The sequence below is a fragment of the Lampetra fluviatilis genome, chromosome 27 (assembly GCF_964198595.1).
Source record: "Lampetra fluviatilis chromosome 27, kcLamFluv1.1, whole genome shotgun sequence".
Lineage (NCBI taxonomy): Eukaryota > Metazoa > Chordata > Hyperoartia > Petromyzontiformes > Petromyzontidae > Lampetra > Lampetra fluviatilis.
The window spans coordinates 10,868,395-11,012,118 of record NC_136301.1 but is presented as its reverse complement, the minus strand read 5'-3'; the positions used below and the strand labels follow the sequence as shown (position 1 = coordinate 11,012,118).

Genomic DNA, 143,724 nt, shown 5'->3' with positions numbered 1-143,724 from the left:
CCCCCAACCCAAATAACAACTCCAGCCCTGACACTAATGAAAAAAGTAACCCCATTACGAACTTCAACCAAAACCCCGACTATTACCCCGCAAATAACCATGACTCTAAGCCCAACACAGATTCCAACCCTAACCCGGCCTCTAACCGCAACCCCACCAACCCAAGTAACAACCCAATCCCAGACACGGACAACAACAGTTACCCAAATTATGAATTAATCCAAAACCTGGATTCTAACCCCACTTCTATCCCTAACTTTAACTCCAACTTTTCCCCTGACTCTGACCCCAATGCTCAACGCAACACTGATTCCAACCCTAATCTTGATTCTTACCCCAACCCCATTGGCAAACCTGAGCCTGAATTTATACCCAAGACAAATTCCAACACTAACTCCATCCAAAGCCCTGGATCAAACCTCAACTCTGACCCTAACTCTGACTCTTTCCTTAACATTGACTCTAATTCCCACACTGATAAGAACCACAATTTCAACCAAAGCCCTGACACCGACTCTAACGGCAATCCCACCAACCCACATGACAACCCAAACCCAGACACTGATGACAAAAGTAACCCCAACACTAACTTCAACCAAAACACCGACTTTTACCCCAACATTACATTTGACTCTGCCTTAAAAAATAACACTGATTCTCACCCCAATCCTGACTCCAACCCTAACCCTGACTCTAACTATATCCCCGAAAAGAACCTGAGTGGCAACGTGAGCCCTGAAACTAACGACAAAAGTAACTCCAATTATGAATTAATCAAAAACCTGGATTCTAACCCCACCTCTATCCCTAACTTTAACTCCAACTTTTCCCCACATTCTGACTCTAATTCCTACACTGACCAGAACCCCAATACCAACTCTAGACCTGATACCAAATCTAACCTCAAACCAATCAACCCAAATAACAACTCCAGCCCTGACACTAATGAAAAAAGTTACCCCAATACAAACTTCAACCAAAACCCCGACTCTTACCCCGTAAATAACCATGACTCTAAGCCCAACACAGACTCCAACCCTAACCCTGAATCTAACCGTAACCCCACCAACCCAAGTGACGACCCAATCCCAGACACGGACAACAAAAGTAACCCAAATTATGAATTAATCCAAAACCTGGATTCTAACCCCACCTCTATCCCTAACTCTAACTCCAACTTTTCCCCTGACTCTGACACCAATGCTCAACGCAACAATGATTCCAACCCTAACCTTGATTCTTACCCCAACCTGACTGGCAAACCTGAGCCTGACTTTATACCCAAGACAATCCCCAACACTAACTCCAACCATAACTCTGACTCTTACCCCTACATTAACCCTGATTCTAAGCCCAACACAGACTCCAACCCTAAACCTGACTCTATCCGTAACCCCACCAACCTAAATAACAAACCAAGCCCAGACAATGCCGACAAAAGTAACCCCAACTATAACTTCAATGAAATTCCTGATTATAACCCCAACTTTAGCACTAACTCCAACCCCAACCAAGACAACCGTAATGACAAAGCTAACCTCAACTCTAACCCTAACTCTGACTCTACCCCAAATTCTGACTCTAATTCCTACACTGACAGGAACCCCAATACCAACTCTAGCCCTGATTTCAACTCTAACCTCAAACCCACCAACCCAAATAACAACTCCAGCCCTGACACTAATGAAAAAAGTAATCCCAATACGAACTTCAACCAAAACCCCGACTTTTACCCCAACATTAAAAATGACTCTAACTACAAAAATAACCCTGACACTAACCCCAACCCTGTCTCCAACCCTATCCTTGACTCGAGCCATGACCCCAAAAATAACCCAAATGCCAACCCTAGCTCTGACACTAACTACAAAAGTAACCCCAACAATAACTCCCACGAAAACCTTGACTTTTACCCAAACATTAAACCTGACTCGAGTCCCAACACCGACTCCAATTTTTATCGTGACTCTGACCGCAACACCACCAACCCAAATGAAAACTCAAGCCCAATCACTGATAACAAAAGTAACCCCAACACCAACTTCATCCAAAACTCCGATTCTAACCCCAACTCTATCCCTAACTTTAACTTGAAACCCATTCCTGTATTTTTCCTAAATGATCAACGCCATACTGACTCCAACCCTAATCTTGATTCTTACCCCAACCGCAATGAAAAACCTGAGCCTAACTTTAAACCTAACACGAATCCCAACACTAACTCAAACCAAATCACTGAGACTTACCCCAACATTAACCCTGACTTTAACGCCAACAATAACCCTGAGGCAAATTCCAGTGCTAACCAAAGTACTGACTCCAACCATAACCCTGATTCTTACCCCAACCCCGAAAAGAAGCATAATGGCAAACTTATCCCTCCCTGTGAACCCAACACGAACCCCAACACTTACTCCAACCAAAACCCTGATTCAAATAACAATGCTATCCCAAACACTGACTCTAACCCTAAACCGGACTCTTATCGGAACCCTGACAATAACCTCAACACGAACCCTATCCCTGACACCGACTCTGATTTTATCCCCAGCACTCAATCCAACCCTCAGCAGGACTCTTACCCCAATCCTCAATCCAATCCTAATGAGAAAGTTAACCCTGACTCTAATTCCCACACTGACAAGAACCCATATTCCACCCAAAGCCCTGACACCATCTCTTACCATAACCACACCAACCCAAATGACAACCCAAGCCCAGGCACTGACGACAAAAGTAAACCCAACACTAACTTCAACCAAATCCCTGATTACAACCCCAACTCTATCACTAACTCCACCCCTAACCAAGACAACCCCAATGCCAAAGCTAACCCTGACTCTGAACCCAACACAAGCCGCAACACCAACACCAACCAAAGCCATGGTTCAAACCTCAAGTCTAACCCTAACTCTGACTCTAACCCAAACCCCGACTCTAATTCCAACACTGACAAGAACCCCAATACCAACCTTAGCCCTGATACCAACTCTAACCTCAAACCCAGCAACCCAAATGACAACTCAAGCCCTGTCACTAATGAAAAAAGTAACCCCAACACTAACTTCAACCAAAACCGCGACAATAACCCTGACTCTAAGCCCAACACGGACTCCTACCCTAACCCTGAATCTAACCACAACCCCACCAACCCAATTGACAACCCACGCCCAGACACGGACACCAACAGTAACCCAAACTATGAATTCATCCAAGACCCGGTTTTTAACCCCAAATCTATCCCTAACTTTAACTCCAAACCCATCCCTGACTCTGACCACAATGCTCAACGCAACACTGACTCCAACCCTAACCTTCAATTTTACCCCAACCCCTATGGCCAACATGATCCTGACTTTAAACCCAAAACAAACCCCAACAGTAACTCCATCCAAAGCCCTGGTTCAAACCTCAACTCTGACCCTAACTCTGACTCTTACCTTAACACTGACTTTAATTCCCACACTGATAAGAACCACAATTCCAACCAAAGCCCTGACACCGACTCTGACCGCAATTCCACCAACCCACATGACAACCCAAATCCAGACACTGGTGACAAAAGTAACCCCAACAATAACTTCAACCAACACCCTTATTCAAACCCCAACTCTATCGCTAACTTCACCCCTAACCAATACAACCATGATGACAAACCTAACCCTGACTCTAAACCCAGCACAAACCCCAACACTACCTTTAACCAAAACACCGACTCATACCCCAACATTCCCGATGACTCTACCTTAAAAAATGACCCTGACTTTAACCCCAACCTTGACTCCAACACAGACTCCAACCCTAAACCTGACTCTATCCGTAACACCACCAACCAAAATAACAAACCAAGCCCAGACAATGCCGACAAAAGTAACCCCAACTATAACTTCAGTGAAATCCCTGATTATAACCCCAACTTTAGCACTAGCTCCACCCCCAACCAAGACAACCGTAATGACAAACCTAACCTCAACTCTAACCCTAACACTGACTCTAACCCAAACCCCGACTCTAATTCCTACACTGACCAGAACCCCAATACCAACTCTAGACCTGATACCAAATCTAACCTCAAACCCATCAACCCAAATAACAACTCCAGCCCTGACACTAATGAAAAAAGTAACCCCAATACAAACTTCAACCAAAATCCCGACTCTTACCCTGCAAATAACTTTTACTCTAAGCCCAACACAGACTCCAACCCTAACCCTGAATCTAACCACAACCCCACCAACCCAAGTGACGACCCAATCCCAGACACGAACAACAACAGTAACCCAAATTATGAATTAATCCAAAACCTGGATTCTAACCCCACCTCTATCCCTAACTTTAACTCCAACTTTTCCCCTGACTCTGACACCAATGCTCAACGCAACAATGATTCCAACCCTAACCTTGATTCTTACCCCAACCCGACTGGCAAACCTGAGCCTGATTTTATACCCAAGACAATCCCCAACACTAACTCCAACCATAACTCTGACTCTTACCCCTACATTAACCCTGATTCTAAGCCCAACACAGACTCCAACCGTAAACCTGACTCTATCCATAACCCCACCAACCTAAATAACAAACCAAGCCCAGACAATGCCGACAAAAGTAACCCCAACTATAACTTCAATGAAATTCCTGATTATAACCCCAACTTTAGTACTAACTCCACCCCCAACCAAGACAAACATAATGACAAACCTAACCTCAACTCTAACACTAACTCTGACTCTACCCCAAATTCTGACTCTAATTCCTACACTGACAGGAACCCCAAAACCAACTCTAGCCCTGATATCAACTCTAACCTCAAACCCCCCAACCCAAATAACAACTCCAGCCCTGACACTAATGAAAAAAGTAACCCCATTACGAACTTCAACCAAAACCCCGACTATTACCCCGCAAATAACCATGACTCTAAGCCCAACACAGATTCCAACCCTAACCCGGCCTCTAACCGCAACCCCACCAACCCAAGTAACAACCCAATCCCAGACACGGACAACAACAGTTACCCAAATTATGAATTAATCCAAAACCTGGATTCTAACCCCACTTCTATCCCTAACTTTAACTCCAACTTTTCCCCTGACTCTGACCCCAATGCTCAACGCAACACTGATTCCAACCCTAATCTTGATTCTTACCCCAACCCCATTGGCAAACCTGAGCCTGAATTTATACCCAAGACAAATTCCAACACTAACTCCATCCAAAGCCCTGGTTCAAACCTCAACTCTGACCCTAACTCTGACTCTTTCCTTAACATTGACTCTAATTCCCACACTGATAAGAACCACAATTTCAACCAAAGCCCTGACACCGACTCTAACGGCAATCCCACCAACCCACATGACAACCCAAACCCAGACACTGATGACAAAAGTAACCCCAACACTAACTTCAACCAAAACACCGACTTTTACCCCAACATTACATTTGACTCTGCCTTAAAAAATATCACTGATTCTCACCCCAATCCTGACTCCAACCCTAACCCTGACTCTAACTATATCCCCGAAAAGAACCTGAGTGGCAACGTGAGCCCTGAAACTAACGACAAAAGTAACTCCAATTATGAATTAATCAAAAACCTGGATTCTAACCCCACCTCTATCCCTAACTTTAACTCCAACTTTTCCCCACATTCTGACTCTAATTCCTACACTGACCAGAACCCCAATACCAACTCTAGACCTGATTCCAAATCTAACCTCAAACCCATCAACCCAAATAACAACTCCAGCCCTGACACTAATGAAAAAAGTTACCCCAATACAAACTTCAACCAAAACCCCGACTCTTACCCCGTAAATAACCATGACTCTAAGCCCAACACAGACTCCAACCCTAACCCTGAATCTAACCGTAACCCCACCAACCCAAGTGACGACCCAATCCCAGACACGGACAACAAAAGTAACCCAAATTATGAATTAATCCAAAACCTGGATTCTAACCCCACCTCTATTCCTAACTTTAACTCCAACTTTTCCCCTGACTCTGACACCAATGCTCAACGCAACAATGATTCCAACCCTAACCTTGATTCTTACCCCAACCTGACTGGCAAACCTGAGCCTGACTTTATACCCAAGACAATCCCCAACACTAACTCCAACCATAACTCTGACTCTTACCCCTACATTAACCCTGATTCTAAGCCCAACACAGACTCCAACCGTAAACCTGACTCTATCCATAACCCCACCAACCTAAATAACAAACCAAGCCCAGACAATGCCGACAAAAGTAACCCCAACTATAACTTCAATGAAATTCCTGATTATAACCCCAACTTTAGTACTAACTCCACCCCCAACCAAGACAAACATAATGACAAACCTAACCTCAACTCTAACACTAACTCTGACTCTACCCCAAATTCTGACTCTAATTCCTACACTGACAGGAACCCCAAAACCAACTCTAGCCCTGATATCAACTCTAACCTCAAACCCCCCAACCCAAATAACAACTCCAGCCCTGACACTAATGAAAAAAGTAACCCCATTACGAACTTCAACCAAAACCCCGACTATTACCCCGCAAATAACCATGACTCTAAGCCCAACACAGATTCCAACCCTAACCCGGCCTCTAACCGCAACCCCACCAACCCAAGTAACAACCCAATCCCAGACACGGACAACAACAGTTACCCAAATTATGAATTAATCCAAAACCTGGATTCTAACCCCACTTCTATCCCTAACTTTAACTCCAACTTTTCCCCTGACTCTGACCCCAATGCTCAACGCAACACTGATTCCAACCCTAATCTTGATTCTTACCCCAACCCCATTGGCAAACCTGAGCCTGAATTTATACCCAAGACAAATTCCAACACTAACTCCATCCAAAGCCCTGGTTCAAACCTCAACTCTGACCCTAACTCTGACTCTTTCCTTAACATTGACTCTAATTCCCACACTGATAAGAACCACAATTTCAACCAAAGCCCTGACACCGACTCTAACGGCAATCCCACCAACCCACATGACAACCCAAACCCAGACACTGATGACAAAAGTAACCCCAACACTAACTTCAACCAAAACACCGACTTTTACCCCAACATTACATTTGACTCTGCCTTAAAAAATAACACTGATTCTCACCCCAATCCTGACTCCAACCCTAACCCTGACTCTAACTATATCCCCGAAAAGAACCTGAGTGGCAACGTGAGCCCTGAAACTAACGACAAAAGTAACTCCAATTATGAATTAATCAAAAACCTGGATTCTAACCCCACCTCTATCCCTAACTTTAACTCCAACTTTTCCCCACATTCTGACTCTAATTCCTACACTGACCAGAACCCCAATACCAACTCTAGACCTGATACCAAATCTAACCTCAAACCCATCAACCCAAATAACAACTCCAGCCCTGACACTAATGAAAAAAGTTACCCCAATACAAACTTCAACCAAAACCCCGACTCTTACCCCGTAAATAACCATGACTCTAAGCCCAACACAGACTCCAACCCTAACCCTGAATCTAACCGTAACCCCACCAACCCAAGTGACGACCCAATCCCAGACACGGACAACAAAAGTAACCCAAATTATGAATTAATCCAAAACCTGGATTCTAACCCCACCTCTATTCCTAACTTTAACTCCAACTTTTCCCCTGACTCTGACACCAATGCTCAACGCAACAATGATTCCAACCCTAACCTTGATTCTTACCCCAACCTGACTGGCAAACCTGAGCCTGACTTTATACCCAAGACAATCCCCAACACTAACTCCAACCATAACTCTGACTCTTACCCCTACATTAACCCTGATTCTAAGCCCAACACAGACTCCAACCCTAAACCTGACTCTATCCGTAACCCCACCAACCTAAATAACAAACCAAGCCCAGACAATGCCGACAAAAGTAACCCCAACTATAACTTCAATGAAATTCCTGATTATAACCCCAACTTTAGCACTAACTCCAACCCCAACCAAGACAACCGTAATGACAAAGCTAACCTCAACTCTAACCCTAACTCTGACTCTACCCCAAATTCTGACTCTAATTCCTACACTGACAGGAACCCCAATACCAACTCTAGCCCTGATTTCAACTCTAACCTCAAACCCACCAACCCAAATAACAACTCCAGCCCTGACACTAATGAAAAAAGTAACCCCAATACGAACTTCAACCAAAACCCCGACTCTTACCCCAACATTAAAAATGACTCTAACTACAAAAATAACCCTGACACTAACCCCAACCCTGTCTCCAACCCTATCCTTGACTCGAGCCATGACCCCAAAAATAACCCAAATGCCAACCCTAGCTCTGACACTAACTACAAAAGTAACCCCAACAATAACTCCCACGAAAACCTTGACTTTTACCCAAACATTAAACCTGACTCGAGCCCCAACACCGACTCCAATTTTTATCGTGACTCTGACCGCAACACCACCAACCCAAATGAAAACTCAAGCCCAATCACTGATAACAAAAGTAACCCCAACACCAACTTCATCCAAAACTCCGATTCTAACCCCAACTCTATCCCTAACTTTAACTTGAAACCCATTCCTGTATTTTTCCCAAATGATCAACGCCATACTGACTCCGACCCTAATCTTGATTCTTACCCCAACCGCAATGAAAAACCTGAGCCTAACTTTAAACCTAACACGAATCCCAACACTAACTCAAACCAAATCACTGAGACTTACCCCAACATTAACCCTGACTTTAACGCCAACAATAACCCTGAGGCAAATTCCAGTGCTAACCAAAGTACTGACTCCAACCATAACCCTGATTCTTACCCCAACCCCGAAAAGAAGCATAATGGCAAACTTATCCCTCCCTGTGAACCCAACACGAACCCCAATACTTACTCCAACCAAAACCCTGATTCAAATAACAATGCTATCCCAAACACTGACTCTAACCCTAAACCGGACTCTTATCGGAACCCTGACAATAACCTCAACACGAACCCTATCCCTGACACCGACTCTGATTTTATCCCCAGCACTCAATCCAACCCTCAGCAGGACTCTTACCCCAATCCTCAATCCAATCCTAATGAGAAAGTTAACCCTGACTCTAATTCCCACACTGACAAGAACCCATATTCCACCCAAAGCCCTGACACCATCTCTTACCATAACCACACCAACCCAAATGACAACCCAAGCACAGGCACTGACGACAAAAGTAAACCCAACACTAACTTCAACCAAATCCCTGATTACAACCCCAACTCTATCACTAACTCCACCCCTAACCAAGACAACCCCAATGCCAAAGCTAACCCTGACTCTGAACCCAACACAAGCCGCAACACCAACACCAACCAAAGCCCTGGTTCAAACCTCAACTCTGACCCTAACTCTGACTCTTACCTTAACACTGACTTTAATTCCCACACTGATAAGAACCACAATTCCAACCAAAGCCCTGACACCGACTCTGACCGCAATTCCACCAACCCACATGACAACCCAAATCCAGACACTGGTGACAAAAGTAACCCCAACAATAACTTCAACCAACACCCTGATTCAAACCCCAACTCTATCGCTAACTTCACCCCTAACCAATACAACCATGATGACAAACCTAACCTTGACTCTAAACCCAGCACAAACCCCAACACTACCTTTAACCAAAACACCGACTCATACCCCAACATTCCCGATGACTCTACCTTAAAAAATGACCCTGACTTTAACCCCAACCTTGACTCCAACCCTAACTCCAACCCTAACCCTGACTCTAATCATAACCCCGACAAGTACCTAACTGACAACCTCAGCCCTGATACTAATGACAAAAGTAAACCTAATTATAAATTTAACCAAAACCCTGATTCTAATGCCAAAAATAACCCTGACTCTAAGCCCAACACGGACTCCAACCCTGACCCTGCCTCTAACCGCAACCCCACCAACCCAAATGAAAACCCAAAGCCAGACACTGACGAAAAAAGTAACCCTAACAATGAAATCATCCAAAACCCGGATTTTAACCCCAACTCTATCCCTAACTTTAACTCCAACTCTTTCCCTGACTATATCCCCAACGCTCCGTACAACACCGACTCCATCCCTAACCCTTACTCTAACCATAACCCCGACAAGAACCTAAGTGACAACCGGAGCCCTGATACTAACGACAAAAGTAACCCCAAAAATAACTCCAACAAAAACCCCGACTCTTACCCAGAAAATAACCCTAACTTTAAGCCCAACACGGACTCCAACCATAACCCTCACTTTAATCACAACCCCACCAACCCAAATGAAAACCCAAGCCCAGACACTGACGATAAAAGTAACCCCAAATCTAACTCCAACGAAAGCGCTGGCTCAAACCTCAACTCTAACCCTAACTCTGACTCTAACCCAAACCCCGACTCTAATCCCAACACTGACAAGAACCCCAATACCAACCGTAGCCCTGATACCAAATCTAACCTCAAACCCACCAACCCAAATGACAATTCAAGCCCAGACACTAACGACAAAAGTAACCCCAACAATAACTCTAACCAAAACCCCGACTATTACCCCAAAAATAACTCTGACTCTAAGCCCAACAAGGACTCCAAACCTTACCCTGACTCTAACCACAACCCTACCAACCCAAATGACAACCAAAGCCCAGAAACTGAAGCCAAAAGTAACCCCAACTATGAATTCATCCAAATACCTGATTCTAACGAGATTTCTATTCCTAACTTTAACTCCAACCCTAACTATGAATCTTACCCCAACCTCAATGGCAAACCTGAGCCTGACTTTAAAACAAACACGAACCCCAACACTTCATACAACCATAACCCTGACTCTTACCCCTATATTAGACCTGATTCTAAGCCCAACACCGACTCCAACCCTAAACCTGACTCTAAAGGCAACCCTACCAATGCAAATGACAAGCCAACCCTAGACACTGAAGAAAAAAGTAACCCCAACACTGACTTCAGGCAAAACCCTAATTCTTACCCCAAATCTATCACTAAATCCACCCCTTCCCAAGACAACCCTAATGAAAATCCTATCCCTGACTCTAAACCCCACACAAACCCCAACAATAACTTTAACCAAAACACCGACTTTTACCCCAACTTTATCGATGACTCTACGTTAAAAAATAAGCATGAATCTATCTCCAAACCTGACTCCAACGCTAACACTGATTCTAACCATAATACTAACAATAACCTAAGTCACAACCTCAGATCTGATTCTAACGACAAAAGTAAACCCAACAAAAACTCAAAACAAAACCCCGACTCTTACCCCGATAATAATCCTGACTCTAAGCCCAACACGGACTCCTACCCTAACCCTGAATCTGACCGCAACCCCGCCAACCCAATTGACAACCCACACCCAGACACAGACACCAACAGTAACCCAAACTATGAATTCATCCAAAATCCGGTTTCTAACCCCAAATCTATCCCTAACTTTAACTCCAAACCCATCCCTGACTCTGACCCCAATGCTCAACGCACCACTGATTTCAACCCTAACCTTGATTCTTACCCCAATCTCACTGGAAAACCTGAGCCTGACTTTATACCCAAGACAATCCCCAACACTAACTCCAACCATAACTCTGACTCTTACCCCTACATTAACCCTAATTCTAAGCCCAACACAGACTCCATCCCTAAACCTGACTCTATCCATAACCCCACCAACCCCAATAACAATCCAAGCCCAGACACTGGCGACAAAAGTAACCCCAACACTAACTTCAACCAAATTCTTGATTATAACCCCAACTCTATCACTAACTCCACCACTAACCAAGACAACCCTAATGACAAAGCTAACCCTGACTCTGAACCCAACACAAACCACAACACTAACTCCAACCAAAACTCTGATTCTTTCCCCCACAATAACCCTGATGCAAACTCCGGTTCTAACCCAAGTTCTGACTCCAACCTTAACCCTGATTTTTACCCCAACCCCAAAGAAGACCCTATTGGTAAACTATTCCCTAACTGTGAACCAAACACGAACCCCATAACTTACTCTAACGAAAACACTGATTCAAGCCCAAACTTTAACCCTAACTCCAACCATAACCCTTACTCAAACGACAATGCTATACAAAACACTGACTCCAACCCTAAACCCGACTCTCACCAGGATCCTAACCATAACCCCAAAATCAACATTTTCCCTGACACCAACTCTGATTCTAACCCCAGTACTCACTACATCCCTAAGCAGGACACTTACCCCAATCCTCAAAACAATCTTAATGACAAAGCTAACCCTGACTCTGAACCCAACACAAGACCCAACACTAACTCCAACCAAAGCCTTGGTTCAAACCTCAACTCTAACCCTAAATCTGACTATAACCCTGACTCCAACACTGAAAAGAACCCCAATCCCAAGCCTAGCCCTGAAACTGACACCAACCGCAACTCCACCAACCCAAATGACAACCCAAGCCCAGACACCGACACCAACAGTAACCCAATCTATGAATACATACAAAACCCGGATTCTAACCCCAAATCTAACCCTAAATTTAACTCCAAACCCATCCCTGACTCTGACCCCAATGCTCAACGCAGCAATGATTCCAACCCTAACCTTGATTCTTACCCCAACCTCACTGGCAAACCTGAGCCTGACTTTATACCCAATACAATCCCCAAAACTAACTCCAACCATAACTCTGATTATTACCCCTACATTAACCCTACTTCTAAGCCCATATCAGACTCCATCCCTAAACCTGACTCTATCCATAACCCTACCAACCCAAATTACAATCCTAGTCCAGACACTGGCGACAAAAGTGACACCAACACTCACTTCAACCAAATACCTGATTACAACCCCAACTCTATCACTAACTCCACCCCTAACCAAGACAACCCTAATGCCAAAGCTAACCCTGACTCTGAACCCAACACAAGACCCAACACTAACTCCAACCAAAGCCTTGGTTCAAACCTCAACTCTAACCCTAAATCTGACTATAACCCTGACTCCAACACTGAAAAGAACCCCAATCCCAAGCCTAGCACTGAAACTGACACCAACCGCAACTCCACCAACCCAAATGACAACCCAAGCCCAGACACGGACACCAACAGTAACCCCATCTATAAATACATACAAAACCCGGATTCTAACCCCAAATCTAACCCTAAATTTAACTCCAAACCCATCCGTGACTCTGACCCCAATGCTCAACGCAGCAATGATTCCAACCCTAACCTTGATTCTTACCCCAACCTCACTGGCAAACCTGAGCCTGACTTTATACCCAATACAATCCCCAAAACTAACTCCAACCATAACTCTGATTATTACCCCTACATTAACCCTACTTCTAAGCCCATATCAGACTCCATCCCTAAACCTGACTCTATCCATAACCCTACCAACCCAAATTACAATCCTAGTCCAGACACTGGCGACAAAAGTGACACCAACACTAACTTCAACCAAATACCTGATTACAACCCCAACTCTATCACTAACTCCACCCCTAACCAAGACAACCCTAATGCCAAAGCTAACCCTGACTCTGAACCCAACACAAGCCGCAACACCAACACCAACCAAAGCCCTGGTTCAAACCTCAAGTCTAACCCTAACTCTGACTCTAACCCAAACCCCGACTCTAATTCCAACACTGACAAGAACCCCAATACCAACCTTAGCCCTGATACCAACTCTAACCTCAAACCCAGCAACCCAAATGACAACTCAAGCCCTGACACTAATGAAAAAAGTAACCCCAACACGAACTTCAACCAAAACCCCGACAATAACCCTGACTCTAAGCCCAACACGGACTCCTACCCTAACCCTGAATCTAACCACAACCCCACCAACCCAATTGACAACCCACGCCCAGACACGGACACCAACAGTAACCCAAACTATGAATTCATCCAAGACCCGGTTTTTAACCCCAAATCTATCCCTAACTTTAACTCCAAACCCATCCCTTACTCTGACCACAATGCTCAACGCAACACTGACTCCAACCCTAACCTTGAATTTTACCCCAACCCCAATGGCCAACCTGATCCTGACTTTAAACCCAAAACAAACCCCAACAGTAACTCCATCCAAAGCCCTGGTTCAAACCTCAACTCTGACCCTAACTCTGACTCTTACCTTAACACTGACTTTAATTCCCACACTGATAAGAACCACAATTCCAACCAAAGCCCTGACACCGACTCTGACCGCAATTCCACCAACCCACATGACAACCCAAATCCAGACACTGGTGACAAAAGTAACCCCAACAATAACTTCAACCAACACCCTGATTCAAACCCCAACTCTATCGCTAACTTCACCCCTAACCAATACAACCATGATGACAAACCTAACCCTGACTCTAAACCCAGCACACACCCCAACACTACCTTTAACCAAAACACCGACTCATACCCCAACATTCCCGATGACTCTACCTTAAAAAATGACCCTGACTTTAACCCCAACCTTGACTCCAACCCTAACTCCAACCCTAACCCTGACTCTAATCATAACCCCGACAAGTACCTAACTGACAACCTCAGCCCTGATACTAATGACAAAAGTAAACCTAATTATAAATTTAACCAAAACCCTGATTCTAATGCTAAAAATAACCCTGACTCTAAGCCCAACACGGACTCCAACCCTAACCCTGCCTCTAACCGCAACCCCACCAACCCAAATGAAAACCTAAAGCCAGACACTGACGAAAAAAGTAACCCTAACAATGAAATCATCCAAAACCCGGATTTTAACCCCAACTCTTTCCCTAACTTTAACTCCAACTCTTTCCCTGACTATATCCCCAACGCTCAGTACAACACCGACTCCATCCCTAACCCTTACTCTAACCATAACCCCGACAAGAACCTAAGTGACAACCGGAGCCCTGATACTAACGACAAAAGTAACCCCAAAAATAACTCCAACAAAAACCCCGACTCTTACCCAGAAAATAACCCTAACTCTAAGCCCAACACGGACTCCAACCATAACCCTCACTTTAACCACAACCCCACCAACCCAAATGAAAACCCAAGCCCAGACACTGACGACAAAAGTAACCCCAAATCTAACTCCAACCAAAGCCCTGGTTCAAACCTCAACTCTAACCCTAACTCTGACTCTAACCCAAACCCCGACTCTAATCCCAACACTGACAAGAACCCCAATACCAACCGTAGCCCTGATACCAAATCTAACCTCAAACCCACCAACCCAAATGACAATTCAAGCCCAGACACTAACGACAAAAGTAACCCCAACAATAACTCTAACCAAAACCCCGACTATTACCCCAAAAATAACTCTGACTCTAAGCCCAACAAGGACTCCAAACCTTACCCTGACTCTAACCACAACCCTACCAACCCAAATGACAACCAAAGCCCAGAAACTGAAGCCAAAAGTAACCCCAACTATGAATTCATCCAAATACCTGATTCTAACGAGATTTCTATTCCTAACTTTAACTCCAACCCTAACTATGAATCTTACCCCAACCTCAATGGCAAACCTGAGCCTGACTTTAAAACAAACACGAACCCCAACACTTCATACAACCATAACCCTGACTCTTACCCCTATATTAGACCTGATTCTAAGCCCAACACCGACTCCAACCCTAAACCTGACTCTAAAGACAACCCTACCAATGCAAATGACAAGCCAACCCTAGACACTGAAGAAAAAAGTAACCCCAACACTGACTTCAGGCAAAACCCTAATTCTTACCCCAAATCTATCACTAAATCCACCCCTTCCCAAGACAACCCTAATGAAAATCCTATCCCTGACTCTAAACCCCACACAAACCCCAACAATAACTTTAACCAAAACACCGACTTTTACCCCAACTTTATCGATGACTCTACGTTAAAAAATAACCATGAATCTATCTCCAAACCTGACTCCAACGCTAACACTGATTCTAACCATAATACTAACAAAAACCTAAGTCTGAACCTCAGATCTGATTCTAACGACAAAAGTAAACCCTACAAAAACTCAAAACAAAACCCCGACTCTTACCCCGATAATAATCCTGACTCTAAGCCCAACACGGACTCCAACCATAACCCTCACTTTAACCACAACCCCACCAACCCAAATGAAAACCCAAGCACAGACACTGACGACAAAAGTAACCCCAAATCTAACTCCAACCAAAGCCCTGGTTCAAACTTCAACTCTAACCCTAACTCTGACTCTAACCCAAACCCCGACTCTAATCCCAACACTGACAAGAACCCCAATACCAACCGTAGCCCTGATACCAAATCTAACCTCAAACCCACCAACGCAAATGACAATTCAAGCCCAGACACTAACGACAAAAGTAACCCCAACAATTACTCCAACCAAAACCCCGACTATTACCCCAAAAATAACTCTGACTCTATGCCCAACAAGGACTCCAAACCTTACCCTGACTCTAACCACAACCCTACCAACCCAAATGACAACCAAAGCCCAGAAACTGAAGCCAAAAGTAACCCCAACTATGAATTCATCCAAATACCTGATTCTAACGAGATTTCTATTCCTAACTTTAACTCCAACCCTAACCATGAATCTTACCCCAACCTCAATGGCAAACCTGAGCCTGACTTTAAAACAAACACGAACCCCAACACTTCATACAACCATAACCCTGACTCTTACCCCTATATTAGACCTGATTCTAAGCCCAACACCGACTCCAACCCTAAACCTGACTCTAAAGGCAACCCTACCAATGCAAATGACAAGCCAACCCTAGACACTGAAGAAAAAAGTAACCCCAATACTGACTTCAGGCAAAACCCTAATTCTTACCCCAAATCTATCACTAAATCCACCCCTTCCCAAGACAACCCTAATGAAAATCCTATCCCTGACTCTAAACCCCACACAAACCCCAACAATAACTTTAACCAAAACACCGACTTTTACCCCAACTTTATCGATGACTCTACGTTAAAAAATAACCATGAATCTATCTCCAAACCTGACTCCAACGCTAACACTGATTCTAACCATAATACTAACAAAAACCTAAGTCTGAACCTCAGATCTGATTCTAACGACAAAAGTAAACCCAACAAAAACTCAAAACAAAACCCCGACTCTTACCCCGATAATAATCCTGACTCTAAGCCCAACACGGACTCCAACCATAACCCTCACTTTAACCACAACCCCACCAACCCAAATGAAAACCCAAGCACAGACACTGACGACAAAAGTAACCCCAAATCTAACTCCAACCAAAGCCCTGGTTCAAACTTCAACTCTAACCCTAACTCTGACTCTAACCCAAACCCAGACTCTAATCCCAACACTGACAAGAACCCCAATACCAACCGTAGCCCTGATACCAAATCTAACCTCAAACCCACCAACGCAAATGACAATTCAAGCCCAGACACTAACGACAAAAGTAACCCCAACAATAACTCCAACCAAAACCCCGACTATTACCCCAAAAATAACTCTGACTCTAAGCCCAACAAGGACTCCAAACCTTACCCTGACTCTAACCACAACCCTACCAACCCAAATGACAACCAAAGCCCAGAAACTGAAGCCAAAAGTAACCCCAACTATGAATTCATCCAAATACCTGATTCTAACGAGATTTCTATTCCTAACTTTAACTCCAACCCTAACCATGAATCTTACCCCAACCTCAATGGCAAACCTGAGCCTGACTTTAAAACAAACACGAACCCCAACACTTCATACAACCATAACCCTGACTCTTACCCCTATATTAGACCTGATTCTAAGCCCAACACCGACTCCAACCCTAAACCTGACTCTAAAGGCAACCCTACCAATGCAAATGACAAGCCAACCCTAGACACTGAAGAAAAAAGTAACCCCAACACTGACTTCAGGCAAAACCCTAATTCTTACCCCAAATCTATCACTAAATCCACCCCTTCCCAAGACAACCCTAATGAAAATCCTATCCCTGACTCTAAACCCCACACAAACCCCAACAATAACTTTAACCAAAACACCGACTTTTACCCCAACTTTATCGATGACTCTACGTTAAAAAATAACCATGAATCTATCTCCAAACCTGACTCCAACGCTAACACTGATTCTAACCATAATACTAACAAAAACATAAGTCACAACCTCAGATCTGATTCTAACGACAAAAGTAAACCCAACAAAAACTCAAAACAAAACCCCGACTCTTACCCCGATAATAATCCTGACTCTAAGCCCAACACGGACTCCTACCCTAACCCTGAATCTGACCGCAACCCCACCAACCCAATTGACAACCCACACCCAGACACAGACACCAACAGTAACCCAAACTATGAATTCATCCAAAATCCGGTTTCTAACCCCAAATCTATCCCTAACTTTAACTCCAAACCCATCCCTGACTCTGACCCCAATGCTCAACGCACCACTGATTTCAACCCTAACCTTGATTCTTACCACAATCTCACTGGAAAACCTGAGCCTGACTTTATACCCAAGACAATCCCCAACACTAACTCCAACCATAACTCTGACTCTTACCCCTACATTAACCCTGATTCTAAGCCCAACACAGACTCCATCCCTAAACCTGACTCTATCCATAACCCCACCAACCCCAATAACAATCCAAGCCCAGACACTGGCGACAAAAGTAACCCCAACACTAACTTCAACCAAATCCCTGATTATAACCCCAACTCTATCACTAACTCCACCACTAACCAAGACAACCCTAATGACAAAGCTAACCCTGACTCTGAACCCAACACAAACCACAACACTAACTCCAACCAAAACTCTGATTCTTTCCCCCACAATAACCCTGATGCAAACTCCGGTTCTAACCCAAGTTCTGACTCCAACCTTAACCCTGATTTTTACCCCAACCCCAAAGAAGACCCTATTGGTAAACTATTCCCTAACTGTGAACCAAACACGAACCCCATAACTTACTCTAACGAAAACACTGATTCAAGCCCAAACTTTAACCCTAACTCCAACCATAACCCTTACTCAAACGACAATGCTTTACAAAACACTGTCTCCAACCCTAAACCCGACTCTCACCAGGATCCTAACCATAACCCCAAAATCAACATTTTCCCTGACACCAACTCTGATTCTAACCCCAGTACTCACTACAACCCTAAGCAGGACACTTACCCCAATCCTCAAAACAATCTTAATGACAAAGCTAACCCTGACTCTGAACCCAACACAAGACCCAACACTAACGCCAACCAAAGCCTTGGTTCAAACCTCAACTCTAACCCTAAATCTGACTATAACCCTGACTCCAACACTGAAAAGAACCCCAATCCCAAGCCTAGCCCTGAAACCGACACCAACCGCAACTCCACCAACCCAAATGACAACCCAAGTCCAGACACGGACACCAACAGTAACCCCATCTATGAATACATACAAAACCCGGATTCTAACCCCAAATCTAACCCTAAATTTAACTTCAAACCCATCCCTGACTCTGACCCCAATGCTCAACGCAGCAATGATTCCAACCCTAACCTTGATTCTTACCCCAACCTCACTGGCAAACCTGAGCCTGACTTTATACCCAAGACAATCCCCAACACTAACTCCAACCATAACTCTGACTCTTACCCCTACATTAACCCTGATTCTAAGACTAACACAGACTCCAACCCTAAACCTGACTATATCCGTAACCCCATTAACCCAAATAGCAATCCAAACCCAGACATTGGCGACAAAAGTAACCCCAACACTAACTTCAACCAAATCCTTGATTACAACCCCAACTCTATCACTAACTCCACCCCTAACCAAGACAACCGTAATGACAAAGCTAACCCTGACTCTGAACCCAACACAAGTCGCAACACCAATACCAACCAAAGCCCTGGTTCAAACCTTGAGTCTAACCCTAACTCTGACTCTAACCCAAAACCCGACTCTAATTCCAACACTGACAAGAACCCCAATAGCAACCCTAGCCCTGATACTAACTCTAACCTCAAACCCACCAACCCAAATGACAACTCAAGCCCTGACACTAATGACAAACGTAATGCCAACACTAACTTCAACCAAAACCCCGACAATAACCCTGACTCTAAGCACAACACGGACTCCTACCCTAACCCTGAATCTAACCGTAACCCCACCAACCCAATTGATAACCCACGCCCAGACACGGACACCAACAGTAACCCAAACTATGAATTCATCCAAAACCCGGTTTCTAACCCCAAATCTATCCCTAGCTTTAACTCCAAACCCATCCCTGACTCTGACCCCAATGCTCAACGCAGCACTGATTCCAACCCAAACCTTGATTCTAACCCTAATCTCACTGGAAAACCTGAGCCTGACATTATACCCAATACAATCCCCAACACTAACTCCAACCATAACTCTGACTCTTACCCCTACATTAACCCTGATTCTAAGCCCAACACAGACTCCAACCCTAAACTTGACTCTATCCATAACCCCACCAACCCAAATGACAACCCAAACGCAGACACTCATGACAAAAGTATCCCCAACACGAACTTCATCCAAAACCCTGATTCTATCCAGATTTCTATTCCTAACTTTAACTCCAACCCTAACCCTGACTTTTACCGCAATCCCACTAACTTAAATAACAAGCCAAGCCCAGACACTGACAACAAAAGTAAGCCCAACACTAACTTCAACCAAAACCCTGATTCTAACCCCAACTCTATCACTAACTCCACCCCTAACCAAGACAACCATAATGGTAAACCTAACCCTGACTCTAAACCCAACACAATCTCCAACACTAAATCCGACCAAAACTCTGACTCTTACGCCAACATTAACGATGACTCTAACTTAAAAAACGACCTTGACTCTAACACCAATCCTGACTCCAACCCTAACCTTGACTTTAACCGCAACCCAAACAAGAACCCCAGTGCGAACCCTAATTCTGATTCAAACCCCAACGCTCTCTCCAATACTGACTCCAGCCCTCAACGTGTCTCTTTCCCCAACCCCAATAACCCCAATGACAATCCTAGCCCTGACTCTAATTCGAAAACAAACCCTAACACCAACCAAAACCGTGATTATAACCACATCTCCAACTCTGACTCTTACCACAACACTTTCACTTCACAGGAAAAGAAAGCTGGAGAATATGGTATCACAATTGTCCCAATGCAGGAGGCTTTTAGTGATAAACAATTACCTGACAATAAGGAGACACATTTATATGAAATAAATACGAAGTTTAATGAAATAAATACGAAAGAAAGAAGTCTGATTTATAAAAATTATACACAGACCAACACTCTGAAAAGAGAGTTTAAGGAGCAGACAGACACATTATCACGTAACATTTCTAAAACAATAGACATATTTCAGGTTCCAACCATTGTTTCCACTCTGGATTCTGATCAATCTTGGGATTTAATTGAAAATACAAGTCCTGAGCTGCAGATCTTTGTGAAAGATGTGAATTCACAAAATCCTGCTCATCCAGATACCACAAATCAGCCAGATGCAAGACATTGGCTGGAAACTGCACATCGGGCAGAAACACCAACTACAGCACCCACAGGCAATGCGACAGAGTGTAAGGTTTGGTACAAGTCGAGGTGCATTGAACGTAAACATGTTTCTAATGAAATTAAAACAATTGGGAAAGAACGTCCTATGAATAGGAGTGAACTATTTGATGGAATACCAAACAAAGCAAGATATTTTGAAAATCCTATATCACCAGCCAAGGGTTGGACAAAACCAGAAACTGGTACAGATTCTAGAAGGCCAACAGATTTTACAGCGGGGGAAAAGTCACCCAAAGAGACAGGAAAAATATTGGAAAAGACACGTGGCACAGAACAATCAAATGAGCTTGGAGAAACAAGCCAGGGAAAGCATTTAGAGGTAAATGAGCTTTACCAAGTTGCCACATTAAACAAAGACATTGATCTTCCTTTGTTCAGCAACAATGTCGGTGGACATCTGAAACCTCGGAAAGAACCAAAAATTGTGAAGAAAACTAGTGTATTAAATCCATCAAGTGAATACAAATACGCACAACAGGAGGAGGATGAGGAGGACGTAGAAGAAGGAAGCCCGCGGAAGATTTCTGAACAAGGTAGACAAAATGAGGAACTTGAAAATAATGGAAAAAATGGAATTAATCCCTTAAACGATGGGTGGAAAGATATTATCAAGGCCACTGTTGATATTTTAGTTCAGGCCAAATCCAAATTTCTTTCAGCTGCACAGAAAAAAAACACTGCTATAAAGTCAAAGTCAAAATGTGATGATTCACCGACGAAAAATGATAAAAATGTGCTTACGATTCATGAGCCAACATTGACAAACTACGACAAAAGCATGACCTCTAAACCGCCACCATTGAAGGAACAGCCACTATCAAGTCCAACCCAAGGTGACCGAAAACCAAATTTGCAACTTGAGTCGACAACGGAGCATGTTTCAGAAAAAGTGGCAAAGCAAGTTGAGTCACCGACAAAAGTGCCGAAGGCTTTAGAAAGAATAGGTGGTGGTGATTTAATTCAGGCTTGGAGGGAAACAGTCACCTTAACAGGAATAGAACACAAAGTCAAGGGGACTGGAAGTGCGATATTAAAGCCAACAACAGCAGAGGCACATGGAATTGACAACAGAGCAACTCCAACAATAGCACTTAAACATGGTAGTGATGTCAGGTTTGTGCCGACAAGAGCAGTCCAAGAGGAATTCGACATCAAGGCAACTCCAACAACAGCACCAAAACGTGGAAGTCACATCAGGTTTGTGCCAACAAGAGCAGGTAAACAGGAAATCGATATCAGGACAACTTCAACAGCAGTACCAAAACATGGAAGTGATGTCAGGTTTGTGCCGACAAGGTTATCCGAAAAGCAAATCGAAATCACAACTCCAACACCAGCAGTAAAACATGAAAATTATGTCAGGTTTGGGCCAACAATAGTAGCCAAACAGGAAATTGACATCGAGGCACCTCCAACAACAGAACCAAAACATGAATGTGACGTCAGGTTTGTGCCAACAAGAGTAGCCCAAGAGGAATTCGTCATCAGAGCAACCCCAAAAACAGCACCAAAACATGTAAGTGACATCAGGTTTGCACCAACAATAGAAGCTAAACATGGAAGTGACATCAGGGAAACTCCAACAACAGCACCAAAACGTGGAACTGATGTCAGGTTTGTGCCAACAAGAGCAGGTAAACAGGAAATCGATATCAGGGCAACTTCAACGGCAGTACCAAAACATGAAAGTGATGTCAGGTTTGTGCCGACAAGGTTATCCGAACAAGAAATCGAAATCACTGCAACTCCAACACCAGCAGTAAAACATGAAAATTACGTCAGGTTTGGGACAACAATAGTAGCCAAACAGGAAATTGACATCGAGGCAGCTCCAACAACAAAACCAAAACATGAAAGTGACGTCAGGTTTGTGCCAACAAGCATAGCCAAACAGGAAATCGATAGCAGCGCATCACCAACAACAGCACCAAAACGTGGAAATGACGTCAGGTTTGTGCCAACAAAAGAAGCTATACAAGAAATCGACATCAGGGCAATTCCAACAACAGAACCAAAACGTGGAAGTGACGTCAGGTTTGTGCCAACAAAAGAAGCTATACAAGAAATCAACATCAGGGCAATTCCAACAACAGCACCAAAACGTGGAAGTGACGTCAGGTTTGTGCCAACAAGACCAGGCAAACAGAAACTGGACATGGGGGCAACTCCAACAACAGCACTAACACGTGGAAGTCACATCAGGTTTGTGACAACAAGAGCAGGTAAACAGGAAATCGATATCAGGGCAACTTCAACGGCAGTACCAAAACTTGAAACTGATGTCAGGTTTGGGACAACAAGAGCAGCCAAACAGGAAACTGACATCAAGGCAACTCCAACACCAGCACTAAAACATGAAAATGATGTCAGGTTTGGGCCAACAATAGTAGCCAAACAGGAAATTGACATCGAGGCAGCTCCAACAACAGAACCAAAACATGAAAGTGACGTCAGGTTTGTGCCAACAAGAGTAACCAAACAAGAAATCGACAGCAGCGCAACACCAACAACAGCACCAAAAAAACATGGAAGTGATGTGAGGTTTGTGCCGACAAGAGCAGCCAAAGAGGAATTTGACATCAGGGCAACCCCAACAACAGCACCAAAACGTGCAAGTAACATAAGGTTTGTGCCAACAAGAGCAGGCAAACGGGAGATCGACATCAAGGCAACTCCAACGATAGCACCAAAACATGGAAGTGATGTCAGGTTTGGGCCAACAAGGGCAGCCCAAGAGGAATTCGACATCAGGGCAACTCCAGCAATACTGCCAATACGTGGAAGTGACATCAGTTTTATGCCAACAAAAGAAGCTAAAGAGGAAATCGACATCAGGGCAACTCCAGCAACAGCGCCAAAACGTGGAAGTGACGTCAGGTTTGCGCCAACAACAGAAGCTAAGCAAGTAATTGACATCAGCGCAACTCCAACAACATCACCAAAACATGGAACTGATGTCAGCCTTGTGCCAACGAGAGCAGGCAAACAGGATATCGACATCAGCGCAACTTCAACAAGAGCACTAAAACATGGAAGTGATGTCAGGTTTGTGCCGACGAGAGCAGCCCAAGAGGAATTCGACATCAGAGCAACTCCAGCAACACTGCCAAAACGTGGAAGTGATGTCAGGTTTATGCCAACAAAAGAAGCTAAACATGAAATCGACATCAGGGCAACTCCAACAACATCACCAAAACATGGAAGTGACATCAAGGCAACTCTCGCAACAGCACCAGCACGTGAAAGTGATGTCTGGTTTGTGCCGAAAAAAGTAGCCAAACAGGAATTCGACATCAGGGCAACGCCAACAACAGCACCGATATCTGACGGTGACATCAGCTTAGTTGTTGTACCAGTATTGACGGCATCCAGGGAAGAAACAATAAAAAAAGAACAAAATTATTCTGCACCAACTACGCAAGCAGAAGTCACAAGCACACGAGATGTGAATTCACCTGGGAAAGTCGATGAGACCGAAGAAAGAGGAAAGCACAAATATAATAACATGAACTACAACAAATATTCCAGATTGCCTTTTGTGTATGAAAAAATATCAGTCGCTAATGTCCCTGGTGTTCACAGTTCAACAAATGCACGTGATTTGGTTGATTTTAGTCACAATGAGAGTAAAGATGACGTCACACATGATGCCAAAACAAAGAGTCAAGAAGAACCAGGAAGTGCACGTGAGAAAGAACAAGGAGGCTCAAAAAAGAAAATTGGCACAGGATCGCAGGAAGAAAAGGAGGACGAAAAAATAAAGCTCAAACACGACAAGCACAAGAGAAAAGAGGAATCGCGGACTGAAGAGTCACGTGAGATTAACAATGTAAAAGACAAAAAGATCAAGGGAAGTGGGAAACTCGGAGACAGCAACATAAACCTTAGTGAAGTAAGTTTGGAGGACAGAAAAAACAATGAAGCCAAACAAAGTGGTATGAGCTCTAAAGAGCAAGAAACGAGGCCCACAAATGTGCAGGATGGCAATGGAAAAGAAAGGGATCATGGTAAAGAAGACACAAAAATCACAGTTGGGAGAGGAGGCAAATCAGAAGGAGATGAGCAGAGTAGTCGGGATAAGAAGGGAAGTCAAGCAAACAGGCATGCTAATAAAACGAGTAAAGAGATGGAACATGAAGAAGCAAAAAAGGGAAAGAAGAAACAAATAATGAAAGGTGCTGGTGATAGTCATGACACTGAAGATAAAATTAACAAACTTGATGAATTCGTAAATAAACCAAAAAAAGGAGTGAATATACATGACAGCCGGGGTCAGATTGGTAATAAACAGGAGAGTAAAGAAATAGGTCCTAAACAAAGTGAAGGGAAGACAGAAAAAGACCGCAGAAAGAAGGAGAAAACTAAAGATAAAAAGGGAAAGAAATCTGAGCAAGGGAGTGGAGATCACCACGGTGCTGATGTTGAGTCCAGTAGGGAAGGGAACAACATTGAAAAGTTAACTGACATAAGAGTTAACATAGAAACTGAGCATAATAATGTAATCAAAGGTAAACAAGAACATCATATAAAATATAGAGATGATGGAATGGTTAAAGATATGGGAGGCAATACAACAAATAATAAAAATAAGATTAATGGGAAGAATGTAAATGAAGGAATTAGAGATGATAAGGAGAGTGCAAAAGAAGAAGAAGACCACCCAAATCGAGGAGTTATTCTGGAATCTTTAGGTTACAGTTCCCAAGAAGACAACAGAGAGATAAATTGGCGTGAAAAGATGGGTAATAAAGAAGCAGGAAGAAAAAAAACGGAGACTACTAAAAAGCAGAGAGGCAACACAGAGGGAAGAGGGAGTCAACATGGTCGAGGAAGTGAAGTGAAAACCAAAAGTGAAGAAAGTACGCATGGTGGTGATGAACAAGAAAACAGTGAGCAGGATAGACTGGTTGACTTTGAAACTGTGGATAATGATTGGGTTGCACATGAAAAAGAAAGTCATGAAAGCTATAGGGAAGATGGGACAAGCAAGAGGAGGAGGAAGAAGACGAAACATGGCAAGGAAGTAAATGAATGGATTGGAGATGGTGATGAGAGTGAAAACAAATCAAACAAGGACACTAAAGTTGTCACTGGAGAGAAAGACAAAGAGCAAGACGACACCAAGGGAGACAAATCAAAGGAGGGAACTAAAGTTGGCAGCGGACAGAAAGACGAAGAGCATCCGAACACCAAAGAGGACAAATCAAACACAGACACTAAAGTTGTCACCGGAGAAGTAGACAAAGAGCAAGATAACATCAATGAAGAGAAATCAAACAAGGACACCAAAGTTGCCAATCCAGAGAAAGACAAAAAGCAAGAGAAAACCAAGGAGGACAAATCAAAGGAGGGCACTAAAGTTGTTACTGGAGAGAAAGACAAAGATCAAGGAAACACCAATGAAGAGAAATCAAACAAGGACATTACAGTTGCCACACCAGAGAAAGACAAAAAGCAAGATGACACCAAGGAAGACCCATCAAACAAGGACACTAAAGTTGTTACTGGAGAAAAAGACAAAGATCAAGGAAACACCAATGAAGAGAAATCAAACAAGGACATTAAAGTTGCCACTCCAGAGAAAGACAAAAAGCAAGATGACACCAAGGAAGACACATCAAACAAGGGCACTAAAGTTGTTACTGGAAAGAAAGACAAAGATCATGGAAGCACCAGTGAGGAAAATTCAAACAAGGACACTGAAGTTGCCAGCGGACAGAAAGACGAAGAGCAAGCGAACACCAAAGAGGACAAACCAAACAAAGGCAATAAAGTTGTCACCGGAGAAGGAGACAAAGAGCAAGATGATATCAATGAAGACAAATCAAACAAGGACACCAAAGTTTCCAATCAAGAGAAAGACAAAAAGCAAGAGAAAACCAAGGAGGACAAATCAAAGGAGGGCACTGAAGTTTTTACTGGAGAGAAAGACAAAGATCAAGGAAATACCAATGAAGATAAATCAAACAAGGACATTAAGGTTGCCACTCCAGAGAAAGACAAAAAGCAAGATGACACCAAGGCAGACACGTCAAACAAGGGCACTAAAGTTATTACTGGAGAGAAAGACAAAGATCAAGGAAACACCAATGAAGAGAAATCAAACAAGGACATTAAAGTTGCCACTCCAGAGACAGACAAAAAGCATGATGACACTAAAGAAGACACATCAAAGGAGGGCACTAAAGTTTTTACTGGAGAGAAAGACAAAGATCAAGGACACACCAATGAAGATAAATCAAACAAGGACATTAAAGTTGCCACTCCAGAGAAAGACAAAAAGCAAGTTGACACCAAGGAAGATGCATCAAACAAGGGCACTAAAGTTGTTACTGGAGAGAAAGACAAAGATCAAGGAAACACCAATGAAAATACATCTAACAAGGACATTAAAGTTGCCACTCCAGAAAAAGACAAAAAGCAAGATGACACCAAGGAAGACACATCAAAGGAGGGCACTAAAGTTGTCACTGGAGAGAAAGACAAAGATCAAGGAAACACCAATGAGGAGAAATCAAACAAGGACATTAAAGTTTCCACTCCAGAGAAAGACAAAAAGCAAGAGAAAACCAAGGAAGACACATCAAAGGAGGGCACTAAAGTTTTTACTGGAGAGAAAGACAAAGATCAAGGAAACACCAATGAGGAGAAATCAAACAAGGACATTAAAGTTGCCATTCCAGAGAAAGACAAAAAGCAAGATGACACCAAGGAAGACACATCAAGCAAGGGCACTAAAGTTGTTACTGGAGAGAATGACAAACAGCAAGCGAACACCAAAGAGGACAAATCCAACAAAGGCACTAAAGTTGTTACTGGCAAAAAAGACAAAGAGCAAGGGAAGACCAAGGAGGTCGAAACAAATAAGGGCACTAAAGTTGCCACCGCAGAGAAAGACAAAAAGAATGAGAAGACCAAGGAGGACAAATCAAACAAGGACACTAACGTTGCCACTGGAGAGAAATACAAAGAGCAAGATGACACCAAGGAAGACACATCAAAGGAGGGCACTAAAGGTGCCACTCCAGAGAATGACAAAGTGCAAGGGAAGACCAATGAAGAGAAATCAAACAAGGACATTAAAGTTGCCACTGCAGAGAAAGACAAGAAGCAAGATGGCATCAAGGAAGACAAATCAAACAAGGACACTAAAGTTGTCACAGGAGAGAAAGACAAAGAGCAAGCGACCAGCAAGGAAGAAACATCAAAGGAGGGAACTAAAGTTGGCAGCGTACAGAAAGACAAAGAGCAAGCGAACACCAAAGAGGACAAACCAAACAAAGGCACTAAAGATGTCACCGGAGAAGGAGACAAAGATCAAGGAGACACCAATGAAGAGAAATCAAACAAGGACATTAAGGTTGCCACTCCAGAGAAAGACAAAAAGCAAGAGAAAACCAACGAAGACACATCAAAGGATGGCACTAAAGTTGTTACTGGACAGAAAGACAAACAGCAAGCGAACAGCAAGGAGGAAAAATCAACCAAGGACACTAAAGTTGGCACTCCAGAGAAAGACAAAAAGCAAGATGACACAAAGGAAGACACATCAAACAACGGCACTAAAGTTGTTACTGGAGAGAAAGACAAAGATCAAGGAAACACCAATGAAGAGAAATCAAACAAGGACACTAAAGTTACCACTCCAAAGAAAGACAAAAAGCAAGATGATACCAAGGAAAACACATCAAACAAGGGCACTAAAGTGGTTACTGGAGAGAAAGACAAAGATCAAGGAGACACAAATGAAGAAAAATCAAACAAGGACATTAAAGTTGCCACTCCAGAGAAAGACAAAAAGCAAGATGACACCAAGAAAAACACATCAAACAAGGGCACTAAAGTTGTTACTGGAGAGAAAGACACAGATCAAGAAAACACCAATGAAGAGAAATCAAACAAGGACATTAAAGTTTCCACTCCAGAGAAAGACAAAAAGCAAGATGACACCAAGGAAGACACATCAAACAAGGGCACTAAAGTTGTTACTGGAGAGAAAGACAAACAGCAAGCGAACAACAAGGAGGAAAAATCAAACAAGGACACTAAAGTTGGCAGCGAACAGAACGAAAAAGAGCAAGCGAACACCAAAGAGGACAAATCCAACAAAGGCACTAAAGTTGTTACTGGCGAAAAAGACAAAGAGCAAGGGACGACCAAGGAGGTCGAAACAAATAAGGGCATTAAAGTTGTCACCGCAGAGAAAGACAAAAAGAATGAGAAGACCAAGGAGGACAAATCAAACAAGGACACTAACGTTGCCACTGGAGAGAAATACCAAGAGCAAGATGACACCAAGGAAGACACATCAAAGGAGGGCTCTAAAGGTGCCACTCCAGAGAACGACAAAGTGCAAGGGAAGACCAATGAAGAGAAATCAAACAAGGACATTAAAGTTGCCACTCCAGAGAAAGACAAGAAGCAAGATGACATCAAGGAAGACAAATCAAGCAAGAACACTAATGTTGTCACAGGAGAGAAAGACAAACAGCAAGCGACCAGCAAGGAAGAAAAATCAAAGGAGGGAACTAAAGTTAGCAGCGTACAGAAAGATAAAGAGCAAGCGAACACCGAAGAAGACAAACCAAACAAAGGCACTAAAGATGTCACCGGAGAAGGAGACAAAGATCAAGGAGACACCAATGAAGAGGAATCAAACAAGGACACTAAAGTTGCCACTCCAAAGAAAGACAAAAAGCAAGATGACACCAAGGAAAACACATCAAACAAGGGCACTAAAGTGGTTACTGGAGAGAAAGACAAAGATCAAGGAGACACCAATGAAGGGAAATCGAACAAGGACATTAAGGTTGCCACTCCAGAGAAAGACAAAAAGCAAGATGACACCAAGAAAGACACATCAAACAAGGGCACTAAAGTTGTTACTGGAGAGAAAGACACAGATCAAGGAAACACCAATGAAGAGAAATCAAACAAGGACACTAAAGTTGCCACTCCAGAGAAAGACAAAAAGCAAGAGAAAACCAAGGAAGACACATCAAACAAGGGCACTAAAGTTGTTACTGGAGAGAAAGACAAACAGCAAGCGAACAGCAAGGAGGAAAAATCAAACAAGGACACTAAAGTTGGCAGCGAACAGAACGAAAAAGAGCAAGCGAACACCAAAGAGGACAAATCCAACAAAGGCACTAAAGTTGTTACTGGCGAAAAAGACAAAGAGCAAGGGACGACCAAGGAGGTCGAAACAAATAAGGGCATTAAAGTTGTCACCGCAGAGAAAGACAAAAAGAATGAGAAGACCAAGGAGGACAAATCAAACAAGGACATTAAAGTTGCCACTCCAGAGAAAGACAAGAAGCAAGATGACATCAAGGAAGACAAATCAAACAAGGACACTAAAGTTGTCACAGGAGAAAAAGACAAAGAGCAAGCGACCAGCAAGGAAGAAACATCAAAGGAGGGAACTAAAGTTGGCAGCGTACAGAAAGACAAAGAGCAAGCGAACACCAAAGAGGACAAACCAAACAAAGGCACTAAAGATGTCACCGGAGAAGGAGACAAAGATCAAGGAGACACCAATGAAGAGAAATCAAACAAGGACATTAAGGTTGCCACTCCAGAGAAAGACAAAAAGCAAGAGAAAACCAACGAAGACACATCAAAGGAGGGCACTAAAGTTGTTACTGGACAGAAAGACAAACAGCAAGCGAACAGCAAGGAGGAAAAATCAACCAAGGACACTAAAGTTGGCACTCCAGAGAAAGACAAAAAGCAAGATGACACAAAGGAAGACACATCAAACAACGGCACTAAAGTTGTTACTGGAGAGAAAGACAAAGATCAAGGAAACACCAATGAAGAGAAATCAAACAAGGACACTAAAGTTACCACTCCAAAGAAAGACAAAAAGCAAGATGATACCAAGGAAAACACATCAAACAAGGGCACTAAAGTGGTTACTGGAGAGAAAGACAAAGATCAAGGAGACACCAATGAAGAAAAATCAAACAAGGACATTAAAGTTGCCACTCCAGAGAAAGACAAAAAGCAAGATGACACCAAGAAAGACACATCAAACAAGGGCACTAAAGTTGTTACTGGAGAGAAAGACACAGATCAAGGAAACACCAATGAAGAGAAATCAAACAAGGACATTAAAGTTTCCACTCCAGAGAAAGACAAAAAGCAAGATGACACCAAGAAAGACACATCAAACAAGGGCACTAAAGTTGTTACTGGAGAGAAAGACAAACAGCAAGCGAACAACAAGGAGGAAAAATCAAACAAGGACACTAAAGTTGGCAGCGAACAGAACGAAAAAGAGCAAGCGAACACCAAAGAGGACAAATCCAACAAAGGCACTAAAGTTGTTACTGGCGAAAAAGACAAAAAGCAAGGGACGACCAAGGAGGTCGAAACAAATAAGGGCATTAAAGTTGTCACCGCAGAGAAAGACAAAAAGAATGAGAAGACCAAGGACGACAAATCAAACAAGGACACTAACGTTGCCACTGGAGAGAAATACCAAGAGCAAGATGACACCAAGGAAGACACATCAAAGGAGGGCACTAAAGGTGCCACTCCAGAGAATGACAAAGTGCAAGGGAAGACCAATGAAGAGAAATCAAACAAGGACATTAAAGTTGCCACTGCAGAGAAAGACAAGAAGCAAGATGGCATCAAGGAAGACAAATCAAACAAGGACACTAAAGTTGTCACAGGAGAAAAAGACAAAGAGCAAGCGACCAGCAAGGAAGAAACATCAAAGGAGGGAACTAAAGTTGGCAGCGTACAGAAAGACAAAGAGCAAGCGAACACCAAAGAGGACAAACCAAACAAAGGCACTAAAGATGTCACCGGAGAAGGAGACAAAGATCAAGGAGACACCAATGAAGAGAAATCAAACAAGGACATTAAGGTTGCCACTCCAGAGAAAGACAAAAAGCAAGAGAAAACCAACGAAGACACATCAAAGGAGGGCACTAAAGTTGTTACTGGACAGAAAGACAAACAGCAAGCGAACAGCAAGGAGGAAAAATCAACCAAGGACACTAAAGTTGGCACTCCAGAGAAAGACAAAAAGCAAGATGACACAAAGGAAGACACATCAAACAACGGCACTAAAGTTGTTACTGGAGAGAAAGACAAAGATCAAGGAAACACCAATGAAGAGAAATCAAACAAGGACACTAAAGTTACCACTCCAAAGAAAGACAAAAAGCAAGATGATACCAAGGAAAACACATCAAACAAGGGCACTAAAGTGGTTACTGGAGAGAAAGACAAAAATCAAGGAGACACCAATGAAGAAAAATCAAACAAGGACATTAAAGTTGCCACTCCAGAGAAAGACAAAAAGCAAGATGACACCAAGAAAGACACATCAAACAAGGGCACTAAAGTTGTTACTGGAGAGAAAGACACAGATCAAGGAAACACCAATGAAGAGAAATCAAACAAGGACATTAAAGTTTCCACTCCAGAGAAAGACAAAAAGCAAGATGACACCAAGAAAGACACATCAAACAAGGGCACTAAAGTTGTTACTGGAGAGAAAGACAAACAGCAAGCGAACAACAAGGAGGAAAAATCAAACAAGGACACTAAAGTTGGCAGCGAACAGAACGAAAAAGAGCAAGCGAACACCAAAGAGGACAAATCCAACAAAGGCACTAAAGTTGTTACTGGCGAAAAAGACAAAAAGCAAGGGACGACCAAGGAGGTCGAAACAAATAAGGGCATTAAAGTTGTCACCGCAGAGAAAGACAAAAAGAATGAGAAGACCAAGGAGGACAAATCAAACAAGGACACTAACGTTGCCACTGGAGAGAAATACCAAGAGCAAGATGACACCAAGGAAGACACATCAAAGGAGGGCTCTAAAGGTGCCACTCCAGAGAACGACAAAGTGCAAGGGAAGACCAATGAAGAGAAATCAAACAAGGACATTAAAGTTGCCACTCCAGAGAAAGACAAGAAGCAAGATGACATCAAGGAAGACAAATCAAGCAAGGACACTAATGTTGTCACAGGAGAGAAAGACAAACAGCAAGCGACCAGCAAGGAAGAAAAATCAAAGGAGGGAACTAAAGTTAGCAGCGTACAGAAAGATAAAGAGCAAGCGAACACCAAAGAAGACAAACCAAACAAAGGCACTAAAGATGTCACCGGAGAAGGAGACAAAGATCAAGGAGACACCAATGAAGAGGAATCAAACAAGGACATTAAGGTTGCCACTCCAAAGAAAGACAAAAAGCAAGATGACACCAAGGAAAACACATCAAACAAGGGCACTAAAGTGGTTACTGGAGAGAAAGACAAAGATCAAGGAGACACCAATGAAGGGAAATCGAACAAGGACATTAAGGTTGCCACTCCAGAGAAAGACAAAAAGCAAGATGACACCAAGAAAGACACATCAAACAAGGGCACTAAAGTTGTTACTGGAGAGAAAGACACAGATCAAGGAAACACCAATGAAGAGAAATCAAACAAGGACACTAAAGTTGCCACTCCAGAGAAAGACAAAAAGCAAGAGAAAACCAAGGAAGACACATCAAACAAGGGCACTAAAGTTGTTACTGGAGAGAAAGACAAACAGCAAGCGAACAGCAAGGAGGAAAAATCAAACAAGGACACTAAAGTTGGCAGCGAACAGAACGAAAAAGAGCAAGCGAACACCAAAGATGACAAATCCAACAAAGGCACTAAAGTTGTTACTGGCGAAAAAGACAAAGAGCAAGGGACGACCAAGGAGGTCGAAACAAATAAGGGCATTAAAGTTGTCACCGCAGAGAAAGACAAAAAGAATGAGAAGACCAAGGAGGACAAATCAAACAAGGACACTAACGTTGCCACTGGAGAGGAATACCAAGAGCAAGATGACACCAAGGAAGACACATCAAAGGAGGGCTCTAAAGGTGCCACTCCAGAGAACGACAAAGTGCAAGGGAAGACCAATGAAGAGAAATCAAACAAGGACATTAAAGTTGCCACTCCAGAGAAAGACAAGAAGCAAGATGACATCAAGGAAGACAAATCAAGCAAGGACACTAATGTTGTCACAGGAGAGAAAGACAAACAGCAAGCGACCAGCAAGGAAGAAAAATCAAAGGAGGGAACTAAAGTTGGCAGCGTACAGAAAGATAAAGAGCAAGCGAACACCAAAGAAGACAAACCAAACAAAGGCACTAAAGATGTCACCGGAGAAGGAGACAAAGATCAAGGAGACACCAATGAAGAGAAATCAAACAAGGACATTAAGGTTGCCACTCCAGAGAAAGACAAAAAGCAAGAGAAAACCAACGAAGACACATCAAAGGAGGGCACTAAAGTTGTTACTGGACAGAAAGACAAACAGCAAGCGAACAGCAAGGAGGAAAAATCAACCAAGGACACTAAAGTTGGCACTCCAGAGAAAGACAAAAAGCAAGATGACACAAAGGAAGACACATCAAACAACGGCACTAAAGTTGTTACTGGAGAAAAAGACAAAGATCAAGGAAACACCAATGAAGAGAAATCAAACAAGGACACTAAAGTTACCACTCCAAAGAAAGACAAAAAGCAAGATGATACCAAGGAAAACACATCAAACAAGGGCACTAAAGTGGTTACTGGAGAGAAAGACAAAGATCAAGGAAACACCAATGAAGAAAAATCAAACAAGGACATTAAAGTTGCCACTCCAGAGAAAGACAAAAAGCAAGATGACACCAAGAAAGACACATCAAACAAGGGCACTAAAGTTGTTACTGGAGAGAAAGACACAGATCAAGGAAACACCAATGAAGAGAAATCAAACAAGGACATTAAAGTTTCCACTCCAGAGAAAGACAAAAAGCAAGATGACACCAAGGAAGACACATCAAACAAGGGCACTAAAGTTGTTACTGGAGAGAAAGACAAACAGCAAGCGAACAGCAAGGAGGAAAAATCAAACAAGGACACTAAAGTTGGCAGCGAACAGAACGAAAAAGAGCAAGCGAACACCAAAGAGGACAAATCCAACAAAGGCACTAAAGTTGTTACTGGCGAAAAAGACAAAAAGCAAGGGACGACCAAGGAGGTCGAAACAAATAAGGGCATTAAAGTTGTCACCGCAGAGAAAGACAAAAAGAATGAGAAGACCAAGGAGGACAAATCAAACAAGGACACTAACGTTGCCACTGGAGAGGAATACCAAGAGCAAGATGACACCAAGGAAGACACATCAAAGGAGGGCTCTAAAGGTGCCACTCCAGAGAACGACAAAGTGCAAGGGAAGACCAATGAAGAGAAATCAAACAAGGACATTAAAGTTGCCACTCCAGAGAAAGACAAGAAGCAAGATGACATCAAGGAAGACAAATCAAGCAAGGACACTAATGTTGTCACAGGAGAGAAAGACAAACAGCAAGCGACCAGCAAGGAAGAAAAATCAAAGGAGGGAACTAAAGTTGGCAGCGTACAGAAAGATAAAGAGCAAGCGAACACCAAAGAAGACACACCAAACAAAGGCACTAAAGATGTCACCGGAGAAGGAGACAAAGATCAAGGAGACACCAATGAAGAGGAATCAAACAAGGACATTAAGGTTGCCACTCCAGAGAAAGACAAAAAGCAAGAGAAAACCAAGGAAGACACATCAAAGGAGGGCACTAAAGTTGTTACTGGACAGAAAGACAAACAGCAAGCGAACAGCAAGGAGGAAAAATCAACCAAGGACACTAAAGTTGGCACTCCAGAGAAAGACAAAAAGCAAGATGACACAAAGGAAGACACATCAAACAACGGCACTAAAGTTGTTACTGGAGAGAAAGACAAAGATCAAGGAGACACCAATGAAGGGAAATCGAACAAGGACATTAAGGTTGCCACTCCAGAGAAAGACAAAAAGCAAGAGAAAACCAAGGAAGACACATCAAAGGAGGGCACTAAAGTTGTTACTGGAGAGAAAGACAAAGATCAAGGAAACACCAATGAGGAGAAATCAAACAAGGACATTAAAGTTGGCAGGCCAGAGAAAGACAAACAGCAAGAGAAAACCAAAGAAGACACATCAAAGGAGGGCACTAAAGTTATTACTGGAGAGAAAGACACAGATCAAGGAAACATCAATGAAGAGAAATCAAACAAGGACATTAAAGTTTCCACTCCAGAGAAAGACAAAAAGCAAGATGACACCAAGGAAGACACATCAAGCAAGAGCACTAAAGTTGTTACTGGAGAGAATGACAAACAGCAAGCGAACAACAAGGAGGAAAAATCAAACAAGGACACTAAAGTTGGCAGCGAACAGAAAGAAAAACAGCAAGCGAACACCAAAGAGGACAAATCCAACAAAGGCACTAAAGTTGTTACTGGCGAAAAAGACAAAGAGCAAGGGAAGACCAAGGAGGTCGAAACAAATAAGGGCACTAAAGTTGCCACCGCAGAGAAAGACAAAAAGAATGAGAAGACCAAGGAGGACAAATCAAACAAGGACACTAACGTTGCCACTGGAGAGAAATACAAAGAGCAAGATGACACCAAGGAAGACACATCAAAGGAGGGCACTAAAGGTGCCACTCCAGAGAATGACAAAGTGCAAGGGAAGACCAATGAAGAGAAATCAAACAAGGACATTAAAGTTGCCACTGCAGAGAAAGACAAGAAGCAAGATGGCATCAAGGAAGACAAATCAAACAAGGACACTAAAGTTGTCACAGGAGAGAAAGACAAAGAGCAAGCGACCAGCAAGGAAGAAACATCAAAGGAGGGAACTAAAGTTGGCAGCGTACAGAAAGACAAAGAGCAAGCGAACACCAAAGAGGACAAACCAAACAAAGGCACTAAAGATGTCACCGGAGAAGGAGACAAAGATCAAGGAGACACCAATGAAGAGAAATCAAACAAGGACATTAAGGTTGCCACTCCAGAGAAAGACAAAAAGCAAGATGACACCAAGAAAGACACATCAAACAAGGGCACTAAAGTGGTTACTGGAGAGAAAGACAAAGATCAAGGAGACACCAATGAAGGGAAATCGAACAAGGACATTAAGGTTGCCACTCCAGAGAAAGACAAAAAGCAAGATGACACCAAGAAAGACACATCAAACAAGGGCACTAAAGTTGTTACTGGAGAGAAAGACACAGATCAAGGAAACACCAATGAAGAGAAATCAAACAAGGACATTAAAGTTGCCACTCCAGAGAAAGACAAAAAGCAAGAGAAAACCAAGGAAGACACATCAAAGGAGGGCACTAAAGTTGTTACTGGAGAGAAAGACAAACAGCAAGCGAACAGCAAGGAGGAAAAATCAAACAAGGACACTAAAGTTGGCAGCGAACAGAACGAAAAAGAGCAAGCGAACACCAAAGAGGACAAATCCAACAAAGGCACTAAAGTTGTTACTGGCGAAAAAGACAAAAAGCAAGGGACGACCAAGGAGGTCGAAACAAATAAGGGCATTAAAGTTGTCACCGCAGAGAAAGACAAAAAGAATGAGAAGACCAAGGAGGACAAATCAAACAAGGACACTAACGTTGCCACTGGAGAGGAATACCAAGAGCAAGATGACACCAAGGAAGACACATCAAAGGAGGGCTCTAAAGGTGCCACTCCAGAGAACGACAAAGTGCAAGGGAAGACCAATGAAGAGAAATCAAACAAGGACATTAAAGTTGCCACTCCAGAGAAAGACAAGAAGCAAGATGACATCAAGGAAGACAAATCAAGCAAGGACACTAAAGTTGTCACTGGAGAGAAAGACAAAAAGCAAGACGACACCAAGGGAGACAAATCAAAGGAGGGAACTAAAGTTGGCAGCGTACAGAAAGTCAAAGAGCAAGCGAACACCAAAGAGGACAAACCAAACAAAGGCACTAAAGATGTCACCGGAGAAGGAGACAAAGATCACGGAGACACCAATGAAGAGAAATCAAACAAGGACATTAAAGTTGCCACTCCAGAGAAATACAAAAAGCAAGAGAAAACCAAGGAAGACACATCAAACAAGGGCACTAACGTTGCTACTAGAGAGAAAGACAAACAGCAAGCGAACAGCAAGGAGGAAAAATCAAACAAGGACACTAAAGTTGCCAGTGGACAGATAGAAAAAGAGCAAGCGAACACCAAAGAGGACAAACCAAACAAGGACACTAAAGTTGTCACTCCAGAAAAAGACAAAAAGAATGAGAAGACCAAGGAGGGAAAATCAAACAAGGACACTAAAGTTGCCAGCGAACAGAAAGAAAAAGAGCAAGCCAACACCAAAGAGGACAAATCCAACAAGGACACTAAAGTTGTTACTGGCAAAAAAGACAAAGAGCAAGGGAAGACCAAGGAGGTCGAAACAAACAAGGGCACTAAAGTTGCCACCGCAGAGAAAGACAAAAAGAATGAGAAGACCAAGGAGGAAAAATCAAACAAGGACACTAAAGTTGCCACTGGAGAGAAAGACAAAACTGTGGATAATGATTGGGTTGCACGTGAAAAAGGAAGTCATAAAAGATATAGGGAAGATGGGACAAGCAAGAGGAGGAGGAAGAAGACGAAACATGGCAAGGTAGTAAATGAATGGATTGGAGATGGTGATGAGAGTGAAGAAGATGCCTATGCAGATCATGATGACACAAAACTGATAATTATTTTGAAATCTCATAGTTCCGAGGAAGACAGCAAAGAGAGACATAGGCACAACAAGGTGGAGAGCAAAGAATCAAGAAGAAAAAAATATAATGAAAGTAAAAAGCAGAGAGTGAAGACAGAAGGAAGGAGGGTTGAACATCAATTGAGAAGTGCAGGTTCTATCAAGAGTGAAACCATTATACGTGATGGGGATGAATATGAAGAAGGCAGTGAGCAAGAAGGGGTTCATTTTGAAACTGTAGATGAAGTTGTCACCACGGATAAAAAGCAAAAGTACACCAAGGATGGCAAATCAAACAAGGGCACTAAAGTTGTCACTGGAGAAAACGAGAAGGAGCAAGACAACACCAAGGGAGACAAATCAAAGAAGGGCACTAAAGTTGCCACCGGAGAGAAAGACAAAGAGAAAGTGAAAACCAAAGAAGACAAATCAAACAAGGGCACTAAAGTTGCCATTGGAGAGAAAGACAAAAAACAAGATGACACCAAGGAAGACACATCAAAGGCGGGCACTAAAATTGTTACTGGAGAGAAAGACAAAAAGAATGAGAAGACCAAGGAAAACAAATCAAACAAGGACACTAAAGTTGTCACCGGAGAAAAAGAAAAAGAACAAGATGACACCAAGGAGGATAAATCAAACAAGGGCACTAAAGTTGCCACTGGAGAGAAAGACAAAAAGCAAGATGACACCAAGGAAGACACATCAAAGGAGGGCACTGAAGTTGCTACTGGAGAGACAGAAAAAGATCAAAACGAAACTAAGGAAGACACATCGAAGGAGGGCACTAAAGTTGCCAGTGGTCAGAAAGACAAAGTGCAAGGGAAGACCAAAGAGGACAAATCAAACAAGGGCCCTAAATTTGCCACTGGAGAGAAATACAAAGAGCCAGCGAACAGCAAGGAGGAAAAATCAAATAAGGACACTAGAGATGCCACTCCAGAGAAAGACAAAACGCAAGATGACACCAAGGAGGACAAGTCACACAAGGGTACTAAAGTTGTTACTGGAGAGAAAGACAAATATCAAGGAAACACAAACGAAGATAAATCTAACAAGGACACTAAAGTTGTCACTGGAGAGAAAGGCAAAAAAAATGAGAAGACCAAGGAGGACAAATCAAACAAAGGCACTAAAGTTGTCACTGGAGAGAAAGAAAAAGATCAAGACGACACTAAAGATGACAAATCAAACAAGGACACTAAAGTTGTCACCGGAGAAGGAGACAAAAAGCAAGCGAAGAGCAAGGAGAAAAAATCAAACAAGGACACTAAAGTTGCCACTGGAGAGAAATACAAAGAGCAAGATGACACCAAGGAAGACACATCAAAGGAGGGCACTAAAGTTGCCACTGGTCAGAAAGACGAAGGGCAAGAGGACACCAAAGAGGACAAATCAAACAAGGGCACTAAAGTTACCACCGAAGCGAAATACAAAGAGCAAGATGACACCAAGAAGGACAAATCAAAGAAGGGCACTGAAGTTGCCACCGGTGAGAAAGACAAAAAGCAAGATGACACCAAAGAGGACAAACCAAACAAAGGCACTAAAGTTGTCACTGGAGAGAAAGAAAAAGATCAAGACGAAACTAAGGAAGACACATCGAATGATGTCACTAAAGTTGCCAGTGGTCAGAAATACAAAGTGCAAGGAAAGACCAAAGAGGACAAATCAAACAAGGGCCCTAAATTTGCCACTGGAGAGAAATACAAAGAGCAAGCGAACAGCAAGGAGGACACATCAAACGAGGACACTAGAGTTGCCACTCCAGAGAAAGACAAAACGCAAGATGACACCAAGGAGGACAAGTCACACAAGGGTACTAAAGTTGTTACTGGAGAGAAAGACAAATATCAAGGAAACACAAATGAAGATAAATCTAACAAGGACACTAAAGTTGTCACTGGAGAGAAAGGCAAAGAAAATGAGAAGACCAAGGAGGACAAATCAAACAAAGGTACTAAAGTTGTCACTGGAGAGAAAGAAAAAGATCAAGACGACACTAAAGATGACAAATCAAAGGAGCGCACTAAAGTTGCCACTGGTCAGAAAGACGAAGTGCAAGAGAACACCAAAGAGGACAAATCAAACAAGGACACTAAAGTTGTCACTGGAGAGCAAGACAAAAAGAATGAGAAGACCAATGAGGAAAAATCAGACAAGGACACTAAAGTTTCCACTGAAGCGAAATACAAAGAGCAAGATGACACCAAGAAGGACAAATCAAAGAAGGGCACTGAAGTTGCCACCGGTGAGAAAGACAAAGAACAAGACGACACCAAAAAAGACAAATCAAACAAGGACACTAAAGTTGCCAGCGGACAGAAAGAAAAAGAGCAAGAGAACACCAAAGAGGACAAATCAAACAAAGGCACTAAAGCTGTCACTGGAGAGAAATACAAAGAGCAAGCGAACAGCAAGGAGGAAAAATCAAACAAGGACACTAACCTTGCCACTCCAGAGAAAGACAAAACGCAAGATGACACCAAGGAGGACAAATCACACAAGGGTACTAAAGTTGTTAATGGAGAGAAAGACAAAGATCAAGGAAACACCAATGGAGAGAAATCAAACAAGGACACTAAAGTTGTCACTGGAGAGAAAGACAAAAAGAATGAGAAGACCAAGGAGGAGAAATCAAACAATGACATTAAAGTTGCCAGCGGAGAGAAAGACAAAAAGCAAGATGACACCAAAGAGGACAAACCAAACAAAGGCACTAAAGTTGTCACTGGAGAGAAAGAAAAAGATCAAGACGACACTAAGGAAGACACATCGAAGGAGGGCACTAAAGTTGCCAGTGGTCAGAATGACAAAGTGCAAGGGAAGACCAAAGAGGACAAATCAAACAAGGGTCCTAAAGTTGCCACTGGAGAGAAATACAAAGAGCAAGCGAACAGCAAGGAGGAAAAATCAAACAAGGACACTAAAGTTGCCACTCCAGAGAAAGGCAAAGAGAATGAGAAGACCAAGGAGGACAAATCAAACAAAGGCACTAAAGTGGACAACACAGAGAAAGACAAAGAACAAGACGACACCAAAGAAGACAAATCAAACAAGGACACTAACGTTGCCAACGGACAGAAAGAAAAAGAGCAAGAGAACACCAAAGAGGACAAATCAAACAAGGACATTAAAGTTGCCAGTGGAGAGAAAGACAAGAAGCAAGATGACACCAAGGAGGAAAAATCAAACAAGGACACTAAAGTTGCTACTCCAGAGAAAGACAAAAAGCAAGAGAAGACCAAGGAGGACATTTCAAACAAGGACACTAAAGTTGCCACCCGAGAGAAAGACAAACAGCAAGACACCAATAATGATGTCAAATCAAACAATGGCACTAACGTTGCTAACGGAGAGAAAGACAAAAAGCAAGAAAAATCCAAGGAGGAAAAATCAAACAAGAACACCAAAGTGGTCACTGTAGACAAAGAACAAGCAGAGGGCAAAGGCCCGAAGCAGATTCGGGTTGAAATATCTGGTACTGGCAAAAGTGATAGCAGCAGGAGTCAAAAGAAGGAGTTGCAGTGTGTCGGGTAGTTGGAGTAATAATTAGTACCAATCCTCCTCCCCACACTTTATTCCACCCGACTGTTGATCCATTATCGCAAAACAGGGTCGAGATTCGACCCCTGAATCAATTTTGTTTTCATCTTTTCGGCATAGATATTGGTCTCTAATGCCTGCTGGGGTCTTTTGTTCCCATTGCTTACAACATATAATCATAATAGTTGCTTACGACCATTTTTCATTCCACTGCTGAATGAACACCTGGCCGCGTTACTCACATCAGCTGTTTTACCACGACGCTAGTCAGTGCAGATCGGTGATTTCTCCACTTTGTATTTAACTTCGGAGAGGAAATGCATAAGCAGTGGTCATATTGGAACAAATGAAATGCAAGTTTCGTGTGTATTTGTGAAAAATAAAATGAAATGAAAGGACAACCCTGTTCAGATGTTTTCATTTGCGTTCTCATTCTTTTCGCGTCCATCCACCAAAGGCACACATCCTTTAGTCCTCGCAGTTTGCCTGTTGCAAAATCTTGCACAGGGCATTGGCCTTCTTCAAGCAGTGGGCAGACAAAGTGGTCTGTCGTCTCTCACCATGGTCGCAGGTCTCTTTTATTTGTGTTAAATGTCTTTTAGTAGTATCATTATTCAGGTGCACGAAATGGTTGTGGTAAAGTGGAGTGCATGTTTTCATGTTGGCAGAACGTTGGATTGCTGATGGTCACTTCATTCTATGAATGGTGGGTTCTGTTCGGGTTATTGATGTCCCCTGTTAATACTCTAAACAATTATGGAATTTAATATAAGAATAAGCTTTCCCCTTTTTTCAGGCAACAAAACAGGTGTTAAGATGTTAAAACACCAAACTTAAACCTTTTGCAAGGAATCGTGTCTGCATTAACCACAGATACCTGCGGTGAAAATACAAACAAAAAACATGTTCTGACAATTATGGAAGTGACCAAACATCACAATGCATGATCCTCCTAAAAGAGTTTTGGGAATCAGTGAGGTTTTTCTTATGACTCGTATTATATTTGTTTTAGCATCGTTCATGTTGTTTCGTAGACTGCTTTTGTGTTCTTTTAAATCACTTTTCTTCCAATAAAAAGAGTAAGTGAAATGACGCAACGTATTGGAATTTAAACGGGCCAAGTAATTATTTGTATGGTTTGAGAGGTGTCTGCTTGGAATTACATTGAAAGAAAGATGAAAAAAGAGTCATGGATTACAGAACACACGCAATTTAGGTGCATCACAGTTAGCTCGTGAAAAGTGTGTGGACTTGGGCAGGGCACGTCAAATGATAAATGGGGATGGTGACCGCTGGTCGAGACTTAACCAAAACACCACCCACGTCTGACACCATGCCTTTTGTCCAGCAGTCGATCGAGAAAGGGGCTGCACAATTGTTGATTTGTTGTATTATTTGACGGTGATTATCGGAACAAATGCGCGAATTTGAAACCCAGTAAGGGACCATGCTGTAGACTGGCATATACTATTCGTCTCTTTATTCATACACTCGTGATGCGTATACAGGATCAGACGCTTAAGGGACAATAATAGGAACGGGACAAAGTAGGAATGAACATAGGATGCAGACAATAGAATATGGATAGTGGAAACGAGATAGCGTAAACTAGGCATATCATGAATACAAAATCGTAGAAATTTGGAAATATTTTCGACCGACAATCGTAACGCGACAGGCAGCACATTAACATACAAGGCAGATACAACGGAGATGCAAAAAAGCCAGCAAGAACGAACAACACAATCAATATACACAAGACGGTTGCAATGAGAAAGCATGTACCAGCCACGCAGTGCAAACCCAGATGGTACAAGCAAAACAGAAACAATCTAGACGCGCCACATGTTTAAGATAGAATACTATGCACGACTCAACAGCATCAAATCATCGAATCTTTCATGTCAGAATAGGCCGAATGGTTTTGGTCTCGGGCCTGTGTCTGCAGAGGCGTGATCAGCAATCGGCAGTTTGGTTTTACTACGCTGGAGGCCACAAGTTCACAATAATGTATCGTGAGTTATATTTACATTATTTTGGCGCGTTATTCGTGCAATTCACTGTTGACTTTGCTAAGGCATTGCTTGATTTCTCACTCAAATTTGACCAGAACACTGCCAAGCACGGCTGGCTTGGTACTGCCACTAGAGAGCACAAGGTTCGGCTGTCCATAATAATCGCATTTCATTGTAACCCTGTATATAGCTATACTCATATGAATGGCACTGCAGAATAACGAGGACAAAGGCGAAATAGATGCGGCATGCCGAACATTATTCCAGAGCAGTGTTCCTGACTCTTCCGGCTGAATGCAGCATTGACTATTGCACTATTTACTATTGCACTATTTACTATTGCACTATTTACTATTGTACTATTTACTATTGCACTATTTACTATTGCAATATTGACTATTGCACTATTTACTATTGCACTATTTACTATTGCACTATTTACTATTGCAATATTGACTATTGCACTATTTACTATTGCACTATTTACTATTGCACTATTTACTATTGCACTATTTACTATTGCACTATGTATTGTCGACTACGCTATTCCCAGGTCACTCTTGCATGTACGAGATCTATCCTGATCTCTTAACTTCTTGCCTGGTTGAATATAAAATAAAGTGAAACGATGATTGAAAGTATCCAAGAATGCTTGCTGTAAGACAGACCCGCAGCGTAGAGGGGGCCTTGGGGGGACTGACCACCGCCCCCCCCCACCAATAGCTGAAGGCTCAGCGCCCCCCCCCCCCTCCAAATTATATTTATATAAAGTCAAGAAATGTTGGTACGAAAATTAGTACAATTCAGGCATGGGTGTCGCAGCTTCTTTTAGCAGACACAGGAGGAACAGCTGGAGCATATTGCACGATTGACAAACGCTCGGTTGGCATTTGCTCGTGTAAGGGAGTCCACGTGAGTTGTCCTGAGCTCGGGAATTCCCTCTTCCAGTAACGAAAAAGACATAGAACTCTCATATAGCTTAACAGACTGTTGGGGCAAGTGCCGTTAACGAGCACCTAATGAAGGCCGACTCCGACAGACGAGAAGGTGGGTGGCCAGCACCACGCCCGACTTCCTTTGTCTGCCTAGTGGCGATGTTCACACACCAAACCAGGTACTAATTTGATGCTGAATCAACCTAGGGGAGGCTCAGGATCCGTTCAAATAATCGTCACTGGTGTTGGCCGTGAGCCGGAATCAAAGCGTGGCGACGGGTTCGTAGTGCAGCGCAGTAACACACACACAAAGTAACGCCCACTCCCACTAATACACACTCCCAGTAACGTCTACACAGTAACGAACACACATTAACGCACACTCCCAGTAACGCACACTCCCATTAACGCACACTCCCACTAACGCACACTCCCATTAACGCACCCCCATTAATGCAAACACAGTAACGCACACTCCCAGTAACGCACAACCCCGTAAGCTCGTTCTTCGGCCATTGCGCCTTTCTTTAATGATATATCTGGGCGTGGTCCCTTGTCCCTTGCGTGACCCCCACACACGCAATCCTGGCCGTGTCCCCGCCCGACCTCTACACTTTGATTACGTGACTTCACGTGAGCCACAACCCCCCACAACAAAATACAACAACTATGAAACAATCGATGTATTTAAACTGACCATTCGTCAAATTGAACCGTAAGCCCCTTTTTTGACGACCCGATGAAGGAACAGCCCTGGTCTTCTCACTGCTCCCACAACAACGAGAACAGCTTTCAACCGAGTTCCCACACCACCAATACGCAGTGGAAGAAGATGTGGTTTGGGCATTTCCTCCATCAATAGAACGATCGGGGACTCCGCCAGACTGCGAATGTGCTGGTGAGGAGGTGCAAGACAATCACTCGCTCACTTGGTCACTCACCCATCGCTTATTCACTCACTCTCCCATCGCTCACTCACTCACCCAGCGAATGCACTGGTGAGGAGGTGCAAGATAATATTCAACCTTCCCTATAATTCCCATACCTCGACCCTTCTCGCGCAACTGCAATGGCTCCATGTCTACGACTGCTGCCTGTTCAAATGCCTTACCCTGGCCTACAAATCCCTTCATGGACTTGCCCCACAATATCTTGCTACGTGCCTTCTCGCCCTCTACGTTCTCAATCCTTGCTCTCTCTCTGTCCCTCCGTTTCCTTGTGCTCAATCCACGCCCCACTTCACATTAAACAGTTACCTTCGCTCACGAGTTCTCGCTCCATACTCAGAACTCGCTTCTTTTCCCTCGCTCACCCTCCCCCCGCGACCCCCCCCCCCCCTTAATATCCGCCTCATAACCACCACCGTTATTTTTCCCTCTTAATATTCTCATTATATGGCTATCACTCATTCCTCATTCGTTCAATCCATTCATCATCATTTACTGTCATAAATTTTGCTTTCACCAAATTCACGCATCACAGATTTGCCCATTGCTTCTTCTCATCTATTTCGTTCACCCCATCCCCACCAATACATCAATATGTACCGTTGTTAATTATTTGTTAAAACGCCTTGCATGCGCTATATACATTTATTTAAGATAAGATAATGAGGCAAAATATCACTCGCTCGTTCGCTCACTCACCCATTGCTCACTCGCTCGCTCACCCATTGCGCACCCCTCCATCAATGAAATGATCAGGGACTCCGAAAGACTGCGGACGGGCTGGTGAGGAGGTTCAATATAATCAGGCAGAATATCACTCGCTCGATCACTCACCCATCGCTCACTCACTCGCTCACTCAAGCAGGCGTAATATCACTGGTGACTGCCCCAATAGAACGCGGCTGTTATGCTTGTGGAACAAAATAACTCCTCCACTCAGCTACCACTCCGGATGCTGCCATCGAATGGCTAAAACAACATTGAAAACCCCACAATCGTAACGCTGTTGCTTCTTTGTTCATACGCCATAAACAAAGAAAAGAGAAACAAAATATGAGAGTGAGACACCTCGACGCACCGTGAGGTTCACGCAGGGACGTGTCTGTTCAATTGGCCGAGTCGTTCAGGTTGAACAGATCGGCGTTCCGGTAGGTGGACGAGGAGACCCGGCAGGTGAAGATGAGCCGGAAGGCACCGCGGAAGGAACGGTTGAAGGAGGCGAAGAGCACGGGGTTTATGGCCGAGTTCACGTACGCGATCCAGTTGGCCACGTCCCAGCTCGTGGCGCTCGTCTGGTAGCCAATTATCGGGTCGATCACCGCCACGGAGCAATAGGGCAACCAGAAGAGCAGGAAGACTCCCATGATGATTCCGAGTGTCTTCGTGGCGTTGTGCTCTCGCTTCATCGCCGCCCACTGCTGGCGGGCGGAGGATGAGGAGGACTCGACACCGGGGACGTGCGCGCTGTTGGCGCGGATCTTGTGCGCCTGCTCGCGGGCAATGCGGAATATCTTGGCGTAGGAGGTGACCATGATGCAGAGCGGGATGAGGTAGGCGAAGAAGGCGTTCGTGAAGGCGAAGGCCATGTTGCCCACCACCGGGCACGCGTCCCGGCACGAGCCCCGCGCGATCACCTCCTCGATCCCGAGCACGGTCCAGCCGGAGAAGAACGGCAGCCCGTAGGCCAGTGTGGTGCTCCAGCAGACCACCAGCATCAGCGCCACCTTGATCACACAGCAGCACCAACAATAGAGGACGATGCACGGGGGGAGCGGGGTGGAGAGGTAACGTTTCTGCATCGATGTGAGTAGTGTGGGCGGGCACGCCGAGCTCGTTCCGACTCATTCCGCGTGCTTGGGGTGATCGACGAAGATCTCACAAGGTAAAGGCGCAGCTCTGTAATTGCTGGCTGATGACACTGCTGGCGGAAGAACCTTCTCCTCTAGACGGAGCTCTACACACTCCTCCCCCCCTCCTCTTAGAAGAGGTGGGAGTACCCACACTTTACCCAACCAGACGCGATCTGCCTAACGACTAACTATTGAGTACCCATATACAGTATACTGCTCGCTTGGATAGAATTTCGGGGGAGGGTTTCAACTACTGCGTCCGGAGATCAAATTGAACTGCGTAACTCTGATTTGCAAGTCCAGTGTGCTATCCATTAGATTATAATATGGCTATCCATTACATTGTGATGGATAGCCATATCGCGACAAACTAACCCTTTCGCTCACCAGATCTATCTACTGTCACATATTTTAAGGCAGTAGGCATTTTAAGGCACAAGCCACATTAGTGTGATTGTGGTCATGCAACCAAAATAATGGAGTTGAGAGCAAACCCATAGAGATGCATAGAGATACACAGAGACTCAAAGAGAAACATAGACACCCGTAGAGATACATGAGGACCCAAAAGGAAACAGTGACAAACCAAAGACCAGCCACAGTATTGACCATGCAAGCCATTTACTGGACCGCATAGTAAACCCATGAAGACGCTTAGATACACGAGGTACTGAGAGATACATATTGAACTACACAGCGAAACAGATAAACCCATAGAGACCCACCGAGATAGATGTAGACTCATACAAGTACATAGACACCCATAGAGACCCATAGATACGATAAAGTAAACCACTGCAGTCTGCGCTCATTCAGCGGAGGAGGAATTTCAAAACTACACGAACTCTCTCTCCCGAAGCCCTCTCGTCGTGACCAGCAGCAGAACCTCGGCATTGGTGTCCGTCTCCTGAACATCTAGCTGCTACTATCATCATTTTCTCCTTTCCCTGGCACCTCTGATTAGCACGGTTGGCTACGTATAGTGGTGCGAAATAAGTTCAAGATACATCACGCGCAAGAAAAGACTAGCGTAGAATCGAATAGCGTATCTCATGAGTTGCTGGAAATACCTTCGGCGGCCCGAGCCGCTTCGGGTATCGCAGCGGGTCGCTGATGGCGATGTAGCGGTCGATGGAAATGCAGCTGAGGTGGATGACGGACGACGACGTGAACGTGAAGTCGAACCACGTGTGCACCTTGCAGAAGAAGCTGCCGTAGAACCAGCAGCTGTAGACGGCGCGCATCATGCTGTAGGGCATCACCAGCAGGCCCACGAGCATGTCGGCGAGGGCGAGGGAGAGCGTGAAGGCGTTGGTGCGCGTCTGCAGTTGCCGGAAGTAGAGGATGGAGAGGACGATGAGCGAGTTTCCCACGACGGTGCAGGCGCTGAACGAGATGAGCACCACCAGAGCGAGAGTGCGCTGGGTCGCGGGCAGCCGAGGGCTCGAGCAGCTGAGGTTGTTGTACGAGTTGACGCAGAGCAGCCCAGGAGCCTCGACATCCGATTGGTTGTCCATGCTTGTCCTGAGATGTAACCAAAACATGTATACGTATTAGGGTAAGTACGTATGTGTATGTATGTGTGTTAGTGGTCGACTCAGCCTCGAATGAGTACCTGGTGCGGTGTGTAAATTACGCCGATAAGGAGACAAAGGCGGCCGGGTGGAGTATTGGCCTCCCACCCCCTCGTGCTTCGTGCCGGCCTTCATAGGTGCTCGCTAACATAACTTGCCCCAAACAATGTGTTAAAGTTATACGGGGGATCTTTGTTTTTGTTGAGGAGCGCGCTGTACTCTGAAACCGGCGACACGGCGACCCGAGTTAGATTTCCGCTGGACATCCCCTTGGTTTGAATCAAATGAGTACCTGGTGCGGTGTGTATATGGTGCTGGTCACCCACCCCCTTGTGTACCGTACCCACTTTCAAAGGTTCTTGCTTACAGTACTTGACCCAAAAGTCTGTGTTAAGGCTATATGGCGGATATTAGTCGTTGTTTTCCATTTGTCTTTTATGTATGTATGTTAATGTTTGCGCAGGGGCATCTGTATGTCTGACTGAATACCTGGTGATGAGTGTGAGTACTTGGCGATGTGTCTGGCTTAGTACCCATTGATATTATTCAAATATGAGCAGTATTAACGTGACTTCCATAGTAGGGACTGTGTTATGTCACCTTCTGGGGCTGCACTTGGGACACAAGGTGGTACAAATCTCAATGCGTCTTGGAAAATGTATGAAAATTTACTCACATTTTACCCCACCACACGCGACCTGCCAACTTTGTTTTTTTCCATTTACATACTGCTCTGCGGACAGAAAAGCGAGATTTTAAATAAACTTGCGCCGTAATTTCACCTGCCGCACCGGGAGATATGCATTGGGCTTCTTTGGTTGAAAATTGGTTTGTGAAGTTTGTGACTCGCGCGTGTGTGCCTCTGTCTGCCTTCATTGGTGAAAATAGCACCTAGGAGGGCCGGGCGGTAAACTAGGGGTTGGGTGGCCAGCACCACGCCCGGCCTCCTTTGTCTCCTCAGTGGCAATGTTTTCACACTGCACCAGGTACTTATTTGAAGCTGAGTCAACCGAGGAACGTCCCAGAACCGGTTCAGATAATCGTCAATGGCGTTGGCCGTGAGCGGGATTCGAACTTGAGTCGCTGGGTTTGTAGTGCAGCGCGCGAACAGCACTTCGCCCAAATATCTAAGGATATACATAGATTCTGACACTTTGCTGCGCCCATTTCAAGCCATTATGAACAGTTGCAGTTGGAGGCTTTCCCCCCTTTTCCATCCGCCTGATGACGACTGCTTGTGTTGCGATCGAAACGTCGTGAGTTTTTTATGATTAATTATTTTATTTATTTATAAAAAAAAATCTTCTTTTTTACTCATTATTTTCTATCTACGTGACTTTACCTAAAGAACGAAAGAACAAAGAATATATACATGGATGTTTGTATTTATCTTGTGCTGAACCACCAAAATGGGTGCTCGCTCACGGTACTTTCCCCAATAGTCTATGTAGGCGACTTGGGGACGGTCTATGAATGCATGTGTGTCTGCGCCATATTTGTTTGTGAGTATGTTCCTTTTTCATGTTCCGTTAGGTCGACTCAGCCTTAAATAGATACCTGGTACTTTGTGTAAGATTAACGATGGGGAGACAAATAGGGGTCAAGCCGACCCTAATAGGCACTCGCTAACACAGGGTTTCCCACACTCCAGTCCTCGCGACCCAATTTACTGCCCATTCAAATGCTAATTAACTTGTTCCACGCTACACGCACCGTATGATTATTAAATACGTTACACTGACGCGCTAAGCAATTAACACTGTGATCCGTGTGTCCAAGTGTTGTGTGTGTACACGTGTTCCTTTCCTGGCTACGGATAGAGTTGATATTCGAAGCCATCATGTGCCTCTCCTCGGTCGCCTCAGCCTTAAATGCGTGCGTGGGGGATTAGGGGTAATATTATCATCATGGGTAGGGCTATGGGTAGAGTTATAGGGTAGGTTAGCAGTAGTGTTAGGGGTAACATTAAGGGTAGGGTTATGGGTAGAATTATAGGTAGATTAACGTTAGGTTTAGGGGTAACTTTATGGTTATGGGTAAGGCTATTGATAGAGTTATAGGTACAGTGAGGGAAAAAAGTATTTGATCCCCTACTGATTTTGTACGTTTGCCCACTGACGAAGAAATGATCAGTCTATAATTTTAATGGGAGGTTTATTTGAACAGAGAGAGACAGAATAACAACAACATCCAGAAAAATGTATGTCAAAAATGTTATAAATTGATTTGCATTTTATTGAGGGAAATAAGTATTTGACCCCCTCTCAATCAGAAAGATTTCTGGTTCCCAGGTGTCTTTTATACAGGTAACGAGCTGAGATTTGGAGCACACTCTTAAAGGGAGTGCTCTTAATCTCAGCTTGTTACCTGTATAAAAGACACCTGTTCACAGAAGCAATCAATCAATCAAATTCCAAACTCTCCACCATGGCCAAGACCAAAGAGCTATCCAAGGATGTCAGGGACAAGATTGTAGACCTACACAAGGCTAGAATGGGCTACAAGACCATCGGCAAGCAGCCTGGTGAGAAGGTGACAACAGTTGGTGCGATTATTCTTAAATGGAAGAAACACAAAAGAACTGTCAATCACCCTCGGCCTGGGGCTCCATGCAAGATCTCACCTCGTGGAGTTGCAATGATCATGATAACGGTGAGGAAACCGCCCAGAACTACACGGGAGGATCTTGTCAATGATCTCAAGGTAGCTGGGACCATAGTCACCAAGAAAACAGTTGGTAACACACTACGCCGTGAAGGACTGAAATCCTGCAGCGCCCGCGAGGTCCCCCTGCTCAAAAAAGCAAATATACATGCCCCGTCTGAAGTTTTCCAATGAACATCTGAATGATTCAGAGGACAACTGGGTGAAAGTGTTGTGGTCAGATGAGACCAAAATGGAGCTCTTTGGCATCAACTCAACTCGCCGTGTTTGGAGGAGGAGGAATGCTGCCCATGACCCCAAGAACACCATCCCCACCGTCAAACATGGAGGTGGAAACATTATGCTTTGGGGGTGTTTTTCTGCTAAGGGGACAGGACAACTTCACCGCATCAAAGGGACGATGGACGGGGCCATGCACCGTCAAATCTTGGGTGAGAACCTCCTTCCCTCAGCCAGGGCATTGAAAATGGGTCGTGGATGGGTATTCCAGCATGACAATGACCCAAAACACACGGCCAAGGCAACAAAGGAGTGGCTCAAGAAGAAGCACATTAAGGTCCTGGAGTGGCTTAGCCAGTCTCCAGACCTTAATCCCATAGAAAATCTGTAGAGGGAGCTGAAGGTTCGAGTTGACAAACGTCAGCCTCGAAACCTTAATGACTTGGAGAAGATCTGCAAAGAGGAGTGGGACAAAATCCCTCCTGAGATGTGTGCAAACCTGGTGGCCAACTACAAGAAACGTCTGACCTCTGTGATTGCCAACAAGGGTTTTGCCACCAAGTTCCAAGTCATGTTTTGCAGAGGGGTCAAATACTTATTTCCCTCATTAAAATGCAAATCAATTTATAACATTTTTGACATGCGTTTTTCTGGATTTTTTCGTTATTATTCTGTCTCTCACTGTTCAAATAAACCTACCATTAAAATTATAGACTGATCATTTCTTTGTCAGTGCGCAAACGTACAAAATCAGCAGGGGATCAAATACTTTTTTCTCTTACTGTAGGTTAGCGATAAGGTATGGGGTAACAGCACGGATATGTGTAGGGTTATGGGTCGGACTGTGGCTATGGTTAGGGCGAGGGCTATGGTTCGATGAAGTGCTCGGTCGAACACAAAGCACACCGTCCTGCGGTTCGAGCATCGAGGACAAAAATCGGTCTGGAATGTACAACACGAAGATGATGCCACTTTCACGAGAATACTACAAAGCAATAGCACTAGACATCGTTACATGTCTAGATCTTGAGTCCGTACAAACTATTAATCGATTGAACGAGGACAGACGGCAACGATTTATCACGAACGAGGTGGACAGCACAGACAGTACAGACAGAGCGTGCGAGTCTGTACCAACAAGGCGACCCAATCCTCAAGCAAGAACCTAGGCTCGAATCCAGGTGGCCGGCCGCCCCGTCTGTACGGTAGCCTGCTCAGGGTCTATGACACGACCATTATAAACCCCCCTCAGAGTCACACGGTCACCCACCATCCGTCACTCGTGCTCATATGTCAACACCTTCGAGGACGTTACGATCATTGAGTGGCATAACTCGTCCCTTGAGATCCGTATTGGAAACCCGGTCAACTCGCATCTCACCGTACGTCGCCCAATCGATTAGCACGGTTGGCCACGTAGACGGTGCGAAAGAAGTTAAACATGCGGTACATAATAGGTGAAACGGTAAAAGGCGCAGCCCTGCAATTGCTTTACTCGCGCCACTACTGGCCAAAGGACCTCCACCAGAGGGGAGCTCGAGAGAGAACCACTCTGGGGATATTTTTCTGGCGTCCACTTCGACACTGGCCATACTCCTCGGCAGTGGTGGAATTTATCCACGCTTTACCACACCACACACGACCCCCTGCCGATCGGCTGGACCTTGAGGCGAAGCAATTGAAACTTGCTCCATTGTCTGTCTCATTAACCTGCCGCGCCGGGAGATCGGTTTTTTCCGGCGACCTGTGGGGAGCCTCACCTCAAACCGTGTCTTTATTTTGTTCCGGAACACGCAGACGTGTTGTTGATAATATCGATACGATTTAAATTCTTACGACTATGGTTGTATATATGGACTAATGATCTCCAGGTACAATCTCACACAGACAAGCGCCCCTATCTAGGTGGGATCCTATCCAGATGGGGCCCGATCCAGGTGCCTCTATTTATGAGTTGGAGAGTACCCCCCTCCTCCCTCCCCCTTATGAGTGACGTTTTGAACCCTCTTGGTGATGACGAACGAGCCCCTCCCTGCCCCCCCCCCCCCAAATAAAAAAAAACGAAATGTCCCACCCCAAAATGTGAGACCAGACAGTTCACACTTCCCTAATACACTTGGGGAATGTGAAAATTATCGAGCGACTAGTGGGGGGGGGGGGGGGGACCAATTAGCGGTGGCGTTGTTGTTTCTGGCTGTTGTTATAATTATAGAGCACTTAGCACTATTTGCTATGTGACGTCTCACTGGGTCACAGTGAGATAACAGCGTGGACTGTGTATAATTATAAGTTATTAATAGTCTTGTGTGGACGCGGTGAGAGGGTGGGTATGTGGATCTGTGTATCGGTGTGTGTGTGTGTCCATTCGGGTTTTTTTAATGTGTGTGTTACATTGCCGTGGTGCTGGCCACCCACCCCCTGGTGTGTCGTGCCTGCCTTCATAGGTGCAACTCGCTAACAGCACTTTGCCCAAAAATCTATTAAGGCTATACGGGGGATCTTTGTCTTGTTAACATCGCCACTAGAAAGACAAAGGCGGCCGGGCGTGGTGATGCTGCCCTTCATAGATGCTACTCGCGAACAGCAGTTGTCCAAACAGTCGGTTAAGGCTACACTTTGTCAAGATTTAACTGGGGATATTGGTCTCCGTTCACAGGTTTGCTGATATGTGCATGTGTAGTGACATCGCTGGATGTCAACATGTTGGGTGCAGTACCGGCCCTCGAGGAGCACGGCGTGCGATGTCGCGACATCGCGGACACCACAGTGGTGTGGGTGTAGTACCGGCCCTAGAGGGGCCCGGTGAGCACTGAATGATAGCGATAGATGTCACCACGCTTTGCATGCAGTGCCGACCCTACAGAACAGGGTGTGTGGGTGCAGCCGAAGGATGAGGTTATTCGAGGCCATGGTACCCTGGTTGACCTGGGAAGACATGTGACCAGTTAAGTCTACAAAGGGGCCCCAAGAGTGGGCTAGCGGTGGTCACGTGATTGGGACCCAGATCCTTCCCGAGGATTCTGTAAGGTGGACGTGGCCAAGGGCGGAGCCGGCCACGCCACAGAGAATATAAGCCGGGTCCCGAGAGGGACCGGGGTTGTTGTTCATCCTGGAAGAATCCCTTCATCTATGTTCTCCGTTAAACAAGTCTCCAACACGTCGACCCGGGCCGAAGCTATTGGTCCCGGTCCATCGTGGCAGTTACGTTGTAACTAGTGTAGATAGCCTGGTAGTCACCACCATAGGTTGTTATTATGTTAAGGGCAAAGTTACCCCGTGTGTTGGAACTGAATAAATGTGTTGCCTCCAAGTCTACGTCTGCGACTCAGTTGAACCCATTACACATGCATGTGTGTGGGTGCGGTGGTGCAGTGGTAGCGTGCTGCGCTACAGATCCCTCTACCCTAGTTAGATTCTCTCTCACGGCCAACACCATTGACGATTATCTGAACCGGTCATGGGCGTCCCCTAAGTCGACTCAGCCTCAAATGGGAACCCACACTTTATCCGCCACCTCACGCGATCTGCCGATGGACTAACTGTGCCGTACTCGTTTATGCTGCTGGCAGGTCAGAGGAGCGAGGGAGAGATTTAAGAACATCGCCAATGTATTCAATGGCCGCGCCGGGAGGTCGAATTGAATCGACGATACGTGGATTGAAATGCCATTGTGCTGATCATTACACACACCACCACCTGACCCACTTATGATTATTTTGATATAACAATTAGCAATACGGAAGTCGCCATTATTTATTAACGTATGCAACTTTTAGCAAGACACACCGACGACATTCTACAGAGATTCAAATCAACACAGCCATCAAGTCGTTAAATATCAAAATCCAAAGCGATTCCGTGACCACACAAGCAAGCAATGGGGGGTCATGCATTGTGCTCTGAGACATTTCAGAATTAGCATCATCATCTTGGGCCACGATCGATCCACTGCTGAATGAAGGCCTCCATCTCCACACCGACGCCAACCCTCATGCTGGCGCGGTTCAAAAACCTGCAAAAAGATTATCGGTCGCATTCCTTCCTCTTGGATTGTTATGACAGTTAGCATAGCCAGTGCGAAAACATACCGTTCAAGAAACATATCTTAGTAGGTTATGGTTCTGGATTCGAACTTATCATGACAATTTCCATTGCTGACCGCCCTATAGCGCCAGGTTTGGCTGAACAAGACGTGCAGCTGTGTAAAGCTTTGGAATCACTTAGCAGCAATAATTTGCCTTTCGAGGCCATATTGAAGTGTTGTTGAACCCCCCCCCCCCCCTCCGATGCTCCACCACTTTCGCTCTCCCACCGTGCCAACTCGCCGTGCTGTATCCGCCCGGCGTTCCGCACGTTGTCGTGAGCGTCGCTCCTTCGCTGCAGCGAGGGTCTCGCCGACAGCTTCCCGACAGCATCTTTACACTCGGCCAGCTATGGCATCGTACTGACTGATGCCAATGCGTCCTGTAATTATGTTGTCGCGTGTCTCGTCAGTTCAGTAGCTTGGGGCGCCACCGTGGTGAGATGTTAACTACCTCTCCTAGTATACAAGACGTCGTGGGTTTTAACTCGACCCTGACTGACGCCTGTATATTTGGAGTTTGCGTGTTTCTCTCCCCGTGTTCATGTGGGTTTTTTTCTCCTGGTCCTCCAATTGTTCTCTCTACATTTAGAAACAAAATGCATTCAGAGTCTTTGGCTGCTATAAGTTCCACGCGATAAGTCACTTTATTAAGCTATCAGCTCTGATCAGGTGGCTTCTGAAAAAGAGTTATTTATCTCAATGGGCCTTACCTGGTAAAATGTATAGGTGATGACAGTCGGTGGTGGCATTTAAATGAAATCCCGTGTATTGGGAGGTTCTTAAATCAGTCGGTTCGGATTGGTCTCGACGCGGGTGTAGACACGCCATGTGTGCGCTTCTTTTAAACTGTCGAGTACGTGCAGGGCACGTGGGACACAATCGACAGTCGGTTGAGCCGCTGGCTTCGTTGTTGTCGGTTAACATTACCTGTTTTTCTTTTGTCGGGTTGGTGACCCCCGGCTCACTCTGGAAACGAGACCCCCAACCTGCTCTCTGGTCGAACAAAACACGCTTGAAACTTGATTATAAGACGCAGCACGAAAAGTGTTGCTTTACATTTCCGAAACCTGGCCTATCTCTCGTCTTCCCGGAAAGAGACGCGTGGTAGGGGTCAGGGACATTTTTCAGTTCCGGCAGCAATTAAGCCCTGATCTATGATATTTATATTTTTTACACAGAGTAAATTACATTTGTATCATTAAACTAAATTAACTCAAAAGGAAAATTGACCAGCATTGAGCTGCGTGCCTAGACACCTTTGTGTGGCAACTGTAGGACTAAAAAACGCCGGAGAACGGCATTTGGCTAGATCAATATTGAGCCACTGATCGTAAGCGTTGCGGCTACAAAGGGATTGATCTGTTCAGCTTCAAACACCTGTTGGTGAACATGATGGGAATGTCATAGCTGAGATGGATTTGTGGAGTTTAGCAACAACAACAAAAAAGGCAGTCTGAGAAATGGAAGAGGTTGAGATGACGAGGGTGGGGAGAAGAGCGAGAATAGAGCGCGATGGTTTTCACGAACGTTGTCAAAACGTCGGGAGATTACATCAGAAGGATAGTTACGTGAAAGAGAAAGATGGTGGTGGAGGGGGGGGGATTGGATTCGACGTTGTCAACGACATGGAGATGGATCCAAGATTGTGGGGGGGGGGGGCTCGTGTAAGGGAGTCCACATGAGTTGTCCTGGGTTACCAAATACTCATTTGATGCTGAGTCGACCCATGGGAGGCCCAGGACAGGCTCAGATAATCGTCGCTGGTTTTGGCCGTGAGCCGGAATCGAAGTCGAAGCGACGGGTTCGTAGTGAGACGAAGGCTCGGAAGAACAATGGATTGATGAACGATGATTTACAGTCCTTTGTGAGTCCACTGTTAGTTGCGGGGCCTCACCACACGGCGCGGGTGGTGGTGCTGTTTGGCCGATTCTTCACTCTGTCGATTGGTGTGGATTGTGATGAAGGACGTTCCCAGGACAGCCGTCAGATGTCACTCTCGACAAAAGTTAGCCATGGCCCGGAATCAAACTAAACTGGCCAGGTTCATAACCACCATGGCGATATGGTTTTACAACTCTACGTACACACAGTCACTTCTGAATTACACGGGTTCCGGATTAACGGTGCTTTAAAAAGAATGCATCTCTTGTTTCGTGCGCTGGCTTAATAACGAACTCCTGCCAATGAATGCATAAATAAATAATACACTACTCTCAACTCATAGTGGGCCATTGACTCACATGACCCGGAACACATTGGCCAGGAAAACCGATTCTGTCAACGAGCAATACACTGCAGCCACGTTTACACATTGTGTCCTCTCCTCCTCGAATACTCTGGACTATCCAGAGTTTATTTTAATTGCAATAATATTTTTTTGTTACAAAGTGTTAGCAAAAAACCCTCATTCCACCCACAATGCAACGATAATTACTCCACACCATCCAGGGATTTTCTCACGAAATTACCGAACGCTGTCCTGGTGGTTTAAGCAAGAAATCAATCGCCACTGAAAATAAAAAGACATTCAACCACGCAGATCCGATTAGCAAGGTTGGCTACGTACGGTGCCAAATAAGTTCAACACACATACAAAACAACCATCTTCCCAAATACAAATCCGCATGCTCAAGCCATCTCAGCCACTCCGCTTCCGCGTTTGAAACTGAACAGATCCGTCCCTCTGTAGCTGCCATGCAGAATCTTGCCGCTAACGATCAGATAGAACGCGTTGCGGAACGAGCGATTGAACGCCGCGAAGAGGATGGGGTTCATGGTGGAGTTGATGTAGGTGAACCAGTTGGCCACGTCCCACACCAAGGGGTCGGACGCGTAGCCGAGCAGTGGCTCGGAGGCGGCGACGACGAAGAAGGGGACCCAGAAGACGACGAACGCGCCCATGATGATGCCCAGCGTCTTGGTGGCGCTGTGCTCTCGCTTCATGGCGCTCCACCGGCTGCGCACCGCCGCGTCGGCCGATCGCGTCTGGAGCATCGCGATGCTGATCTTTCTCGCCTGGGCCCGAGCCATCACGTACACCTTGGCGTACGCAGCTAGCATGAGCAGCATCGGGGTGACGTAGGCGCACAGCGTGTTGGTCAGCGCGAACTGGACGTTCATGAAGACTGGGCAGTTGTGCGGACAGGTGCTGCTGGCCACTATGTCCTCGATGCCCGCGATGTTCCACTCGAGCATGTATGAGAGGCCGTAGATTATAAAGCTGGTCCAGCAAAACACAAGCATCCTGCCCACCAGTTTCTTGGTCACTCGCTGCTCGTAGCGCAGGGGGTCGCTGATGGCCACGTAGCGGTCGATGGAGATGCACGCCAGATGGAGGATGGACGAGGTGGTGAGAGTGTAGTCGAACCACGTGTGCATCTTGCAGAAGGTTTTTCCATAGAACCAGCACGTGTAGGCGGTGCGTGTCACCGCGTAGGGCATCACCATGACGCCCACCAACAAGTCGGCGGTGGCCAGGGATATGGCGAAGGCGTTGGTGCGCGTCTGAAGCTGTCGGAAGTAGAGGATCGAGGTGATGGTGAGGATGTTCCCCAGGGCCGTGGTGGCGATGACGAGGGAAAAGCCTCCGATGAGGATGTCTCTCTCGCCGTCGCCCAAATCCGGGGGACTGCAGTTGAAGTTGAAAAATGTCACGACGCACACGGGGGCCACCAATGTGTTGGTCGCGTTGTGAGTTTTCATCGTTTGTTGTTTGTTATCTTTTTTTCGGAAATGCGCGATGCGAACACGAGATGGAGAGTTAGCCGCTAACTCGTTCCCGCGGTGCTCATCATCTGTTGAGAAAGCACGGGGGGAGGGTGGGATCGAGCGATATACAGCAGGTGAATCGCCAGCCGTGTGAGTACAACAGCAGCACGGCTTAACTTCTCACTCGATATTTGTTCTCGGTGGCTCGGAGCAGAAGATTAACGGCGTAAGGCTCTACCTCTAGACGAGTTCAAGGTACGCCCATCCACGATCATCCCATATTATTCTTGCTCCGCTCTACATAGATAGTGTTCCAATAATGCGTTGGATAGGTTTAGCACAGAGTTAGGTGAGATGGATGTGGTTTGCCAAAGTAATTACCGGATCGGGGCTCCCTACTGTTCTGCCTGAAGTATGGACTGCGTATCAGCATCATATCGTCTATGTGTGTATTCTATGAACCTTGTTTCATGCTATTATGGTGGAGGATCATGGGTAATTAACAGGTGATACAGGATTAAAAAGAAAAAAATATATGTTAAAAACTAATTTGTTTAGAAATGCTTCCTTGTGTTTAGTTTGTGGTCCTTCCCCCACACCTCCGATTAGCGTTGTTGTCTACGTACGGTGCCAAATAAGTATAACATACAGACATCAGGATTTACGTGTATAGGAAGCTTACCTGATGCCACAGCTATTTAAAGTGCACTTACAACACCTCTCATATAAACCATTCTGATGCCCGGCTGAATGATATCAGCTGTCCCTGTGCGGCACGAGCTGTACAAAGTAAGGGAATGCAAATTTAAGCACTGGACATGTCAGCAGGGGTCATGTTGCTACGTGGGTTTTTTTTCCAATAGATTTGCGAGTAAATAAATACTACCTTATATACATGCTGTGAAATGTCGACTTCGAAGGTATAATTGTATTATTGTATTGAACAGACGGTAAGTCACTATGAGATCTCTTTTACCAGTGGCAAAATATAGTAGTAGGTTTTTACCCTTTTAAACTGGTACAAAACTGACACCTTTATTCAAGGCATCATGTTTGCAATAACCACAACACAAGTAATCAAAAAAGCAAACAAAAAGAAGCAACTCTGATAATGATAATAATATGCACTGTCCTTGAAGTTGATTGGTCCACACCCGAGACGGCTTTCTTTAGAGCCTAGTCCCCATTGGTGTTGGACCAGATGACACGAGAAGGCGTACAACTCAAACACAGTGCAATATCAGAGTATTGAGAGCTCGGGGTAAGCATTTACACTATGAGATCTCTTTTACCAGTGGCAAAATATAGTAGTAGGTTTTTACCCTTTTAAACTGGTACAAAACTGACACCTTTATTCAAGGCATCATATTTGCAATAACCACAACACAAGTAGTCAAAAAAGCAAACAAAAAGAAGCAACTCTGATAATGATAATAATATGCACTGTCCTTGAAGTTGATTGGTCCACACCCGAGACGGCTTTCTTTAGAGCCTAGTCCCCATTGGTGTTGGACCAGATGACACCAGAAGGCGTACAACTCAAACACAGTGCAATATCAGAGTATTGAGAGTTCGGGGTAAGCATTTACACTATGAGATCTCTTTTACCAGTGGCAAAATATAGTAGTAGGTTTTTACCCTTTTAAACTGGTACAAAACTGACACCTTTATTCAAGGCATCATGTTTGCAATAACCAAACATGATGTGTGGACCAATCAACTTCAAGGACAGTGCATATTATTATCATTATCAGAGTTGCTTCTTTTTGTTTGCTTTTTTGACTACTTGTGTTGTGGTTATTGCAAATATGATGCCTTGAATAAAGGTGTCAGTTTTGTACCAGTTTAAAAGGGTAAAAAACTACTACTATATTTTGCCACTGGTAAAAGAGATCTCATAGTGTAAATGCTTACCCCGAGCTCTCAATATTCTGATATTGCACTGTGTTTGAGTTGTACGCCTTCTCGTGTCATCTGGTCCAACACCAATGGGGACTAGGCTCTAAAGAAAGCCGTCTCGGGTGTGGACCAATCAACTTCAAGGACAGTGCATATTATTATCATTATCAGAGTTGCTTCTTTTTGTTTGCTTTTTTTACTACTTGTGTTGTGGTTATTGCAAACATGATGCCTTGAATAAAGGTGTCAGTTTTGTACCAGTTTAAAAGGGTAAAAACCTACTACTAGACGGTAAGTCATTAGTTTGAATATATAAGGAATGAATGGGTTAGAATCCACCGGCCGCCCTGGAAAAGTCCGTGGTTATGTGTCAAACTTAAAAATGCTTCACTCAACAGTAGACGATAAGGAACCCGTGACCACGTTTGTAGGAGTAGACCATTGTGTGCCGCCGTCACGGTGCAGATTTGCCAAATTAAAGAAGAAGATTATACCGTGAAGTACTTAAATTACTCAACTCTAGTCTGGACGGCATGCCTTGTTCCCTACTGCGCAAAACCTTGCAGGACCCTCCTGACAATGAGTTATGAGACTCAATGAGGCTTTCCGGACTTGGCTTTCCGAGCGTGACAGTACGAAAAAATATATATATATAGTTTTTTACGTAACTATTGGTAAGGCAATCACCAATTATTTCGGAAAGAGTCAGATCTCCCAACTGCACTTCTATGCTCCTAGGTTTTTTGCTGCACGCCTTAATCAATGCGATCTGACCAGCGTGGTGAAGTATGATCAAGATAGCCGGTATTGTGCAGGAACAATCGTGTCCGAGTGATAAAGGACTGTACATGTGCATTAGCACGGCAATCGTCGTTACAACGTTTGACGTCTATTTGGTTTATACCTGGGGGGCCGTTAGCTCACCTTTACCCGAGACGGAGACTCGTTCGAATGACCCTCGACCCAGGTCACCCCCTTGTGCGACGGTCTCGAGGTGTCGATACAATCTCGCCTGGATAAACAAAGTCCGATCACTTCGTCTCTTCGTCTCTGTGTGCACCCCTCTCCCCGCCTCGTGGTGCTGCCGCGATGTGGACCAACCAGGTGCCCGGCCTGTGTGATCCATGCCTTTATATTCGCGCGCGCGTGGCATCCCCCGAGCATTCGCGTACCTGGGTGCCCAAGCGCTTCACTCCTCGACCAGCCAATCACCCACACACGCACCCACCGTTCTCACCCATAGCCCTCACATCATTCCCCACCGACATCCCTCCCTCCCTCCTCACCCATAGCCTTCACATCGACTCCACCAACCTCCCTCTTTACCACCCACCCTCCTTCTGACCCATAGCCCACTCACCCACCCACCGACCCACTCACTTATTTAAACCAACCGTGCCTTTAAACCACCCAGCTACCCCTCTCACCACACTATTCCCGGCTCTAATCTACCTCTAACACAACTCTATTCATGAAACTGTTTAATCCCCCACTCACTCACCGACTCATATATTCACTCACTCACCCTGCCGCTTGCTGACTCAACATATAAAAACCTCATTCGCTCATTCAATCACTCCCTCATATATCCAATCACCTATGCACCCACCTACTAGAACATTCATTCTTTCATTAATCCACCAATGAATCTATCAGTGCCTCCCCATCCATCACTACATTCAGGCTTACATGATCACCCATCCACTTACCCCACCGACCCCACCACATACTCATTCACTCATTCACGAGTACAACACACAAAGACCCCCCGTATAGCCTTAACAGGCTGCTGGGCCAAGTGCTATTTGTGAGCAATTATGAAGGCTGACACGGCACACGAGGGAGTGAGTGGCAAACACTACGCCCGGCCACCTTTGTCTCCCCAGCGGCGATATGTATACACCGCACTAGGTACTCATTTGAGGCTGAGTGGACCTAGGGGAGGCGCAGAATTGGTTCAGATAATCGTCACTGGTGTTGGCCGTGAGCGTGAATCGGGTCGCCGAATCCGTAGCGCAGCACGCTAACCGCTACACTACGACTCTGCACATTCACGAGTACACCCTCTCACTCACCCATTCACTTATTTAATCACTTAATCAATCATCCACCCACACACCCACGAGCGTGTTCAATCACTCACTCCTTCACTCATCAACCCTCTCACCTACTCACACACTCACTTATGCAATCACCCACCCACTCACTCGCTCATCCATCCACACATTCACCAACCCACCTTACCGCCACCAACCACTCATCCACTCATTAGTCAACCTGGCCGCCCCGACCTCCCTTAACGACCCCTAGCCTCTCCGACTAATGCACTGCATCCCCACGGTAGCACTCCTCCCCTCGTTAGCTCAAGGAGCTAAGCGGATTATAAGATAGGGCGCACGTCTCAGAATAAATTCGTTCGAGTAGCAGAGGGATTTGACCCGCAAGGAATTAATTACGCATTTTTGTTTCACGGTTGATGCCCTACTCGCCCGCGCCTGCTAAATTTACCGTAGGTGGTGCGGAACACGTGAACCATGAGATGTTGCACCTATTTCATTATATACGTAAACAATATGTTTCGGGCAATGGAAAAAGGCGCAACCCTGCAAATGCTCGATGGCGATAGGGCTCTCTACTCAAGGGAGCCTCTCCAGAGGGAGAGGCTGGGGGGGTATGTTTGGCCTACTATTCCACACTGGCCAGACATATTTTAAGAGGAGTACCCACGCTTCTTTACCCCACCACACGCGCTCTGCTGGGTGGACGGAGGTTTACCCACGTCTGCTGCAGTGGTATAACGGTGAACATATCGCACTTACAATTCCTACAGGTCACCAGTTCAATTCAATCTCCCGGCGCTGCAGTTGGGGGCCGCCCATAAATGACGCCAGTCACCTGGTGGGGGGGGGGGGGGTGTCAGACATTTGTGACGATGTGTGATGAGACAACACGTTCTACGTAATTAAATAGACTTGTTAATAAATGTTTTCTCCTACAACATCAGAGTACAGCGCCACATTACAATGGCAATAGTTTAAAGCGATTTGAAGCATGTTTTTTTTGGATGGGTGGTGGGCAGAGCTTTGTTACGTCATATTTGAGGGGGGGTCTGACTTTTTGTGACGCCGTGTGACGACGGGGGGGGGGGGGGGGTCAAAAATCGTCCAAAATCGCGTGACATCATTTATGGACGGCCCCTTGATACAATGCGCCAAATGTTATTAAATTCTCACCTCTCTCCCTCTCTCTCTGCTGTCCATCATGTAGTATGCGAATCTGAATTGGGTGTACGTGAAAGCGAGTGCATCTGCAGGTCGCGTGTGGTGGGGTAAAGTATGGGTACTCCGGCCTCTTGAAACACGTCTGGCCAGTGTGCAGGAAGAGAAAGCCCAATACCCCCGTTTGGTCATCGCAGTTGAACGGCTGAACAAGCTCGAAAATCTATTTAGAGTCGTCAGTATTCCACAAATCGGTTTATTATCGCTGCAGAAGCACAGACAAAGGCACGTTTTTCGCATCTACTCGAGTTTGTTCTGATGTATTCGTTCGATTCGCATCTGGGTACATCACGGCATAACTTGCAAAAAACTATAGCATCCATCGCAAACACAATGATGATAATAATTAAATAAAGAATAACAATCTACCTCCAAGCTTGCAAGACAGTCACTACGATAGCAACAGCAGCATCACAACTCATCATTACCTAACCCTACTATAACTATTTCACCTATTTTTTTTTTATTGTACCAGGTAAAGCCCACTGTGCTATTATCTCTTTGTAAGGAGCGACCTGGCCGCAAATGATCGCTCAACGAAGTAGCGTATCATGTGTAAATATATGGGAGCAGCCAAATAATTCAAACGCATGTTTATTCTAAGTGTGTAGGGAAAAACCGGAGAACCCGGAGAACCCGGAGAAAACATGCAAACTCCAAATATACAGGCGTCAGGGTTGGGATCGAATCCACGATCTCCTGTATACTAAGCGAGGGAGGTAACATCGCCACCGTGGCGAGCCTAAGAATATAGACTTCAAACAACGATTCATACATGACAAGGCTATGTTAGGAATGTTACACACGATAAAAAGATTTTCTCACGTGCAAATTAAATTATTTCAAAACAGTATTTAAATAATAGGGTGGGCAAAAAGTCAGAACACGTAGAGTTATATAATTTATTTTAACACTGGCGTTACAAATGCATTCTTTAGGTTAATATTTTAGCTTTTTATCATTGTTTATATCTATTTTTTTCCATCTTTTCAGATGGACATTTCATAATGGAACGAACATTGACGAAAGACTAACGAGTTAAATTCGTTTACTTTTTTATGTATGTTAAAGAAGACAGTCCAAGTTCCAAATTCATTCAAAAAGAGAATTCATGCATGCATTAATGTCAATGGAAGTCAGTTTCAACTTTTGTTAAAATAAATTAAATAACCCTATCATGTAATTTTTGGAAATAACTAAAATAACCCTGTTTCATGACTTCTAATCCACCCTATATAAGCTGCATTTGTTCGGTTATTTGTGACCGCGCATCATCATCATCATCATAATTTTTTATTATTATTCTAATTACACTGAAAAACGCGATAAGAGCAACTCGTGGATCAGAGGGCACGCACAAGGCACAGGGAGACATCATGTCGACTCCATGAGAGTCAGGCTGGCTCGGGCAGGACTTGTCACTGCAAGGAAATGACCGCCAGTAGTCGAGACTAACCACGGAGGAACACATGCATGTGTTAGATGGATTGCTGCAGTGAGAGATGGGATGAGTTGGTGGGGGGGGGTGAGGTAGGCCTTCATCCAGCAGTGGATAGAGAACAGCTGCTGTTGCTATTGCTGCTGCTGATGATTATAATTACTTTTCTAACCTCCTAAAGTTGAATAGATCCGTCCCTCTGTAGCTGCCGCGCAGAATCTTGCCGCTCATGATCAGATAGAATGCACTTCGGAACGAGTTGTTGAAGGACGCAAAGAGAATGGGGTTCATCGTGGAGTTGAAGTAGGTAAACCAGTTGGCCACGTCCCACACCGTCGAGTCCATCCTGTAACCGATCACCGGCTCCGTGGCCACCACCACGATGAAGGGCAGCCACACGATAAACAGCACCACCATGATCATGCCCAGGGTCTTGGTGGCGTTGTGATCCCTCTTCATGGCGTTCCACTTGCTCTGCATGGTTAAGTCGCTTGCGTTGCTCGCCCGGACCTGGTCTCCTAGCGAGCTGATCCTCTTCGCCTGATTCCGAGCCATCACGTAAATCCTGGAGTATGCGGCCATGATGAACAGCATCGGCAGCACGTAGGCGCCCATGGAGTTGGCGAGTCCGAACGGGACGTTCATGAACACAGAGCAGTTGTCCGGGCAGCTCTTGGCAGCGACCACGCTCTCGATGCCATTGATGTTGAGCTTCAGCATGTAGGAGACACCGTATGGGATGATGTTGCCCCAGCAGATGGTGAGCATCACCGCCAGTATCCTGTAGGTCACGCGTTGATCATAGCGCAGCGGGTCGCTGATGGCCACGTAGCGATCAATGGAGATGCACGCCAGGTTGAAGATGGAGCACGTGGTGAAGGTATAGTCAAGCCACGTGTGGATGCGGCACATGAGCTGGCCATAGAACCAGCAGCTGTAGGCTGTGCGCATCACGGAGAAGGGCATGATGAGGCAGCCCACCAGGAAGTCGGCGAGGGCCAGCGAAAGGGCGAGCACGTTGGTGCGAGTCTGCAGCTGCCTGAAGTAGAGGATGGAGACGATGGTGAGGATGTTGCCCACCACCGTGATGGTGATGATGATGGTAAAGACGCAAATCAGGACCACGCGTTGCGGCTGGGTCAGCTCGGACAGGGTGCAGTTGAGGTTGTAGAAGGAAACGTTGCACGTAACCACTTTTTGAACCGTTTCTTGCAACATGGCGGGGGTGCCCGCCGGGTGACGTAGTTGGCAGAGCGTTGTGACGTCACGACTCGATCATCTCACTGTCAAGGACGAACATCTGCAAGGAGCAACGACGAGGCGGGTGACAGCGCTGGCGCATTTGCAGAGGTTCACTTTTCGAGGCCGCGGCCGCCCTGGTTAATACTTCAGGTAGTATTGACCGTAATAAATGCAATTAACTACGTGTAGCCTGCTGTAAAGAGGCCACGAGTGACATGGTCCAAATGTTGGCAAATTTGAATAAGAAACATTTGCTGGAAAATTGTTCAAGCTTAGCAGGACCATCCTGGAAAAGAGTATTGAGATTCAGTGTGGCTCTCCTGGGTAAATCATTATTTTAATCATCTTAATCCATAAATGGATTATCGTTGTTATTTTTGAACATCGAGAGCTATTGAAACTCACTTTGAGACAGACTGAAGGGCAGACAGACACTTGCAGAGGGGAGGAATGGAGAGAAGCACAAATGAGAGTTAGACAAAATGTAATCCCTCGCAGACGCACAGAGAGAGGAAATGGAAGATTTTGGTCACGGGATTTGTCTAAGCACCGTATTAGAAAGTTTTCAAATGTGGGTCTTTCCCATGGTCATTGCGTAGGACATACATTGGGGTGTAAGAGGAACACGTGGGAGTTATAGAGAAACACATGGGAGTTATGGAGGAAAACATGGAAGTTATGGAGGAATCCATGTGAGCTATGGAGGGACATATGGGAGTTACTGAGGAACACATGAGAGTTATAGAGGAACACACTGGAGTTATGGAGGAACACATGGATGTTATTGTGGAACACATGGGCGTTATAGAGGAACACATGGGCGTTAAGGAGGAACACATTTGAGTAATAGAGGAACACATGGGCGTTATGGAGGAATACATGGGAGTAATGGAGGAACACATGTGCGTCATGGAATAACACATTGGCATTATGGAGGGATATATGGGAATTATGGAGGAGCACATGGGAGTTATGGAGGAACACGTGAGAGTTACGTAGGAACACATGGGCGTTATAGAGGAACAGATGGGAGTTGTATGAGGAGCAGATGGGAGTTATGGAGGTACACATGGGCATTATAGAGGAACACATGGGCGTTATAGAGGAACACATCGGAGTTATGGAGGAACACATTGGTGTTATAGAGGAACACATTGGAGTTATGGAGGAACATTGGTGTTATGGAGGAACACATAGGAGTAATAGAGGAACACATGGGTGTTATGGAGGAACACATCAGAGTTATGGAAGAACACAATTGAGTAATGGAGGAACACGTGGGAGTTATGGAGGAACACATGGGTGTTATGGAGGAATACATGGGAGTAATGGAGGAACACGTGGGAGTAATGGAGGAACACGTGGGAGTTATGGAGGAACACATGGGGGTCATGGTGGAACACGTGGAAGTAATGGAGAAACACATGGGTGTTATGGAGGGACACATGTGAGTAATGGAGGAACACGTGGGAGTAATGGAGGAATACATGGGAGCTCTGGAGGAACACATGGCGGTTATGGAGGAACACATGGGAGTAATGGAGGAACACATTTGCATTATGGAGGAACTACATGGGCGTTATAGAGGAACACATGGGAGTTATAGAGGAACATATGGAAGTTATAGAATATCACATGGGAGTTATGGTGGAATACATGGGATTTACGGATGAACAGATGGGCGTTATGGAGGAACACATGGAAGTTATGGAGGAACACATGAGCATTATAGAGGAACACATGGTAATTGTATAGGAACATATGGGAGTTATGGAGGAACACATGTGCGTTATGGAGGAACACATGGGAGTTATAGAATAACACATGGAAGTGACAAAGTCAACTCATCTGCCGAAGCTAGGTGCTAGGTCTTCATCCAGCTGTGGATAAATCGTGGCTGATTACGATGACAATGAGGCATAGACCTTACAAAATTATGCCAATATTTATAGCTCCTCTAAAACATGGTTAAGCTTTAACATCTCTAAAGATTGTCTATATGTATCAGATAATGTGTCCCCCTATCGTTTTATTCTGTAAAATAAATATTTATCAAGTCAAACTCTTCGCACCTCTGTAGAGCGAGTGCTGGAAATTCAACAGTCCCATGGTCGGGGCCATTCTGTCCACAGGACAAACATTGTTGACATCCCACAAAATGGTACCTATTTTACGTGTCCGGGACGGATGATGCACCGAGTCGTACGGCGGTCGTGGGAGTGGTATGGACAGCACCACGCCTGTCCGCCTTTGTGTTCCCAGTGATGTTCACATACCGTGCCAAGTACTCCTAAGAGAGGCGCGACTGATGTTATCCGTGACTGACAATCGCAGATAACTCTTCTGCATCTCCCTCCCGATGTTCATATACACGCACACATTCGTACAAATACACAAACAAAGACAAATATCCCCCACATAGCCTCAACAGACTGTCGGGAATAGTGCTGTTAGCAAGCACTTATGAAGGCCGGCATGGCACACGAGGGGGTGGGTGGCCAGGACTACGCCCGGCCGCCTTTGTCTTATCAATGGCAATGTTTAAACACCTCACAATGTACTCATTTGAGGCTCAGTCGACATAGGGGAAGCTCAGGACCGGTTTTTTATAATCCGCACTGGTGTTAACCCTGAACGGGAATCGATTTCCTGAAGCCAGTTTTTGCAGCGCAGCGCGCTAAACAAAATGTATCTTCTATCTATATAAATAAATACCTTAATTTGTATATGTCTCAAAAAACCTCTCTAGGGTACTTCCCGACAGGGTAAAGTTGACATTTGCGACACTGGTAACTTTTAGGACACAGATAACAGGAGGGAAAATCCATCTTCTAGTTCTATTAGCGAGCACGGATGAAGGACGGAACGGCACATAAGGGGTTAGGTGGCCAACACCACGCCCGGCCGCCTTTATTTGAGACTGAGTCGACGAAGGGGAGGCCCAGGCACACGCACACACAAACTCTTACGCACACAGATATAAATACGTCGACACGCAGGCACATATTGATATACCCACATACTTAATACGTTAATGTGAAGTACATTTTTAGACTTTGATTTGCAATTGCGATACTGAGACCCCAGCCAACCATGCTGTCGACTCCGTGCAACCTTATTAAAGTGCAGGCTCAAGAACCATCATCTTATCCTCTGCCTATGACTGACTGCCCCTCTCTCCGATAATCTAACGCAGAGAGGCACAGACTCACACAGAGGGCCATAGATTCACACAGAGACCCATAGATCCACACAGAGACCCATAGATACACAAACAGACCCATATATTCACGTAGATAACTATGCCTCTACAACGTCTCCAGGCGCGTGGGCATTTAGGACCTCATATATAAATCCGCATTGTGATCGCATTGTTTTGAGGTTGACGAATGTCCTGCATCCTCATGCAAGATACGTGTACGCATTGAGTGGAGGCGGAGCGATGAAATCAGCTCGTGTGTAGAGGAGCTAACGTGGATTGCTCCATCACCAGACAGTGAGAGACGGCGGCGGCTTGCGGAAGCTTTCATTCAGCAGTGGATCTTGTTCTTTTACTTTCCAAAAGGCAGAGAGAGACACAGGCCGTTAGAGTGAAGGAGATAACCAAGCAGGGAGACACAGATACAAATATCCCCCGTATAGCTTATTATCAGACTGTTGGGGGCAAGTGCTATTTAGCGAGCACATGTGAAGGTCGGTACGGCACGCGAGGGGGTGGGTGGCCAGAACCACGCTCGGCCGCAAATGTCTCCCGAGTGGCGATGCTTACAACATCGCACGAGAGTGATCATTTGAAACTTAGTCGACAGAGGGAAGATAGACACATCAACTGTTAGTCCACATCGAGAGGCAGACAATACATAGAAACGCAGCCTCGCCGAGCGGAGTACATCGAGCAGGGGTCGGCAACCTGTCAAAGAAGAAGAGCCATTGGTTTTATTTTTTATTTTACACGCTTTTATTTAACTCACTTTGTTGTCGTATCCTCAAAAAATATTGTAACTCAATTTTTACCCACTCCCCAATGTGCTATCGACTGCAAACTTGGTATACTTATGTCATACTGATGACAAGACTATATTCTATCATAAAAAATCTAAAATATATATTTTAAAACATCCTTTAACACGCTTTTTATAAACTCACTCTGTCTGTTGTTGTATCCTCAACTCTGTCTGTTGTCGTATCCTCAAATCTTGTAACTAAATTTTAAACCACTTCCCAATGTCGTATCGACTGCAAACTTGGTATACGTATGTCATACTGATGACAATACCATATTCTATCAAAAAAATCTATATATTTTTTTAAACATTATTTTTTATATGTTATGTTTCGGCTTGAGTCTAATTGTCCACGCTCAACTGACGTTGGCTCTAAATCACCACGGCCCCTAACGTTATGGCAAGCTGTGCGGCCACTTCCTGGAGTCGTGGAGTTCTGGCATTACGAGTACGGTACATTTCATTAAAGCGTGTTTAAAATAAACGTATTTTAAATATTTTTTTTGTCTTTGACCAAGATAGTTCGAGATCCCCATCACACGCAGAGCTAACTGGTACACAAACACAGCAGGTATAATACAGCAGATGACAACAACACACACTCTGACTTAAATAAATGAAATAGGTGATGGACTAAAACTGTGCCTCTTTAGTTTCCCCTCCCCCTGAGTTATTATTTGACAATAAAGTCTCACTGTTGGAGAGATGTTGTCACCAAGACGTTCCATAGTGACCCATTTCCTGGCATACTTAATCGATACATATTTTTTTACCTGACGTTTTCAGATTAAAGTTTATTTATTTTTTAAACAGCTGCCCTTAAGGGGGCAGCCAAAGCAACGCGTGCGGCTCCGGAGCCGCAGGTTGGCGACCCCTGAGTCAGAGAGATACCCCCATGGTGGCTGTGTAACGCTTACCGCACTGGACTTGTAACCCAGAAGTCGCCTGTTCGATCGGTTCGATCTCCCGGTGCGGCCATTGTCAGCGGATCTAACACGGATATTTTGAACCCCTGATTGCCCCACCCGGACCCAGGAATTGAACCTAGGTCCTCAGCGGTGCCGGCTCACTTGCTCTGACACTGACATTATAATCCCCTGGTTGACGCACCCGGACCCAGGAATTGAACCTAGGTCCCGAGTGGTGCTGGGTCAGTCGCTAACACACGGACTTTATAGCCCCTCATCTATCCGGCCACCTCTTACATATAAGCTCACCTTGACGCAGAGCACTGTCGATTCTTGCGTCTTCTGGCCGTCGTTAGTATTACTACCCTGTGTATCTCACCTGGTACCGAGCGACCAGGTGCGTTACCTCTCTGCTTTTTGTGTGTTTATATACCCGCACCTTGGCTCCCTGGAGTATGAGCTTATTTGAGCACTTACCCACCCACCCACCCCTCTCATCCACTCGTCTCTCCCGTCGAGACACCAACCTCACCCACCCCTATCAAACACCCCTGTCTCTCACCCACTCATCGACACCACCATTAGTGGATCTGTGTGTCACCCCCCCTCCCATCCACCTACCCTGTCAACCAGCTCACCAGCCCAGTCTCCCCCCTTCTCCTCCCCTATCACCACCACACAGTATCCACCTATCCCACCAATTACCTCCCACACACAATCATACTTCTACTCATGTATCTTTGCCACCGTGACAACCTCCACCACGACCACCGCCCCATACAAATTGCAAAGACCCCCCATATAGCCTCAACAGACTGTGGGGACAAGTGCTGTTAGCGAGCACCTATGAAGGCCGGCACGGCACACGAGGGAGTGGGTGGACAACACTACGCCCGGCCGTCTTTGTCTCCCCAGCGACGATGCTGACACCACGGCACCAGGTACTCATTTGAGGCTGCGTCGACCTAGAGGAAGCCCAGGACCGGTTCAGAGCATCCTCACTGGTGTTAGTCCTGAGCGGGAATCGAACTCTGTTAGCCGGGTCCGTAGTGCAGCCTGCTAACCGCTACACTACCAATCCCCCCATACACCCACCCACGCACCACCAACACTCCACCATTCCCGCTTTTCACTCACCCAGCAGGCTAATGGTTCATGCCGGTGTTAAACTTAACAGTTCACAAGTCTCCGAACGAGGGAAGCGAGAGAATGGGACCCAAGGGATTTCGAGAGAGAGATAATTGCTGTTAAGGGGGGCAAGAGGTTTGGAGGCGGGGGGTGGGGTGCGGGGGGTGAGCCTCGTGTGTTCGTGGTGCCGGTCCTTCTGTTGCTCTTCTGTATTAAGCGAGGGACGTGAGCAGCGCAAAGCACAGCAGGATGTATTTGAATATAATTTATTATATAGACATATTCATAATGATGTTTTAATGTGTATCTCAATACAATTGCATACGTATTATATAGCATATATTATATATAATTATCTGTTAAACAAATATAATGGAAATATATGTATTGACGACTATATTTACCCAAGGATGTCAGTGTGTAACGTGCGTGACGTCATTCCACGTCGATCAGCCCCCCTCATTAATAATCACGAGCAGGTGACGTCACTCGACATGGGGGTAGGGGGGGCGCCTCCTCCCCCCTCCTCAGCGTCAACTTAAAACCCTCACTACAAAGGCAGAACCCTCACGTCACGTGATCTCCGTAACGCTATTGAGACATCAAAGTAAAAGGACTTCATGATGAACAAGGGATTATAACCTTTAAATGAAACTAGCAGAAGTACCCGGCGTTGCCCGGGTTAAAAATATATTTCTTAATAACCTTACATATATACACACCCTCACCACTCACCCTCACCATTCACCCTCACCACTCTCCCTCACCACTCTCCCTCACCACTCATCCTCACCAATCACACCCTCACCAATCACCACTCACCACTCACCCTCAACACTCACCCTCACCACTCACCACTCACCCTCACCATTCACCCTCACCACTCTCCCTCACCACTCATCCTCACCAATCACACCCTCACCAGTCTCCCTCACCACTCTCCCTCACCACTCATCCTCACCAATCACACCCTCACCAATCACCACTCACCACTCACCCTCAACACTCACCCTCACCACTCACCACTCACCCTCACCATTCACCCTCACCACTCTCCCTCACCACTCTCCCTCACCACTCATCCTCACCAATCACACCCTCACCAATCACCACTCACCACTCACCCTCAACACTCACCCTCACCACTCACCCTCACCATTCACCCTCACCACTCTCCCTCACCACTCTCCCTCACCACTCATCCTCACCAATCACACCCTCACCAATCACCACTCACCACTCACCCTCAACACTCACCCTCACCACTCACCCTCACCATTCACCCTCACCACTCTCCCTCACCACTCTCCCTCACCACTCATCCTCACCAATCAAACCCTCACCAATCACCACTCACCACTCACCCTCAACACTCACCCTCACCACTCACCCTCACCACTCACCCTCACCACTCACCCTCACCACTCAACCTCCCCTCACCACTCACTAATCACCACTCACAATCGCCACTCACAACCGCCCTCACCATTATATTTTTGCCCCAGTCAACGCAGGATATTTCCCATTCGTAGCAGTTTATATCAACTCTATAACCAACTTATATTAAAGAGGAAGCGCGATCCTAAAGTAATTTACAACCTTCGATTAGTCCTTTGTGCGATTCAAAAGAATCGATTCCTGGCATGTTGGGGGTTTACAGTTTGAATGATAGAGTTTCATTTTCATTGGTATGTTATGTTTTAATGTTTTCAGGAGTTTTTAATTACATTTTTGCCCCGGTCAACGCCGGATATTTCCCGTTCGAAGCAGTTCATATCGACTTTAACCAACTTATAGTAAACGGGAATCGTCCGAATCTAAAGGAATCTACAACCTTCGATTCCTTTGCGCGATTCAGAGAATCGATTCTTGGCGCGTCGGGTTTAAAAGTAATTACACAGTTGTATTTTCATTGGTATGTAATGTTTGAAAGTTTTCAGAAGATGTTACATGTATTTTCCCCCCGGGCAACGCTGGGTATATCGAGTTTATACCACAAAGTCGTCGCTTGATACGGGTGGGGTGTCGAGGCCTAGTACCGTGCAGAGCCTCCGGCCTCGCCTAGATTGCCCACCCGGCTGAGGCTGGGTACCGGGGCCATTACCCCCCCCCCCCCCCCGCGCTACAATAATACTGTCCAATCGCTATAATTTTATTATCTACCGACCCTATAATAGTAATTGCACACATTGGGGTGGGGGGGGAGTGAAGAGGACGTGAAACTTTGATGAATTTACCTCAGAGTCGCGTGTTAATGCGTGCGCATATTTTTAACGGGAATTAAAAATGGCGTCCACCCCGCAGCGAATGCGTCACTACCCGTTGCCAGGTGCAACCGCCGTGGTCCGCGCCGGTCGTCCAATGAAAGTGCGTATGGTCCGGCGACACACAGACACACACACAGACAGACAGATTTGCGATTTTATATATATAGATAAGTCTGTGTCACCGCGGCCTTACAAATTGCACACGAATGGATGCAATGAATATCGCGTCGCAGCCTGCTTTTCACTTCGCTTGCAGGTTTCTAATTTAGGGGCCGTCCATAATTGAAATCACGCGATTTTGGATGTTTTTTGACCCCCACTCCCCCCCTCGTCACACGGCGTCACAAAAAGTCAGACCCCCCTCAAATATGACGTCACAAAACTCTGCCCCCCCCCCCCCAAATCAATTTTGAAAATAAAACATGCTTCAAATCACGTTAAACTATTGTCATTGTAGTGCGTATTTATTGTGGCGCTGCACTCTGATGTTGTAGAAGAAAACACGTATTAAAAAGGAGGCGTTGGAAATCTCAAATTTTGCATAAAATTCCCTTGAAAATATTTAACGTATAACTAAAACTGCAGATGTTCAGAATATTATAATGACATTTTCTTATAATTATTAAATATTCAAAGTAATTATCACTATAAAAATTTTACTTGAAACTTTGTAGTAGAACGAAGCAAATGGAGAGTACAATTATAGCAATCACATATTCATTCCACAGAATGAAAAGCCGTGGTAGAATCATTAGAATCAAAATGTTTAATAACAATGATTCAAAAAAATTACAAAATGTACGCTTCTCCATTCTCACATGGAGAATCAACATGCTCCTTCATGGAATAAATAAAAGGTGACCTTAGTAAATTTAAATAATCAAATAGTTAATAATGAAAATGTATCAAAATTAGTGTTGTTAAACAATTCTATTGAATTAATACTTATTTAAAGTTGTCACACATTGTCACAAATCTCTGACCCCCCTCCCCCCCCCTAAGTGCGTGACGTCATTTATGGACGGCCCCTTACTGCAATACACCCGTCCTTGGACGGGCAAAAGGCGAGTACATATATAACATGTATTTACATGTATGTTTAATACATTATATATAATAGGTATATATAATAGGCAACGTTTCGTGCAATGACCCTTCACAGCATAATAGAGGCCATATCTTGAATAATCATGTCAACTTGTAGCTCCGCACCGCAACCAGAGAGAGAGGACGACTCAGAGAGAAAGAGAGAGAGGGACGACTCAGAGGCGCCAGGAGGAGGAACCACGGACGAGCAGCGGGAAGGCGGCAGCAGCAGCACCCACGCAGTGAGGAGCCGGCGCTACCAACAATTACGCAAGCTCTGCGGTCCTCTGAGGTGTTACCGGTCAATTAATGAGGGTTTCAACAACCTCATGTTTAAAGAGGTATTTAATCCAGCGAGCCACCGTCTTAGTTCAACGTGCTGCTATAATTACCGCGGTGAGAACCAGGAGACCAGGACAGAGTCTTCTTGGCAAGAGGAATTCATGACTGGAGGGACGTTCATCAACTGCAGAACCTCCACACGTCTCCTCCTCGTCCTCCTTCCCCTCCTCTTCCTCCTTTCTCCTCTATTTGCTCCATGGACACTGCTGTGCCTCTTGTCACGAGGATCGTGATGCTAGTCCGACGGCCGATGAGGAATTACCATTTGCATCGAGCTGGTATTTAAATCGCCCCAGCGTCTCTCAGCGCCGTACAGCACAACTCAATCACTACGATGCCCAGTTGTGATTGTTATCTTTTGTTGAGCCAAGGGGACCGACGCTCTGATGACAGCTCTCCCTGTGCGGCACGACGAGTATTCCATATATGGGCACCGCGGTGGCTAGGAGATGTTAACTGCCTCGCCTGGTATGCAGGAGGTCGTGGGTTCGATCCCGACCCTGACGCCTGCTGTATACTTGGAGTTTGCATGTTCTCCCCGTGATCGCGTGGATTTTTCTCTGGTTTTTCCCTGCACATTTTGAATCAACATGCGTTTAGAGTGCTGTGTTTGGATGCGCTAAATCTCCACATTGATACTCCACTTCGTTGGGCTATCATTTGTAGCCAAGTCATTTCTAAAAAAGAGCTGTATAGCTCAGTGGGGCTTAGCTGGTAAAATATATAATAGTTTATAGTTTCAATGTTTAATTGGTAATTACCATCAAGTGATTTGTACTACTGTGACGACCGGCACGTATGAGCTGTTCTTTGTATCGTATGAAGATCACGGTATTCTTAACGTCCCCTGCTGTGGTGCGGTTCAGACGGCGGTGGGTATTTGTGGTTAATAGAGCCGCGGTATTAACCAGGGACGCCGCGGCGCTGGAACCGCAACTTCTGCAAACGCTGGTTCACGTCATGGCCTCTTGCAGCTCTTTCTCTCCAAGCCTTGCCGTGGGGTGATCCCCGTCTCGAGATCCTTAGGCGGAGCCCCTGGGTCGCCCTTGCACCAACGTTTGCGCTTCTGGCGGCTGTCTGGAACGTCCTTCCTTCCGATATTAGGAAACCACTCAGAGCTATGCACTTAGAAATCTAGTTGGAAAATGACTTCTTTAGAAATTTCTTACGTGTTTAGTTTGTTGTCCTTCCCACGCACCTCCGATGAGCACGGTTGGCTACGCACGGTGCGAAAAAAGTTCAACGAACGGTACATATATCGTAAATCTTCCTTAATAAAATAGTATGCAGCAAAATATTCCTTCCAGATACAGCAGCCACATTCGCAAATGTGATTTGTAGCTAAAAACCTTACCCGTGTATCATCGATAGTTACATTTTCATGTGTAATGTAATCGAAGGACTCTGTGTTGCTGTTGTCTTGCTGTCGTTTGGGACTGTTGTTGTTTTTCTGCCTTGCACAAAACTTAAATTTGATGTTGATCAAATCTGCAGGGATGTATGTACTTGTGACATTGGTTCTTCAGTACTTTGTATTTATTCACCCATTTATTTTAATCCCTTGCTTATTTTTTTTTCTCTACCTTGCTCTGATGCCGTTGTTTGTATTGTTCGTTGATGTAGCTCGCCGACCCGCCCGACCCTGCTGGACATGTGTCAAAAAGAGCTTCATAGCTCATCGAATTCCTCCTCCTCCAGTGTAAATAAACATTCTCATTCTGATTCATGCGTCTCAGTGCTTGCTTTATTTCATCTCCTGGTTAAAGATAAATTATACAAACAAGTGCAGGATGTAAGACTGATCCTGGCGGAATATATATATATATATATTTATATATTCCACGCACAATCCCATGGCTTAATGCGAATCTCACAGGAAATGCACTGCACTATTTGCGTGACCCATTCTCAAGAGACGTTCTTAGGCTACTCGTAGGGAGGCCCTGCTTTACCGTATTCTCCCTATTATAAGACGCTGGGGGGTCCCCCCCCCACAACTGTTACACTATTGTAAAGCAAACATTGTGGTTGCGTAGTAGCCATGCGTATTTGTGCGCGTGTAAACAGATTTCTAGAACTTTATTCGATGGCGGGGCACACGTTTCGGGTGCGTTTTACTTCCCCCAGCTTCTTATAATCCAGAGAATACGATAGATGCTAGGCAATGTGGCGAAGTAACCATTCGCAACCCTCACCCACCCCATTCGGGATTCGATAATAAACGAAAACTACACACTATTTTTGTATTTTACCAGGTAAGGCCCACTGAGGTGTATAGCTCTTTTTCAGAAGCGACCTGGCTATCACAATAGTTCAACCAAGTAGCTTATCATGTGTAAATGTATTGGAAAATACTCGAAACGCATGTTTCTAAATGTGGAAGGAAAAACCGGAGGACCCGGAAAAAAATCCACGCGACCACGGGGAGAGAGACATGCAAACTCCAAATATACAGCAGGCGTCAGGTCGGGATCGAACCCATGCGCTCTCACATACCAGGCGAGGTAGCTAACGTCTGGCCACCGTGAGATGTATTTTATATAACAATGTGTAGTGTGAATATAGCAGCATCTAGTGTCTGAGGAGGGTTAACCTAAAACCACATACGACGTATGAATCGATAACGATTACCAACTACATCATGAGGCCTCCTTTGCCTGCTAGTATTGTGGTTAATGTAAACATGATTCCTTGCAAAAGGTGTCAGTTTTGTTGTCAGAAAAAAATGGGAAAACCCCTATTAGTAGATTATCAACTAATTCTTATCGTCTAATTTCAGAATAGATCTTAATTGATGGGTATATACTGTGTTTAATTTCCGGATAATAAGACGCTCTAGAAAGTAACACGCATTAGAAAGCTGTGCCCGGTATCTGTATAGTTATACTGTATATATCTGGTCACACACACGCCACATTCACACATAACACAGACCGGATTTTAAGACACAACCCCAAATAGTTTCTTTAAATTACAGGTGGGTAAAAAAGTGCGTCTTATAATCTGGAGAATGCGGTAAATTAATGCTTGTACCTCCTCCTGGGCTTGTGAATAGATTAGTCGTCGATAATGATCGTTCCTTTGCGCATAAGTATCGATTGTTTAAGATCTCACGATGATCAGCCGATCTGACATTTGGGATAATGTGGTGATTGAGACGAAACAAAGAGAGACAAACTAAGCATCGATGCTTGCATCGATGCCATGCGTAGGAATCGTGATGAATAATCGAATAGCGGTGTTCCCTTAATAAAAATGAAAATCTATAACAGGTGATGTTTCGAACAATGGCCCTTGATAACACATTCATATATGTGTTATGCTATGAAGTAGGGCCATTGCACGAAACGTCGCATATTATATATAATATAGTGTATTTTCAGGCCACACGCGGTGTTTATGTTATTGACACTGAGCGTAGTGCGTTGTTGTTATTAGTTGTGCACCATTGCCAACGCAGCACTCACCCCTTAAATCAGGGGTGTCGAGCTCAATTCCATCTTCGCCCGCATCGTCATTATATGTGCCCTCAAAGGGCCGGTTGTATCTGTAAGACTATCTACTCTTTATCATATTAAATAATCGCCTCTGCATTCGATTACTACTGGTTTTAGTAATAACTAACTCTGAAAGAATAAGTCTAGGAAAAATAATGGCAAGCAGATATTCATTTTTTTTCATTTCAGTTTTCAGCAGGGGCGGTTTCTTCATTAGGGCGATTGGGCGACGCACCACCAATGTCATTCAACCACAGAGTCACGCTAGCCGTCACTGTCAGCCTCTGGATATAGTCCAATCAGCGTCATGTCACGTTCTGTGGAGTACCGCCTCTTTTTGGGCGATTTCACTACGGCTGAGAATCGCCCCGAGTGGCCCCATAGACTTATATTCAAAGATGTTTTTTTTCGAACGGGGGCGCTGCAATGCATTCTCTATGGCTTCCGGGAGGGCATGCACTAACGTGCTTACGTCATCATACGTGCTAACGTCATCATACGTAAGCACGTTTCATCCAACAAAATAATTTATCGCCACCTAGTGGAATCTTTAATAAAATAAACTTGAGTGGTTTGTTTTAATAGTGAGTATATAAACAAACAAGATGTATTGTAAGAGTCACTTTATTTTTCATTAATATTAAAGAAGTGAAGTTTCCTTTACATGCTTAAGCTGTTAATTTATTCATTGCATGGGTGGACCTTATCAATCATCCAGACATTTGCCCCCCCTGAGAGATTTTGCAGGAGCCGCCACTGGTTTTCAGTGTCATTTATTAGGTATAACCCTGTGAGCATCACAGTGTTATACTTTGCCAATGCATTCCCAGACTTATCAATCTGACCCTCAGACTTGCCAATGCATTCCCAGACTTATCAATCTGACCCTCAGACTTGCCAATGCATTCCCAGACTTATCAATCTGACTCTCAGATTTGCCAATGCATTCCCAGACTTGCCAATCTGACCCTCAGACTTGCCAATCTGACCCTCAGACTTACCAATGCATCCCAGGACTGCCAAGGCTAACAGCACATTTTTTTAATGACTGTTTTTATTGGTTTAATATGCAGCAGCACTTACTTTTTCGATGCTTTATTTGTACTTCATCCACCATCTCCTGATGTATTCTCCTAGTCAGGGCAGGACAGGGCTCCTCTTAGACTCTATATTTCGTGCAGCCATGCTCCCCGCGTCACCGCGCATGTCACGGGACCTGAGCCCCGGGAGGTCATGTCACGTGACGTGACCAGAGGTGTACGAGACACCACTGGGTCCCTCTAAACTACCAAGCAACCACGTGAAACCACCACATGCCATTCATCCACAGCACCAGTAGCAACCATGGTAGTTATGCCACTGTATGTGTGTATTAGTGAGCGTGTATTAGTGGGTGTGTTAGTGCATGTTATGTGAGTGTTCACAAGTATTATGTGAGTGTGTATTAGTGTGAGTTTGTGTGTTAGTGACTGATATACACAGTCACTCAGAGATATACACAATATTGACAGACAATGCAGCTCCTTAAACATACCAGTTTTTTTGGTAGCAGATAAATCCAAACGTTTTCTGTTTGAATATGGTTAAGGCACGATCCACACAAATCAGGAAAAGTTTCATCTGTGTCCCGCAACGGTTTCTCTGCGAGGGCCACATAAAATGGCCTGAAGGGCCGGATTCGGCCCGCGGGCCTTGTGTTTGACACATGTGCCTTAAATCATTTGTTTAAATCCAAAAGCTTCTTTGCTCAGAGATAATTTATTCCCTGAATACGTACATTGATCGCCACCAGAGGGCGCTCTAGGACCATCTCGCGAAAGAAACCGCCGCACCCCATTGTCGCCAAAAGGGCCACAAAATCATGGGGAATCCTTTTCTGGCTCAACTTGATTTGGCTGGACCAGGTGTGAGGGCTCACGACACCATGATGATTCGTTTTTACATGAGTGGTATCAGTCTACTGCCAGTAAGTAGTGATTATTTATTCGGCTGCTGCTGTTTGCGTGAGATCCCATTTTTCTGTGCAATTTTCGCAAATGTTTGACCGTGACATCGGCACATGATGGCCCTTCTCTTGCAAATGTCGCCACGGGATCTGCAGCGTCCACTGGGAGTAGAGCAGTCGGTGCGTAGTATCATCGTGGTTAATACACAACCCAGTATTCATTGGGACGGCCGCTTGGATTCGAACCGAGCATCTGTGGAAACAAGCGGCGAACGCGCCACCGTTCGACAAGGTCACCGCCAAAATCCACTGTTGGATGAAAACCTCCCCATGCCGTGTATTATATAGGGGTATCTTTGACATACTTGGACCGTGCAAGAACCGGCTCAAATATCACTGTGAAAATCGGTGGCTATACTTTTGCTGATGAGTCCCAATTCCTGACGAAACCAGTCCATCACTGCATCGCTTTTGCTGCCGTCAGTCAGTCGGTGTCACATTCTGCTCAAATTTATTTTGATGGTGACCTAAATCAAAAAGGGACCGCACTGCAGTTTTTCAGGAACCGCTGATAGTGTTTGCATAATATACAAATAACCGTGTTCTTTGTGTACTCGTGTATACATCTCCAGCCTGCGCTATCATTCTGTTGTGATGCGGTTGTATCACCCTTTGCAGATGTGTTGAATGTAAGCTAACGGAATAGTCTTCTTGGTTCTTTCGGTAAAGTCACGTAGAAGGGAAGTAATAAAATAATAAAAATAAAACATAATAAAATAAAATAATTCTCACGACGTTTCGGCCACAACGCAAGCAGCCGTCTTCAGGTGAAGAATGAGACACTGCCAAGCTAGGAGCTTATATATATAAGCTGGGTTGGAGGTGGAAGAAGAGCGCCTTAACAAAAAGAATGTGCATATCAAGAGGAATTTAGCATATTCATGGGAAATACGTAAGAGGTGGGCGGGGGGGGTTTCAAAGTCATATTATGCCCATGCATTATGCAGGATCAGCAGCACCGAAGGGAGGGTGCAGGGGGTAGCATTAACAAAGGAAAGGAATGTTAATAGTATGTAGCTGCAGTTACTAAACAACCATGTAGAAAACTAAAGTATAAACTGAATAAAAAAAAATAAAGTATAAACTGCATAGCATCATCAGTATACTTACTATACTCTACAATAAGCTGAGTTGCTAACAGTAAGTAATACATTACAATTCTACGTCGTAAAAATTATATAATATGCTTCCATCTAAACTTTATTTTCTTACATCACACGAGTATACACCGTACTAAATACTGCCATAGACAAACCCAACATTAAATTACATACTGTATTGCTATAAACCCCAATGTAACTGCTACCAGTTACTACCAGTTACATTGGGGAAACCAAACGACATGTCTCGGACCGCATCCGTGAACATAAAGCAGACCTGAAACACGGTAGGACAAACACCTCAGCCGTGGCAGATCACTGTTACAACTCAGTGGGCTCACATGACATTGACTTCTCCAAGACAGAGGTTCTCTGCAAGCCATCTGGCTATCATGAGAGATTCGTTCATGAGGCGATCCACATATACAAACACAGAGACAATTTCAACCGAGAAGATGGATTCTGGCTTAGCAATCATTGAAAGGACATAATAAACCATTTCGGATCTTAACTGATTGTGTTCACGTTTACGGTGACTTTCAGACCGCGTTCCACTCACTGGCATTGTATTCTCCGCAGGGAATGGATTCTTTGCTCCGCTGCAAGTTTCACACCACGACTCACCCATTGACACGACGGTCAATGGTACAGTGTATAATAACAAATAGTATAACATTTATATGCTTAATACAATGTACAAAGTAATATATAGTATCGTACTTGTATAGCAGTGTGATACACATTAGGGTGGGTAGCATAATACATAGTGTTATATTAAAATGTATAAGGTTTATAGCAATACAGTATATAATTTAATGTTGGGTTTGTCTATGGCAGTATATAGTACGGGGTATACTCGTGTGATGTAAGAGAATAAAGTTTAGATGGAAGCATATTATATAATTTTTACGACGTAGAATTGTAATGTATTACTTACTGTTAGTAACTCAGCTTATTGTAGAGTATAGTAAGTATACTGATGATGCTATGCAGTTTATACTTTAGTTTTTTATGTAGTTTATACTTTAGTTTTCTACGTGGTTGTTTAGTAACTGCAGCTACATACTATTAACATTCCTTTCCTTTGTTAATGCTACCCCCTGCACCCTCCCTTTGGTGCTGCTGATCCTGCATAATTCATGGGCATAATATGACTTTGAAACCCCCCCCCGCCCACCTCCTACGCATTTCCCATGAATATGCTAAATTCCTCTTGATATGCACATTCTTTTTGTTAAGGCGCTCTTCTTCCACCTCCAACCCAGCTTATATATAAGCTCCTAGCTTGGCAGTGTCTCTTTCTTCACCTGCAGACGGCTGCTTGCGTTGTGGCCGAAACGTCGTGAGAATTATTTTATTGTTTTATTTTTATTATTTTATTACTTCCCTTCTACGTGACTTTACCGAAAGAACCAAGAAGATGAATCCCTGCAGTCACGAAAGCTTTAAATCGAAATCTAACGGAATAGGTTACGCTACAAAACTCACTACTAACGCAAACAAACAAAACATACAGCCACCCTAACACACAAACACTAGACTCACCGAATTGATTAATCCGCGATGAAAAAGAACATCAAGTACAGCCCTTACCAAAACACGTATCGTGCAACGTCACAGATCCGACTCGCTGCGGAATGATGTATTGGCGGATGTGTGATCCGGTCAGATATGTGAACAACTACGTTAAACCAAGTCCTTGCTTGTCGACAACTCAGATTTAGAATATGTATTTACACTGGAGGAATCCGATGAGATGCAAAGCTCTTTTTCGCAGTGGGGGCGGGAAGAACGTTACAACAACAAACTTAAAAAAACACGATAGGAGTGCAAAGTATAGGAATGGTAAAAAAATAACTTAAAATACATGCAAATAAAACTGTACACCTTTTTTTATTACCAGCTGAAGCCCCTTGAGCTATTAGCTTCTTTTTTCAGAAACGACCTGGCCACAAATAACAGCTCAACGAAGTGGCTTTTCAAGTGGGAATTTCTAGCAGAAAAATGGTCTAAAAAATGTAATAACTAATCAAGTGCCTGTATACGCGAGCAGATCTCTTCGCTCCATCTCCGCTGCGCTGGACGTCCCCGCCTTAAGCTGCCGCTCTGCGGTTAGTGTCGACCCACCGGCATTCGGCATCACCACCACCACCCCTTTTGGCCACGACAACTCCTGTTCAAGCACCATTTCGTAAAATCCTGCATGGCCCACCTTCTGCACCACCCGACCGACCCGACTTGACTCATTTCACAGGGTCATTGAAGCTGAACAGATCCGTCCCTCTGTAGCTGCCACGCAGGATCTTGCCGCTCACGATCAGATAGAACGCGTTGCGGAACGAGCGATTGAACGCCGCGAAGAGGATGGGGTTCATGGTGGAGTTGATGTAGGTGAACCAGTTGGCCACTTCCCACACCAGTGGGTCGGACGCGTAGCCGAGCAGCGGCTCGGAAGCGGCGACGACGAAGAAGGGGACCCAGAAGACGACGAACGCGCCCATGATGATGCCCAGCGTCTTGGTGGCGCTGTGCTCTCTCTTCATGGCGCTCCACCGGCTGCGCACCGCCGCGTCGGCTGATCGCGTCTGGAGCATCGCGATGCTGATCTTTCTCGCCTGGGCCCGAGCCATCGCGTACACCTTGGCGTACGCAGCTAGCATGAGCAGCATCGGGGTGACGTAGGCGCACAGCGTGTTGGTCAGCGCGAACTGCACGTTCATGAAGACGGGGCAGTTGTCGGGGCACGTGGTCCGTTTCACGGAGTCCTCGATGCCCGTGATGTTCCACTCGAGGAGGTAGGTGAGGCCGTACGCCACGATTCCGCTCCAGCACAGCACGAGCATCGCGGCGAGGGTGGCGCTGGTAACCCGCCGCGAGTAGCGCAGGGGGTCGCAGATGGCCACGTAGCGCTCGAGGGATATGCACATGAGGTTGAGGATCGACGAGGTGCAGAGTGTGTAGTCGAACCACGTGTGCACCTTGCAGAACGTCCTGCCATAGAACCAGCAGCCGTAGGCGGTGCGGGTGGACGCGAAGGGCATCACGAGCAGGCCCACGAGGAGGTCGGCCAGGGCCAGCGAGAGGGCGAGCACGTTGGTGCGCGTCTGCAGCTGCCTGAAGTAGAGGATGGAGGAGATGGTGAGCATGTTGCCGGTGATGGTCATGGCCACGGCTATGGTGAAGGTGCCCATGAGCAAGGCGCGCTCCACGTGGGTCATTGGCGACGGGGTGCAGTTGAAGGTCGCGAAGGTCACGACGCACAACACGGACGGGAAGCTCTCGTTATGCAGAGACATGGTTCCGTGTGTACACGACGATCGCCCGGACTCTGTCGCCGCGCTTGTCGCTGGCTTCACTTCCTTGTCTCCCCACACCCCGGCGGAAGGTTTCTTCAGGGGTAATGTTTGATGGAAGGATCGTTGGAAGGTGCGGTAGAGGGTCCAGTGAGTTTGCAGGGGTTGGATATTTGACTTTACACGCCCTGCGGATGATTATCTGCCGCACAGAAACAGAAACGCATTTTTTAAAAGGCACCACCGAGTAGGTTTTAACGGCTCTCTCTGGTGTGTTTTTCGGGTTGTTTTTGCGTGCCATTTCGCGTGATGCCCGACCTTTCGCAGCGCGTGCCGGGAGCTTTTTTTCTTCCAGATACTGAACTGAAACCTCGGACACCCGAGCCCTAACAGCTCGCGGTAACAACACCAACAATTCACGGGAGAGAGCTGTAACGGCACAACCACTGAATGTCAACATTTAGTTGCTGCGCCGCAGCGATACGGTATGGTGAAGGATAAGCAGCAGACTGTGTGGTGAGGATGGGGAAGAGTGGCAGTGTGTGTGTGGTGAGTTTTATCAAGGTGTGTGGTGAGGAGTGTCAGGGGGTGTTGGTGAGAGCTGGTAGGGTTATGTAATTGGTCTCCTATTCCACGCTTATCAGATGTCTGGCTGTACCAACACTTTACCACACTATACACGACCTATACCGATCGGCTGGAGGGGCAGAGGTTTAAGAAACTTGCCCGCTGTTTCAACTGGCGGCCCCTGGATTGCAGGTCCAGAACGCTGCTGACCACTTCACCACGAGAGCTGACATCGTTTCTCAGTTCAAAAGGTCAACATGTCATCATGTCTGTATGTGAGGCAAACCGGTAACCGGGGTTTAAGCAGGAATTTTGTTGTCATTAAGTTGTTGGTAGTGCCAGAACAAAAAATGACACAACTCGATTTGAAAATAGCGCAGCGGTCAGTCGCGTACGCTATCGAGTGTGCAGGCAGTGCAACTGCGCGGGGAACCACGCAATGCCTCTGCTGTCGACGTGACGAGCCAGACTTCAGAGAGCACATTACAACAGCCGCTTGTGTCAGGCTTGGTGCACTTTGAGGTCACGTGAAGTGTCGAAGGCTCCTTGCTGACAAGAAGGTCACGGGACAGACCCAGGTTCCACGGGTTGTATATATGTACGTATATATGTGGAACTTATTTTGCACCGTACATAACCAACCATGCTAATCGGAGGTACGAGTTGACTGCTATGCCAGGCTAGGTGCAGGAAGTCATGGAATAGACCCAGGTGCTGTGGGTTGACTGTTGTGCCAGGCTAGGTGCAGGAAGTCACGGAATAGAGCCAGGTGCTGTGGGTTGACCGACTAAAATGACTGGAAAATTGGCCGTAGATGCACAGGCATCGGAATCAAAAGGGAGCTAGAGAGAGAAGATGTGAGAGAGAGGGAAGAGATGTGGACGGGACTGGACCGTGGAGGGAGCGAATCGTTTGCATTGGTTTATCTCTGAACGTAACCGAACGTCCTGTTTCACGTCTAGGATCGTCGAACGTATAGGTGCGGATGATGCTCATCACCCTGAAGTCCGTGGTGGAAATTGCACATTCCTATTCCGAGGGACCGGGCATCCAAATAAAAAAAAAACATTGTCGACTCATAATGGTAATATATATTAAAGGTTAAATAAAATAAATAATGGTAATAATTCTAAGTAATTTGTCAATCCACTGCTGGGTGAATGTCCCGTGTTGGTCATGGTGTTTGTAGTGATACACATATAGACTCCGCCTGTATTTCCGTCAAGTGTCAGATATCTACAACATTGTACATCAATTAGTCACGATATTATGATGAACATAATTATTAACCACGATTTATCATGTATCTGTGTGCACACGTGAGTGCATGGGTGTACATGTGGGGAGCGGTAGCGGTTTGCGCGCTGCGCTACGAACCTGGCCATGGCGAGTTCGAATTCTGCTCACGGCCAACACCAGCAACGGTTATCTGAACCGGTCCTAGGCCTTTCCTAGGTCGACTCGGCCTCACATTAGTGCCTAATACAATGTGTAAAACATCACCACTGTGGAGACAAAGGCGGTCGGGCGTGGTGCTGGCCACCCACCTGCTCGTGTACCGTGCCGGCCGTCATCGGTGCCACTCGCGAATAACATTTGTCCTAACAGTCTGGTAAAACCTATACGGGGGGGAACTTTGTCTTTATTTTTGATGCGTGTGCATACTTACTCAGCCACCTACCGTGAGTGCACGGACAGTCGCCGCAACTTCACCGCTCGCTTCACTCAGGACCACGCGCCAACATCTTCCCTATTTTTATTGAGAAGTTCACTTCGGCGAAGGATCAATAAGACCACAGCTTAGACACACACCCACAAAGATCACATATATATACAGACACACGCTTACACACGCAGACACAGGGTGTGTTGTAATGTGTGTGTGTGTGCGCGCGCGCCTGTGTGTGTCTACTCTCTGGAGCATATTAGCAAGATGATGTCCTCTGTGGATTCACATAATTTAAAATATAGCCATTGTTCGCACCTCGTTTATACATAAAGACCACGCGGCCGAGGGATGTGGTAATGTGTACGCTAATTGGGCGTCTCGAGGGTGTCTTGATTATTATTGCTATTTAAAAACAAGGTTTGTCTAATCATTTATAGCTTTGTAAATTGATATTCCCCAGTGTTATGTGGCGGTCGTGCGAGCGATGTTTTTTGCCATTGGACTAATCCTTTGGGATCTGTCACACAGGCCGTGCATCGTCCCTCCGCGTCAGCGTGAACGGCCTGCTGAAACGAATGTCATAAAACAACTTTAAAGATCTCTCTACCCCTGAGCTCTGGCGCGCATGAGTGGAGCAACACTTTCACACCAGGGCCCTGTCGCATCACAGTGAAAATTTTCGTCGCGTGGTGATCAACCCGATATTTTCAAAACTAGAATTTCAAAACAAATTAATGATAACCCCTAATTTAATGGGATGTTTTTTTTTGTCATCATTGTTAACCGAATAAGACTGTCAGCCTACCATTTAAGTTTATTTTACTGAAAGAAACATGTGTAATGCGAGCGTAAGCGAGATTTCGCCGCTCAGCTCTGGGCTAATCAGACGGCCCGGAGTATTGGGGGCGGGGCCCAGTAATGTGGGCGTATGGGAAGGTCCGCCACCCACCTCCGGTCCAATCGGATACCCGGAAGATCAGGGGCGGAGCCTAAGGGCGGAGCCGGGGGGGTCTAAGTGAAGGGCATAATCTGGAAGGTTCGGAAAGGGCGTGGTGGAAGGTGGAGACAGGATGACGTGGGGAGGGGAATATAAGGGGGGTCCGGAAGAGGCTCGAGGTCAGTTGGCGTAGTCACGGAGTGGGACCACGTTGGGTCGTGGGAGGCCTCCTGCGCCATCAGCCACGTGGCTGGAGACGACTCCAAGCACACCGTCAGCCAACGGTGTGCGGGAGCAGGGAGGAGTGCGGCTGACAGGAAGGGGGCGCGGGGCGCGCAAGAGGAACAGCCGGTCCACTGTCCGGACCAGCGGAGTGTGAGCGGCATTACAAATAATAAAAGAGAGACGGAGACCAAGCTGTGTGTCGTCAACATAATTTATTACACATGTATACGAGGTAGAGCAAGGTCAATAGGTGATCGGGGCCAATGTCATACTTCACAATACTTCAACGTATTCTTCCCTCTATTAGATCCAGTAGATGTCACGTCGGCACCCATGCTTCAAAGACTGTTCTTACAGCCTCACCATCGCCACCAACACCATCAGAACTTACAGTGAGGGAAAAAAGTATTTGATCCCCTGCTGATGTTGTACGTCCGCCCACTGACAAAGAAATGATCAGTCTATAATATTATAAATGGTAGGTTTATTTGAACAGTGAGAGACAGAATAACAACAAAATCCAGAAAAACACATGTCAAAAATGTTATAAATTGATTTGCATTTTAATGAGGGAAATAAGTATTTGACCCCTCTCAATCAGAAAAATTTCTGGCGCCCAGGTGTCTTAAATACAGGTAACGAGCTCCCTGTAAGAGTGTGCTCCTAATCTCAGCTCGTTACCTGTATAAAAGACACATGTTCACAGAAGCAATCAATCAGATTCCAAACTCTCCACCATGGCCAAGACCAAAGAGCTCTCCAAGGATGTCAGGGGCAAGATTGTAGACCTACAGAAGGCTGGAATGGGCTACAAGACCATCGCCAAGCAGCTTGGTGATAAGGTGACAACAGTTGGTGCGATTATTCGAAAATGGAAGAAACACAAAAGAACTGTCAATCTCCCTCGGCCTGGGGCTCCATGCAAGATCTCACCTCGTAGAGTTGCAATGATCATGAAAACGGTGAGGAATCAGCCCAGAACTACACGGGAGGATCTTGTCAATGATCTCAAGGCAGCTGGGACCATAGTCACCAAGAAAACAGTTGGTAACACACAACGCCGTGAAGGACTGAAATCCTGCAGCGCCCGCAAGGTTCCCCTGCTCAAGAAAGCACATATACATGCCCGTCTGAAGTTTGCCAATGAACATCTGAATGATTCAGAGGACAACTGGGTGAAAGTGGTGTACTCAGATGAGACCAAAATGGAGTTCTTTGGCATCAACTCAACTCGCCGTGTTTGGAGGAGGAATGCTGCCTATGACCCCAAGAACATCATCCCCACCGTCAAACACGGAGGTGGAAACATTATGCTTTGGGGGTGTTTTTCTGCTAAGGGGACAGGACAACTTCACCGCATCAAAGGGACGATGGACGGGGCCATGTACCGTCAAATCTTGGGTGAGAACCTCCTTCCCTCATCCAGGGTATTGAAATGGGTCGTGGATGGGTATTCCAGCATGACAATGACCCAAAACACACGGCCAAGGCAACAAAGGAATGGCTCAAGAAGAAGCACATTAAGGTCCTGGAGTGGCTTAGCCAGTCTCCAGACCTTAATCCCATATAAAATCTGTGGAGGGAGCTGAAGGTTCGAGTTGCCAAACGTCAGCCTCGAAACTTTAATGACTTGGAGTATATCTGCAAAGAGGAGTGGTACAAAATCCCTCCTGAGATGTGTGCAAACCTGGTGGCCAACTACAAGAAACGTCTGACCTCTGTGATTGCCAAAAGGGGTTTGCCACCAAGTTCTAAGTCATGTTTTTTGCAGAGGGGTCAAATACTTATTTCCCTCATTAAAATGCAAATCAATTTATCACATTTTTGACATGCGTTTTTCTGGAGTTTGTTGTTGTTATTCTGTCTCTCACTGTTCAAATAAACCTACCATTAAATTGTAGACTGATCATTTCTTTGTCAGTGGGCAAACGTACAAAATCAGCAGGGGATCAAATACTTTTTTCCCTCACTGTAGGTCGTATCAATGTTACGCAGACGAAACGTCCTTCTGTCCCCTGCTTGTTTACCCAGGAGCGCTTCACTGAGACTCAAGACTATTTTTTTCAGGCGGTTCATGCCAAGTGTTCGCAGTAAGGGGTGATGTGACTGTGCGTGATCCCAATTGAGTAATTTGCAGGTCATTTCTCATTCAGCATTGGGGATGTCTTGGCCACTATCAGTTATATTGTAAATTGACCTCTGTTTTTTTACTTTGGGAAAAAACCGGAAACCCGTGTAGAACAGGGGGGAGAACATACAAACACACACAGAAAGTAAGCCGAGTCGAGAATCGAACCCAGGCCCTTCTTGCTGTAAGGCTTCAGTATTAACCCTGCTCCACACGGCCACCCAAGATGTAATTTAAGGACCTCTCTTGCAGTCTAATCACCACCACCAATAGCAGCAGCATCTCGCTTTAAATCTGAGCCTACCCAAAGGTGGACGACCAAGGTGGTGGTGATGAATGAGATCGTAAGATCGGTCCTTGGAGGACGCGTCGACTGCGTAACAATGCAAAGCCAACTTGCAGTGAACAACGCTGCTGCAGCCAAGTAAATGGGTGTAAGCTCTGGAGGTGGGTCAATGAGCGTGTTAGTGGGTGGGGGTATAACCATATATATGAACAGAGGAACGGATTGCAAAAATGTAGATTTTTTGTAACCTATTGAGACCTCAAGAGACCAGGATATGAGTCTAAATTTGCATGGGTGGTGAAATGGGATACCAAAATGATGAAAGCGATAACATGTAAACATAGTACAGCAATTAAGCAAGTAGAAATCAGGACGAAAACAGGAGAAAACGAAACTATTGCACGAACATAAATCGATGTTAAATACATTCCAGATGCGTTAATAATATATAATCCATGCGTAAAGACGTGTTGTCTTCCTCGTTTTGTCTCAAGTGTGCTCCTTTTGTACTGCCTCGTTTGTATTGTTACATCTCGTATGTAGTCTAGCTTGCCTTTTTGTTTTCGTTCGCTAGATTATCCCAAATTTAACGCTTAATAATAACTTGCATTAGTCATGATCTATTTCTCAACGAAAACAAAGAGCAGAAGGGTCGTCGTTATCTACCTAACCCTATCCACATCTATATTCTCTGATAAGAAACAAATGACGAGTGTGGCGATAAGTTCCTGATTTGTCCTTCTGCATCGCTGTGATCGCTGTCCCTGAGTGGCACCGCTGTTCACCTGTGTTCTGTTTTTGACTCGAGATCTTAACTCGTGTAAAAGTGGGAGCAATTCAACAACAACAAATCTTAATTCCAATATATAAAAAAAATATATGTAAGTTATTATTATATACTACGCGAGAAGTACACGGCGTTGCCCGGGCGAAAAAGACAAACACACACACACCGACTTGCACACACAGACATCGACCCACACACATAAACACATCGACTTACACACACACACATCGACTTACACACACAAAGACAAAGATCCCCCGTATAGCCTTAACAGACTGTAGGGGCAAGTGCTGTTAGAGAGCACCTATGAAGGCCGGAACGGTACACGAGGGGGTGGGTGGCCAGCCCCACGCCCGACCGCCTCTATATCCCCAGTGGCGATGTTTACACACTGCACCAGGTTCTCATTTGAGGCTGAGTCGACCTAGGGGAGGCCCAGGACCGGTTCAAATAATCGTCACTGACTTACACACATATATCGACGCACACACACACAAACATTGACTTACATGCACGCATCGACTTACAAACACACAGCAACTCGCACACACACACACATTTTTTTAAAATTTCACTGACACACACACATCGACTCGCACACACACATGGACCTACAGACAAAGAAATTGACTTACACACTCACATGGACCCACGCACACACATCGTGGTACCTTGGCAAGCTGGGCTACTATACCCCCCCACCGCCCGCTCTACAGTAGCAGTCCCTACAAACTACCGACTCTTATAGAGTCAATATATACTATTATATAGTACTCACTTCACAGAGTGTAGTGGTGAGGCCTAGTCCTGTGCAGAGCCCCTGGCCTCACCTAGATTGCACAGCCAGCCAAGGTGGCACCTTGCCAGGCTGGGGCTGGACCGCTACCCAACCTCCCCCACCATCCCCCCGCCCGCTCTACAGTAATATTATGTAAGCTCTATAATATTAGTATCTACTGACCCTAAAGTAGTAATTGCACACATCGGGGTAGGGGTGGGGAGAAGAGGAAATTACACTTCGTAGAATCTACCTCAGTCGTGTGCTTTTTTTGGTTGCATTTTTAACGCGAATGGGAATCTCGACCCCCCCCCCTACCGAACGCATGCGCGTCACTAGGGGGCGCGCATGCGCAGATGCGTGCATTGGCGTGCTGGCAGGCGCAATAAATAAATAACAAAAAAACCTGCGCTAAATCGCTAAGTAAATTACTTTAAAGGTGACGGACGCGAAATCGGTATAGCGCTGGCTCACTACAGGGCTTATGCCATTCTATCTAACCGTAAACCCCACGGCTTGTGAGCCAAATCCCTTGCAAGTGTTGGTCATACACAGACAGATGGACAGACAGACAAAATTGTCTTTTATAGGTGAGACTAGCGGGAAGTACCCGGCATTGACCAGGTGAAAAAGACAGACACACACATCGACTTACACACACTTACAGACATTGACCCACACACATAAACACATCGACTTACACACACAACAACAACAACTATCGCCATTCACCACTAAGTGGTGGTGACATCACCATGACGCTTGTGCCAGGCCATGTGCACCTTGAGGCCACGTGAAGTGTCGAACGCCTGCTGGCAGGAGGTTACGGGGCAGACCCAGGTGCCACTGGTCGACTGACTGAGATTACTGAGATGACTGGCTGATGCACCACCTGTGCCCCCTACTGTGCAAACTTGCTGTGCTTTAGCCGCTCGGCGCTTCGCTCGTTGTTGCGAGTGTCACTCCTCCGCCCTCCGTTGTTGTTGGAGGGCGACTGCCTCCAACTGTCCAGCAGCGTCCTTCACGAGCCTCCTCCACAGAGGCCGATTTTGACACCACTGATACCAGTCATCGGCAAGTCCACTCGGCTCCACATCCACGTCACTCCATCTATTTTCTAGCCCGTGCCGCGCCCGTTTAGCCCCCTCGATCCGGCCGAACAAAAGCTGTTTAGGCATGCGGTGACTGGGCATGCGGGCCACATGACCCAGCCAACGCATCCTTGCCTGCCGGAGGAGCTCACCGATGGGACTTTGTCCAGATCTTTCTAGGATTTGTGGGCTCCTCACACAATCCAGCCTGGTTAAACCCAGGATGGATCGTAGCCAGGCCAGCCTAAATTGTTCCAATCTGCAATGATGCTCCATTAGGGGGGTCCACGTTTCGCAAGCATATAGAAGGGATAGAATGACCGTGGCCGAGAAGACTTGAAGCTTCGTGCGGAGCGACAGACCAGGTAGCTTCCACACAGTGTTTCACAACCGATGAAAAGATAATGCCACTCGACTGATTCTGAGTGAGACCTCTGCTCTTAAACCGGAGCCAGTCATGAGCACACTGCCCAGGTATGGGAAACTCTCCACTCTCTTCACAACTGCCCCATCACCGATTGGGAGTTGTGTGGGTGGGTTGCCCGATGGTCCAAAATACCCAGGCAGGTGCTTAGTTTTGGTGGGGCTGATGGTAAGGCCCCACACACACATTCACTAACACACACACACACCGACTAACACACACATTGTACATGAGTTTAGTGAAAGAAGCAATAAATGGTAATATTACTTGTCAGCACACAAACATGATTAGTGTAATATTTTAAAGGTGATTATGTAAATAATAGGCTTTTATAAACGTGAGTTTAATTTTATATTAGCAAGGAGATTATTAAAATAATAGGTTTCTATGTACGAAGAGTTTAGCGAAAGAAGTAAGAAAGATAAATATTAGTTAGTTGTCTGCATACAAACAAAAATATTATAATATTTCCAAGGTGAATATTTAAATAATAGGTTTCTATGTACGTGAGTTTAGCGAAAGTAGCAAGAAAGATAAATAATACTTGTCTGCACACAAACATTATAAAAGTAATATTTGCAAGGTGATTATTGTAATAATTATATAATATATGCCAAGTAATTTTTTTAATATTACTTGTCAGCACACTAACAAAAATATGCTAATATTTTCAAGGTGATTATTTAAATAATAGGTTTCTATGTACGTGAGTTTAACGAAAAAGCAAGAAAGATAAATATTAGTTGTCTGCACACAAACATTATAAATGTAATATTTGCAAGGTGATTTTTTAAATAATATGTTTCTATGAACGCGAGTATATCAAAAGAAGCAAGAAAGAAGTACGTAACATTGCCGTGGTGAGGCCGAGTCCCATGCAGAGCCCCTGGCCTCGCCTAGATTGCCCAGCCAGCCGAGGTGGCACCTTGCAAGGCTGGGCTGCTACCCCCGCCCCCCCCCCCCCCACCATCCCCCCACCCGCGCTACAATAATACTATCTAAGCGCTATTATGTTAATATCTACGGACTCTATATTAGTAACTGTAGCGAAAGAAGCAAAAAAAAACTACTTAACATTGCCGTGGTGAGGCCTAGTCCAGTCCAGAGCCCCCGACCATGCCTAGATTGCCCAGGCGGCTGAGGTGGCACCCTTGGCAGGCTGGGGGCTGGGCCGCTAACCCTCCCCCCCACCATCCCCCCGCCCGCGCTATAATAATACTATGTAAGCGCGATAATATTAATATCTACCAACTGTATAGTAGTAACTGCATGCATTTGAGTGGGGGGGGGACATTCAACTTTGAAAAAAATTCCTCAGCGTTTATTTGCATTGTGAAGGCGACAGAGAAATCCCCCCCTCCACTGATGACGCATGTGCGTTGCCAGGGGCAACCCCCAGTCAGCCGAGTGGCTAAATAAATAAAGAAACTATAACTGCACAAAATCGCCAAATGAAGTACTTTAAAGTTGAGGGGTGGGAAAACTGAATAGCGCTGGCTCACCACGGGGCTTATGGCGTGGTACCTGTGTACTTTTTTAAAATCCTTTATATTAAGTTCGCGTGCTTGCTTGCTTGCGTGCTTGCTTGCATTAGGACCGTGCAAATCTTTCGGTCGTTTTTTAACCCACTTCCCGTGATCCAATCGAGCTGACATTTTCCACACAGACTCGTTGTGCCAGACAATTATTGTTCGTGAAAAAAAATTCCCAAAATTTTATACTTTTTAGGCAAAAAAAATGATTTTACATATATTCAAATAGAACGCATTCATGGCTTTGGCTGAACGTCAGAGTGTAAGAGCCCAGAGCGTAACCCCTCCACAGGCCGTGGCGGAGTAGCGCAGTTGGTAGCGCCCTCGCTTCCCATGCCAAAGGTCGCGGGATTGATCCCCGCGTCCTCCACAGGCGAATATATTTTTAAATCCTTTATATTAAGTTTGCTGCCACGCATATAAAGGATTTATATTGAAAAACTTTGTTGTTACGGGTTATACTTATTAAAACCTAAGCCCCACGGTTTGCAAGCCAAATCCTTCACAGGTGTGCGTCCACAGACAAACAAATGGACAGACAGACAAAATTGACTTTTATAGGTAAAACTAGCGGGAAGTACCCGGCGTTTCCCAGGCAAAAAATATATTTCAAAACTACTCTTAAAATCGAACATATACATACACAGATAGCAAGCAATTGTGAAAGCCCGGTGGGCTGTTTGTCCATTTATCCACGAACAAAATAATAAAGAGGTTTGCAGAAGTCCCAAAAGGTATAGAAAGTGGAGGGTAAATAGTTGATTTAAAGGTTATCGAAAAATGTCGCCCCTCCCCACCTCAAATAAAATTTTCACCCCCCGTGTAGGTCTATATACGTACACACCCTACATACAACAGAGTAAGTAATATGTATGGACTCTGTAGTTGTATAAACTGACTGTACAGTAGTATCTATTGAGCCAGTAGTAGTAGCTATTGGCTGTATAGTAGTACAGATATTTTCCGAGTTACGATGGTCCGACTTACAATATGTCTATCTTACGATGGCGATACGACAAAATTGTACAATATTTTAAATTTCGCGCGGCAGGCAAACGCAACAGCGTACGAGGTACGATACTGCACGTTGGGATGCTGCCGGGATGTATGCATCTCCCGCCTTGTGTGATGCCTCACTCTCACCAGAAGTCGACGGAGTTAAGTTGTGTCGGTGTTAGCAGGGGTATTTTTTGAAATAAATACATACAGTATATAGTTTATACAGTACGGTACTGTAAATTGCTCTGTTTTGCTAAATTATCACCATTCTTTAAGACTCCTAGGTAGGCTAGGCCATCTTCGACTTATGATATTTTTTACTTACGATGGGGTCGTCGTAACGCATCACCATCGTACGTAAAGGACTACCTGTATTTATTGACTGTAGCAACTCCTGACTATAGTAGTATCCACTGGACCTACAGTAGTATCTACTGACCTCAGTAGTAACTACCGAGCGTAGTAGTATCTACTGGCCCAACAGTAGTATCTACTGACCCTACAGTAGTATCTACTGACTATAGCAAAAGCTACTGACTGTAGTAGCATCTACTGACTGTATAGTAGTTTGTTCTGACTGTAGCAGTATATACTGACTGTAGTGGTATATGCTGACTGTTTTAGTATCTACTAACTGTATATAGCAGTATCTACCAACTCCATAGAAGTATGTACTACAGCAGAGCATACCGACTGTGGTGGTACCAGTTATCACTACAGCAGTGCATAGTGACAGTGCTGGTACCTGGCATGCTAACATCAGTGTATACTGTGGTGGTACCTGCTATGATTACAGCAGTGCATACTATGGTGGTACCTACTATGACTACAGCAGTGCATACTGACTGTGGTGGTAACTCCTATGATTGCAGCAGTGCATACTGACTGTGGTGGAACCTGCAATTATTACAGCAGTGCATACAGACTGTGGTGGTACCTGTTATGATTACAGCAGTGAATACTGACTGTAGTGGTACCTGCAATGATTATTGAAGTGCATGCTGACTGTGGTACGTGCTATGATTACCACAGTGCATACTGTGGTGGGACCTGCTTTCACTACAGTAGTGCATAGTTACTGTGGTGGAACCTGGCATGATTACAGCAGTGCATAGTGACTGTGGCGGTACCTGTGATGATTACAGCAGTGCATACTGACTGTGGTGGTACCTGCTATGATTACAGCAGTGCATAATGTTGTGATACCAGCCTTCACTACAGCAGTGCATACTGACTGTGGTGGTACTTGCTTTCACTACAGGAATGCATACCGATTGTGGTGATACCTGCTATGATAACAGCAGTGCATACTGACTGCGGTGGTACCTGCTATGAATACAGCAGTACATACTGTGGTGTTACCTGCTATGATTTGAGTGCATACCGAGTGTGTGGTACCTGCTACGATTACAGCAGTGTATAATGACCGTGGTGGTCCCTGCTATGATTACAGCAATGCATACTGACTGTGGTGGTGCCTGCTATGATTACAGCAGTGCATGCTGACTGTGGTGGTACCTGCTATAACAGCAGTGCATACTGTGGTGGTACCTGCTTTCACTACGGTAGTGCATACCATGGTCGTACCTGCCATGATTACAGCAGTGCATACTGTGGTGGCACCTGCTTTCACTGCAGCAGTGCATACTGTGGTGGTACCTGCTATGATTACAGCAGTGCATACCGACTGTGGTGGTACCTGCTATCACTAGAGTAGTACAAGCTGTCTGTATATCAGTATTCCTCAACTCTATAGCACAAATTACTCACCTGCCAGTGGCGTGGTGAGGCCTAGTCCTGTGCAGAGCCTCTTGCCTCGCCTAGATTGCCCAGCCTGCTGAGGTGGCACCTTGGCAGGCTCTGGCTGGGCTGCTACCCCCTCCCCCCTTGCCCCAGCCACGATCTCCACGCCCGCTCTGCAGTAATATTTACGGTCTATAGAGGTAGCATATACTGACTGCATAGTAGTAACTGCACGCATGGGGTGGGGGGGGACATCACACTGTGAAGAATTTGCGTCACCGTTTGTGTATTTTTATGGCATTTTTAACGGGGAAAAAAATGTCCCCCTCACTCCCACTGAAGGAGTGCGGCTTGGAATGCGCTGTACCCCCCACCAAAGGTTCGTTAGTTGGTATGGTCGAGCCTACGTTATAAATAAATAAAGACCTTGAAAGAAATCGCCCAAAAAACGCACTAAATCACTAATTAAACTAATTTAAAGTTGACGGATGGGAAAACAGAATAGCGCTTGCTCACCACGTGGATTACGGCGTAGTACCTGGATATGTTTTTTTTAATGTAAACCCCACGGTTCGTGAGCCAAATCCTTTGCAAGTTGCGTGTCCAGACAGACGGACAGACAGAGACAAAAAATGATGTTCATAGGTAAGATACATGTTTCCCTCACTTTACTTGGTTGATGCATTTCATAAAATGGTGCATATTTTAAGGAATGCAAACAGTACAGTGATAATAAAAATGTATAAATAACATATAATCATTTATCTTTGTATATTAAAGGGAAATTTGTGAATGCGTGTCTGTTCGAAATGTTTATCATACTTCCCAAAATGCAACAAACTAGAAATTTGGAATGTGGGTAGTTTCCAGAGTGTACACAATGCAAAAAGTCAAAAAATAGACTTTTGTATTTGTGTGTGGGGGGGGGGGGGGTCGCAATAACGGATATAATATGACGTCACATCCGTGATGTCACCCGCATGCGGCAGCGTTATGCAGTGTGCCTGCTGGCGTCACGCATCCCCCCCCCCCCACCCTCCGCGTAGGCCGTGCATTAATCCAAGACAAGAATCTCTCGGGCGAAGCCGGGTAGTAAAGCTAGTACTTTATAAAGCGCTTCAAGCAATTGTTCTCAGGGCGCTATGCGTGACAAGGCAGAAATAATTTTGCATCAACCAAGGAACGAAGAAGAAGTGAGGAGGACTTTTGAAAAATAACTAAAGTGAAAGAAAGTCATTTTAAACAGATATAGACTTGTCCAACGTCTGGTAGATGCGTTCTTAAGAGTGCCGCGTTAAGGGAAAACAATTTCCCAATGAGTAAATGGCCGAGTGCTTTCTACACAGTAATATGACAACAAAGTTGGGTGAGATGCAACGTACTACGCCCACGCAGCGAGATGGCGGTACGAACAACTGAAGGTGCTCCGCCACATTATTGTATCATTCCACGTACTTTATTGTACCGCTCAGCCATGCCAATCAGGAAAGTAGTTCGTCGTCGATGTCACGTTGCCTAATCAGGAGGGCTGATGGTTCGGGTGTATCAAGTTGCGCTGGTGTTCGACTACTCAGAGCCCTGGCTGTTAGGGATGTCAGCTTTTTATTACCCCGAGCTGACACCGACCGCCCCAGGCAGAGGAGTTACAGTCGTGGAGCAGGCTACCAAAGAACATCAACCGAATAAGAATCAATACAAGATCACCCACACACATCCACTCACACCTATGGTTCCTACCGCTTCTCCGAGACACACACAGAAGCTTTTGGGGGGGGGGGGGGGGGGGTCGTCCACCTCCCCTACGCAACTCTGACAGTGGGAGATGTCCGTGGGCAGCCCTGCAGCCACCCCGGTAACCCAATGGCAACAGACTTCGCTCTCGGCCAGTGCCAGGCTGCAGCTCACTTGCTTCCTTGCTCCTGACGCTGCTGGCATGCTCTTTGGGTCCCAAACGTCCCACCGGCCCTGGTTCATTCCCCAGGTCGGCCGATGGAAACATAACAATAATAATACCGTCACCTAATGTTTCCCTGTTCGATATCTATTCTATAGAGTTGGAGACAGCACTCAGCTCCTACTTAGTGACGATCCCCTGGTCCTCACTCGTGTTGCACCTTGAGGGTGGGAGATCGCCCAGCCACTCCTGCCGCTGCCGCCGCTGCCGCCGCCGCCGCTTACTTCTGAGATGCGCGCCCACACTGCCGATTCAGGCACTCATTTTATAGGGCTGCGCAGCCTATTGTTTGGTCCCTGGGCCAATCCCATGAGAGGGGTCCGTCTGTAAATAGCCGACGTTTCTCTAGACCTGGTTAGCATGTTCTCCACCAAAACCCGTCCCCACACTGGTCTGACCACACTCTCTCCAGCTCACGGGGTACGCTTCACACACTACGCCACAGTCGACTGCTCAGAAACCACGTTAGAATTGAGCGCGTCACACGTTGTGCGAAAAGTGTTCCCAAATAGGAGAACCGCGTTGTAGCGAAAGTGCCGTGTGTGAACACCACACGTGTCAAGTGAAGACTTATAAGATCGTGAATTGTGGGTAGGAATAGGTTAGCCGCATATACAGTGCGAAATCGCACAAACCGAAACCCAACAGAGCAAGGAAAACCTGAATTTGAGATGGCGTGACCCGAGCTGAGGGCACGCAAACACAACGGGTTGGTTGCGATTGCTCGCTGGAGACATTTATTAGTGAATGGTTGAATTGAAATTTGGGTATAATAACAATAATAGTACAGCAATCATCATTGCTATTTTATTGTTTATTGAATGCAATATATTAGTCTCTCTCTCTTCTCATAGCTCGAGAACTAAACAAAATTCTGCGTGTACGATTGTTGTCTTTCCCCCACCTCCGATTAGCACGGTTGGCTATGTACGGTACAAAATAAGTTCAAGAAACATACATAGAGTGGTAGTTTTTTCTTGTTTCTGCTCTCACGCAAACTCCGGTCATCCCCACAGCGGCTTTGGCTAACCATCAAACAATGACGGTCATTGCTTCACACAATTTCAGATGCGCCTCTGTGGCCGTCTGGACTGCTCTTCCTTTCCGATATTAGGAAGCTACGCACTTTTACATCTACATTGAAAACGCCTTTATTTTAAACTGAGCTTTTCGTTTAGATTGTTGTCCTTCCCCCACAATTCCGATGAGGGCAGTTGGCTACATAAGTCGCAACAAAGTTCAACATACAATATGTATGTAATAAAACAGCAATCATCATTGTCATTCTATTATTGGTTGAATTAAAAATGGTTGTCCCTCTCTCTTCCCGAAACTGTAAATAACGCAACGAATAGCTAAACACCGACAAACATGCTAAACATCCTCTCTTCAAAATAACAACAAAATCTCACACGTTTCGTATACAGCAGTGTGTGGCTTTAAAAGGGACAACAATATATTGTAGGCGACGTTTTGGACAATGGTCCTTCTTCAAAGCACGTGAATAAGGGTCATAGCACGAAGCGTCATGGCACATGAATAAATGCCATTGCTCAAAACGTCACCTATTAGATACGTTTCCATTTGAGGTCACGCACACACACACTTTGTTACTTCTGAATTAGGGGTTGTTCGGGGGCGCTTGTGGCGCCCCCCTCACAACCATTTAGGGCTTTCGGCCAGGAAAGTCACAAAAAAAATTGCACACGAACGACGCATTCACGCAAGCACCCGATACTCCGTTTTTTAATTTTAAAATTAAATGTTTTGAATTGTATGTTTTGAATTAGATAATTGTATTTCTTCATTAAAAGCGTATATCATTTTAAATCTGGAAGACTTCATTGACAACGACATTTCTTGTGAATTTTCTCTCGTGGTTAAGTAGATGGCCTTGCTGGGGGTTCGGTTTGATGCGGACTTTCACTTGTTTGGGATTGCGGGATCGAGATAAGGCGACATAGACCTGGCCGTGCGAGAAGACCGCCGTCTGCAGATCGATTCCAACGTAATCGAATGTCTGTTCCTGCGCCTCCATCGTTCATGCAGGGGGGGCGTAGGTTTGCAGTGACCCCTGCATGAAAACGATGGAAGTGCAGCGTTCATCACAGATAGATAAAGTTGTGCGCTTATATAAGAGTATGCTATGAGTATTATTGTGTTCTTCATTGTGCTTGTGCACCACTGCCAACGCGCAGCAGCATAACCAAATAATTTATGTTCCAAATGAAAAGTGTTATGGTTTCTGAAAACTGCCTGCTGGGCGATCACTGCCGCACTGCCGTCTGCGAGTCGGAAGGCAAAAGACGACGAGTGACCATCAACGAGCGCGTAACAGTGCGTGCTTGGACAAAGCAAAGAGGGAGAGCGAGAGAGATGGTTGATCATGCACGTCACACATCATGCATCCACCCATTGTGTCGAATGGAGGACGTGCCCTCACATCGCCGTGACCGCCAAGCCCAGAAACGAGGATATGACTCCACAGGGACAGACACAAACACGGCGATTAACAAGAAAAAAAAATAAACAAACGCTCTATAGTGCACGAAGAACACGGAGAGATTCATGCTAGACATGCATGAGAGACAGGCAAGAGGAACACGTGGCTCAGAAAACGCACGCAAGTTAGAGACATCGTGTCGACCGTTCAGACAAGTCGACAGAAGGGATGGTGGCCGATGGGCGAGACTAACGACGGAGTTGCAGCCGGAGGAGGAAACACGCGGGTCCATGTAGACACTTTCATATATCCACATATCAGAGGTGTGGACTCGAGTCATGTGACTTGGACTCGAGTCAGACTCGAGTCATGAATTTGATGACTTGCGACTCGACTTGGACTTGCATAACAATGACTTTGTCCCACCTATGAGATGTGGACTCGAGTCATGTGACTTGGACTCGAGTCAGACTCGAGTCATGAATTTGATGACTTGCGACTCGACTTGGACTTGCATAACAATGACTTTGTCCCACCTCTGCCACATATCCAGCTGTTGCCGCTATATTTCAGTTGGGTGGCTGCTGCAACGTCACACACACGCAGTGATGTACATTTAGAAGAGGCGTCCAGCGCGGAGATGGAGCATTCGATATCAACTCGTGTGCAGAAACGAGGTGGATCGGTGCAGGGCAAGATAGAGACGGCAACGTCTTGTTGGGGAGGAGGGGTGGGGAATGGGAGGGGGTGGACGATGGGGGGATGGGGGGGGGGGCTTTCATCCAGCAGTGGATGATCATTGCTGTGCTCCTGCCAGCGCCACCCCTGATCATGAGGCTAACGAAGACTGTTACGATGCGATTCGGGCTCGGTGATCAGACTCAGTCGAGTCCGTCACGCTGGCCCCTCCTTGAAGTTAAACAGATCCGCGCCTCGGATCCCCGGCCGGAAGGCGCTGCACGTGACGAGCAGGCGAAAGGCCCAGCGGAAGGACCTGTTGAAGGCCGCGAACAGGATGGGATTCACCGTCGAGTTGAGGTACGTGAACCAGTTGATGACCTCCCAGACCACGGGGCCCGCCTGGTAGCCGATCATTGGCTCCGTGGCCGAGACCACGAAATAGGGCATCCAGATCGCGATGAACATCCCGATGATGATGCCCAGCGTGATGGTGGCGTTGTGGTCCCGCTTCATGGCATTCCACTTACTCAGGCATTCCGCGTCGCCGCTCGCCTTCTGCACCTGCGCGCCCAGGCTGTTGATCTTGCGCGACTGCACCCGGGCCAGGCGGTAGATGCGGCCGTACGCGAGAGCCATGAGGAGCATGGGCAACACAAAGGCGCACGCGGTGTTGGCGACGGCATAGGGCAGATTGAGGATCACCTCGCAGTCGTCGGGACAGCTTCGTCTCGTCTCCTCCTCCAGCCCGACCAGGTTCCACTGCAGCATGAAGACAAGGCCGTCTATCGGGAAGCTGATCCAGGACAGGGCGAGCATCGCCGCCAGCGCCGCGTGCGTGATCCTGTCGCCGTAGCGCAACGGGTCGCTGATGGCCACGTAGCGGTCGAAGGAGATGCAGCTGAGGTGGACGATGGACGATGTGCAGAAGGTGTAGTCGAGCCACGTGTGGACCCTGCAGAAGACGCGGCCGTAGAACCAGCAGTTGTGCACGGAGCGCATCGCGCTGAAGGGCATGATCAGCAGGCCCACCAGGAGGTCCGCCACGGCGAGAGACAGCGTTAGGACGTTGGTGCGAGTCTGCAGCTGCCTGAAGTGGAGGATGGAGGCGATGGTGAGGATGTTGCCCGCGATGGTGATGGCGCTGATGGAGAGGAGGATGGCGAGGAGGGTGGCTCGCTCCGCTGCCGAGAGGTCGCTGGACGTGCAGCTGAATTGGTGGAAGGTCCACACGCACCGCCTCGATGAGTCATTACTACCCGACTCGTTCATTGTATTGTCTGCCTCCCCGGTCACATTATTTGTTAAATTATATTATTATTAATTCGTTCTACCGTTGAACTGTTTCAATGGATATTGTTCTGTAATTTCGCTTTCAACTTTGTGGAGATTCGAATGGGCTACGGTGATACCAAATAAACCCTAAACGGTCAGCAAGAAAGAAACATCTCACTATACAGAATGCAAGTTTGCGTTTATTGTTTGTTAGGAATGCGTGACCTAAGCTGGAGAGCGGCGAATAACATTTGATGGAGATATTTACTGCGCGTAAGTCTCCGCTAGAGACAGCCACTTGGCAGATGGATGAATTGTAACTTGGTTTTCAACATATTCATGCTCCTGTTATACCAACGGTAACGCTTCTGGAGCGCTCTTAGGAAGCCACTGGAGCTATGCACTTTTAAAACTAGATTGAAAACTCATTTATTTAGAACTGTTTTTTGTGTTTAGTTTGTTGTCCTTCCCCCCCACCTCGGATTATCACGGTTGGCGACGTACGGTGCGAAAGAAGTTAAACATACATACCAGCAGCCGCACACACACACACATCTCACTCACCTCTCACCTGAATCCGACTTTCTATTGAAGTACATCTCCATAATCTCACCAAAACATAGACCAAGATGAGATACTGTAGATATATTTGAATATAAAACACACGGACAAATAGGCGTGTGTAGCCTACACAGTCTGTTGGGGCTAGGGCTGTTAAGCGTGCATCTGTGAATGCGGGCACGGCGCGCCTATGAGGCCGGTCATGTTCTCAAGCACCACGCTTGCCCAACCGCCTTTGTCTCCCAAGTGCTGATGTTTCAGGTACTCTACCTAGGGGGAGATCCTGTGCTGGTATCACATATCACCCTACCGCCTGATGTGTATTTAGCTCTGCTTCAGAATCGAGCTCATGTGGCATATATATATACAAACGCATACACACATACATAACACAGGAGTTATTCCCCAGCGAATGGGGAATTGACGCCCCTGAGAGAGTAACAACACTCTTGGCTAATTGTCTACACACCTGTGTCCAAAAGCGCCCCTCTCTGCAGGCTGCTTTTAAATAACATGATATATAATTACCTCTGGGTAGCCATGCGGGAACTCGTAAATAGTTGTTGTGAAATGCCTTGCAGTTGAGCGCCATTGCCGTCGTGATTTACTAACGAGATGGTGCCGTCAACCCTCTCTATCCGCGAGGTTTACGTTCTTGAAAACGGTCGCGGATGCGGGGATTCGCGAATGCGGAAGCCTTGCTACGATGGGAAAACTGGGGTTGCGTTCTTGGTACGAGTGAACATCGCGGAGAATGAGTGTGGAGCGGGGGGGAGGGGAATGGTAACTGTTTAATAACAAAGACTACCATGACTAAATAAGGCATTATAAAGAACGATGTTTTGTATGACCTTTATGATGGTGATGGTGAGAGGAATTCAGGAGGATGACTCATCGGGAGATGCAGGGTGTTTAACAACAACGCAGCAAAGTTATCATTTTAGCACTCTAGGGGAGCGCTAGCTGGAATACTTTCCCCTGATTGCATTTGCGTCCTTTTGAATGGACCTCACAGTCGTCGCGTTTATAACGAAGTGTATAAACGACTCGACTGTAGTAAGTACGTATTAAGTAAAAATGCACAATAGCGAATTCAGAGCTGAGACTGAGGACAATGCGGGCAGCCGATGAGCCGTGTCTAATCTTCGCAGGCAAGTTTCAAATGTAACACAATCCTGCGTCGATTCGCTAGTTCTGGACTCGGGAGTGTGGCATATTTCGCGAGTTACTAAATGTCAGTAACTCGGGTGTCTACTGGACATTTGTGAAAAGAGCTTCACAGCTCATCAGATTCCTCCCAGTATAAATACAGATCCTGATTCTGATCAGATGCAATGCCCGACGTGCAGGCACAGGGGGGCGTTGTCGCGTGAGATATAAAACAGGTCACATGTTTCATAACTGACGTTTGGGTCAGATCGGGTGAGTCAAACGCGTGTTGTGCGCCCTCCTCCACCCGGCACAGCCGATTAATTCTGTCGCAAACAGGAAGAGGCCATACAACTTGCGTTTGAGGTGTGGCCCCTGCCATGAATGTCTTTACTGTTTCACCCCATTTACTTGCTCACTCACTCACCGGCAGTCAGTCTCCCCCTTATCACTCTTCTATTGCGACTACAACTACCACTGTTCCCGTGAACTTCACTCATTGATTAATCCACACAGGTTGAATACTCGGTCTAGCAGACTGACCGTTTCACGTTCAACCACCATTCTGCTGGTCACAATAAAGAAAAAGGTCCCCCCTATAGCCTTTAACAGGCTGTCGGGTCAAGTGCTGGTAGCGAGCACCTATGAAGGCCGGCATGGCACACGATGGTGTGGTGGTTGGTCAACACCACACTCGGACGCCTTTGTCTCCTCAGAACAGATGTTTACACACCACACCAGTTATTCATTTTACACAGTCTACCTAGGGGAGGCCCGAGTTGGTTCAAATATCCATCACTGTTCGCAGTGCGTCACTGGTCCTGTCGATCTCAGACAAGAGGAGAGCAATAACGTTATTCAGGAACTGCTGAGGATATTTTTGCGTAATGCACAAATGGTCGAGTGCTTTCTACAACTATAGAGTATGTTGTTGTTGTTTTACTGCTACATAGATGAAGGGCGTAACATGTACGAATGCAGTGGCAAGAACGTGTGATTTAAGCCTTAAGCCAAAAGTTGCTACGGATCCCAATCAAGACTGCAACCTGGATTGTGTAAAGTTTATTGACGCATTGCAGTCAGGACACATATTAACGCTTCGTGGCAATAGCATCGCCACACGGCTCAGACACCTTCGTCATGTCAGAAATGCAATCTTACCGAGGGAATAGAGCGAAGGGGGAGGCAAAGGGAACGGGAATGATAGGGCAGAGACAAAGGCAGAATGAAACACCAGCAAGAGGACAAGACAAGAAAGCGGGCGCGCACACACACATACATTGGCAGGAATAGATTCCTCCAGACTCGGGCGACGGTGAAGATTTGAGGGCAGTTTCCCACACTCCAGTCCTCGCGAGCCCTCCACAACAACTCTCTGTCTCCGTGTGAACCAGTTTTACTGTTCCCCATTCCAATACAAATTAACTCGTTCCACGGTGCACACGCCCGATTATTGTTGCATCCGTTCCACGTATGTATGTATTTTTTACTTATTTTGCACAGTACATAGCCAACCATGCTGATCGGAGGTGCGGGGAATGACAACAAACTAAACACAAAACGTAGTCCCACGTGACTCGCTAAACGATTAACTCCGCCTGTGTTAAGTGGAACACGTGTACACACAAGGAACACGTGTGCTGGCGCGCACACGGAGATCTCAACCTTTATTTGAATCGGCTCTCTATTAACGCGGATAGCGTTAATTTACTAGCGTGCCACGTGGGAGGTGTTTAACAATCAGCTGTAGCGTGCGGCGTGGAACGAGTTAATTGGGAGGAGTGAACGAGTGAACGGGGAGAGACGTAATGTGGTGGGGTGGTCGCAAGGACTGGAGTGTGGGAATCCCTGGAATAAGTAAGATCCAGAATCGTTTTGGGAGAGTTCTGGTGTTAGTCCGGTCCACCTTCGGAGCTCTCCAGGAGATGCAGTGACGGCTGAAGTTTCACCAACGCAAGGCTGTGTATCTTCCTTGAGCAGTGGGCAAAATGTAATGGTACATAAGGGCGGCATTGTGGTTGTGTAGTGGTGATGCTTGTGCCTCCCAGCAATAAGGGCAACCTGGTTTCGATACCTGACTCGGTTCTCCCCCTGTTTTCCATGGGTTTCTCCAAGGTTTCTCCGTTTTCCTCATCTCATAGAAAAAAACCCAATGTAAATGATATTGGCCAAACATCCTAATGCTCAAACAATTCCTGAAAATTACTCAATTGGGATCACACACAGCAGCAGCAACAGTCTTGCGACTCTTTTGAGAGACTTTCCTGGGTAACAAGAGTTTGTTTGCAGAACAGAATGTGACCTTGCGAGTAACATCACCCGCTCCTTAAACTGCCGGTGTGCATGATAACATCGCGTGTTCCATCATGAATATCCATGGCACCTCCACGTGGAATAAAGTTGCGTTGTCACTTTCTTTTTTTTCGATTACCAGACTAAACTAAATAAACTGCGCGTGATGGCTAATCTGGCTGCCTCGTTCCAATCACCTGTCTGCCTCCTTGCCGATGAGCGTAGAAACACACCTCTTGGCACCTTGGTTGACTTTCGACCATTGTTGGACGTTGAACAGATCTACTCCTCTGTAGCTCGAGGAGAAAATTCGACCAGAGAGGATGAGGTAGAAGGCGTTACGGAAGGGCCTGTTAAAGGCCGCGAAGAGGATGGGATTCACCGTTGAGTTGATGTATGTGAACCAGTTGATGAACTCCCACGCCAACGAGCTTGCCTGGTATCCGAATATCGACTCCGTTGTCGACACCACGAAGTACGGCATCCAGAGCGAGATGAAGACGCCCACGATGATGCCCATGGTGATGGTGGCGCTGTGCTCGCGTCTCAGCGAACTCCTGGCGGAGTCCGCGTTCGAGCCCATGGCGGTGGAGGCAATCTTCCTCGCCTGCTGTCTGGCCAGCTGATAAATCCTGCCGTAGGCCAGCGTCATCAGCATCATAGGGACGACGCAGCCAAAAATCGTGTTGGCCATCGCGAACGGCAGGTTCAGCAGCACTGGGCAGTCGTCGGGACAAATCTGCGCTACCTCCTCCTCCAGCCCGACCAGGTTCCACTCCACCATGAAGACGACGCCGTAGAACGGGAGGCAGAGCCAGCAGAAGAGGAGCATGAGGGCGCACGTCCTGTTGGTGATGCGCTGGTGGTAGCGCAGCGGGTCGCTGATGGCCACGTAGCGGTCGAACGATATGCAGCTGAGCAGCAGCACGGACAGAGTGCAGAGTGTGTAGTCGAACCACGAGTGCATCTTGCAGAAGGTCCACCTGTAGAACCAGCAGTTGTACACGGAGCGCATTGCACTGAAGGGCATGATCAGCAGGCCCACCAGGAGGTCCGCCACGGCGAGAAACAGCGTCAGGACGTTGGTGCGAGTCTGCAGTTGCCTGAAGTAGAGGATTGATACGACAGTGAGGAGGTTTCCGAAAATGGTGATGGCGATGGCCGGGATGATGATGGTGATGAGAGTGGCTCGCTCGGCCTCGGAGATGTCGTTGGATGTGCAGTGGAAGTTGTGGAAGACCTCCACGCACAGCAATGAACTGTTTTTGATGGACTCGTTCAGTGTTTCCATTGCTTGTTTGTTAGATATATATTCACGTGGAAAATCAGCTCATCCTGCAAACGGGGTAAATCTTCAGATGTGTCTCAATCTTACATACCTATTCCCAACTCTCAACGAATTATCTGTACCATTGCAGGACGTCCGTGAAATGGAGCTTAACAGCTCATTGAGCCATTCCTGCTGAAATAAAAATAATAAAAAGAACGTACTTAATACATATACACATCCATATGTCGGAATGCAAAGCGAGTACACAAACTGGAAAAAAATCAACGGTAAACATTCTTAGCCACGGTTTCATTCATATAGGTGGTAGGTTATATGTCTCGCAAAACTCATCATCACCATCATCATTGTGACCATAGATTATCGCTTTTCGTTCGGCCACAATGAGCCTTTGACCTTATACTCCGCCATTTACTCAAGTGGCTTGGCTGGCAAACTGACTTAGAAACGCGCCACAATTCCTTCTTACTCAGTCTGCACAAATAATAACGATTATTCGGCTGATCCTCCCTATGTACCCTGCTCGAAGGACCTGACAAAAGGAAGGAGACGATGGCGAGTTATGGTGGAATTGACGGCAATGACTGTGAATGCTTCTTGACCTCTTGACTGCTGCGGCTTGACTAACGTGTATTTGTGTATATACAGATGCACGTGAAGACTACACCTTTACAGGTCCTCTGACCGATTGTATTCTATCTGGAAAGCTTCACTGAGACTCAGGGCTCAATTTCCAGGAGGACCCTGCTTGAAGAAAGTTGGCAACATCATTTTTTTTATTCATGAACAACGACAAGGGACTTTGCTTTGCGTGGTAAGGGAACGCTCTGCCTTGGAGAAAAGCCACCATGCGCACAAACGAGGAGAAAGCGCTCATACATTTGCCTGCAGAGGTCCGAAACCCACTTGCTACACTGCCATCTCAGAGGCCAAGCAAAAATTCCGCATAGATAGGAGCTCAGCCACCCACTTGTTGTACCGCCATGTTTTAGAAGCTCAAATATCGGCATAAATAGTTGAGAAACCCACACGCTGCACTGCTATCCTTTGGTCACACATGTCACGAAGTTCTCTTGCTGTCAATCAAGAATCTGTATGGACACGCCATGAACCCGCTTGCTGTACTGACACCTCGTGGGCGCAGCCGAGCAAGTTGGAAGTCTCAAGTGCAAAACGATAGTTCTGTGATCCGCCAACCCCGCTTCGAGGCACACTGGATTAGAGGAGTGTGGTTTTGCCCAATCTCAGGGGCCACATCTCTCGGCGTCGTCGTCTTCGTAATGGACTGGCGAGGCAGACTCCTGCAATGCCATCCATACGCAACGAGATTACACAAAAACAATTTGGCGCTGCGATAGGCAGCGGTGAACAAGCGCAAATTACGTCTATGTGCACACGGTAATTCCTCGTTTAACGTGGTAGATGCGTTCCTGAAAAGTGCCACGTTAAGCGAAACCAGCTTTAAGCGAGGAATTATAATTTATTCATCACATTTGCACGATAAAATAATGAGCCTGGAGTCATTCCATGGCAGGACAAAAAACTGAGATGAAGTTACGCCGCCGTGTTACTGTGTGATTTCACGTCCTGAATTGTATCACTCAGCTGCACAGCTCACGAAAGTAGTTCGTCGTCGACTGCTCAGAAACAGCGTTATAACGGGCGCATTCCGCATTATAACGGCCACGTGGATTTTTCTCCGCGTCCTCGGGTTTTCCCTTTTACATTTATAATCAGCATAACGCGTTTAGAGTATTTGGTTGCGATACATCTTCATATCAGTCAATTCGTTGAGCTGTCATTTGTGATAGCCAGGTCACTTCTGAAAAAGAGCTACATAGCTCAGTAGGCCTTACCTGGTTAAATAACATGGTTTAATTATATATATATATATATATTATGTGTAGCAACTGAGTCTCTAGCCTTGTTTCATGTTTTTTTTCTTCCAGGAGGATGCTGTATTCGGCTTTGTCTGCCAGTTCCATCACCGGGTTTATGTTGCAGGAAACCGGGGAAGGACGAAGAAATCCCACCCACGATTTTTCGAGAACCATTTAAACACTGGCATATCCTGGCGGCACCTGCAATAACAGCCCCACGCCTACAACACCTGGCAAGCGTTGGGGATCAGCCGTTCCAAGTTATGTGCTAATCAGTCTCAAACTGGCTTAGCTGCGCACATCTGACGGGGATGGGACGCATCGCTTGAGATGTGGTCGTGGGAATGTTTCGTCTCTGTGCTCGTCGAATTTCAATTGTTACGGTCATCACCAACCATAATCTATCCACTGCTGGACCAAGGCCGCATGGTCCTGCGAAGCAACCATCTCTGTACTGCCCGCACATGAGCTGATTTCATCGCTCCATCTCAAGGCAGTGGACGGCCTCTCTTGGGATGCGTTCCATAAATTTGGCTGCCACTCCGTGGTTAGTCTCGACCGCCTGTCGTCATTCCCTTCCAAGGACGTGTCCTATCCAAACGCGCCTTTTTTTCTGAACGGGCAATGTGAGAGATGCAATTACGCTGATTACTTTACTTGTACACATGTGCCGTACGCGTGCAATAGGCGCACTAAACTCCCGTACAGTATAAGAAGTGAAATGTTTCTTTAAAAGTAAAAAACTAACTAACAATTACTATCATGTTGAGTGTGCGACCCAATGAGACTGACGCATTAGCGATGATGGTGACGATGGTGATGATGGTGGTGATGGTGATGATGATGATGGTGAAGGTGGTGATGATGGTGGTGCTGATGATAATGATGATGAGGGTGATGATGGTGACAGTGGTAATGATGGTAAAGATAGTGATGATGGTGATGATGGCGGTGATTATGGTGATGATTGTGATGATGATGATGGTGGTAACGATGGTGATGATGTGACAGCGGTAAGAATGGTGATGATTGTGATGATGGCGGTGATGATAGTGATGATTGTGATGATAGTGGTGATGATGACGATGGTGATGATGGTGATGATGACGATGGTGATGATGCTGGGGATAATGCTGATGATACTGATGATGGTAATGTGGATGATGACGATAGTGATGGTTAATAAATTACTTATTTATCTAGGATAACCACACTGAGTCATAGGACGCGTTTTCTGGAGGGTCCTGCCGCAGCTGCATTGGGTTTTTATTATTTGCAAGATGTTTAAGCACATTAATGATGGGTTGCGTGTATTACACACGCTCTATCCCCGGTACAGATGTAAACAGGTGGCGATTAATCCACACTGTGCTGTACCCGCCTTCTGGTGGCACAACCAGGGTTATGGCACCTCCTCGACGCGTAACAACGGAAAGGGAGTTCCACAACATTTGTGTGCTGTGATCCACAAACCCTCGCTACTGCCTCCACAGAGTGCTGGTTCACAGGTAGCCACATGCATAGCCACCACCGCCCGATTAGATGACGGTGCTTAGCTGAGGCTGTCACAGTGAACTCATGATGATAACGATGATGATGATGACGTTGATGATGGTGGTGGTGATCTCACCCACACCACGCTCACCTGCTCACTTCATTCCGCGTTTTAAATGCAGCGTATTCCATGATCTCATCGCTCGTGCAATCATTCGCTCCGGCACGCTCACTCAACCGTCTCTTCCCAGCAGCCGTGCCGTCGATTTACTTTCAAAAGAGCAACCGAAGTTGTATTTTGTACACTGTCAGATAGAACTATCTATGATGTCGACGTTTTCAGCCGACTGGCCTTCTTTGTGAGTTATTACGATTCACAGCAAGAGAGAGACGTCCTTGATTATACTGGAATGGATGGGTAGGTGGGTGGGTGGTGACCTGATGCTGTTCAGAACAGCAGCAATGAATAGCCAACGCAAGCGACGACGCGATACGCTGTTGTATTTATGTGCACACACACGCGCACACATGCAAAGACAAAGATCCCGCGTTCAGCCCTTAAATACTCTTGGGGCAAGTGCTGTTAGCGACCACCGACCAAACATACACACGCACACACACACAGACACATTCACACGAAGTGCGGTAATTCCCGGTAGAGTTTACCCGTGCGAAGTTAATTGCCCACATCCACACCTCCGTGTAAACCTGCCAAATTGGGTATTCTTAGTGTGTTCGCATAGGAGCTCGCTTATTTTAGTTGTGGTCTGCGCGTAATTAAATGAAGGTGTCGCGATAGGTTACAACGGTGCAGAGGTGGGCTCCTGTGCCAGAGAGAAGAGCGAGGGATTGCAAGGGCACGGCTGAAAAAAACGACGACTGGCGCTGGGGATATCTCTCAGGGAAAGGAGGTGGAGGATGAGGAACGAAGAGGAGAGAGCCTCAGCAGGGGGCACGTGTTGAGAAGAGATCAAGCAAAAATGCATAGGAAGGTTTCTATGGACATTGCAAACTCACAGACTCACACAGAAATCCACAGACTCACACATAGACCCATAGACTAGCATAGAGACCCATAAACTGACACAGACACCCATAGACTCACACTGAGATTCATATCCTTTCACATAAACCCATAGACTCACACAACGACCCATAGATTCACAGATAGGGGATGGGAGGGTGCGGTGGAGGGGATGTGATGAGGAGGGTGGAGGTGACGAGGAACGAAGCATGGCATAGAAGTGCAGAAGGACAATGCGAGCAGTCGACCCCCTGTACGTGTGGACTTGTGGCTTTGATGATGAATGACGGTCTGGAGAGCATGTTGTTTGACAAGGCAGAAACTGAAGAGATCAGGATGAGTCTCACTTCCTGTTTACATAGTGAGGCGCCCGTGTGTGGAATCGAACCCAGTCGCCGTCTTGCTGTGGGAGGGGGGGAGTGTGACCACTGTGTTATCCCCACCACCCCCACCACCACCCCGCAGCCCTAAGCCACGCGCTGAGTAACGTGAAACACAAAGACACTCTCACAAACACTCTCGCGCTAGCCACCTTCGTGTAAATATTTATTTATGTCATTCAGGTAAACAATTGCTCTACACTTGTCGCACGCGGCTCGACTCCAATTGGTTGACACGGCAACTTTAGTACGCGGGGCCGTCCATAGGGGGGTGGGGGTGCGAGGGAAAATCTGCCCGACACCTGCAAACTAAACACGGAGTAAGCATTTACATCATGAGGCCTCCTTTGCCATTAGCAAAATAGAATAAAAGGTTTTTTTTACCCTTTTTTGGCAACAAAACTGACACCTTTTTTTACGAGAAATTATGTTTGCATTAACCACAATACCTTCGGTAATGTATGCATTGTCCTTGAAATTGATTGGTCCACACCAAAGACAGGTTTTACAGGTAGGAACAACAGGTTCCACACTGCCCACCAGGGATTATTTGTCTGTCTGTCGTGCATATTTGTCTGTCGTGCACTCTGCGCAGTACAGTAAATGTGACTGTCTTGGCTTATTGCAGTTTGCTTGACTGCAAAAGTTTTCGGTTGCGATCGCCGACGTTCAGTGCAACCATCGGCGGTGTGGAGATAGTGGGGATGTTCGCAACCATCGGCGACGTCTGGCCACAGTACGGCGGCGGGCACCCAATAAAGGACGAGACGCCCGAAGAGCGTGGTGCCCGACTGGAGCGCGCGCGCGCGTCGCGTTGGCTGCCCGACGTGCCGCGCCCCAGACGCCCGAGGCCCGGGTCTTGCGCGCCGAACCGGCGAGCACGCCAGTGGCAATAGCCACGGGGCTTGTGCCGCAGCAACCGAACGGCTACGACTGCGGCGTCTACGCCCTGCTCAACATCATGCACCAGGTGCGCGATTACGACAGCATCGTGGCCGTTCAAGGACCAGGTCAGGTGGATTGGCGCGCGTGGTACACACAGGTAATGGCGTCACAGCACAGGCGCGACCTACTGCAGCAGCAGCATGAACTTAAATACCTACATCAGCAATACATCAATAATCCTCATCAGATGCAATAGTAACAGCTACAACCTCCAACACGACTACGGTATCCAACACGGATCGCACTAATGCGCTGTCCAACCAAGTTCCTACCTGCCCACTCCGAAGGAACTCATATGGTGTTCAACCAGATGACGTCATCTCGTTTTTGTGCGCCTTTTGGCGTCATCTGATTGAACACCATATGAGACAGGGCTCTTAAAAAACTGTCTCTGGTGTGGACCAATCAATATCAAGGACAATGCATACATTATCAGAGTGTTTTTTTTGTTTGCATTCTGACCGCAGGTATTGTGGTTAATGCAAACATGACTCCTTGTAAAAAGGCGTCAGCTTTGTTGCCAGATAAAAGGGTGAGTAAAACCTATTATTAAACACAGAGTATTCCCTCTGCCACCGTGACGTCGAAACACGTAGAGCCGTCCCCCAAAAGCGCGGGGCACGGGGCGGTCGCCCAGATTCGCGTACCACCCGAGAGACGGCTCCTGAGTGGAAAACGGAAACTACAGTAGCTGGAACATGAATGCGTGCTGGCTTTCGCTTTAAACACAACGAACGTTCGACGTCGCGTGCGAACGTTTGTATAATGTGTGTTTATATATACTCACAACAAGAATGGAATAGAATGTAATAACATGTTAAGAAACATTAAATAGCATATCTTATGCACTTAACGATGCTACGTCATAATATGCTTCTAATGACGATGCAAAACACCACGTAAGTTAAACGGTCGTCCCGCTCCCCTCCTCCCGCCTCTTGGTTGGGATGCTGATTCCTCTAGCTACACGTATCCCCACACTGGCTACACGTATCCCCACACTGGCTACACGTGTCCCCACACTGCCTACACGTGTTCCCAGACTGGCCACACGTGTTCCCAGACTGGCCACACGTGTTCCCAGACTGGCCACACGTGTTCCCAGACTGGCCACACGTGTTCCCAGACTGGCCACACGTGTTCCCAGACTGGCCACACGTGTTCCCAGACTGGCCACACGTGTTCCCAGACTGGCCACACGTGTTCCCAGACTGGCCACACGTGTTCCCAGACTGGCCACACGTGTTCCCAGACTGGCCACACGTGTTCCCAGACTGGCCACACGTGTTCCCAGACTGGCCACACGTGTTCCCAGACTGGCCACACCTGTTCCCAGACTGGCCACACGTGTTCCCAGACTGACCACACGTGTTCCCAGACTGACCACACGTGTTCCCAGACTGACCACACGTGTTCCCAGACTGGCCACACGTGTTCCCAGACTGACCACACGTGTTCCCAGACTTGCCACACGTGATCTCAGACTGGCCACACGTGATCTCAGACTGACCACACGTGTTCCCAGACTGACCACGCGTGTTCCCAGACTGGCCACACGTGATCTCAGACTGGCCACACGTGTCCCCGCACTGGCTACACGTGTTCCAAAACTGGCAACATATGTTCCCACACTGCCTACACGTTTTTCCACACTCGCTACACATTGTTCCCAGATTGGCTACACGTGATTTCAGACTGGCTACACGTGTTCCCAGACTAGCGAGACGTGTTCACAGACTGGCTACACGTGTTCCGTGAATGGATACACTTGATGCCAGAATGGCTACACGTGTTCCCACACTGCCTACACGTGTTCCCAGACTGGCTACATGTGTTCCCAGACTGGCTACATGTGTTCGCAGACTGGTTACACGTGTTCCCACGCTGGCTACACGTGTTCCCAGACGGGCTGAATCAGCTTCACATTCCCTAGAGGCAGCAGTGCCTGCAGTAGGATAACAACGGCTCTGTGCACGTGTAGTAAGTATTGCGTTGCAGTGAGTGGTGCGTAATCACACACAACAAACATCTCGACACGTTCGTCAAACTGTAATAAATATCGTGCGCTTGCCCGCGCATTGCAGCGTTACTGGCGAATGGCTTTGGAATTGCGTTGGTCATTTGTAAATAACGTTCTTTAGTTATACGAGCCTTACTTCAAGTCCTGTACCGCGGCGACGGGTCTGAGAGCACGTGTGGAGAGGGTCGCCGAGACGATCCGTGGTTTACTCCGCCACGCGTCAAACCCAAGTCCCCCAGGGCTCGCGGAGCGTCAGGGCTTAGAGCCTCGCGTCGCGAATGGGAACAGCAGCACCCATCCTGACACGGGAGCCGTGATGGTACCACGGCAAAACGAGGCTTGTGGAAATTTTACTTATTTATCCAGAAGAGCCTACTACTGCATTGCTGTTTTATTCGTAAGATGTTTTCAGACGGATATTGTTTAAGTTGGAGGAGAAAATCGGAGCACCTAGATGAAACATACACCTTGCACGACAGGGCAACACTCTATCCCCGTACAAATAGAAACAGATGACGATTAGTCCTCATTTTGCGATAACGCCTTCCCCTGGCGAGCCAGGTTTATGGCACATCTTCGACGCCCACCCACGGAAAGTGCAGTGATTCACCAAGTCTCGTCGCCCGTCCTGCCACGGTCTCTTGAATTATCACGTGGTTAAATACAATAAATAAATAAAATAAACTTAAAAAGACGTCATGCACTTTTCAAACATTGTCTACCGGAATGAATGGCCTGACTCTGCGCGCTCACCCACTCCGCTGGCTCGCGATTGCAACGCTCCATAGGATGAGGCTGGAACGAACGTGGAACGGGGATGCCCTGAGGTCATGCAATAAGGGCTCTGAGCTTCAGGTCGCATAGGACGCTGCGCATGACGGATCGGTCATTCTGGAGGTCGCGGCGTCTCCCCGCCAGGTCACGAACATTGGTAGCCACAAGCGATCATCAGAAATTATTTCTAAAATCTGATTCTCACCAAGGCCCCATGATGTAAACAAGTGCGGTGTGTCCCCCCCCCATCCACTCTGTCTCTCTATTGATCTCTCTATTTAGGTGCTATGAAAAAGGGCCAGCGCCCGAAACGTCAGCTGTTATATTTTTCCCCATTTAAGGCGACACGCACATACACAGTGTTATTGACTAGGAACGTCTTGAGTGTTGTTGTTGGTTGTGCACCACTCCCAACACAGCATCGGCAGCATCACCAAATAAATGTGTGAAAACATCAGTAGCCGTCGTAGTAGCCTCTCTGCCAATATGTATTTGCACGTGTATATTACCTGCCGTGTCGTTGTGAGATTATCACTTCCCAATGCTGGCTAAATGCCCCCCACCCGCCCTCCCCCCTCCCCACATCCCACCTCCCCATCGTCTCTTCTTCCATTAATTGAATGCCGTCTCACTCCAGTTTTCGTCCCGCCTTCCTCTGCATCTCCCACCTTCCTCCGCGTCTCCCACCTGCTCGAGGTATATTTCACGTGCCCAGACAGAAGCTGGCGAAGTGCGCGGATTAAATCGTCGCTCTTGCTCGCGGCCGGCTCCGTTCGCGGCGACGCCAGCAGTAGGAGGTGACTTACCCGCGAGCTTTAGCAAGCGCCCGCGGGACGTCGAACAGATCGACTCCTCTGCAGCTCGACGCAAACATTCGACCGGAGAGGATGAGGTAGAAGGCGTTACGGAAGGGCCTGTTGAAGGCGGCGAACAGGATGGGATTCGCCGTCGAATTGATGTACGTGAACCAGTTGATGACCTCCCACGTGACGGAGCCCGCCTGGTAGCCGAATATCGGCTCCGTGACCGACACCACGAAGTACGGTATCCAGAGCGAGATGAAGACGCCCACGATGATGCCCATGGTGATGGTGGCGCTGTGCTCGCGTCTCAGCGAACTCCTCGCGGAGTCCGCGTTCGAGCCCATGGCGGCGGAAGTGATCTTCCTCGCCTGCTGCCTGGCCAGTTGATAAATCCTACCGTAGGCCAGCGTCATCAGCATCATGGGGACGATGCACGCGAAGATCGTGTTGGCCATCGCGAACGGCAGGTTCAGCAGCACCGGGCAGTCGTCGGGACAAACGTGCACCACCTCCTCCTCCAGCCCGACCAGGTTCCACTCCAGCATGAAAGCGAGGCCGTAGACCAGCATGCAGAGCCAGCTGCACACGAGCATGCGGACGCACGCCCTTCTGGTGACGCGCTGCTCGTATCGCAGCGGGTCGCTGATGGCCACGTAGCGGTCGAAGGAGATGCAGCTGAGGTGGACGATGGACGATGTGCAGAAGGTGTAGTCGAGCCACGTGTGGACCCTGCAGAAGACGCGGCCGTAGAACCAGCAGTTGTGCACGGAGCGCATCACGCTGAAGGGCATGATCAGCAGGCCCACCAGGAGGTCCGCCACGGCGAGAGACAGCGTTAGGGCGTTGGTGCGAGTCTGCAGCTGCCTGAAGTAGAGGATGGACGTGATGGTGAGGAGGTTGCCCGCGACGGTAATGGCGCTGATCGAGAGGAGGAGGGACATCATTTGAGCGCGCTCCGATGATGATGTGACGGACGCGCGGCTGCAGTTGAAGCTGTAGAATGTGAGCCCGCACGCTGGCGAGGTGGTGTTCGCGTGAGATGACATCGTGTATGCCTGTGTGTCTGTGTGTGCAGGTGTCTGTATGTGAAGGTGTGTCTGTGTGTGCAGGTAATGTGTGTGTAGGTGTGTGTGGGGGAGCGGTAGTGTAACGGTTAGCGCGCTGCGCTATAAACCCGGCCACCCGAATTCGAACCCAGCTCACGGTCAACGCCAGTGACGATTATCTGAACATGTCCTGGGCCTCCCTTAGGTCGACTCAGCCTCAAATGCGTTCTTGGTGCGGTGTGTAAACGTCGCCACTAGGGATACAAAGGCGGCTGGGCGTGGTGCTAGCCACCCACCTCCTCGTTTGCTGTGCCGGACTTGATAGGTGCTCGCTAACAGCACTTGCCCCAACAATCTGTTAAGGCTATACGGGGGATCTGTGTCTTTGTAGGTGTATTTGAGTGTGTTTGTGTGCGAATTGCCTGTGTATAAACGCTCGCGACTAGCAGTCTATGTAGGCTAAATGGGCGATCTTTGGATGTACAGTATGCGAATGGGATGGGTGAATAGGCGATCGCAAATAGCACGTGTCCTCGCGGTCTCTGTAGGCGATACGGGCGATATCTGCCTTTGTATCCTTTTGTGTGTATGAGTGTACATAGGCCCTCGCTAAGAACTTGCCCCAACAGTCGAAGTAAGCTATAAAGGGGGATATTTGCTTTTGTGTGTTCATATATATCCGCACGTTAACATGTCTACAGTATGTACCCGTATGTGTACGTGTGTGTGGTGTATACGTATGCATGCATGTACGTTATACCCGCGAATGTACGTATACACGTGTTTTAGTATGTGTATGTATTACGTGCGCGTATGGGGATCCGTGGCGCAGTGGTCAGCGCACTGCGTTTCCAACCCAGTGAGCGGAGTTCAATCGCTAGGCCACGACCAACATCCGTGGCGAGTGGATATTGAAAACAACGAATCATAAGCTCCCCTCTAGGTTTTCTCAGCCTTAAATAAGTACCGCATTCGGTGTGTAAACATCGGCACAGGGGAGAGACGGAGGCAGCCGCTACGTGATGACCACACCGTCATAGGTGCTCGCTAACAGCACTTGCCCGCAATCGTCTGCTAAGTCTGTACGGTGAATATTAGTCGTAAGTTGTGTAAGCTTGCGTATGTATGAGGTGTCTGTGTGTATGTACGCAGATGTGTGGACAGTATGTACGAATAAATCCAAGCTGTTGTTTATATATTCAAAACAAGTGTACTTAAAACAAATTGCAACTTCCACTTAAAACAACCCCAAGGTCTCAACGTTTCGGCTGACTGGCCTTCTTCAAGATAAGTGCAGACTTTGAGAGAGAGTCGTTTATATACGAGATAGGGTTGGGATTGGGTTGTTGAGCTGATACTCCTGGCAACGCCAATAAACTTATGGCGTATGTTGTGATATTTATATACAAAGACACGTACATACATATACATACACACATTCACACGGAGACATATGTTAAGCACCTTCACGCGCCGTGCACTCATCCTCCAGGGACCGCACGCGCAAACCCATAATTCACCCAAAACCTGCGCGCAAATTGGCCCCATGGGACTCAATCAGTTAACTCGCACGGGATGCTTGATTAATGGAATTGTAAGTGGACACGCCGGCCGTGGCAGATGGGTAACCGATAGGAACGCCACTGTTGAATCCCCACTGACCCCGAATGGATAATTCACTGGTAAAAAAAACATTTTTTTCTGGCCTAAACTTTTGCAGCTGTTTTAGACTAATTTCAGGGTGCTGATTCCAAATCTGATCTCAGATTTGCTCTATCACATCTCATTTTATGCTATCGGCATACCCCATTTTCATTGATTTTACCCGAAATTAACTCTGTCACTTATGATTGCAAGTTGTTGCGAGTCAGTGACTGCTTTAGTGTTAAAATATGGTGCTGTATTTTTAGGATATTGTGTTTATAATATAATTTTATGTAGATATCCACATTTATTTAATATTTTTCTTCTGCAGTTTTTATTGAAAATGCAATATTTGATATATCGAAAACCTGATGTGATAGATAAAAACTAATGCCAGATTTGGAATCAGCACCCCAAATTTACCTTAAAACCGTTGGAATACCTTATTGCCAGAAAAAGTGTGACCAGTGTATAATACAACAACACGGTACGCATTTGTCATTGACCAGTGGGCTAAGGTTTTAACTTTATTTTATGTAATGTATGTGGAACTTCTTTCGCACCGCACACAAACACGTAAATATGCGTACCGCATTGAAATGCAATCGCTGCACTCCCAAGTAGAGACGCTGTGCAGACGCTCTGGACATTTCTTCATCTTGCATCGTTTGAGTTTGATTTGATTCGTAGCGCGGAATTTTCCACCTGTTGATCGCGTTTTTTTTTCTTTCTCCGGGTCCTCCGGTTTTTCCCTCCACAATTAGAATCAACACGCGTTCAGGAGTATATGGCTGTTATACATTTTCCACGTGATAAGCCACGTCGTTGAGCTATCATTTGTGGCCAGGTCGCTTCTGAATAAATACATATATAGCTTAGTCGGCCTTACCTGCTAAAACAGTTTTCGTTTTTTTAGTAGCAGAGACACAATGAAATGGAACGTGTCCGAGAAATCCTCAACCGTTGGGAGATGGAGCGGTGAAATCAGCTAGGTCTGCAGATCCTGCTAGAATTGTTGTGGGATCGTGAGGGATGGCGACGACTTTGGGAGGCCCTTCATCCAGAAGTGGATTGGTCATGGCTGCTGATGATGGTTGATGATGGTGGTGGTGATGATGATGGATTGGAACACCTCCATCAGCCAGGGTTTGGTTGAATGCGCAGAAAAGTCGCTAGGGGGAGCCCGATATCCACGCTGCGTCGCCAGGGATCTGACGCCGCAACCCACCTCAGTTGCAGGCAGGCGATGAGTCATGCAGTGACCGTGTGCGTGCGTTCATCAAGGAATGTCGGTGAGCACGTGTATGTACCAGGGACGTGCGGTCAGGGGAGGCAGGGGAGGAAGAGGCTCACCTGGCATACTCCAATGAAAATAGCTGTTACGAAAAGTAATAAAAAAAGAATAAGATAAAATACAAATTATGACTTTTCCACGGATCTGTGTTATAAATGTCATTTCTGTATGATTACAAATATGACGGAGAGTAACAGGCACGCGCTTATTGCCCGCGCTCCATGCAGTTGCTGAGGGGTTGCGCAATCAGAAGGGAGGCTGAGCTCGTCGCTGCCTCGCCTCTCGTCTCCCCCTGTATTTGCAGCGGAGCTACGCAAATTTAGCGATTTTGACTATAAACATAATTGGAATCGTACAGAAATGACAACAGGTCAGTGGAAAAATCTGATTATTTTTTACTTTTCAGGAACAGCTATTTTCATTGGAGTATGAGAGGTGAGGCTGTGCGTCCCCTGCCTCCCCTGACCGCACGTCCCTGGTATGTACGTGTCGTGAGCCCAACTGAGTCGCAGACGTTGTCTTGGGAGTAAGATTATTTATTAAATAAATCAACATAACACAACCTGCATATGGGTGTTGAATGCCCATCTAGCCACGCTACGGCAGAACTAGACACGGTTCACTATCCCGGCCCAGACCACAAGCTGGGTCCCGGACCACAAGCGTGGCTAGAGGCTTCTTTTACCCGACGTGGCTCTTCATCACCAGCAACACAAAGAACCCCGAGTCCCTCACGGGCCCCGTTATATCGGCCTGAGCTGGGACTGGCTCCGCCCCTCGCCCCGCCCACCTTCTAGATCGCTCGAGCTCTTTCCCGAAGGCTCCCCGAGAGCTCTTTTATACCACGTGACTGCCCACTGGCCCCGTCCACCGGTGGCCCCCCTCCAATATCATCCAGTCACGTGTCGGCAGGGCAACCAGTGTATCATGCCCAAACGTAACCCTGGCTGGCTGACTCTCCCTCTCGCTCCCTCACCAGGAGCCCTCACCGCACACTGTACGTGGTGCCTCCGCGCTGACCAGCGCTCACCGAAGCCCCGCTAGGGCTGGTACTACATCACATAATGCCAACACATTATCCGCCTGGGCTTCGTTAGCCCGGAACCACACAGTGACAATCACAGTCACTACATCCGTATAGGTCGACTCAGCCTCAAATGAGTACCCGGTGCTGTGTGTAAACATCGCCACTAAGGGAGACAAAGGTGGCACGGCGTGGTGTTGGCCATCCACCCCATCATGTGCCGTTGCCGCGAACAGCACTTGCCCCAAAACATATTTCGAGATCTTTGTTTGTTTCTTTGTGTGGGTGTATGTGTAGTGGTGATACGTGCTGGCAGGGAGGATCGTGAGACAGCGCGTGGTGGGTGGCTACATCACGGTCCGCAGGCGGGTGCCCACATCGCGGTCCGCATAGGCCCCGCCCCCTGGAGCGGAGGGCTATGTAAGGCGATGCGCGGAGGCACTCGGGGAGTTGGTAACCGGCGAAGACAGAAGATGGAGGAAGAGATAGGCCCTGGGACCCCTAGCCCCGCTGCCCTTGTAAGGGCCGGGGCTCTGTGAGGCTCAGAGGCGAGGCCTTGGGATTCACGGCCCGACGCCCTTGTAAGGGCCGGGCTGTGTAACTCAGTGGTCGAGACCCATGGCCTGGCAAGGCGGGTCTGATAGCTCCCCGTGGGGAGAGCGTAGCCGGAGAGCCTGAGTGCAAGGCAGAGTTAGGCACACGTACCCTATGGGAGAGACTGAGTGCGTGGTCGAGCCGGGCGCGCGTAGGGGTCTGATAGCTCCCCGTGGGGAGAGCGTAGCCGGAGAGCCTGAGTGCAAGGCAGAGTTAGGCACGCGTACCCTACGGGAGAGACTAAGTGCGTGGCCGAGCCAGGCACGCGTAGCATAGGCGTTATCTTGGTTGTGCCTGTCACTGTGCAACCATTGTGAATAAATAAGTGCTGCCCCGTTAACTCGTCTCCCGCCATTATTGAAGATATTACAGCTGGCGTCAGAAGTGAAACTGTCTTCAAGTTATGGATACCAGGAAGACTCATCGGACTCACGAGCGTGACGGGGAGGACGACCACGACGAATCGGGACAGCGAGCATCGGGAGGAGAGGAAGAGGAGATGCCGACGCCACAGAACCTTTCGGGGATGCCCGACGCTCCACTGGGGTCCGGCACCGGACTCCAGGATGCGCACTCTCGACTGGCGGAGCTGCTACTCGCCACGGCGTCCATTTTGGCGGAGATCACTGCGTCGGGAGGTGGAAGGACGATGACGGGCGTCGAAAAGAGTCGCGGGGGAGATTCCCGCCAAAATGTGCTTCGCGCCACTGACTTTGAAAATGGCACCATTTTTACGGAGCGCCCGTCAATTGGCGGGAATCGCGAGCAACACGTGACCGGGGACCTCCACTTTCCGCCGCTCACGTCATCGGCGCGCGCCACGGGCAGCCATGAACCACCCATGGAAGGTGCCGCCATTTCCCATACCGACGGCGCAGCGCGGGAAAATCACCTGTCGGAGGACGACCTGGTGTTTCAACAGCGACTTCCCGCGTTGACGACCTTCAAAGCTGAGGGGGGTGACTGGGGCGCCTTCCAGCGGAGATTCCTCGCCCATCAATAAATGTCGGGGTGGTCCGACGCTACGGCGCTACGGGCACTGCCTACAATGCTGGACGACGACGCGCTTGCTGCCTTCAGGTCCACCCCGAGATTGGGCCGCTCCACACTCAAGGCCGCGCTGGGCCTTATGGCCAAGGTGTATGGACCACCCTCGGCCTGCCGCCACCAGTTCTACGGGCGACGAAAGGGGGACACGGAGACTACGCTCGCCTACCGCACAGCGCTGCTTGCTCTCGCGAACGCCGCCTTCCCTCGCATGGACGAGGAGGGGCAGGACGCCATGGTGAAGGAACAGCTGCTGGCGTTAGCTCAGGACCTGGGGGTCCCCATCAACACGGTGGACGAGGTGGACATTTGTTCGTTGCGGGTTGCAACGAGCATCCAGGCACATGAGGTCCTGAAACGGAAGCGGGCGGTCGTCTGCGCTTCTGCCGCGGTCTCAACTCCTGCCCCGGTGGACACCGACCCCCAAGTAATTCGGCCTCGGGAGGAGGCATTCGCTACAGCGCGACTGGGGGATTGGAGGTCGGGGGGTCGTTCGCCTCTGCGATCGACCCGCAAGCTGGAGCAACCGAAACCGGCGACGTCCCTCATCACGTGCTACAACTGCGGCCTTCGGGGCCACGTGGCGTCCGGGTGCCGCGCTCCGCGTCAGCGCGCCACGGGACCTCGGCTGGACGACGACCAAGGCCCAAAGTCGTCCCAATTACCCCCGGCAAGTCGCGGCACCACACATGCTCGGTCCACATACACGTCACACATGGGCCGCCGCTTCGCGGCGGAGGAGGTCCGCATGGGGGTCGGGAATTCAGTTCGCCAAGGGGGGTTTGTACGGGGGCCGGGTGCGATTGAATGGTCCGAGTTGGGCCACAGGATGGTGGATTTATAGACGGTATTGAAGTCAGGGTGCTGGTTGACACGGGTGCGTCGGCAACTATCATTTCTGATCTTATTTACAACATTCTCCCCGTCCAATATCGGCCCCTGCTCCCGGTAGACGTGCCATGTTATGCGGCGAATGGGGGCTCGTTGGGCATTGTCGGCCAGATTCGGGCGAGCATTTGTATAGGGGATATTAAATTGGCGGGACCTGTCTTGGTCTCTTCTTCCCTGGCGGTTCCATGTCTGTTGGACACAGACTTTTTGGCTAAAATGCAGATTAAAATTCTCGTTGATCAGGGTTGTATCGAGCTGCCATCGGGTCGCCGTATTTCTTTTTCGTCTAACCCTACAAAACTGCGCACGGCTTGTGCGACGGTCCAAGCGCTGGCGACTCATACGGTGCACGTACCCCCGGGTTCGCAGATGCTGGTACCCCTCCGGTTACGGAAGCCATTGGGTGGGGAGACTGCGGGGCAGGGCATGCTGTTGGGTCCGTCGAACAGAGCTGTTGGGGGTCTGGACTTGGCGGTAGCTCAGACATTGGTATGGGCTGACAGGGACCCGTTCGTCATGGTTTTGAACGCGGGGTCGCGGCCGGCCGTGATTCCACAGGGCACCGTGCTGGCTCACGCGGCACTGGTCCCTGTGGAAGAGCGGCTCATTGCGCACGTTGATCCCGCTCCGGCGCCGAAATTTTAATTGGGGGAGGATCAACAGTGGTTGGACTCGCTATGTGCGGGCTCCAGTAACTTGTCGGGTGTGCAATTGGGGGCGCTGTGCACCCTGCTAATTGAATTCTCGGACGTGTTCAGCAAGCACAAATATGATATTGGGTGCACGGACCTGTTACGCCACCACATTGAAACGGGTGACGCGGCCCCGGTTCGGCGGAATCCCTTCCGGTTGAGCCCAACCGAGAAGGAACACGTTCAATCGGCCGTCAATGACATGCTGACCGCCGACATCATTTCGCCCTCATCCAGTCCATGGGGAGCACCCATCGTGCTTGTTAAGAAACAAGACGGGACCTTGCGATTTTGTGTAGATTTCCGCTGCCTCAATAAGATCTCCATGGCTGACGCGTATCCGCTCCCCAGAATGGATGAATATCTGGATGCATTAGCGGGGGCGCGTTATTTTTCTACGCTGGACCTACTGTCGGGGTTCTGGCAATTGCCGCTCGACGAGGAGTCGAAACCGAAGACCGCATTCCGGACCCCAGTAGGCCTGTTTCAGTTTAATCGCTTGCCCATGGGACTCCATTCTGCTCCCGCGACGTTTCAGCGGCTTATGGAATTGGTTTTGTCGGGTCTCCAATGAGATACCTGCTTGATTTACCTTGACGACGTCATCGTTTTCAGTAGAACTTTCGAGGAGCACCTCCAACGCTTGAGGGGAGTGTTCCTGAGGATGCGATCGGCTAAGTTAAAGTTTAAACCGGCTAAATGCCACCTACTTCGGGAATCCGTACGGTACTTGGGGCACATTGTCGGCCGTTCGGGGATCTCCACCGATCCTGTGAAAACACACTGCGTAAGCTCCTGGCCGACGCCCACGTCGGTTACTGAGGTCCGCAGTTTCATTGGGTTTGCGTCCTACTACCGTCGGTTCGTTGAGCACTTCGCCACCATAGCCAAACCCCTGCATGCTCTGACAGCTAAAGGGGTCAGGTTCCGCTGGGGGCCGGAGGAGGAGGCCGCGTTTTGCTCCCTTCGGGGACGCCTTGGTGAGTGCCCCGCCCTTGTGTTACCCTGATTTTACGAAACCCTTCCTGCTGGATATGGATGCCAGTAACACAGGCATTGGGGGGGTGCTCTCACAGGTGGTCGGGGGAGTCGAACGGGTGGTCGCCTACGGTAGCAGGGTTTTGTCACCAGCGGAACAACGCTACTGTGTGACCCGTCGCGAGTTGCTGGCTATCGTTTTTTTTGTACAGCAATTCAGACCGTATCTCTACGGCTGTCATTTTACGGTCCGTACGGACCACGCGGCGCTTGAATACGCATTGCGGGTCGCCCAACCCTCGGGCCAATTATCACGGTGGTTGGAGGTCCTCCAGGACTACCAATTTACGACCACTTACCGTAAGGGGATGCGCCACACCAACGCGGATGCCCTGTCGCGGTTGTCGCCTCGTTCCGAATGTGCGTGTTTTCTGGGGTCGGCGCACTGTAAGCCGCATGTCGCTGTCCCCGGGGGTGGGTTGGTCACGGCCGCAAATGCACCGCGGGACGATGTCCCCGCTGCTCCTGCGGGCGGGGACTCACTACTTTCGTTGTCTCTCATTGAGTGGGGCCGACTCCAGATGGCTGACAGCTCCCTACTTGCGTTGCGTCGTAGGGCAGGGGGTCCCGAGGAGGTCAGAAGGAAGCCGGCTCCTGGGTGCTTAAACAGGGCCTGCTCATGAGATGGGACAGTATGTCCCAGCGACACGCGCTTGTCGTGCCTTCTGCTATGCGGGGCAGAGTTGTTCTGGCCAGACACGAACGCCTCTTGCATCTGGGAGTCAACAAAACACTCGCTCTGCTCCAGCGGGACTATTATTGGCCGGCGATGGGGAGCGATGTGGTCAACATACTTAAGGGGTGTGTAGGGTGCGCTCAACGGAAACCACCGCCCGTTGCGGTTAATCCACCGCTACAGTCCATTTAGGTCTCGCGCACGAACGAGCTCGTTGCGCTGGATATCTTGGGGCCTTTTCCGGTGACGCCTAGGGGTAACAAGTACCTGCTGGTTGGTGTGGAATACTTCACTCGATGGCCCATGGCATGGCCGCTTGCCAACCAGTCGGCAGCGGCCGTGGCGGACGCCTTTGTCCAGGGCTATGTCTTGGACAAGGGTGCTCCCGAACGCTTGCTGACCGACCAAGGAAAACATTTTTCGAGCGTTTTACTGCATGAGGTGTGCGACCTTTTGGGGACGAAAAAAGTGCGTACCTCCCCGTACCACCCACAGACTGATGGGATGGTGGAGCGACACCACAGAACGATTACTTCCATGTTATGCCAACAGGTATGCGAGGCACAGGTTGACTGGGACTTGCAGGTCCCTGGTGTCCTCGCCACGTACAGGATGGCCCCCCATGCGGCTACAGGGTTTTCCCCATTTTATCTGATGTACGGTCGGGAGGCCGATCCGCCCATGGAGGCCCAGCTGGGGATTCCCGAGCCGCGGCCTAGATCCAAGTTGGCCGACCATATTAAATTTAACATAGCGAAACTGGCCGAGGCACGGGAGGCTGCAAGGCTGAATTCGAGGTCTCGCCAAATTGCTAATGAGCGGTTACGTGCACGAAAGGTGTACGTGCACGAATGGAAACCGGGCGATAGGGCCTGGCTGCATTTCCCGCATGTGCCGTTGGCTACATCCCCTAAACTACTGAGGCCGTGGCGGGGACCCATGGAAGTCGTGCGGGTTGCACGACCCCAGTGCGTTCAGATAAAATGGGGTAAGCGCCGTTGGTACGTTCACCCCTCCTGGCTGAAACCTTTCTCGGCACCATATGGCCTTCCTTTATGTCGTGATGACCGAGCATGTGATGTGGCCATCGACTCGGGGAGGGAAATGTCTCCGCCTGATCCTCACATGTCTCCGCCTGATCCGCTCCCAGGTGTCTCGGAACTGATGGCTGCCGACCGTCGGCCACCGGATCCCCAAGGCACGTGCGCTTCTTCAAAGCCTACTCCGTGCCTTCCTGGGCTGCCGGAGCCACCGGACGGTCAACCACGTCCCGTCCCGTACGATGGACCGGCCTGGCGGACTCGCGCTAGGTCGCGCCACTTTTCCTGACTGAAAAAGGGGGGGGGGTACCGGACGGTTCCGCCGAATCGTCTCGTCACAGCGTTCCCCGTCCGACCGCTTTAATGTTCCGTTCAAGGGGCGAGCGGGGTGGGGGGGGGGGGGGACCAGGTGGTCAAGGGAACGCTGGACACGTCATTCTTGTAAACACTTTATTCGGTTTACTCGTCGGTGTGTACATATGTTCGTTTATTACTGTTTAATGTTCGGGTTTATTGCGGTTGTGTTGTGTTGTGTTGATGTTACGCGGCGCACACGTGGAGAGGGTTTTTTTGAAGCCGGGCTGGCTGCGAGCTATGTGGGAGGGGGTGATGTAGTGGTGATACGTGCTGGCAGGGAGGATCGTGAGACAGCGCGTGGTGGGTGGCTACATCACGGTCCGCAGGCGGGTGCCCACATCGCGGTCCGCATAGGCCCTGCCCCCTGGAGCGGAGGGCTATGTAAGGCGATGCGCGGAGGCACTCGGGGAGTTGGTAACCGGCGAAGACAGAAGACGGAGGAAGAGATAGGCCCTGGGACCCCTAGCCCCGCTGCCCTTGTAAGGGCCGGGGCTCTGTGAGGCTCAGAGGCGAGGCCTTGGGATTCACGGCCCGACGCCCTTGTAAGGGCCGGGCTGTGTAACTCAGTGGTCGAGACCCGTGGCCTGGTAAGGCGGGTCTGATAGCTCCCCGTGGGGAGAGCGTAGCCGGAGAGCCTGAGTGCAAGGCAGAGTTAGGCACGCGTACCCTACGGAAGAGACTGAGTGCGTGGCCGAGCCGGGCGCGCGTAGGGGTATGATAGCTCCCCGTGGGGAGAGCGTAGCCGGAGAGCCTGAGTGCAAGGCAGAGTTGAGTTAGATTCTCGCTCACGGCCAACACCAGCGACGACTACACTGGTCAACAAAAAAAAAACATTTTATTCTGGCCTGGACTTTTGCAGCTGTTTTAGACTAATTTCAGGGTGCTGATTCCAAATCTGATCTCAGATTTGCTCTATCACATCTCATTTTTATGCTATCGGCATACCCTATTTTCATTGATTTTACCCGAAATTAACTCTCACTTATGATTGCAAGTTGTTGCGAGTCAGTGACTGCTTTAGTGTTAAACTATGGTGCTGTATTTTTAGGATAGTGTGTTTATAATATAATTTTATGTTGATATCCACATTTATTTAATCTTTTTCTTTTACAGTTTTTATTGAAAATGCAATATTTGATATCTCAAAAACCTGATGTGATAGACAACAACTGATGCCAGATTTGGAATCGGCACCCCAAAATTACCTTAAAACCGTTGGAATAAATCTTCTTGGTTCTTTCGGTAAAGTCACGTAGAATGGAAATAATAAAATAATAAAAATAAAACAATAAAATAATTCTCACGACGTTTTGGCCACAACGCAAGCAGCCGTCCTCAGGTGGAGAACAGGTCTGTCGAGAAGACAGAGTCTGAATGACACGCCCCAGGCTTGGAGCGACTTTTTAAGCTGGGATGGAGGGGCGAAGAACACCTTGACAAAATAATTTGCATATGGAGTCTTTTGTCAAGGTGCTATTCGCCCCTCCATCCCAGCTTAAATAGTCGCTCCAAGCCTGGGGCGTGTCATTCAGACTCTGTCTTCTCGACAGACCTGTTCTCCACCTGAGGACGGCTGCTTGCGTTGTGGCCGAAACGTCGTGAGAATTATTTTATTATGTTTTATTTTTATTTTTTTATTATTTCCATTCTACGTGACTTTACCGAAAGAACCAAGAAGATGAATCCCTGCAGTCACGAAAGCTTTAAATCGAAATTTAACCGTTGGAATACCTTATGCCAAAAAAAGTGTGTTGACCAGTGATATCTGAACCCGTCCTGGGCCTCCCTTATGTCGACTCAACTCAACCTGAAATGAGTACATGGTGTGATGTATAAACATCGCCACTTGGGAGACAAATGCGACCGAGCGTGGTACTGGCCACCCACCCCCTCGTGTGCCGTGCCGGAATTAATAGGTGCTCGCTAAAACCACTTGCCCCAACAGTCAGATAACTCTATGCTGGCGATCTTTGTCTTTTTTTATGTGTGTGTATGTGCACCTAGCAGCCTCCTACATCCGCTCATCATCACCCATCCCCCACCCCCACTAACCCCCCCCCCCACCAAATAAAAATTGCTGAATCACAAAGGCGGCCAGGCGTGGTGCTGGCCACCCACCCTTCCGTGTGCGGTGTTTGCTTTCACGGGTGCTCGCTAACATATGCGGGATCTTTGTGGATTGATTGGCGCATTGCGCTACGATTGTGTCCGACGATTTAGTTTCGATTCAAGCGTCGGCAATCATCAGTGGCGCAAATTGTTAGAACTGATTCTGGGCCCCACCTAGATCGACTCAGCCTTAAATGGCTACCCAATATGGTGTGTGTAAACCTCATGACTGGACGACTCCCGGTGCTGGCTCCGCTTGGCCACCTTTGTATCCCCATTGCTGATGTTGACACACTAACACACAGAACTACTTCAAAGTATGTAACCAACGTGTGTATTCACGCATACGATATGATAGTGGTGATGGTGGTGGTCGTGCTGACGATGCTGATGTTGACTGATGTCTCGTGTCAAAGCATATGAAGATTTTTGATGTATTTTATCCAAAAATGCCTCGCTGAGTCTTACGACTCTTGAAACAGGAGTCCATCATCATCATCGTGTTTTGTCATTTGCGTCCGCATGAGTGTTTGCAGGTTGGTAATGATGGAACTCCTTCACGCATCGCCACGATTTGGTTTGCTTTATTTGTGATGAGATCCACACACATCCGGCAGGACGCTCCACGGCCAAATGGGAGCGATGGACGGCGCTTTAGATATTAATAACGGAGCGGCGGCCAGGGGATGGAATGCGTCCAAAGTGCCGTTTAACTTCGGAGAGGGAGCAATGGAATCAGTTCGTGAGCAGAGCACCTGCCAGGTGGATCGTGGCATCGAAACGATCGTGAGAGGTGGCGTGGCAGCTTGGGGAGGAGGTATTAATCCAGCAGTCGATAGATCATGGCTGATGACTACAGAGCACACATTATTTTTTTTATTAAATATTACATTGTGTCTACGAATATGAATTGCGCTATGATATCCGTGAGTACATTGATGCTAAGTCTGTAGACAGACTCACGCTCGGCCGCCATGTCCCATTAGTTGGTCTAAATAGTGCTGGGAATCTCAATCGATTACAAAGAACTGTGGAGCGTGGACAGGACAGACGGACAGAGAGACTGAGAGAAATAAATACACAGATCGACAGACGCAGAGACGCTGATAGAAAGACACCAAGAGACACAGACAGATTTAAAGTCAGACGTAGATAGATTTATATATATATAGACTCCGACACGCCGGCGTGCATTGCACTGGGCAGGGAAATTACGCAGAGATTTATGCACGAAGAGAGATTGACAGAGAGAGTCGAGGAGACACAGCGACACAGCGAGGTGGAGAGCATTGGACGGCGACGGAAACAAAGCAGGCGCCGAGATAGAGATGCGCGCAGTCATACGCAGATGGACACTGATAACAGAGGGAGACAAAGAGACCTGCGGACAGACAAACACCACATGTGACGGTGGCGTCACCACAGCGCTTGGACGAGGCTAGGTGCACCTTGAGGCACAAACGACTACAGAGACAGACACGCGTGTTCCACGCGCGTAAACAAGCATCATCGCATCTCGAAATCGCCTACTTCACCCCGGACAGGTCCATTGTCCTCGCCCTAGTGGAGGAAAGCACCTTGCAGCTGATCACGGCGACAAACGCGCTGCGAAACGGACGGTTCAGAGTCGCGTAGAGCAAGGGGTTGATGGCCGAGCTGATGTAGCCGATCCACGTGGTGATTCGCACCGCGGCCGAACTGTTTTGGAAATTGGGGAAGAACAAGACCACCATGTAGAAGGGCAGCCAGGACAGCAGGTAGACTCCGATGATGCTGCCGAGTGTCTTGGCCGCGCTGTGTTCTCGTTTCATCGCCGTCCACTTCTGTCGAATGTTTGTAGGTTCCGCCTGCTGTTGCTGCTGCTGCTGTTGGGCATGGACCTGTAGACTCACTGAGCTGATCTGGCGGCCCTGCCTGCGCGCCACGATGTAAATTCTCGCGTAAACGTATGACATGGTGAGTAGAGAGAGCACGTACGGACAGACGCCCACCACGCTGACCAGCCACGTGCTCACGAAGAACAGGCACTGGTTCGGGCACGAGATGATCTCGATGATGCCACGTGACCACTCGGGGTTAAAGTTCACGAGGATGGGAGAGGAGAAGAGCGCGGGACCGAACCACGAGATCAGCAGCATCGTCACCACTGTGTGATTGGTCACCCGCTGCGGGTAGCGGAGTGGGTCGCAGATGGCCACGTAGCGGTCGTAGGCGATGCAACCCAGATGCATGATGGAGGAGTTCGTCAGCATATAGTCGAGGAAGTATTGCAGATTGCAGAAGAATTGCCCGTAGAACCAGCACTTGTACACGGCCTTCATCATGCTGTAGGGCATCACCGTGAGACCGACCAGTAGGTCGGCCACGGCCAGAGATAGCGCCATGATGTTGGTGCGAGTCTGCAGCTGCCTGAAGTAGGCGATGGACGTGATGATGAGGAGGTTGCCCAGGACGGTGGCGAGGATGAGCGTGGTGATGGCGCTGAGCGCTGCGGTGCGTTCCGACATGGAGAACGTAGGCGAGCTGCAGTTGAGGTGGTAGAAGGAGTCGATGCAGTGGTCGTATGGACCCACGGTGCGGTTTTCCATGGTGAAGCCGAATATTGTCGTGTATGTGTTTTTGTATGTATGTATTTACGTGTCTGTGTATATATGTATGTGGAGAGCGGTAGTTTAGCGGTTAGCGTGCTGCGCCACGAACCCGGCGACCCCAGTTCGATTCCCGTTCAAGGACAACACCAGTGACAATTATCTGAACCCTTCCAGGGCCTCCTTTAGGTCGACTCAGCCTCAAATGAGTACCTTGTGCGATGTGTAAACATCGTCACTGGGGAGACAACGGAGGCAAGGCGTGGTGCTGGCCACCCACTCTTTCGTGTGCGGTGTTCGCTTTCATAGGTGCTCGCTAACGAGCACTTTTTCCCAAAAATGTGTTAATTATATAGGGGGAGACTTTTTTTGGGTCTGTGTGTATGTACGTGTGTGTATATATGTGTGGATGCAATGTGCTAGACACGAACCAATCAAAAGAACAAACAGGTTTTTAGGAAATATATCCGGCAACAGATTAATCAAACAACGGAGATAAATATAATCTTCGTTTGGCTCAGGTTCGTGTGGATGACTGTTGAGTAACAACTATACTTTTACATTGAGGTAGCTGAGCCAGATGATTGTGTCACGAGTAGCGGAGTGGTCCATCACTTTGACAATACCTTCGTCGTATTTGAAACTCGGACGCTGAGTCGTTCTATGCCCCATGGTCTCTTCCGGGTGACCACAGTCACCGCATACTCGAGATTTAAAAAACCAAATCCATTTGAGATAATTTCATGGAGAGCTTCTTAAAATAGTTTGTGTTGCAATCGAAACGTTGTGATATTTTTATTCACTTTATTTTTATTTGTTCTAGCTACGTGATTTAGCTGAAAGAACCATAGAATATTACCACAATGCGTTGGAGTCTATGCAACAGCCACACTTACGATGCGATCACAAACAACGAGGGATGGAAACAAAGCTCATTCGAACTCCGATAAACGTTATTGACAATTACCATAATTTCCGGCTTCATATTCGATCGCAAATTCTCGATTTTAATGCCCAGAGAAGAATCAAACGTGGCAACATTTTTACTTCCGAGTAATTACATCGTGAATCCAGAAACGGATTTCAGAATCTGACGTCGTGCCATGATTTAGGAGCTACTGCAACAACAATAGGCGGTCATTTTACACGCGTGCGTTTGTGTGTGTGTGATTCACTGATGGCACTGTGCCGTTTTCTGAAAACGTTAATGACAGTCACTGCACTTGAACTTCACTGGACTTGAATGCACGCAGCAAAATAAATGTAACATTGTGACAAACAGTATAGAATACAGGAACGCGTCACTGCCGGTGTCGTCGTTTCTCCGTGGCAGCCCCTGTGTTTCTCCTTGCTCTCTCTCTCCTGTCTCCCTGCACTCCAGCTCACGGTGGAACTCTCCCAGCTGCGACAGCAGGGGCGCGACCTCCTCCACCTCTCTACACGACGCAGCAGTGACCATGGCCATCGTATCTCCCTGGCAGACCCTGCCGTCTGGAACGCGGCCATAATTTTAGTCATCATCGTCTGCATTGGTCTTTAAACCACTTAATGATAGAAGATGTGCCTATACTCTATGTTTTCTACAGATACATCTGAAACGTGTGCATGGTGAGTACAGATTTTGTTTAACGTTTTGAATAAGATACATGGTCTTCAACTAGGAAACCAGTAACCCGGTCATCCTCGCAGTGGCTTTTGGCTCGCCATCGAACAAAGATGGTCACTGCATGGCGCGATTTCAGATGCGCGTCTGCGGCCGTCTGGGGCGCTCTTCCTTCCGATATTAGCAAGCCACTGGAGCCATGCACTTTTAAATCGTTTAGATTGAAAACTATTTTCTTAAAAATGTATTTTTGTGTTAAGTTTGTTGTGCTTCCCCCGCACCTCGGATTAGCACGGTTTGCTACGTACAGTGCGAAATAACACGTAGGCTTTCGCGACCAATGTTATTCATAATCAACGTTTTTGGGTTTAGATCGCGTTATTTATAAATGTGTCGTAACCCTCCACCACCCGACACGGCCAATCAGTAAAAATGTGTCACGTTGACAAAAGGCAAATAGTTCACTGCTTTAGCCCACCGGTGTGTTGAAGCCACAACATTTACAATTTGAGCACTCAAATTGTAAATGTTGTAAATGTTGTGGCTTCAACACACCGGTGGGCTAAAGCAGTGAACTATTTGCCTTTTGTCAACGTGACGCATTTTTACTGATTGGCCGTGTCGGGTGGTGGAGGGTTACGACACATTTATAAATAACGCGATCTAAACCCAAAAACGTTGTTTATGAGTGCGAAATAAGTTCTACACACATGCATGCAAATGAAATAAGTATATTTTGCGGTAGTCAAAGAGATGCACGAAGGACTGAAGATATTCGGGAAGTAACAGCAATCGCCGATAATGATGATGATGATGATGCTGCTACTGTTGAAGGAAATGGAGTGGAGATTGGCAGGAGGACGCGTTATGAGAACGGCTGACGAGAATCAGATAACACCGCCTATGGAGAGGAGATCATCTCGAGAGGAGGCAAGAGAAGCAGAGAAAGATCACGGAAGAGACGGCAGGGCAGGTGAAATCACGAGTTTCAGTGGCCACTCCGCAGTAAACATGCCAACGTTGGGCTAGCGTTAGCCCAGCGTTGGCATGTTTACTGGGAACTAGATAAGGACAACGAAGTGAAGGAAACAAGGGAACAAAAGTGTGTGTGTGTAGGGAGCGGTGGCCCAGTAGTTAGCACAATCCGCTATGAACCCGGCAACCCGGGTTTGATGTCCACTTACAGTCAACAACAGTAACGATTATCAGGTGCAATGTGTAAACATCGCCACTAGGAAGACAAAGGCGGCCGGGCGTGGTTCGGACCACCCACCCCCTCGTGTGCCATGCCAGCCTTCTTAGGTGCTCGCTAACAGCACTTGCCCCAAAAGTCTGTTAAAGTCTATACGGGGATCTTTGTATATGTATATGCGGGCGTGTGATTTTTTTTTCAGAGCTGTTGAACGAATGGATAGGATCTTGATTTTAAGCTTTCGTGACTGCAGGAATCCGATACTCTTTGGTTCTTTCGGTAAAGTCACGTAGGTAGAAATAAAATGAAATAAATCACGACGTTTCGAACGCAATACAAGAGCCCGTCTTCAGGTGAAAACCGCGACAGCTGCGATGTCTGTCCCCTTGTGAAGAGAAGCTGTTACCACCAAGAAGAAGGTACTCTGCAAATCCACCGGCTACCTTCAGAGATTTGTTCATGAAAGCCATCCAAATATATAAACACAGACACAACTTCAACCGAGAAGATGGGTACAAACTGAGCAATCATTGGAAGGACGTGGTTAACCAGCTCAGCAGCCAGCTCCGTAGCAGGAGCGAGCTCCGCACCCTCACGCGTTAGCACGGCCATCTTTTAGATCGCTAACATGGCTGCTTTTGTCAGATATGGACATGCAACCACCGGCATGACTGCATCTACTTGCTCATCTCTCATTGACTTTAACATGATATTCTCATTAACCTCGCTCATTGACTTTGACATGTTTTTCTCATTAACTTTAACAGGCTATTCTTTGTTGCACATAGACTGACATTAACTTGCTCATTAAAATACATATACGAATCCGACATGCTAATCTGAGTTCTCATGCGCTACGGAAGCTCATTAACTTTGCACTATAATCCAACATGCTAATCTAAGTTAATTCCCTTTAACATGCCACGCTATTTACATATTGTAATCCGACATGTTAATCTGAGTTCTTAGGCGCTAGGGAAGCTCATTAACTTTGCACTATAATCCAACATGCTAATCTAAGTTAATTTCCTTTAACATGCCACGCTATTTATTACCTTTACACTATACTACCCCAGTAACACTACTTCGGCTGCCTTTGTTCTCAAAACTTATATAAACTCTTGCTGGTAACAGCTTCTCTTCAAGGGAGCCGACATCGTGATGCTCGCAGCATACATCGCAGCTGTCGCGATGTTCACCTGAAGACGGGCGCTTGTGTTGTGTTCGAAACGTCGTGATTTATTTTACTTTAATGTCTACCTACGTGACTTTACCGAAAGAACCAAAGAAAATGGATAGGAGTTTAGACGTTTCTCAACTTCAGCAAGGTTGTATAAGCACTTGGGAAAAGAAACAACGGGGGGGGGGGTTCAAGTGGAGCTGTGCGATGGAAGAAGAAGAAGCAGCAGAAGTAGAAATGTGTTGACCTGCGATGTGGTGAGTGGTTGAGTGGGTGGCTTTGGTGAGTGAATAAGTTAATGGATGAGTGACTGTTGTGTCATACATTGTGGTGGTTGAGCAGAGTGTGGATGAGATGCAACAGCGAGTCCGGTAGACAGAGCCCTGAACATTGGTGGAGGGAATCAAAGAGTGACGTTCATAGTAGAACAGTAACCACGGTAGTAGCGATAGAAGAGTGAGACGGAGGCGACTGGCCGACGGTGAGAGAGCGAGTAACTGGAGTGAATCATCGAGTGCTGAATCATTGATTGCAACTGGGTGCTCCACACCAAATATTCAGCCGAAGCAGGATTCCAGCTTAGCAAACTTCTTCCATGCCTCATTGGCCTGATGAGTGGAACTGCCGTTCCATGACAGCTCAGAGGAAATCGGTGTACCAAGCAGTTTCGTGGTTTAACTATGGATGGACATATCAGTGTAATTTTTTTTAGAAGGAACTTTGGAATTGCCGGTCCTAAGTAGATGCGATTATCGCCTGGGTGTGTTTGAATTGTACGTGACATTGTATTTGTCAGCGATAACCCAAATTCGCCGATGCCAAACAGGCGAACTCACTTCGCACAAACCTCGCAGCAGCGGGTGGAGGCCGATCTGCCGCTCCTCTCGCCCGAGAGTCTTCCCAAAGTCGACGCGCGTCCACCCCACACCCAGGGCTTAAAAACCTTCCACATCGTGTCCCCTGGCGCTGCCTGAATAGCACCATAACCCTCTCCCAACTCTCCCTCCCCACTTTCACCCACCCTCTCATTCCCGAGGAACCCCCCCAACTTCCACCCCCGCCCCGTTCCCCCAGCCCCGGCGTGGATTATGAGCGAGTTTTCTAATGTGCTGGCTCATGCTAATTGAGCTGCGTGAACGCAGAACGCGGGTCACTGGGGGTTTCGGGCGTTTGTGGATTGGATCTTGGGGGACCTTGCTGTTTGCAAACGAGCGAAGCAGGATTTTGCCGGCTGTGGAAGTTTCCAATTGGAAGCAGTGTTATTTGGTCGTGATGACTATTGGCATTGACGATGTTGATGGTTGGCGATTGTTGATAGTTGGTGATTATTGATGATGGTTAGTGATTGTTGATGATGGTGGTTATTTATGATGGTGGTTAT

General features: G+C 46.9%; 3 protein-coding genes and 5 pseudogenes across 3 annotated transcripts; 1 reads left to right on the top strand and 7 right to left on the bottom strand.

The window, feature by feature from the left end:
- The first annotated feature begins 24,795 nt into the window (after positions 1-24,795).
- On the top strand, positions 24,796-38,923 carry LOC144942490 (uncharacterized). The gene is made up of 3 exons (XM_078869350.1): positions 24,796-24,853; positions 26,551-29,234; positions 29,323-38,923. The coding sequence occupies exons 1-3, from the start codon at positions 24,796-24,798 to the stop codon at positions 38,635-38,637; spliced, it is 12,057 nt and encodes a 4,018-aa protein (XP_078725476.1). The 3' UTR covers positions 38,638-38,923.
- An 8,799-nt stretch (positions 38,924-47,722) lies between these two features.
- LOC144942489 (trace amine-associated receptor 365 pseudogene) lies at positions 47,723-49,983 on the bottom strand (annotated as a pseudogene).
- A 9,652-nt stretch (positions 49,984-59,635) lies between these two features.
- Positions 59,636-70,971, bottom strand: LOC144942488 (uncharacterized). Its single transcript, XM_078869348.1, has 4 exons — positions 70,738-70,971; positions 67,503-68,630; positions 67,258-67,313; positions 59,636-60,801 (listed from the first exon to the last, which is right to left on the bottom strand). The coding sequence occupies exons 2-4, from the start codon at positions 68,546-68,548 to the stop codon at positions 59,636-59,638; spliced, it is 2,268 nt and encodes a 755-aa protein (XP_078725474.1). The 5' UTR covers positions 68,549-68,630; positions 70,738-70,971.
- Positions 70,972-87,152: 16,181 nt separating this feature from the next.
- On the bottom strand, positions 87,153-88,205 carry LOC144942487 (trace amine-associated receptor 365 pseudogene; annotated as a pseudogene).
- A 3,350-nt stretch (positions 88,206-91,555) lies between these two features.
- LOC144942486 (trace amine-associated receptor 365 pseudogene) lies at positions 91,556-107,715 on the bottom strand (annotated as a pseudogene).
- Positions 107,716-111,913: 4,198 nt separating this feature from the next.
- Positions 111,914-113,011, bottom strand: LOC144942485 (trace amine-associated receptor 365). Its single transcript, XM_078869347.1, has one exon. The coding sequence runs from the start codon at positions 113,009-113,011 to the stop codon at positions 111,914-111,916; it is 1,098 nt and encodes a 365-aa protein (XP_078725473.1).
- A 7,872-nt stretch (positions 113,012-120,883) lies between these two features.
- On the bottom strand, positions 120,884-123,374 carry LOC144942484 (trace amine-associated receptor 365 pseudogene; annotated as a pseudogene).
- Positions 123,375-137,306: 13,932 nt separating this feature from the next.
- On the bottom strand, positions 137,307-138,368 carry LOC144942582 (trace amine-associated receptor 365 pseudogene; annotated as a pseudogene).
- Between the last annotated feature and the right edge of the window lie 5,356 nt (positions 138,369-143,724).

Bases quoted from the DNA above. Each gene is read 5' to 3' on its own strand.
- LOC144942488 (XM_078869348.1), bottom strand. From the start codon at position 68,548: ATGTTGCAAGAAACGGTTCAAAAAGTGGTTACGTGCAACGTTTCCTTC. The intron at 67,314-67,502 runs GTTAGAAAAGTA...ATTTCCTTGCAG, and splicing joins GATCTATTCAACTTTAGGAG to TGACAAGTCCTGCCCGAGCC. The intron at 60,802-67,257 runs GTGCCTTGTGCG...CTTTCTCAACAG, and splicing joins AGTCGACATGATGTCTCCCT to ATGATGAGCACCGCGGGAAC.
- LOC144942490 (XM_078869350.1), top strand. From the start codon at position 24,796: ATGGAAGTGACATCAAGGCAACTCTCGCAACAGCACCAGCACGTGAAA. The intron at 24,854-26,550 runs GTTTGTGCCGAA...CACATGAAAAAG, and splicing joins GCACGTGAAAGTGATGTCTG to AAAGTCATGAAAGCTATAGG. The intron at 29,235-29,322 runs GTTACCACTCCA...CTGGAGAGAAAG, and splicing joins AATCAAACAAGGACACTAAA to ACAAAGATCAAGGAGACACA.
- LOC144942485 (XM_078869347.1), bottom strand. From the start codon at position 113,011: ATGGAAACACTGAACGAGTCCATCAAAAACAGTTCATTGCTGTGCGTG.